General features: G+C 57.2%; 4 protein-coding genes across 9 annotated transcripts; 1 reads left to right on the top strand and 3 right to left on the bottom strand.

The window, feature by feature from the left end:
• Positions 1–2,453: 2,453 nt before the first annotated feature.
• Positions 2,454–8,807, bottom strand: LOC128827353 (kallikrein-15-like). The gene is made up of 5 exons (XM_054011209.1): positions 8,744–8,807; positions 7,544–7,697; positions 5,776–6,029; positions 3,340–3,476; positions 2,454–2,606 (listed from the first exon to the last, which is right to left on the bottom strand). The coding sequence occupies exons 1-5, from the start codon at positions 8,805–8,807 to the stop codon at positions 2,454–2,456; spliced, it is 762 nt and encodes a 253-aa protein (XP_053867184.1).
• Positions 8,808–49,149: 40,342 nt separating this feature from the next.
• Positions 49,150–79,705, bottom strand: LOC128826996 (dual specificity tyrosine-phosphorylation-regulated kinase 1B-like). Of its 3 annotated transcripts, XM_054010634.1 has the most exons (12): positions 79,495–79,567; positions 59,460–59,598; positions 58,966–59,114; positions 58,484–58,603; positions 58,042–58,230; positions 57,232–57,379; positions 56,242–56,528; positions 55,474–55,620; positions 54,384–54,524; positions 53,279–53,582; positions 51,273–51,379; positions 49,150–50,663 (listed from the first exon to the last, which is right to left on the bottom strand). In XM_054010634.1, the coding sequence occupies exons 3-12, from the start codon at positions 59,026–59,028 to the stop codon at positions 50,244–50,246; spliced, it is 1,926 nt and encodes a 641-aa protein (XP_053866609.1). In that variant the 5' UTR covers positions 59,029–59,114; positions 59,460–59,598; positions 79,495–79,567; the 3' UTR covers positions 49,150–50,243. The 3 variants fall into 3 exon arrangements, with proteins under 3 accessions (XP_053866609.1, XP_053866607.1, XP_053866608.1); XM_054010632.1 differs by lacking the exon at positions 59,460–59,598 and having other exon boundaries at positions 79,495–79,705; XM_054010633.1 differs by lacking the exons at positions 59,460–59,598; positions 79,495–79,567 and adding an exon at positions 63,820–64,075.
• Positions 79,706–82,048: 2,343 nt separating this feature from the next.
• FBL (fibrillarin) lies at positions 82,049–86,288 on the bottom strand. The gene is made up of 9 exons (XM_054010644.1): positions 86,182–86,288; positions 85,587–85,661; positions 84,933–85,112; positions 84,481–84,575; positions 84,066–84,236; positions 83,721–83,853; positions 83,186–83,298; positions 82,464–82,609; positions 82,049–82,269 (listed from the first exon to the last, which is right to left on the bottom strand). The coding sequence occupies exons 1-9, from the start codon at positions 86,189–86,191 to the stop codon at positions 82,245–82,247; spliced, it is 948 nt and encodes a 315-aa protein (XP_053866619.1). The 5' UTR covers positions 86,192–86,288; the 3' UTR covers positions 82,049–82,244.
• Positions 86,289–94,895: 8,607 nt separating this feature from the next.
• Positions 94,896–108,693, top strand: LOC128827427 (CD276 antigen-like). 4 transcript variants are annotated; one of them, XM_054011283.1, is made up of 6 exons: positions 94,897–95,161; positions 101,226–101,386; positions 101,821–101,905; positions 104,098–104,451; positions 106,489–106,785; positions 107,049–108,693. In XM_054011283.1, exons 3-6 carry the CDS (start codon positions 101,848–101,850, stop codon positions 107,423–107,425), a joined length of 1,086 nt encoding a protein of 361 aa, XP_053867258.1. In that variant the 5' UTR covers positions 94,897–95,161; positions 101,226–101,386; positions 101,821–101,847; the 3' UTR covers positions 107,426–108,693. The 4 variants fall into 4 exon arrangements, with proteins under 4 accessions (XP_053867262.1, XP_053867258.1, XP_053867257.1 ...); XM_054011282.1 differs by lacking the exon at positions 94,897–95,161 and adding an exon at positions 95,172–96,992; XM_054011287.1 differs by lacking the exon at positions 101,226–101,386 and having other exon boundaries at positions 94,896–95,161.
• Positions 108,694–139,724: the final 31,031 nt, after the last annotated feature.

Raw genomic sequence — 139,724 nt, 5'->3', positions numbered from 1 at the left:
TCCGGATTTTCCCGGATATGTCCGGCTTTTTGGTCCTCAAATCCCCGTCCGGGAGGAATTTCCAAAAAGCCGGACATGTCTGGGGAAATAGGGAGGCCTGGTAAGGGGACCGCCTCCTCCCCGGGCTCCAACTTTCCGGGGCCAGGCAGCGGCTGTTCGTTCTCCCCACCTGGGCAGCCGGACTCGGGAGCAGCCCTGCTGCAGCTCCCACTGCCGCGGGGGGAAGCGGCCAAGCATGTGGTGCTCGGCGGCTGCGGCTCTGGCGCCCGGAGCGTGAACCCCCTGAGCCCGGGCCTGCTGCGGGGACCCAGCTGGTGCAATCCTGCAGGCAGCTCCGGAGCGGGGGCAGCAGGCCCCAGCCCCCACCGTCCTGCTCGGGTCCCGCAGGGGAACGAACGGGGCTGGGCTGCTGATGCCTCCGCCCCGGGGCTGCCCACGGGATTGCACCAGCTGGGCAGCCCAGACGCGACTGGCCAGGGGCTGGGCCCAGCGTGCGCGCTGCTGGGTCCCTGCAACAGGCCCGGGCTCGGAGAGTTCGGGGGCGCCACAGCCACAGCCGCGGAGCGCCATGGCCGCTTCCTCCCCCGCGGCAGTGGGAGCTGCAGCAGCGGCTGCTCCCGAGTCCCGCTGCCCAGGGGGGAGAACAGCCGCCGCCTGGCCCCGCGGGCCGCCCCCCTCCTCTCCCTACCACCCGACTGAGTCCTGCCTGCTCGGGGCCAGGCCGAACTCTTACTCACCCCGGCCCCGCGCTTCCCCTGCGTCTCCCGGGCCTCCCTCCAGCGCTTGCGGAGGGGGGAGGAATGGTGTGGGGAGGTTGGTTGTTGTTGGGTTTTTTTGCTCTGGCCACCCTGGGGGCGGAGTTGGGGTGGGGACTTTGGGGAAGGGACGGAGTTGGGGCAGGGGCGGAGTTGGGGCAGGGCCGGGGCTCCGTGGAGTGTCCTCTTTTCGCAGGACTGAAATATGGTAACCCTACCTTTGAGACCCCAGGAGGGGCAAAATGCCAGCGACCCGGCTGGAGGGCCAAGCCATGTGGCAGCACAAGAAAGAGAGCCCCTTCCCCTCCCGAGTCCTGGAATGTGAGGGGTGCGGACACGAGGCAGAGGGGGGAGCCCAACCAGGCCGAGCTAATCGGATATCCCCAGATCCAGCCGCAAGGAGGAGCCCGCCATGGAGAGAAAGCCATTTCCCCACGGTCAGATGGGAATTCTGTAGCAGAGGAGGGACGGTTGCAAGCTAACCGACTAATCCTTCCAGCCCTTTAGAAGATCCACACGGACGATTCAAGGCTAGAAAACTTGCGGTACAGTGAGAGGCTCGGTCTGATCAGCTCCACACAGAGCAGGTTTGGGGGTGACGTGATCCCCGTCTATCAGTATCTACCAAGGAAACCAATATTTCATAATGGACTCTTTGATCTCGCAGAGGACAATCTAACCCAATCTAACGGCTGGGAGTTGAAGCCAGACAAATTCAGACTGGAACACATTCCAAAATGAAACATTTTGCAGAAGACAAAATCCATTATTTGCATTTGAGACAAGCAGAGGAAATGCCAATTTTCTCCCATTTTTTTCCTTATTGGAAAAAAAAAACAGGCAAAGATTTTTAAAAAGGTGAGAAAAAAGCCCCATTTCTTTGCAGTTATTTATATTTTCCCACTGGGAAAGATGAAAAAGAGTGAGAAAAATTGTTTAAACAGCCTTAGAAACTTTATTCCTGTTTTTCTGCTGGGAAAAATATTTTGTTGCATCCCTGACTTTTCAAGTCTACACACAAACACACACACACACACACATTCTTTTCCAGTGAAAAAAGGTTTTGTTGAGATCAAAGTCTTTCACTATTTTCCATTTTCCCAGGAAAAAAAGGGTTTTGTTACATTTGAAATTGTTTACTTTTTTATTCTGTTTTTCAGGAAAAAAGTGTTTTTGTTGAGTTAAACTTTTTTACCTCATTTTTCCAGTAAAACAAAATTTGAGTAATTTTTTTTCACTTTCCCCCCCTTTTCTCAGGTGAAAAAAAGATTTTGTCACATTCAACGTTTTTCCGTTTTTATCCCATTTTTCCAGGAAAACAAATTTGAGTTAATCCTCCCCCACACTTTTTTTTTTCTAGTGGAAAAAACATTATCTTGCATTCAAAATCTTTCACTTTTCACTTAGAAGAGGGTTGACTTGGGAAAATTGAAAGAAAATGAAATGAAAATGCAAAAGGAATGTTGGGAAAGAGGTCGGTTTTGAGCATTTTCATCAAAAAATGGGGAACAGAAGTGAAAAAAATTTCCAGCGGCATTTAAAAAATAAACAATTTTCTTTCCAAGTTATTGACGGAGGGAAAAAACAGTCGTGAGCAGGAGCACAGGATGCGCAGGCCAAGGGGGGAAAGGAGATGCTGAGGCTCAAGGGAGTAGCACCTGGTTTATTCTGGGGTCCCAGCCCAAAGCAGTTGGGGGCTCAGTTTGCGCACATGGTGGCCTGCAGCCAGTCGTGGTATTTACAGATGTTCATGTAAACGCCGGGTTTCAGGGTGGAGACACAGGGCACGTCGCCCCAAGACACGACGCCCTGCAGCTTCCCATTACACACCAGCGGGCCGCCGGAGTCGCCCTGAGGAACCCACAGGGAAAGTGTCAGAAAATGAAGACAGGACACGTGGGGTCACAGGAGAGCCCCCTCACCCCACAGACCAGCCTCCTTCACCTCCCCATTGCACGCCCCCAGTGACCCCCCAGAGACACCCCCTCGCCCCACCCACTAGCCCCCTATGCCTCCCCATTCTACCCCCTCTGTGACCCCCCAGAGATGCTCCCTCACCCCACAGACCAGCCTCCTTCACCTCCCCATTGCACGCCCCCAGTGACCCCCCAGAGACACCCCCTTGCCCCACCGACCAGCCCCCTATGCCTCCCCATCGTACCCCCCTGTGACCCCCCAGAGATGCTCCCTCACCCCACAGACCAGCCTCCTTCACCTCCCCATTGCACGCGCTCAGTGACCCCCCAGAGATACCCCCTCGCCCCATAGATCAGCCCCCTGCACCGCCCCATCGCACCCACTCAATGACACCCCAGAGACTCCCTCTCACCCCACAGACAAGCCTCCTGCACCTCCCCATCATACCGCCCTCTGGAACCCCCCCTGGAGACACCCCCTCACCCCACAGACCAGCCCCCTGCACTTCCCCATCACACCCCCTCAGTGACCCCTCCAGAGACGCCCCCTCGCCCCACAGACTAGCCCCCTGCACCTCCCCATCGCACCCCCCAGTGACCCACCCCCAGAGACACCCCCTCACCCCACCGACCAGCCCCATGCACCGTCCCATCACATCCACCCTCACCTCACAGGAATCCGTGCCCCCGCCCTTCAAGCCTGCGCAGACCATGTTCCTGTTGACGTGCCCGGGGTAGTTGGCCGCGCACTGCTCATCAGAGACGATGTGGACCATGGTGCAGTAGAGGATGATGGAGATGTTTTCTGGAAGAGACAGATTGGCCATGGTTAGCGCAGGCACTCAGGGATGGAGGGATGAGCCTTGGGCCCATCTAGCCCGGTATCCCGTCTCCGAGATGGATGGCATAAGAGACGGGGGATGATCTACCTGGCCACGCCTCCAACTACAGCTCCTCCTGGCAGGGCCGGCTCTAGGATTTTTGCCACCCCAAGCAGAAACAATTTCCCCCCCCCCGCCCCCGTTTTTTTCTTACCCCACCATCGGCCCTCCCTCAACTCCGCCCCTTCCCCAAATCTAGGGTTACCATATCTAACAAATAAAAAAAGAGGACCCTCCACGGGCCCTGGCCCCGCCCATTTCCCACCTCCAGCCCCGCCCTAACTCCGCCCCTTCTCCACCCTAACTCCGCCCCCTCCTCCCTCCCACTCCCAGCCACGCGGAAAGGGCTGCCCGAGCGCTACCAGCTTCATGGTTTGCCGGGCGGCCCCCAGACCCTGTGCCCCCGGCCGGCGCTTCCCCAGCGCAGCTGGAGCCTGGGAGGGGAAGCGCCCAGCCAGGGGCGCAGGGTCTGGAGGCTGCCTGGCAAACCGTGAAGCCGGTAGCGCTCGGGCTTTGGGCAGCCCCTATGCCTCCGGACCCTGCGCCCCCAGCCGGGCACTTCCCCTCCCGGGCTCCGGCGGCGCAGGGTCCGGAGGCACAGGGGCTGCCCAAAGCCCGTAGCGCTCGGCTCTTAAACAGAGCCGAAGAGTCGGGGAGGAGCAGAGCTGCCGTGGCCGGAGGCTCTGCTCCTCCCCTGACTCTTCGGCTCTGTTTAAGAGCCGAGCTGCCCCAGCACTACCGGCTTCGGGCAGCCCCCATGCCCCTGGACCCTGCGCCGCCGGAGCCCGGGAGGGGAAGTGCTTGGCCGGTATTTTTCCCGGACATGTTCGGCTTTTTGGCAATTCCTCCCAGACAGGGGTTTGATTGCCGAAAAGCCGGACATGTCCGGGAAAAACTGGACGTATGGTAACCCTACCCAACCCCAGCCCTGCCTCCTCCCCCCAGGTTCTCAAGCCTAGGAGGGAGGGAGGGAGGGGGAGAAGCGGCGCGCGTGCCGCAGCCACTCAGAGTCTCCCCCTCCCTCCCAGGCTGTCAAACCTGGGAGGGAGGGGGAACAGCGGCGCATGAATCAGCTGTTTCGCGCGCCGCGGCCGCTCGGGATCTCCCCCTCCCTCCCAGGTTTGAGAGCCTGGGATAGGGGAGCACCAGTGCGCAAATCAGCTGTTTCGCGCGCCGTGACAGCAGCAGCGGAGGTGAGCTAGGGCGGCCGGGGCACATGTTTAGGGGCGGCATTCTGGCGCTGGCCAGGCCGCCCCTAAAAATGTGCCGCCCCAAGCACCAGCTTGTTTTGCTGGTGCCTAGAGCCGGCCCTGCCTCCTGGAATCCCACAATCTGGGGAGATGGGTGTGTATGGGGATGGATGGATAGAGATAGGGGTGTCTGGGGATAGATAGATAGATAGATAGATAGATAGATAGATAGATAGATAGATAGAGGGGGTGTATGGGGATAGATAGATGGTGGATGGGGATAGATAGAAGAGAGGTGTGGGGATAGATAAATAGATGGGTGCATGGGGATAGATAGATAGATAGATAGATAGATAGATAGATAGATAGATAGATAGATAGATAGATGAGGTGAGTGGGGATAGATAGAGAAGGGGTGTGGGGACAGATGGATAGATAGAGGGGGTGGATGGGGATAGATAGAGGAGGGGTGTGGGGATAGATAGATAGATAGATAGATAGATAGATAGATAGATAGATAGATAGAGGGGGTGTGTGGGGATAGATAGATAGATAGATAGATAGATAGATAGATAGATAGATAGATAGATAGATAGATAGATAGATAGAGGGGGAGTATGGGGATAGATAGATAGATAGATAGATAGATAGATAGATAGATAGATAGATAGATAGATAGAGGGGGAGTATGGGAATAGATAGATAGATAGATAGATAGATAGATAGATAGATAGATAGATAGATAGATAGATAGAGGGGGAGTATGGGGATGGATAGAGGGGGTTGGTGGGACACTACTTGTCTGTTTCACACACTAGCCAAGGCTCCCTGGAGGTGGCCAGTGTGGGGGTGGGGGCCTGCGAACATCACTCGAATGTCTCCAGTCCCTCTGACCCCCGTACCTTGGGCACCGTCTCCCCCAGCAGCATGCCCACAGCTTCCCCGCCCCCATGGCCACGGCTTCCCCTTCCCCCACCCCGTGCCTATGGCTCTGGGACAGCCACCCTCCCCGCCCCGATGCTGGCCCCCCTACCGGGGGCGTTGAGAGCGGTGCCCCACCCCGACACCATGCACTGCTCGCCCGGCTCCGCACACTGCGAGGCCAGGCCCAGCGGCTGGACGTAGCGGTTGAGCGTGGCCGGGGTCTGCAGCTTCAGCAGCATGATGTCGTTGTCGTGGTCCGTGCAGTTGTAGCCGGGGTGGATGATGCTTTTGGCCACGACTTTGTACTGCTCGGTGTCCTCGCGGACATACAGGTTGTAATCCCCCAGACGCACGTGGATGGGGCTGCAGGGGAAGCAAAGAGCTGGATTCACCCGTCAGGACACTGACCCCAGGACTGAGACGCCTGAATCCGGCAGGGTCTCAGCTTTCTGTTAAAACAAAAATTGCCTTTCTAGCCCTTGTGGTTTTGGCGAAAAGGTGGGGAAAGGTCTGAGACAGGGACACTGCCTGGGTCTGCCGAGAGCCTGAGCCCGTCGCTGGGAGAGGGGGGAACTGCCCTGAGTGCAGGGCTGGCTCTAGGTTTTTTGCCGCCCCAAGCAAAAAAAATTTTGGCTGCCCCCCACCCCAGCCCTAGGCTCCCCCCGCACCTCCCTGCCGCCCCAGCCCTGGGCTCTCCCCCCACCTGCACCCCCTGCCGCCCCAGAGCTGGGCTCTCCCCCCCACCCCCTGCCGCCCCAACTCTGGGCTCTCCCCACCACCTCACCCGCACTCCCTGCTGCCCCAGCCCTGGGCTTCCCCCCACCAGTGCTGACTCCGCCCGCTCCCCCCTCGCCTCCAGTCGGTCTGGCGCTGGCAGGGTCAGGGTAAGTAGGGGGGCTCCCGGGCCATGCCTCAGCTCAGGGTCCCTCCAGCCGGGGCTCTTGCCTCCAGGACCGGCTGGGACCCGGGAGGGCAGAGCCGGGGGAACGCCCAGCAGAGGGCTGAGGAGCTGGGGCAGGGTAGCCCCAGAGAGAGCATAGTCCCGGAGTGCGGGATGCGGGCCCCACACGGCAGCCCCCCAGGCACTGGTCCCCACTATCGCCCCGCTGCTGCTGCTGCTCCTGGCCGCCCTGCCACAGTCCCTGGGTGGCTCGGGCCACTTCGCCCAGCCCCGGCTGCGGCGCTGGGGGGCGGCCGCCCTGCGACACCTGCAGGTGGCTCCATGTGCCCCACGGGGCAGTCCCCAGCCCCAGTGTCCCGCGCTCGGAGCCCGCCCGGGCATAAGGTGAGGGCGCTGCTCCCCGACGCAAACTGAAGCGGCTCCAGGGTGCCCCCCGTATAGGACGCGCTGCTGCTTTCAGACCCGGCTCTTGGCTTTTGCCGCCCCAAGAAAAGAAAGAGGGGAGGAAAAAAAAAAGGCTGGCTGGAATGCCGCCCCTGAAAATTTGCCGCCCCAAGCACGTGCTTGGTTTGCTGGGGCCTGGAGCCAGCCCTGCCTGAGTGTCACTCACACAGTGACGCTGTCTGGGTCTATAATGCAGCAGGTTTAAAACAAACAAAGGAAAGTATTTCTTGAAACAATGCACACTCAACCTGTGGAACTCCTTGCCAGAGGATGTTGTGAAGGCCAAGACTATAATGGTTCAAAAAAGAACTAGATAAGTTCATGGAGAACCAGAAGCTGGGAATGGGCGACAGGGGATGGATCACTTAATGATTATCTATTCTGCTCATTCCCTCTGGGCCCTGGGCATTGGCCACTGTTGGCAGACAGGACACTGGGCTAGATGGACGTTTGGTGTGACCCAGTCTTGCCGTTCATATGTAACCCAAACCACACCCCAAGCCCCACCCACCCCACACTCAGCCCCACCTACCCGGTCAGGCAGTGGGCTGCAGTCAGGACCCATCTACTGCTGATGAGGGTGGCGCCGCAGTTGTACTTGGAGCGTTCGAAGATGGCTGCCTGCCAGGGCTGTGCGTGGGGGTGGCATGGATGCCCCTTGAGCTTTAAACTGCCCCAGGCTGCAACTGGAAAACGAAGAGGCAGATATAGTGGCAGATCTCCATCTCGCCCCCAAGGCCCCTCCTGGGATACTGGAGAGCAGGGGCTGAGTTGGGCGAGCAGTGCACGGGGGTGAGGGCTGAGCAGGGGGACAGGCCCAAGCTGAGATCAGGGCCCCATGGCACTGGGCGCTGCCCAAATACACAGCCAGAGACAGTCTCTGTTGAAGCTGAGATCAGTGCAGGGCAGCGCCACAGCCAGGAGTAGAAAAGTCAGGCACCCAGAGTCCCCATCTGCAGAGGGGTCGCAGCCACGTGTGCGACGGGGCGTGTACGTGGCACTGGGTCACAGCCACGTGTGCAACGGGGCGTGTACGTGGCACTGGGTCGCAGCCATGTGTGCGATGGGGCGTGTACGTGGCACTGGGTCACAGCCACGTGTGCGACGGGGCGTGTACGTGGCACTGGGTCACAGCCACGTGTGCGACGGGGCGTGTATGTGGCGCTGGGTCACAGCCACGTGTGCGACGGGGCATGTACGTGGCACTGGGTCGTGGCCACGTGTGCAACGGGGCGTGTACGTGGCACTGGGTCACAGCCAGGTGTGCGACGGGGCGTGTACGTGGCACTGGGTCACACTCAGTTGTGCGATGGGGCGTGTACGTGGCGCTGGGTCACAGCCGCGTGTGCAACGGGGCGTGTACGTGGCACTGGGTCGTGGCCACGTGTGCAACGGGGCGTGTACGTGGCACTGGGTCGCAGCCACGTGTGCAACGGGGCGTGTACGTGGCACTGGGTCACAGCCAGGTGTGCGACGGGGCGTGTACGTGGCACTGGGTCACAGCCACGTGTGCGACGGGGCATGTACGTGGCACTGGGTCACAGCCGCGTGTGCAACAGGGCGTGTACGTGGCACTGGGTCGCGGCCACGTGTGCGACGGGGCGTGTACGTGGCACTGGGTCACAGCCAGGTGTGCGACGGGGCGTGTACGTGGCGCTGGGTCACAGCCGCGTGTGCAACGGGGAGTGTACGTGGCGCTGGGTCGCGGCCGCGTGTGCGACGGGGCGTGTACGTGGCGCTGGGTCGCAGCCATGTGTGCGACGGGGCATGTACGTGGCGCTGGGTCGCAGCCACATGTGCGACGGGGCGTGTACGTGGTGCTGGGTCACAGCCAGGTGTGCGACGGGGCGTGCACGTGGCGCTGGGTCACAGCCGTGTGTGCAACGGGGCGTGTACGTGGCACTGGGTCGCGGCCACGTGTGCAACGGGGCGTGTACGTGGCACTGGGTCGCGGCCATGTGTGCAACGGGGCGTGTACGTGGCACTGGGTCACAGCCAGGTGTGCGACGGGGCGTGCACGTGGCACTGGGTCACAGCCAGGTGTGCGACGGGGCGTGTACGTGGCGCTGGGTCACAGCCGCGTGTGCAACGGGGCGTGTACGTGGCGCTGGGTCGCGGCCACGTGTGCAACGGGGCGTGTACGTGGCACTGGGTCGCAGCCACGTGTGCAACGGGGTGTGTACGTGGCACTGGGTCACAGCCAGGTGTGCGATGGGGCGTGTACGTGGCACTGGGTCACAGCCACGTGTGCGACGGGGCGTGTACGTGGCACTGGGTCACAGCCAGGTGTGCGACGGGGCGTGTACGTGGCACTGGGTCGCGGCCACGTGTGCAACGGGGCGTGTACGTGGCACTGGGTCACAGCCACGTGTGCAACGGGGCGTGTACGTGGCGCTGGGTCGCGGCCGCGTGTGCGACGGGGCGTGTACGTGGCGCTGGGTCGTGGCCACGTGTGCGACGGGGCGTGTATGTGGCGCTGGGTCGTGGCCACCTGTGTGACGGGGCGTGTATGTGGCACTGGGTCGGGGCCATGTATGTGTTGGGCTGTGTGACATTCTGTACCTTGGGGGAAAGCCCTGTAACCCCCATATTCCTCATTTATATATAATTGTGATATTGCATATAAAGCAGGCCGTGTGAGATATCAGGGGAGAGGTTATGATCTGCTGAAAGTCATTTCTCTATCCGTATATGTGTATCATTCATGCAGATGGAGTTCTGAGAATTGTGTTGTATGGTGGTCACTGAAACATGCTGTAAGTTGGGGAATCAGCCAGATATTAACTCCTCAGGGGCAACAGCAAGGAAAGTAACCAGGGCCCGGGCAGGTGTCAAACAACCCATCAGCAGCCACTGTCCAGCACAGGACTTAAAATGCAATGACTCACTTACATGAGGCCCCACCAGGGGAATTGCTCAGCCTTGCCTGGGGACTCAGCAATGCCCCAGACATGCCTGGACTGGTGTTCTCCAAGCACATGGGACTGAGGATATAAAACAGACACAGGGGCCCCATGTTGGGCCTTTCTCCTGTCCCCACCTACACTGCAAGCAACAAGGACACTGAGAAGACTGAAGACTCCAACAGAGGAGACTGGCCCAGCTTTCAAGGGTGAAACCCGTGTAGTATGAACTGGAATATCCAGGAGAGGCGAGTAAAACTGCTTCATCTAGATGCTGCCCAGTCTAATGCGGTTGAGAGTTTAGACTCTGGGCTTATATTTTATTTTGGTAACTGCAAGCGGGCACAGACTCACCCGGCGGCGCCTCCTGCTGGTCCTCTCAGGGAATTAGCTCATCCAGCCTCCGCAGTGCCCTCTGCAGGCCGGTGTCCCGCTTGCCCCCCGTGTCCCTCCCGGACCTGGTGCCCTGTTGTCTGGGGTGTTGCCCCCTGGCAGTAACCCCTCCCAGCTCTGGGTCTCCCCCTCCCAGGGGAACTCCAACCCACCATCCCCACTTCGCCTCAGTCTTGGCTACTGCCCAGTCTCCATCTAGCCCCCATTCACTAGGGCAGACTGCAGGGTATCATGGACCTGCTCCCTCTGCAACCCCCAGTACCTAATAGGCCTTACCAGGCCTGCAGCCTGGGGCTTTCCTAGGCCGGAGCTCCCCGGCTCCCTTGGCCTGTCCCCAGCCCCAGCTGCGGCCACTTCCCCAATCAGCCCAGATTTTAGAGCTGCAGCCCTCCTCCAGGGCCGCTTTTACCCCTGCAGCCCTCCTTCAGGGCTGATTTCAAGCCCTTCAGGGCAGGAGTAGGTGTCCACCCCGCTGCAGTAACTAACTCTGACTTTTTCCCCATCACTTTAATATCACTTAAAATCTATCTTTTGTAGTCAATAAACTTGTTTTACTGTTTATCTTTACCAGTGAGTTTGCCTGAAGTGTTTGGTGAATGTGCTCAGGTGTACAAAGGTTGGTGTGTATCCACGTTCCACTGTGGAAGTGGTGAACCAATTAATACATTTGCACTGCTCGTCTTGAGCAGTGCAGGATGGTATATTCTGGGGTACAAGGCTGGGAGCTGGGCGGATTTGGCTGGTGCCTTTCTCTGTGTGATTTATGAGCAGCTCTGGGACCATTCATTCAATCTAGCTGGGTGTGGGGCTCCACATGCTGGTGTGCTGAGTGATAACAGCACCTGAAGGGGGTTGCTGCTTGTCACTAGCAAGGCATTGTGAGAGACAGCTCAGGCTGGAGAGTTAAGGGGGCACAGCGGTCCCACAGTCCAGGCTGCACCCCAGAGATCCTGTCACAGGGTGTGTACAGAGCACTGGATCACGGACATGTGTGCGATGGGGCGTGTACGTAGCGCTGGGTCATGGCCATGTGTGCGATGGGGTGTGTACGTAGCACTGGGTCATGGCCATGTGTGCGATGGGACGTGTACGTAGCGCTGGGTCAGGGCCATGTGTGCGATGGGACGTGTACGTAGCGCTGGGTCAGGGCCATGTGTGCGAGGGGACGTGTACGTAGCGCTGGGTCAGGGCCACGTGTGCGATGGGACGTGTACGTAGCACTGGGTCAGGGCCATGTGTGCGATGGGACGTGTACGTAGCGCTGGGTCGTGGCCATGTGTGCGATGGGGCGTGTACGTAGCGCTGGGTCAGGGCCATGTGTGCGACGGGGTGTCTACGTAGCGCTGGGTCATGGCCATGTGTGCGATGGGACGTGTACGTAGCGCTGGGTCAGGGCCATGTGTGCGATGGGGCGTGTACGTAGCGCTGGGTCAGGGCCATGTGTGCGAGGGGGCGTGTACGTAGCGCTGGGTCGTGGCCATGTGTGCGAGGGTGCGTGTACGTAGCGCTGGGTTGTGGCCATGCGTGCGAGGGGGCGTGTACGTAGCGCTGGGTCAGGGCCATGTGTGCGATGGGGCGTGTACGTAGCGCTGGGTCGTGGCCATGTGTGCGAGGGGGCGTTCACGTAGCGCTGGGTCAGGGCCATGTGTGCGACGGGGCGTGTACGTAGCGCTGGGTCAGGGCCATGTGTGCGACGGGACGTGTACGTAGAGCTTGGTCAGGGCCATGTGTGCGACGGGACGTGTACGTAGCGCTGGGTCAGGGCCATGTGTGCGACGGGACGTGTACGTAGCGCTGGGTCACGGCCATGTGTGCGACGGGGCGTATACGTAGCGCTGGGTCGTGGCCATGTGTGCGACGGGGCGTGTACGTAGCGCTGGGTCAGGGCCATGTGTGCGATGGGACGTGTACGTAGCGCTGGGTCAGGGCCATGTGTGCGATGGGACGTGTACGTAGCGCTGGGTCACGGCCATGTGTGCGAGGGGGCGTGTACGTAGCACTGGGTCAGGGCCATGTGTGCGATGGGACGTGTACGTAGCGCTGGGTCGTGGCCATGTGTGCGATGGGGCGTGTACGTAGCGCTGGGTCAGGGCCATGTGTGCGACGGGGTGTGTACGTAGCGCTGGGTCATGGCCATGTGTGCAATGGGACGTGTACGTAGTGCTGGGTCAGGGCCATGCGTGCGATGGGGCGTGTACGTAGCGCTGGGTCAGGGGCATGCGTGCGATGGGGCGTGTACGTAGCGCTGGGTCAGGGCCATGTGTGCGATGGGACGTGTACGTAGCGCTGGGTCACGGACATTTGTGCGAGGGGGCGTGTACGTAGCGCTGGGTCAGGGCCATGCGTGCGACGGGGCGTGTACGTAGCGCTGGGTCAGGGCCATGTGTGCGACGGGACGTGTACGTAGCGCTGGGTCAGGGCCATGTGTGCGAGGGGGCGTGTACGTAGCGCTGGGTCTTGGCCATGTGTGCGATGGGACGTGTACGTAGCGCTGGGTCACGGCCATGTGTGCGACGGGGCGTGTACGTAGAGCTGGGTCGTGGCCATGTGTGCGACGGGGCGTGTACGTAGCGCTGGCTCAGGGCCATGTGTGCGATGGGGCGTGTACGTAGCGCTGGGTCAGGGCCATGCGTGTGACGGGGCGTGTACGTAGCGCTGGGTCAGGGCCATGTGTGCGATCGGATGTGTACGTAGCGCTGGGTCACGGCCATGTGTGCGAGGGGGCGTGTACGTAGCGCTGGGTCAGGGCCATGTGTGAGATGGAACGTGTACGTAGCGCTGGGTCATGGCCATGTGTGCGATGGGACGTGTACGTAGCGCTGGGTCATGGCCATGTGTGCGATGGGACGTGTACGTAGCGCTGGGTCATGGCCATGTGTGCGAGGGGGCGTGTACGTAGCGCTGGGTCAGGGCCATGTGTGCGATGGGGCGTGTACATAGCGCTGGGTCAGGGCCATGTGTGCGATGGGACGTGTACGTAGCGCTGGGTCATGGCCATGTGTGCGAGGGGGCGTGTACGTAGCGCTGGGTCACGACCATGCGTACGATGGGGTGTGTACGTAGCGCTGGGTCAGGGCCATGTGTGCGATGGGGTGTGTACGTAGCACTGGGTCAGGGCCATGTGTGCGAGGGGTCGTGTACGTAGCGCTGGGTCAGGGCCACGTGTGCGATTGGACGTGTACGTAGTGCTGGGTCAGGGCCATGTGTGCGAGGGGGCGTGTACGTAGCGCTGGGTCAGGGCCATGTGTGCGATGAGACGTGTACGTAGCGCTGGGTCAGGGCCATGTGTGCGATGGGGTGTGTACGTAGCACTGGGTCAGGGCCATGTGTGCGAGGGGTCGTGTACGTAGCGCTGGGTCAGGGCCACGTGTGCGATTGGACGTGTACGTAGTGCTGGGTCAGGGCCATGTGTGCGATGAGACGTGTACGTAGCGCTGGGTGATGGCCATGTGTGCGATGGGACGTGTACGTACTGCTGGGTCGTGGCCATGTGTGCGATGGGACGTGTACGTAGCGCTGGGTCACGGCCATGTGTGCGATGGGACGTGTACGTAGCGCTGGGTCAGGGCCATGTGTGCGACGGGGCGTGTACGTGGCACTGGGTCGTGGCCACGTGTGTGACGGGGCGTGTACGTAGCACTGGGTCACGGCCATGTGTGCGATGGGACGTGTATATGTACCGCTGGGTCATGGCCATGTGTGCGAGGGGGCGTGTACGTAGTGCTGGGTCAGGGCCATGTGTGCGAGGCGGCGTGTACGTAGCGCTGGGTCGTGGCCATGTGTGCGACGGGGTGTGTACGTAGCGCTGGGTCGTGGCCATGTGTGCGATGGGACGTGTACGTAGCGCTGGGTCACGGCCATGTGTGCGATGGGGCGTGTATGTAGCGCTGGGTCAGGGCCATGTGTGCGAGGGGGCGTGTACGTGGCGCTGGGTCAGGGCCATGTGTGCGATGGGGCGTGTACGTAGCGCTGGGTCAGGGCCATGTGTGCGAGGGGGCGTTTACGTAGCGCTGGGTCGTGGCCATGTGTGCGACGGGACGTGTACGTAGCGCTGGGTCACGGCCATGTGTGCGACGGGGCGTGTACGTAGCGCTGGGTCGTGGCCATGTGTGCGAGGGGGCGTGTACGTAGCGCTGGGTCGTGGCCATGTGTGCGACGGGACGTGTACGTAGCGCCGGGTCACGGCCATGTGTGCGATGGGACGTGTACGTAGCGCTGGGTCGTGGCCATGCGTGCGACGGGGCGTGTACGTAGTGCTGGGTCAGGGCCATGCGTGCGATGGGGCGTGTACGTAGCGCTGGGTCAGGGCCATGTGTGCGATGGGACGTGTACGTAGCGCTGGGTCACGGCCATGTGTGCGAGGGGGCGTGTACGTAGCGCTGGGTAAGGGCCATGCGTGCGACGGGGCGTGTACGTAGCGCTGGGTCAGGGCCATGTGTGCGACGGGACGTGTACGTAGCGCTGGGTCAGGGCCATGTGTGCGAGGGGGCCTGTACGTAGCGCTGGGTCTTGGCCATGTGTGCGATGGGACGTGTACGTAGCGCTGGGTCACGGCCATGTGTGCGACGGGGCGTGTACGTAGAGCTGGGTCGTGGCCATGTGTGCGACGGGGCGTGTACGTAGCGCTGGCTCAGGGCCATGTGTGCGACGGGGCGTGTACGTAGCGCTGGCTCAGGGCCATGTGTGCGACGGGGCGTGTACGTAGCGCTGGGTCAGGGCCATGTGTGCGATCGGATGTGTACGTAGCGCTGGGTCACGGCCATGTGTGCGAGGGGGCGTGTACGTAGCGCTGGGTCAGGGCCATGTGTGCGATGGAACGTGTACGTAGCGCTGGGTCATGGCCATGTGTGCGATGGGACGTGTACGTAGCGCTGGGTCATGGCCATGTGTGCGATGGGACGTGTACGTAGCGCTGGGTCATGGCCATGTGTGCGATGGGACGTGTACGTAGCGCTGGGTCATGGCCATGTGTGCGAGGGGGCGTGTACGTAGTGCTGGGTCGTGGCCATGTGTGCGATGGGGCGTGTACGTAGCGCTGGGTCAGGGCCATGCGTCCGACGGGGCGTGTACGTAGCGCTGGGTCGTGGCCATGTGTGCGATGGGACGTGTACGTAGCGCTGGGTCAGGGCCATGTGTGCGATGGGACGTGTACGTAGCGCTGGCTCAGGGCCATGTGTGCGATGGGGCGTGTACGTAGCGCTGGGTCAGGGCCATGCGTCCGACGGGGCGTGTACGTAGCGCTGGCTCAGGGCCATGTGTGCGATGGGGCGTGTACGTAGCGCTGGCTCAGGGCCATGCGTCCGACGGGGCGTGTACGTAGCGCTGGGTCAGGGCCATGTGTGCGATGGGATGTGTACGTAGCGCTGGGTCATGGCCCTGTGTGCGAGGGGACGTGTATGTAGCGCTGGGTCAGGGCCATGTGTGCGATGGGACGTGTACGTAGCGCTGGGTCGTGGCCATGTGTGCGATGGGGCGTGTACGTAGCGCTGGGTCAGGGCCATGTGTGCGACGGGGTGTCTACGTAGCGCTGGGTCATGGCCATGTGTGCGATGGGACGTGTACGTAGCGCTGGGTCAGGGCCATGTGTGCGATGGGGCGTGTACGTAGCGCTGGGTCAGGGCCATGTGTGCGAGGGGGCGTGTACGTAGCGCTGGGTCGTGGCCATGTGTGCGAGGGTGCGTGTACGTAGCGCTGGGTTGTGGCCATGCGTGCGAGGGGGCGTGTACGTAGCGCTGGGTCAGGGCCATGTGTGCGATGGGGCGTGTACGTAGCGCTGGGTCGTGGCCATGTGTGCGAGGGGGCGTTCACGTAGCGCTGGGTCAGGGCCATGTGTGCGACGGGGCGTGTACGTAGCGCTGGGTCAGGGCCATGTGTGCGACGGGACGTGTACGTAGAGCTTGGTCAGGGCCATGTGTGCGACGGGACGTGTACGTAGCGCTGGGTCAGGGCCATGTGTGCGACGGGACGTGTACGTAGCGCTGGGTCACGGCCATGTGTGCGACGGGGCGTATACGTAGCGCTGGGTCGTGGCCATGTGTGCGACGGGGCGTGTACGTAGCGCTGGGTCAGGGCCATGTGTGCGATGGGACGTGTACGTAGCGCTGGGTCAGGGCCATGTGTGCGATGGGACGTGTACGTAGCGCTGGGTCACGGCCATGTGTGCGAGGGGGCGTGTACGTAGCACTGGGTCAGGGCCATGTGTGCGATGGGACGTGTACGTAGCGCTGGGTCGTGGCCATGTGTGCGATGGGGCGTGTACGTAGCGCTGGGTCAGGGCCATGTGTGCGACGGGGTGTGTACGTAGCGCTGGGTCATGGCCATGTGTGCAATGGGACGTGTACGTAGTGCTGGGTCAGGGCCATGCGTGCGATGGGGCGTGTACGTAGCGCTGGGTCAGGGGCATGCGTGCGATGGGGCGTGTACGTAGCGCTGGGTCAGGGCCATGTGTGCGATGGGACGTGTACGTAGCGCTGGGTCACGGCCATTTGTGCGAGGGGGCGTGTACGTAGCGCTGGGTCAGGGCCATGCGTGCGACGGGGCGTGTACGTAGCGCTGGGTCAGGGCCATGTGTGCGACGGGACGTGTACGTAGCGCTGGGTCAGGGCCATGTGTGCGAGGGGGCGTGTACGTAGCGCTGGGTCTTGGCCATGTGTGCGATGGGACGTGTACGTAGCGCTGGGTCACGGCCATGTGTGCGACGGGGCGTGTACGTAGAGCTGGGTCGTGGCCATGTGTGCGACGGGGCGTGTACGTAGCGCTGGCTCAGGGCCATGTGTGCGATGGGGCGTGTACGTAGCGCTGGGTCAGGGCCATGCGTGTGACGGGGCGTGTACGTAGCGCTGGGTCAGGGCCATGTGTGCGATCGGATGTGTACGTAGCGCTGGGTCACGGCCATGTGTGCGAGGGGGCGTGTACGTAGCGCTGGGTCAGGGCCATGTGTGAGATGGAACGTGTACGTAGCGCTGGGTCATGGCCATGTGTGCGATGGGACGTGTACGTAGCGCTGGGTCATGGCCATGTGTGCGATGGGACGTGTACGTAGCGCTGGGTCATGGCCATGTGTGCGAGGGGGCGTGTACGTAGCGCTGGGTCAGGGCCATGTGTGCGATGGGGCGTGTACATAGCGCTGGGTCAGGGCCATGTGTGCGATGGGACGTGTACGTAGCGCTGGGTCATGGCCATGTGTGCGAGGGGGCGTGTACGTAGCGCTGGGTCACGACCATGCGTACGATGGGGTGTGTACGTAGCGCTGGGTCAGGGCCATGTGTGCGATGGGGTGTGTACGTAGCACTGGGTCAGGGCCATGTGTGCGAGGGGTCGTGTACGTAGCGCTGGGTCAGGGCCACGTGTGCGATTGGACGTGTACGTAGTGCTGGGTCAGGGCCATGTGTGCGAGGGGGCGTGTACGTAGCGCTGGGTCAGGGCCATGTGTGCGATGAGACGTGTACGTAGCGCTGGGTCAGGGCCATGTGTGCGATGGGGTGTGTACGTAGCACTGGGTCAGGGCCATGTGTGCGAGGGGTCGTGTACGTAGCGCTGGGTCAGGGCCACGTGTGCGATTGGACGTGTACGTAGTGCTGGGTCAGGGCCATGTGTGCGATGAGACGTGTACGTAGCGCTGGGTGATGGCCATGTGTGCGATGGGACGTGTACGTACTGCTGGGTCGTGGCCATGTGTGCGATGGGACGTGTACGTAGCGCTGGGTCACGGCCATGTGTGCGATGGGACGTGTACGTAGCGCTGGGTCAGGGCCATGTGTGCGACGGGGCGTGTACGTGGCACTGGGTCGTGGCCACGTGTGTGACGGGGCGTGTACGTAGCACTGGGTCACGGCCATGTGTGCGATGGGACGTGTATATGTACCGCTGGGTCATGGCCATGTGTGCGAGGGGGCGTATACGTAGTGCTGGGTCAGGGCCATGTGTGCGAGGCGGCGTGTACGTAGCGCTGGGTCGTGGCCATGTGTGCGACGGGGTGTGTACGTAGCGCTGGGTCGTGGCCATGTGTGCGATGGGACGTGTACGTAGCGCTGGGTCACGGCCATGTGTGCGATGGGGCGTGTATGTAGCGCTGGGTCAGGGCCATGTGTGCGAGGGGGCGTGTACGTGGCGCTGGGTCAGGGCCATGTGTGCGATGGGGCGTGTACGTAGCGCTGGGTCAGGGCCATGTGTGCGAGGGGGCGTTTACGTAGCGCTGGGTCGTGGCCATGTGTGCGACGGGACGTGTACGTAGCGCTGGGTCACGGCCATGTGTGCGACGGGGCGTGTACGTAGCGCTGGGTCGTGGCCATGTGTGCGAGGGGGCGTGTACGTAGCGCTGGGTCGTGGCCATGTGTGCGACGGGACGTGTACGTAGCGCCGGGTCACGGCCATGTGTGCGATGGGACGTGTACGTAGCGCTGGGTCGTGGCCATGCGTGCGACGGGGCGTGTACGTAGTGCTGGGTCAGGGCCATGCGTGCGATGGGGCGTGTACGTAGCGCTGGGTCAGGGCCATGTGTGCGATGGGACGTGTACGTAGCGCTGGGTCACGGCCATGTGTGCGAGGGGGCGTGTACGTAGCGCTGGGTCAGGGCCATGCGTGCGACGGGGCGTGTACGTAGCGCTGGGTCAGGGCCATGTGTGCGACGGGACGTGTACGTAGCGCTGGGTCAGGGCCATGTGTGCGAGGGGGCCTGTACGTAGCGCTGGGTCTTGGCCATGTGTGCGATGGGACGTGTACGTAGCGCTGGGTCACGGCCATGTGTGCGACGGGGCGTGTACGTAGAGCTGGGTCGTGGCCATGTGTGCGACGGGGCGTGTACGTAGCGCTGGCTCAGGGCCATGTGTGCGACGGGGCGTGTACGTAGCGCTGGCTCAGGGCCATGTGTGCGACGGGGCGTGTACGTAGCGCTGGGTCAGGGCCATGTGTGCGATCGGATGTGTACGTAGCGCTGGGTCACGGCCATGTGTGCGAGGGGGCGTGTACGTAGCGCTGGGTCAGGGCCATGTGTGCGATGGAACGTGTACGTAGCGCTGGGTCATGGCCATGTGTGCGATGGGACGTGTACGTAGCGCTGGGTCATGGCCATGTGTGCGATGGGACGTGTACGTAGCGCTGGGTCATGGCCATGTGTGCGATGGGACGTGTACGTAGCGCTGGGTCATGGCCATGTGTGCGAGGGGGCGTGTACGTAGTGCTGGGTCGTGGCCATGTGTGCGATGGGGCGTGTACGTAGCGCTGGGTCAGGGCCATGCGTCCGACGGGGCGTGTACGTAGCGCTGGGTCGTGGCCATGTGTGCGATGGGACGTGTACGTAGCGCTGGGTCAGGGCCATATGTGCGATGGGACGTGTACGTAGCGCTGGGTCAGGGCCATGTGTGCGATGGGACGTGTACGTAGCGCTGGGTCAGGGCCATGTGTGCGATGGGACGTGTACGTAGCGCTGGGTCAGGGCCATGTGTGCGATGGGGTGTGTACGTAGCGCTGGGTCAGGGCCATGTGTGCGATGGGACGTGTACGTAGCGCTGGGTCAGGGCCATGTGTGCGATGGGGTGTGTACGTAGCGCTGGGTCACGGCCATGTGTGCGATGGGACGTGTACGTAGTGCTGGGTCAGGGCTATGTGTGCGATGGGATGTGTACGTAGCGCTGGGTCAGGGCCATGTGTGCGACGGGGCGTGTACGTAGCGCTGGGTCAGGGCCATGTGTGCGATGGGACGTGTACGTAGCGCAGGGTCAGGGCCATGTGTGCGATGGGGAGTGTACGTAGCGCTGGGTCAGGGCCATGTGTGCGATGGGACGTGTACGTAGCGCTGGGTCACGGCCATGTGTGCGATGGGGCGTGTATGTAGCGCTGGGTCACGGCCACGTGTGCGATGGGGTGTGTACGTAGCGCTGGGTCACGGCCACGTGTGCGATGGGGCGTGTACGTAGCGCTGGGTCACGGCCACGTGTGCGATGGGGTGTGTACGTAGCGCTGGGTCAGGGCCATGTGTGCGATGGGGTGTGTACGTAGCGCTGGGTCAGGGCCATGTGTGCGAGGGGGCGTGTACGTAGCGCTGGGTCAGGGCCATGTGTGCGATGGGGCGTGTACGTAGCGCTGGGTCAGGGCCATGTGTGCGATGGGACGTGTACGTAGCGCTGGGTCAGGGCCATGTGTGCGATGGGACGTGTACGTAGCGCTGGGTCAGGGCCATGTGTGCGATGGGACGTGTACGTAGCGCTGGGTCAGGGCCATGTGTGCGATGGGGTGTGTACGTAGCGCTGGGTCAGGGCCATGTGTGCGATGGGACGTGTACGTAGCGCTGGGTCAGGGCCATGTGTGCGATGGGGTGTGTACGTAGCGCTGGGTCACGGCCATGTGTGCGATGGGACGTGTACGTAGCGCTGGGTCATGGCCATGTGTGCGATGGGGTGTGTACGTAGCGCTGGGTCAGGGCTATGTGGGCGACGGGACGTGTACGTAGCGCTGGGTCGTGGCCATGTGTGCGATGGGGCGTGTACGTAGCACTGGGTCAGGGCCATGTGTGCGATGGGGTGTGTACGTAGCGCTGGGTCAGGGCCATGTGTGCGATGGGACGTGTACCTAGCGCTGGGTCAGGGCCATGTGTGCGATGGGACGTGTACGTAGCGCTGGGTCGTGGCCATGTGTGCGACGGGGCGTGTACGTAGCGCTGGGTCGTGGCCATGTGTGCGATGGGGCGTGTACGTAGCGCTGGGTCAGGGCCATGTGTGCGACGGGGCGTGTACATAGCGCTGGGTCGTGGCCATGTGTGCGATGGGGTGTGTACGTACTGCTGGGTCGTGGCCATGTGTGCGATGGGACGTGTACGTAGCGCTGGGTCAGGGCCATGTGTGCGATGGGACGTGTACGTAGCGCTGGGTCGTGGCCATGTGTGCGATGGGGTGTGTACGTAGCGCTGGGTCAGGGCCATGTGTGCGATGGGACGTGTACGTAGTGCTGGGTCAGGGCTATGTGTGCGATGGGATGTGTACGTAGCGCTGGGTCAGGGCCATGTGTGCGACGGGGCGTGTACGTAGCGCTGGGTCAGGGCCATGTGTGCGATGGGACGTGTACGTAGCGCTGGGTCAGGGCCATGTGTGCGATGGGGAGTGTACGTAGCGCTGGGTCAGGGCCATGTGTGCGATGGGGCGTGTACGTAGCGCTGGGTCAGAGCCATGTGTGCGACGGGGCGTGTACGTAGCGCTGGGTCATGGCCATGTGTGCGACGGGGCGTGTACGTAGCGCTGGGTCAGGGCCATGTGTGTGATTGGGTGTGTACCTAGCGCTGGGTCAGGGCCATGTGTGCGATGGGGTGTGTACGTAGCGCTGGGTCAGGGCCATGTGTGCGATGGGACGTGTACGTAGCGCTGGGTCAGGGCCATGTGTGCGATGGGGTGTGTACGTAGCGCTGGGTCACGGCCATGTGTGCGATGGGACGTGTACGTAGCGCTGGGTCATGGCCATGTGTGCGATGGGGTGTGTACGTAGCGCTGGGTCAGGGCTATGTGGGCGACGGGACGTGTACGTAGCGCTGGGTCGTGGCCATGTGTGCGATGGGGCGTGTACGTAGCACTGGGTCAGGGCCATGTGTGCGATGGGGTGTGTACGTAGCGCTGGGTCAGGGCCATGTGTGCGATGGGACGTGTACCTAGCGCTGGGTCAGGGCCATGTGTGCGATGGGACGTGTACGTAGCGCTGGGTCGTGGCCATGTGTGCGACGGGGCGTGTACGTAGCGCTGGGTCGTGGCCATGTGTGCGATGGGGCGTGTACGTAGCGCTGGGTCAGGGCCATGTGTGCGACGGGGTGTGTACGTAGCGCTGGGTCAGGGCTATGTGGGCGATGGGGCGTGTACGTAGCGCTGGGTCAGGGCCATGTGTGCGATGGGACGTGTACGTAGCGCTGGGTCAGGGCCATGTGTGCGATGGGACGTGTACGTAGCGCTGGGTCAGGGCCATGTGTGCGATGGGGTGTGTACGTAGCGCTGGGTCAGGGCCATGTGTGCGATGGGACGTGTACGTAGCGCTGGGTCAGGGCCATGTGTGCGATGGGGTGTGTACGTAGCGCTGGGTCACGGCCATGTGTGCGATGGGACGTGTACGTAGCGCTGGGTCATGGCCATGTGTGCGACGGGGTGTGTACGTAGCGCTGGGTCAGGGCTATGTGGGCGACGGGGCGTGTACGTAGCGCTGGGTCAGGGCCATGTGTGCGATGGGACGTGTACCTAGCGCTGGGTCAGGGCCATGTGTGCGATGGGGCGTGTACGTAGCGCTGGGTCAGGGCCATGTGTGCGATGGGACGTGTACGTAGCGCTGGGTCAGGGCCATGTGTGCGATGGGACGTGTACGTAGCGCTGGGTCAGGGCCATGTGTGCGACGGGGTGTGTACGTAGCGCTGGGTCAGGGCTATGTGGGCGATGGGGCGTGTACGTAGCGCTGGGTCAGGGCCATGTGTGCGATGGGACGTGTACGTAGCGCTGGGTCAGGGCCATGTGTGCGATGGGACGTGTACGTAGCGCTGGGTCATGGCCATGTGTGCGACGGGGTGTGTACGTAGCGCTGGGTCAGGGCTATGTGGGCGACGGGGCGTGTACGTAGCGCTGGGTCAGGGCCATGTGTGCGATGGGACGTGTACGTAGCGCTGGGTCAGGGCCATGTGTGCGACGGGGCGTGTACATAGCGCTGGGTCGTGGCCATGTGTGCGATGGGGTGTGTACGTACTGCTGGGTCGTGGCCATGTGTGCGATGGGACGTGTACGTAGCGCTGGGTCAGGGCCATGTGTGCGATGGGACGTGTACGTAGCGCTGGGTCGTGGCCATGTGTGCGATGGGGTGTGTACGTAGCGCTGGGTCAGGGCCATGTGTGCGATGGGACGTGTACGTAGTGCTGGGTCAGGGCTATGTGTGCGATGGGATGTGTACGTAGCGCTGGGTCAGGGCCATGTGTGCGATGGGGCGTGTACGTAGCGCTGGGTCAGGGCCATGTGTGCGATGGGACGTGTACATAGCGCTGGGTCAGGGCCATGTGTGCGATGGGGAGTGTACGTAGCGCTGGGTCAGGGCCATGTGTGCGATGGGGAGTGTACGTAGCGCTGGGTCAGGGCCATGTGTGCGATGGGACGTGTACGTAGCGCTGGGTCACGGCCATGTGTGCGATGGGGCGTGTACGTAGTGCTGGGTCACGGCCACGTGTGCGATGGGGCGTGTACGTAGCGCTGGGTCAGGGCCACGTGTGCGACGGGACGTGTACGTAGCGCTGGGTCAGGGCCATGTGTGCGACGGGGTGTGTACGTAGCGCTGGGTCAGGGCCATGTGTGCGATGGGACGTATACGTAGCGCTGGGTCAGGGCCATGTGTGCGATGGGGCGTGTACGTAGCGCTGGGTCAGGGCCATGTGTGCGAGGGGGCGTGTACGTAGCGCTGGGTCAGGGCCATGTGTGCGACGGGGCGTGTACGTAGCGCTGGGTCAGGGCCATGTGTGCGACGGGGCGTGTACGTAGCGCTGGGTCAGGGCCATGTGTGCGACGGGGCGTGTACGTAGCGCTGCGTCGTGGCCATGTGTGCGATGGGACGTGTACGTAGCGCTGGGTCGTGGCCATGTGTGCGACGGGGCGTGTACGTAGCGCTGGGTAAGAGCCATGTGTGCGACGGGGCGTGTACGTAGCGCTGGGTCATGGCCATGTGTGCGAGGGGGCGTGTACGTAGCGCTGCGTCATGGCCATGTGTGCGAGGGGGCGTGTACGTAGCGCTGGGTCAGGGCCATGTGTGCGACGGGGTGTGTACGTAGCGCTGGGTCAGGGCCATGTGTGCGACGGGGCGTGTACGTAGCGCTGGGTCAGGGCCATGTGTGCGACGGGGCGTGTACGTTGCGCTGGGTCGTGGCCATGTGTGCGACGGGGCGTGTACGTAGCGCTGGGTCGTGGCCATGTGTGCGATGGGACGTGTACGTAGCGCTGGGTCGTGGCCATGTGTGCGAGGGGCGTGTACGTAGCGCTGGGTCGTGGCCATGTGTGCGACGGGGCGTGTACGTAGCGCTGGGTCAGAGCCATGTGTGCGACGGGGCGTGTACGTAGCGCTGGGTCATGGCCATGTGTGCGAGGGGAAGTGTACGTAGTGCTGGGTTAGGGCCATGCGTGCGATGGGACGTGTACGTACTGCTGGGTCGTGGCCATGTGTGCGATGGGACGTGTACGTAGCGCTGGGTCAGGGCCATGCGTGCGACGGGGCGTGTACGTAGCGCTGGGTCAGGGCCATGTGTGCGATGGGACGTGTACGTAGCGCTGGGTCAGGGCCATGCGTGCGACGGGGCGTGTACGTAGCGCTGGGTCAGGGCCATGCGTGCGACGGGGCGTGTACGTAGCGCTGGGTCAGGGCCATGTGTGCGATGGGACGTGTATGTAGCGCTGGGTCAGGGCCATGTGTGCGATGGGGTGTGTACGTAGCGCTGGGTCGTGGCCATGTGTGCGATGGGATGTGTACGTAGCGCTGGGTCGTGGCCATGTGTGCGATGGGACGTGTACGTAGCGCTGGGTCAGGGCCATGTGTGCGATGGGGTGTGTACTTAGCGCTGGGTCGTGGCCATGTGTGCGATGGGGCGTGTACGTAGCGCTGGGTCAGGGCCATGGGTGCGACGGGGCGTGTACGTAGCGCTGAGTAAGGGCCATGCGTGCGACGGGGCGTGTACGTAGCGCTGGGTCAGGGCCATGCGTGCGACGGGGCGTGTACGTAGCGCTGGGTCAGGGCCATGTGTGCGATGGGACGTGTACGTAGCGCTGGGTCAGGGCCATGTGTGCGATGGGGTGTGTACGTAGCGCTGGGTCGTGGCCATGTGTGCGATGGGATGTGTACGTAGCGCTGGGTCGTGGCCATGTGTGCGATGGGACGTGTACGTAGCGCTGGGTCAGGGCCATGTGTGCGATGGGGTGTGTACTTAGCGCTGGGTCGTGGCCATGTGTGCGATGGGGCGTGTACGTAGCGCTGGGTCAGGGCCATGTGTGCGACGGGGTGTGTACGTAGCGCTGGGTCAGGGCCATGTGTGCGATGGGGTGTGTACGTAGCGCTGGGTCAGGGCCATGTGTGCGACGGGGCGTGTACGTAGCGCTGGGTCGTGGCCATGTGTGCGATGGGGTGTGTACGTAGCGCTGGGTCAGGGCCATGCGTGCGACAGGGCGTGTACGTAGCGCTGGGTCACGGTCATGCGTGCGATGGGGTGTGTACGTAGCGCTGGGTCATGGCCATGTGTGCGATGGGGTGTGTACGTAGCGCTGGGTCAGGGCCATGCGTGCGACAGGGCGTGTACGTAGCGCTGGGTCACGGTCATGCGTGCGATGGGGTGTGTACGTAGCGCTGGGTCATGGCCATGTGTGCGATGGGGTGTGTACGTAGCGCTGGGTCGTGGCCATGTGTGCGATGGGATGTGTACGTAGCGCTGGGTCGTGGCCATGTGTGCGATGGGACGTGTACGTAGCGCTGGGTCAGGGCCATGTGTGCGATGGGACGTGTACGTAGCGCTGGGTCGTGGCCATGTGTGCGATGGGGCGTGTACGTAGCGCTGGGTCAGGGCCATGTGTGCGACGGGGTGTGTACGTAGCGCTGGGTCAGGGCCATGTGTGCGACGGGGCGTGTACGTAGCGCTGGGTCGTGGCCATGTGTGCGATGGGGTGTGTACGTAGCGCTGGGTCAGGGCCATGCGTGCGACAGGGCGTGTACGTAGCGCTGGGTCACGGTCATGCGTGCGATGGGGTGTGTACGTAGCGCTGGGTCATGGCCATGTGTGCGATGGGGTGTGTACGTAGCGCTGGGTCAGGGCCATGCGTGCGACAGGGCGTGTACGTAGCGCTTGGTCACGGTCATGCGTGCGATGGGATGTGTACATATAGGGTTACCATATTTTAAGTGTCCAAAAAGAGGACATTCCATGGGCCCCGGCCCTGCCCCCGCCCCTTCCCCGCCCCCACCCCTGCCCCTTCCCGGCCCCGCCCCAACTCGGCCCCCTCCCCTGGACGCTTCGCTCCCCTGCTTCCTGCGAACATTTGATTCGCGGGAAGCCTGAAGCAGCAGGCAAGCTGGGGCGGGGCGGCACGAGGAGGCACAGCCCAGTCCGGCCCCCCCAGCCGAGCGGCTGTGGCCCCAGCGTCTCCCGCCTGGCTTGGCTCGGGCCCTGGGGCGCCAGCCCCCGACTCCGGCCCTGAGTACCACCGCCCCCGGCCGAGCACTGCCGGCCCCGGCCCGGCCCCGGCCCAGCACCCCTGGCCGAGCACCCCCTGCCCGGCCCCAGCCCCCGGCCAAGCACCGCTGGCTCTGGCCCCTGCCTCCGCACCGCCGGCCCCAGCCTGGCCCCCGGCCGAACACCGCCGGCCCTGGACCCCGCACCGCCGGCTCCGGCTCCGGCCCCGGCCCCCGGCCGAGCACCCCGGGCCCCGGCCCCGCACTGCCGCCCCCGGCTGAGCACTGCCGGCCCCGGGCCCCGGCCCCGCACCGCCAGCCGAGCACTGCCGGCCCCAATGGCTCCGGCCCCCGGCCAAGCACCGCTGGTCCCTCCCTCCCTATTTTCCCAGACATATTCGGCTTTTTGGGATTTCCTCCCGGACGGGGATTTGAGGCCCAAAAAGCCGGACATGTCCGGGAAAATCCGGACGTATGGTAACCCTAGTACATAGCGCTGAATCAGGGCCATGTGTGCGATGGAACGTGTACATAGTGCTGGGTCACGGCCATGTGTGCGATGGGGTGTGTACGTAGCGCTGGGTCAGGGCCATGTGTGCGACGGGGTGTGTACGTAGCGCTGGGTCAGGGCCATGTGTGCGATGGGGCGTGTACGTAGCACTGGGTCAGGGCCATGTGTGCGAGGGGAAGTGTACGTAGTGCTGGGTTAGGGCCATGCGTGCGATGGAACGTGTACGTACTGCTGGGTCGTGGCCATGTGTGCGATGGGACGTGTACGTAGCGCTGGGTCAGGGCCATGCGTGCGACGGGGCGTGTACGTAGCGCTGGGTCAGGGCCATGTGTGCGATGGGACGTGTACGTAGCGCTGGGTAAGGGCCATGCGTGCGACGGGGCGTGTACGTAGCGCTGGGTCAGGGCCATGCGTGCGACGGGGCGTGTACGTAGCGCTGGGTCAGGGCCATGTGTGCGATGGGACGTGTACGTAGCGCTGGGTCAGGGCCATGTGTGCGATGGGGTGTGTACGTAGCGCTGGGTCGTGGCCATGTGTGCGATGGGATGTGTACGTAGCGCTGGGTCGTGGCCATGTGTGCGATGGGACGTGTACGTAGCGCTGGGTCAGGGCCATGTGTGCGATGGGGTGTGTACTTAGCGCTGGGTCGTGGCCATGTGTGCGATGGGGCGTGTACGTAGCGCTGGGTCAGGGCCATGTGTGCGACGGGGTGTGTACGTAGCGCTGGGTCAGGGCCATGTGTGCGATGGGGTGTGTACGTAGCGCTGGGTCAGGGCCATGTGTGCGACGGGGCGTGTACGTAGCGCTGGGTCGTGGCCATGTGTGCGATGGGGTGTGTACGTAGCGCTGGGTCAGGGCCATGCGTGCGACAGGGCGTGTACGTAGCGCTGGGTCACGGTCATGCGTGCGATGGGGTGTGTACGTAGCGCTGGGTCATGGCCATGTGTGCGATGGGGTGTGTACGTAGCGCTGGGTCAGGGCCATGCGTGCGACAGGGCGTGTACGTAGCGCTTGGTCACGGTCATGCGTGCGATGGGATGTGTACATATAGGGTTACCATATTTTAAGTGTCCAAAAAGAGGACATTCCATGGGCCCCGGCCCTGCCCCCGCCCCTTCCCCGCCCCCACCCCTGCCCCTTCCCGGCCCCGCCCCAACTCGGCCCCCTCCCCTGGACGCTTCGCTCCCCTGCTTCCTGCGAACATTTGATTCGCGGGAAGCCTGAAGCAGCAGGCAAGCTGGGGCGGGGCGGCACGAGGAGGCACAGCCCAGTCCGGCCCCCCCAGCCGAGCGGCTGTGGCCCCAGCGTCTCCCGCCTGGCTTGGCTCGGGCCCTGGGGCGCCAGCCCCCGACTCCGGCCCTGAGTACCACCGCCCCCGGCCGAGCACTGCCGGCCCCGGCCCGGCCCCGGCCCAGCACCCCTGGCCGAGCACCCCCTGCCCGGCCCCAGCCCCCGGCCAAGCACCGCTGGCTCTGGCCCCTGCCTCCGCACCGCCGGCCCCAGCCTGGCCCCCGGCCGAACACCGCCGGCCCTGGACCCCGCACCGCCGGCTCCGGCTCCGGCCCCGGCCCCCGGCCGAGCACCCCGGGCCCCGGCCCCGCACTGCCGCCCCCGGCTGAGCACTGCCGGCCCCGGGCCCCGGCCCCGCACCGCCAGCCGAGCACTGCCGGCCCCAATGGCTCCGGCCCCCGGCCAAGCACCGCTGGTCCCTCCCTCCCTATTTTCCCAGACATATTCGGCTTTTTGGGATTTCCTCCCGGACGGGGATTTGAGGCCCAAAAAGCCGGACATGTCCGGGAAAATCCGGACGTATGGTAACCCTAGTACATAGCGCTGAATCAGGGCCATGTGTGCGATGGAACGTGTACATAGTGCTGGGTCACGGCCATGTGTGCGATGGGGTGTGTACGTAGCGCTGGGTCACGGCCATGTGTGCGATGGGGTGTGTACGTAGCGCTGGGTCAGGGCCATGTGTGCGATGGGGCGTGTACGTAGCACTGGGTCGTGGCCATGTGTGCGACAGGGCGTGTACGTAGCGCTGAATCAGGGCCATGTGTGTGATGAGACGTGTACGTAGTGCTGGGTCGTGGCCATGTGTGTGATGGGACGTGTACGTAGCACTGGATCACGGCCATGTGTGCGACGGGGCGTGTACGTAGTGCTGGGTCTCGGCCACGCGTGCGAGGGGGTGTGTACGTAGCGCTGGGTCTCGGCCACGCGTGCGAGGGGGCGTGTACATAGCGCTGAGTCACGGCCATGCGTGCGATGGGACGTGTACGTAGCGCTGGGTCAGGGCCATGTGTGCGATGGGACGTGTACGTAGCGCTGGGTCAGGGCCTTGTGTGCGACGGGGTGTGTACGTAGCGCTGGGTCAGGGCCATGCGTGCGATGGGACGTGTACGTAGCGCTGGGTCGTGGCCATGTGTGCGAGGGGGCGTGTACGTAGCACTGGGTCAGGGCCATGTGTGCGATGGGGTGTGTACGTAGCGCTGGGTCACGGCCATGTGTGCGATGGGACGTGTACGTAGCGCTGGGTCAGGGCCATGTGTGCGATGGGGCGTGTACGTAGCGCTGGGTCAGGGCCATGTGTGCGAGGGGGCGTGTACATAGCGCTGGGTCAGGGCCATGTGTGCGATGGGACGTGTACGTAGCGCTGGGTCAGGGCCATGTGTGCGATGGGACGTGTACGTAGCGCTGGGTCAGGGCCATGTGTGCGATGGGGCGTGTACGTAGCGCTAGGTCACGGCCACGTGTGCGATGGGACGTGTACGTAGCGCTGGGTCAGGGCCATGTGTGCGATGGGGTGTGTACGTAGCGCTGGGTCAGGGCCATGTGTGCGAGGGGGTGTGTACGTAGCGCTGGGTCAGGGCCATGTGTGTGATTGAGCGTGTGCGTAGCGCTGGGTCGTGGCCATGTGTGCGACGGGGCGTGTACGTAGCCCTGGGTCACGGCCACACGTGCGATGGGGTGTGTACATAGCTGTGGGTCGTGGCCACACGTGAGATGGGGTGTGTACGTAGCTCTGGGTTGTGGCCACGTGTGTGATGGGGTGTGTGCATAGCGCTGGGTCACACAGACAAAACTGCATCTCCCCTCTCCCACACACACATTTGAACACTCACATAATCACACATGTCAGAATCTCACCACACATACGCAATCTAACCACCACACACACTAAAACACACACCCAATCCCAGCCTCAGGGGGGGAACACTCCCCTATATGCACACACCCCCTACACAACCCCACCTCTGCCCATACACCCACACACCCACATGCACACTATTACATGCACATACTCGTGTACATGCATACGCACAAACACACACGTGAGCACACTAGCACACACACATGTGCACACACAATAACACAGGTTCAATGCACATGCCAACACATGCACACACACAGAAACACATGCACAGGCACGCACACACAAATACATGTGTGCACAGACTAATACATGGGTGCAGACACACACATTAACACGTGCACACACATGCAAATTAACATGTGCGCACACACTAACACATGTACAGGCACAACACAAACACACGTGCACGCACACACTACCACGGGGGTGCAGACACACACACACACACTAACCTGCAGTCCCCAGCAGTAGCGCGATGCTCAGAAACTTCATGGGGCTCGGTGGCGGTGATGGGCGGGGCTAAGGGCTGCTGGCTCTGCGGGGGAGATGGAAAAGGGGCGTCACTCTTGGGGAACTGGCCCCGCCCACAGGCTCTACCCACTGCCACCTGCTCTGGGTTTGATGCCTGACTCTGTTGGACCTCCTGGCAACCGGCCCTGTGGGGGGAGTCCAGTGCCCGTGGCTTGGCCCATCCTTAGCATATCTGGCACAGGCCACATGGGCACTGGGAACTGGGCAGAGACGTACCTGCCTATCCCTCCATCCCAGATACACCCCGCCTGCCATTCTTCCCCCATCCATCCACCCATCCATCCATCTGTCCCATATATGCTTGTCCCCATTCCTCCATCCCTTCTCATTCATCACTCCATCCCAACAGATAGATAGATAGATAGACACACACACACACAGGGTGTATAGACAAATAGCTTTGTAGCCCTGCACACATTTCTCCAAGGAGCTGAGAGCTGTAGATTTCCCAAACGCCCCCGCCCCCACGCACCTACCACCTGGGGTCAAGGAAGTGTCAGATCTGGGACCGTCCCCCGCCCCCCAAAGCTCAGTCATAAGGATCCCCTGTCCCTGCCGCCAGCTCAGACCCCAGAGATTCCATTGCCAGCCCGGCCGCCGTACGCCCAGTTCCCCTGTGGACTGAGTGGGGATGGAGCAGGTGAATCCCGCCCCCAATCCACCCCTGGAGACAGCCCCACTCCCCCTCGCTCCTCAGCAGCAGACTCGGATCCCTTACCTGGCCGGGGATCAGCACCAGGCACTCGGCTCTGGAGGACACTAGCCAACACCAGCCCTCTCCAACCTCCAGCCGCCCTGCTTTTAACTGCCCGCCCAGCCGCCCCGGGTGCCAGGGGCAGCATTTACGGGGCGCCGGACGCCAGCTGGCCTCCCCACCCGCACCTAATGAGGAGCTGGCACTCTCTAATTAGCACCGCTGCTAATCCTAATAACGAGGCTTCAAAGGGCTTCGCCCCAGCCTCATCCACGGCATGGCTCACATGGCCAGAGGGATGAGCCGATACCAGCTGGTGCCGTGTTTACCAGCCATGGTGGTGCCCAGAAACATGCCACGCATTTCTGGGCCCTGGCTGCAGTCTGGCTAAAGTAGGGAGTGCAGAGTTCTGGCTTTGAATTCACTGCAGGAGCTGCAGGGCTCTGGCTGATATGCAGTGGTTTGGCAAAGCAGCTGTTCTCCTGGAGCGGATCCCTGTTTTCATTTTCAAAACAGCCCGTGGCTCTAGGCGTAGGGATGGGAAGATGACCTTGAAAAGGGGAAGCGAGAGTGAGCGATAAAGCAACCCTGCCTGGGTCTGCCGAGAGCCTGAGCCCATCGCTGGAGAGCGGGGAGCTGCCCCAAGGGTGACCGACCCAGCGACGCTGCCTGGGTCTGCCGAGAGCCTGAGCCCATCGCTGGAGAGCGAGGAGCTGCCCCAAGGGTGACCGACCCAGCGACGCTGCCTGGGTCTGTAGAGCCTGAGCCCATCGCTGTAGAGCGGGGAACTGCCCCGCCCCAAGGGTGACCGACCCAGCGACGCTGCCTGGGTCTGCCGAGAGCCTGAGCCCATCGCTGGAGAGCGAGGAGCTGCCCCAAGGGTGACCGACCCAGCGACGCTGCCTGGGACTGCCAAGAGCCTGAGCCCATCGCTGGAGAGCGGGGAGCTGCCCCAAGGGTGACCGACCCAGCGACGCTGCCTGGGTCTGCCGAGAGCCTGAGCCCATCGCTGGAGAGCGGGGAGCTGCCCCAAAGGTAACCAACCCAGCGACGCTGCCTGGGTCTGCCGAGAGCCTGAGCCCATCGCTGGAGAGGGGGGAGCTGCCCCAAGGGTGACCGACCCAGCGACGCTGCCTGGGTCTGCCGAGAGCCTGAGCCCATCGCTGGAGAGCGGGGAGCTGCCCCAAGGGTGATCGACCCAGCAACGCTGCCTGGGTCTGCCGAGAGCCTGAGCCCATCGCTGGGAGAGCGGGGAGCTGCCCCAAGGGTGACCGACCCAGCGACGCTGCCTGGGTCTGCCGAGAGCCTGAGCCCATCGCTGGGAGAGGGGGGAGCTGCCCCAAGGGTGACCAACCCAGCGACGCTGCCTGGGTCTGCCGAGAGCCTGAGCCCATCGCTGGAGAGCGGGGAGCTGCCCCAAGGGTAACCAACCCAGCGACGCTGCCTGGGTCTGCCGAGAGCCTGAGCCCATCGCTGGAGAGCGGGGAGCTGCCCCAAGGGTAACCAACCCAGCGACGCTGCCTGGGTCTGCCGAGAGCCTGAGCCCATCGCTGGAGAGCGGGGAGCTGCCCCAAGGGTGACCGACCCAGCGACGCTGCCTGGGTCTGCCGAGAGCCTGAGCCCATCGCTGGAGAGCGGGGAGCTGCCCCAAGGGTGACCGACCCAGCGACGCTGCCTGGGTCTGCCGAGAGCCTGAGCCCATCGCTGGAGAGCGGGGAGCTGCCCCAAGGGTGACCGACCCAGCGACGCTGCCTGGGTCTGCCGAGAGCCTGAGCCCATCGCTGGAGAGCGGGGAGCTGCCCCAAGGGTGACCGACCCAGCGACGCTGCCTGGGTCTGCCGAGAGCCTGAGCCCATCGCTGGAGAGCGGGGAGCTGCCCCAAGGGTGACCGACCCAGCGACGCTGCCTGGGTCTGCCGAGAGCCTGAGCCCATCGCTGGAGAGCGGGGAGCTGCCCCAAGGGTGACCGACACAGCGACGCTGCCTGGGTCTGCCGAGAGCCTGAGCCCATCGCTGGGAGAGCGGGGAGCTGCCCCAAGGGTGACCGACCCAGCGACGCTGCCTGGGTCTGCCGAGAGCCTGAGCCCATCGCTGGGAGAGGGGGGAGCTGCCCCAAGGGTGACCGACCCAGCGACGCTGCCTGGGTCTGCCGAGAGCCTGAGCCCATCGCTGGGAGAGGGGGGAGCTGCCCCAAGGGTGACCGACCCAGCGACGCTGCCTGGGTCTGCCGAGAGCCTGAGCCCATCGCTGGGAGAGGGGGGAGCTGCCCCAAGGGTGACCGACCCAGCGACGCTGCCTGGGTCTGCCGAGAGCCTGAGCCCATCGCCGGAGAGCGGGGAGCTGCCCCAAGGGTGACCGACCCAGCGACGCTGCCTGGGTCTGTAGAGCCTGAGCCCATCGCTGGAGAGCGGGGAACTGCCCCGCCCCAAGGGTGACCGACCCAGCGACGCTGCCTGGGTCTGCCGAGAGCCTGAGCCCATCGCGGGAGAGCGGGGAGCTGCCCCAAGGGTGACCGACCCAGCGACGCTGCCTGGGTCTGCCGAGAGCCTGAGCCCATCGCCGGAGAGCGGGGAGCTGCCCCAAGGGTGACCGACCCAGCGACGCTGCCTGGGTCTGCCGAGAGCCTGAGCCCATCGCCGGAGAGCGGGGAGCTGCCCCAAGGGTGACCGACCCAGCGACGCTGCCTGGGTCTGCCGAGAGCCTGAGCCCATCGCTGGAGAGCGGGGAGCTGCCCCAAGGGTGACCGACCCAGCGACGCTGCCTGGGTCTGCCGAGAGCCTGAGCCCATCGCTGGAGAGCGGGGAGCTGCCCCAAGGGTGACCGACCCAGCGACGCTGCCTGGGTCTGCCGAGAGCCTGAGCCCATCGCTGGAGAGCGGGGAGCTGCCCCAAGGGTGACCGACCCAGCGACGCTGCCTGGGTCTGCCGAGAGCCTGAGCCCATCGCTGGAGAGCGGGGAGGTGCCCCAAGGGTGACCGACCCAGCGACGCTGCCTGGGTCTGCCGAGAGCCTGAGCCCATCGCTGGGAGAGGGGGGAGCTGCCCCAAGGGTGACCGACACAGCGACGCTGCCTGGGTCTGCCGAGAGCCTGAGCCCATCGCTGGAGAGCGGGGAGCTGCCCCAAGGGTGACCGACCCAGCGACGCTGCCTGGGTCTGCCGAGAGCCTGAGCCCATCGCTGGAGAGCGGGGAGCTGCCCCAAGGGTGACCGACCCAGCGACGCTGCCTGGGTCTGCCGAGAGCCTGAGCCCATCGCTGGAGAGCGGGGAGCTGCCCCAAGGGTGACCGACCCAGCGACGCTGCCTGGGTCTGCCGAGAGCCTGAGCCCATCGCTGGAGAGCGGGGAGCTGCCCCAAGGGTGACCGACCCAGTGACGCTGCCTGGGTCTGCCGAGAGCCTGAGCCCATCGCTGTAGAACGGGGAGCTGCCCCAAGGGTGACCGACCCAGCGACGCTGCCTGGGTCTGCCGAGAGCCTGAGCCCATCGCTGGAGAGCGGGGAGCTGCCCCAAGGGTGACCGACCCAGAGACGCTGCCTGGGTCTGCCGAGAGCCTGAGCCCATCGCTGGGAGAGGGGGGAGCTGCCCCAAGGGTGACCGACCCAGCGACGCTGCCTGGGTCTGCCGAGAGCCTGAGCCCATCGCTGGAGAGCGGGGAGCTGCCCCAAGGGTGACCGACCCAGCGACGCTGCCTGGGTCTGCCGAGAGCCTGAGCCCATCGCTGGGAGAGGGGGGAGCTGCCCCAAGGGTGACCGACACAGCGACGCTGCCTGGGTCTGCCGAGAGCCTGAGCCCATCGCTGGAGAGCGGGGAGCTGCCCCAAGGGTGACCGACCCAGCGACGCTGCCTGGGTCTGCCGAGAGCCTGAGCCCATCGCTGGAGAGCGGGGAGCTGCCCCAAGGGTGACCGACCCAGCGACGCTGCCTGGGTCTGCCGAGAGCCTGAGCCCATCGCTGGGAGAGGGGGGAGCTGCCCCAAGGGTGACCGACCCAGCGACGCTGCCTGGGTCTGCCGAGAGCCTGAGCCCATCGCTGGGAGAGGGGGGAGCTGCCCCAAGGGTGACCGACCCAGCGACGCTGCCTGGGTCTGCCGAGAGCCTAGCTTCCACCGTAGTCAGAGGCCTGAGTGTGTCCAGCAGCCACCCGTCTGGCATGAGAGATATGGAACCAAGGATATGCTCACTCAAGGGCTTTCCATGAGCGGCAGGGCCGCTCACTTGATCTGGAGTCAAAGGAGGGGAGGAATAATCGGAAGTGAATTCAAGAGTGGCTGGGGGACGCAGCTGGGTGTAGTTCCTAGGCTGCTATGGGGCCCTGAACTCAGCCGGGGCAGGGACCGTCTCTTGTTGTGTCTGGGCAGTGCTTGGCACGAAGGGGCCCTGATCTCAGCTGGGGCAGGGCCTGTCTCTTGCTGTGTGTCTGGGCAGCGCCTGGCACGAAGGGGCCCTGATCTCAGCTGGGGCAGGGACTGTCTCTTGCTGTGTGTGGGCAGCACCTGGCACGACGGGGCCCTGATCTCAGCTGGGGCAGGGCCTGTCTCTTGCTGCGTCTGGACACAGGGCTGAGTTTTCCAAAGCAGCTGAAGGATTTATGAGCCACATTTCATGGGGCGCCAGCCTGACCCTACTGAAGTCACTAGATTTGTCAAGGAGAACCAGGATTTCCCGCCATGGTGTCTAATTCCCCTAGGCAACTCTGATTACCCCAGCCTAAATCTCCAAGATCAGACCCACTCTGTAAAATGGGGGCGATGGCCCCGCCCCATCTCAAGGGGGTTACACCAGGGAACGGTCGCAGCCCACTTTCATAAAGTCCATTTGTTTCACCCCAGTGCCATCAGACAGTCAAGTGCTGCCACCTAGTGGACTGTTGCGGAGCTGCGCTGGGCCCCGAATATTTTCACAAGTTCGAAAATGTTTATCCCAAAGTGGGATTAAAAAGCCAAAATCTCGAAAATTTTCACCAGCCGAGAAAACCCAACATTGTTTTTGGCTCGGGCCCACAGGCATGGTCCGATTGGATCATTTCAAAAAGGTTTGTTTCATTTTGGGGCTCTCTTTTTTTAACCTTTTTACCGGGCTAATTCGCTTAAGAACTAGATAGATTCCTGGAAGATTAGGTCCATCAATGGCTATTAGCCAGGATGGGCAGGGATGGTGACCCTAGGCTCTGTTTGCCAGAAACTGGGAATGGGCGACAGGGGATGGAGCACTTGATGATCACCTGTTCTGTTCATTCCCTCTGGGGCACCTGGCATTGGCCACTGTCAGAAGACAGGATCTAGATGGACCTTCGGTCTGACCCACTGTGGCCGTTCTTATGTTCCTATGTTCTTAAAGCGTCATAGAAAGAGTCGGCTCAAGCCAGAAAAACCAGACTTCGTTTCATTTTCAAAATGTCAAAATGAAACATTTTGATACTAGCACAACTTCCCAGCCCGCTCAAAATGCTTTTTTTCAAATTGGAAGATTCATGGGAACCGCCCCGTTTACAAAGTTGCATTTTAAACAATTCAGCATTTTCGATGAATAATCATTTTGTCGATAAATCCCCCGTTACCTGAATCCGTACCAGATTTCTGTGAGGCGTCGGAGGTCACACACAGCTATGGGAATAACTGCTTTTTCCACTGGATAGCTGAACCAGAAGAAGAAAAATAGATTGCGGTCAACACAAAATGAATTCTTTTCACATTTGTCAGTATTTTGTTTCATTTTCAGGTCTTCTAAATAAAACTGCAGTGAAATTTGAAACAAAAAGGTGTTTCAAATTTAAAAAAAAAAAACTCAAAATGTTCCAGAATGTTGGAAATGACAAAATGCAACATTTTGATTTTTTTCTGTGGCACCTTTAAGACTAACAGAAGTACTGGGAGCATAAGCTGTCATGGGTAAGAACCTCACTTCTTCAGATGCAAGTAATGGAAATCTCCAGAGGCAGGTATAAATCAGTATGGAGATAACGAGGTTAGTTCAATCAGGGAGGGTGAGGTGCTCTGCTAGCAGTTGAGGTGTGAACACCAAGGGAGGAGAAACTGCTTCTGTAGTTGGCTAGCCATTCACAGTCTTTGTTTAATCCTGAGCTGATGGTGTCAAATTTGCAAATGAACTGGAGCTCAGCAGTTTCTCTTTGGAGTCTGGTCCTGAAGTTTTTTTGCTGTAAGATGGCTACCTTTACATCTGCTATTGTGTGGCCAGGAAGGTTGAAGTGTTCTCCTACAGGTTTTTGTATATTTTGTACAAATAAGCGATGGCCACATTAACACCACCCTATACCGAAAACCCACCGACCGCTACGCCTACCTTCATGCCTCCAGCTTCCACCCCGGTCACACCACACGATCCATCGTCTACAGCCAAGCACTGAGGTACAATCGCATCTGCTCCAACCCCTCAGACAGAGACCAACACCTACAAGATCTTCACCAAGCATTCTCAAAACTACGATACCCACACAAGGAAATAAAGAAACAAATCAACAGAGCCAGACGTGTACCCAGAAGCCTCCTGCTACAAGACAGGCCCCAAAAAGTAACCAACAGAACTCCACTGGCCATCACCTACAATCCTCAGCTTAAACCTCTCCAACGCATCATCAGTGATCTACAACCCATCCTGGACAATGATCCCTCACTTTCACAGACCTTGGGAGACAGGCCAGTCCTCGCCCACAGACAACCTGCCAACCTTAAGCATATTCTCACCAGCAACCACGCACTGCACCATAACAACTCTAACTCAGGAACCAACCCATGCAACAAACCTCGATGCCTACTCTGCCCACATATCTACACCAGCAACACCATCACTGGACCTAACCAGATCAGCTACAACATCACCGGCTCATTCACCTGCACGTCCACTAATGTTATATATGCCATCATGTGCCAGCAATGCCCCTCTGCTATGTACATTGGCCAAACTGGACAGTCACTACGCAAGAGGATAAATGGACACAAGTCAGATATCAGGAATGGCAATATACAAAAACCTATAGGAGAACACTTCAACCTCCCTGGCCACACAATAGCAGATGTAAAGGTAGCCATCTTACAGCAAAAAAACTTCAGGACCAGACTCCAAAGAGAAACTGCTGAGCTCCAGTTCATTTGCAAATTTGACACCATCAGATCAGGATTAAACAAAGACTGTGAATGGCTATCCAACTACAGAAACAGTTTCTCCTCCCTTGGTGTTCACACCTCAACTGCTAGCAGAGCACCTCACCCTCCCTGATTGAACTAACCTCGTTATCTCCATACTGATTTATACCTGCCTCTGGAGATTTCCATTACTTGCAGCTGAAGAAGTGAGGTTCTTACCCCCGAAAGCTTATGCTCCCAGTACTTCTGTTAGTCTCAAAGGTGCCACAGGACCCTCTGTTGCTTTTTACAGATTCAGACTAACACAGCTACCCCTCTGATACTTGATTTTTTTTCTGTTTTTTTTCCCCGACCGATACAATTTGGTGAATTCAACTCAAATTCTGAAAATATTTTGACTGACCCAAATCTGCAAGATTTTGGTGAAAAAAAATTTGACCTGAAAACGTTCACCCAGTTGCAGTGGCAAATGCCAATTTACAACTGAGCCCTGGTGCAAAATGAATGGCATGATTATTATGTATAATAGCAAGGCCTGCCAACTCCAGGCACAGACCAGGAGACCCTGTTAGCGTAAATAGATTTTAAAATGGCTAACTGATAGATCTCATAGGAATGAGGTAGAGGCTCCATTACTCCAACTTTCCATTGAGATTGGGCAGCTCTTTCTAAAAGCTCCGCTCTAGCTCATACACCAGATATTACTCCTGGGAGAATTCTGCGCCACTCCGCATGTGCATAATTTATGTCCCCCACAGATTTCTTTGCTCCCCCACAGAAAAATGACTTTCTGAAGGGGGAAGCAAAGGGAAGCCACAAGAGTGGTCATGTGACTCTCCCCAGCAGTTTCGGGTGCCCAGGGAAGGTGGCAGAGAGGTAAATCACTGTGGGGCAGGAGGCGGGACTGGGGAAGACCTGGCTGGTGGCTCCTACCCTGCGCCAGGCTCAGCTGCTAGTCCCGGCTGGGCTGGGAGGGGACTTCCTCCTCCCCTGCACGGCATCCAGGGCCATAACAGACCCACCCCCAGATTTCGTCCCTGGCTGTAGGAATCTCTGCAAACTGCCCACCCATCGCTCCTCAGCTGCAGGGGGAGGGATCACTGCACGGGGAGCTACTCCCCCATCTACCCGACCCCCGTTTTTCTAGACCCCATTGCACCCAGACCCGCCCATTAAGCCTCACCCACCCCCGGCACCCAGAATCCCCCCTGATGAGCCCCACTCCCCTTGCACCTGGACCACCCCAATGAGCCACCTGCACCCAGATCCACACTCCACTGAGCCCCAATCAGCTGCACCTGGATCCCCACCCCTCTGAGCCCCACACCCCCAGCATCTGGACACCCCCCACTGAGCTCCCCACACCCAACCCCCACTGCCGAGCTCTATCCACCCCACACCCAGATCCCTCCCTGCTGAGCCCCAACCACCTGCACCAGGACCCCCGTGCAGAGTCCCATTACCATTGCACCCAGACCCGCAACAAGCCCTTGTGCATCCAGATCCCCCCCACTCCCGCTGCACTCGGATCCCCCACTGAGCCACTCGCATGCAGCTTGCCCCACACAGAATCCTCTCAAGCCTAGGGTTACCATATTTTGTGCCTCCAAAAGGAGGACACTCCACGGGGCCCTGGCCCCGCCCCCAACCCCGCCTCAACTCCGCCCCCTCCCCAAAGTCTCCGCCCCCTCCCCTGCTTCCCGCGAACATTTAATTCGCGGGAAGCCTGGGCAGGTAAGGGGGGGTGTGGGGGGAGGAGGCGCGGCCCAGGCTGGCCCCCCCCCGGCGGCTCCAGCCTGGGTCGGCTCGGGCCCTGCGGTGCCGGCCCCGGCCCCCGGCCGACCACCCCCGGCCCGCCCAGCACTGCCGGCCGGCCCCCGGCGGCCCAGCGCACCCCCCCGGCTCCCGGCCCCGGCGGCCCAGCGCACCCCCCCGGCTCCCGGCCCGGCGGCCCAGCGCACCCCCCCGGCGGCCCGGCTCCCGGCCCGACCCCCCGGCGGCCCGACCCCGCGGCCCAGCGCACCCTCCCGGCGGCCCGACCCCGCGGCCCAGCGCACCCCCCCGGCGGCCCGGCTCCCGGCCCGACCCCCCGGCTCCCGGCCCGGCGGCCCAGCGCACCCCCCCGGCGGCCCGGCTCCCGGCCCGACCCCCCGGCGGCCCGACCCCGCGGCCCAGCGCACCCTCCCGGCGGCCCGACCCCGCGGCCCAGCGCACCCCCCCGGCGGCCCGGCTCCCGGCCCGACCCCCCGGCTCCCGGCCCGGCGGCCCAGCGCACCCCCCCGGCGGCCCGGCTCCCGGCCCGACCCCCCGGCGGCCCGACCCTGGCGGCCCAGCGCACCCCCCCGGCGGCCCGACCCCGCGGCCCAGCGCACCCCCCCGGCGGCCCGGCTCCCGGCCCGACCCCCCGGCTCCCGGCCCAGCGCACCCCCCCGGCTCCCGGCCCGACCCCCCGGCTCCCGGCCCCGCGCACCCCCGCGGCCGCGGCCCCGGCCCGGCGGCCCAGCGCACCCCCCCGGCGGCCCGGCTCCCGGCCCGACCCCCCAGCTCCCAGCACCGCAGCCCAGCGCACCCCCTCGGCAGCCCGACCCCGCGGCCCCGGCCCGGCTCCCGGCCCGGCACTGCGCCCCTGGACCCCAGCCCGGCACCGCGACCCCGGCCCAGCCCTCCCTCCCGATTTTCCCGGACATGCCCGGCTTTTGGGGATTTCCCCCCGGACGGGGATTTGAGCCCCCAAAAGCTGGACATGTCCGGGAAAATCCGGACATATGGTAACCCTACTCAAGCCCCACCTCGATCCCCCACACTAAGCCCCTGCACACTTGGATCCTGCCTTGCTGAGCCTGTCTCCCCACACCTGGTGCACCTGGCAAGGAGGGGCAGGGCCCTGGGGTGTTTCTGGGGCAGACCCAGGCCTTGCGCTGTGTCTGGATCTCAGACCCAGCTGAGATCAGGGCCCCGTTCTGCCGGGTGCTGTCCAGACACAGCGAGAGACAGACCTGCCCCAGCTCAGATCAGAGCCCCGTTCTGCCGGGTGCTATCCAGACACAGCGAGAGACAGACCTGCCCCAGCTGAGATCAGGGCCCCGTTCTGCCGGGTGCTATCCAGACACAGTGAGAGACAGACCTGCCCCAGCTGAGATCAGGGCCCCGTTCTGCCGGGTGCTGTCCAGACACAGCGAGAGACAGACCTGCCCCAGCTGAGATCAGGGCCCCGTTGTGCCGGGCGCTGCACAGACACACAGCTAGAGACTTTCCCTGCCCCAGCTGAGATCAGGGCCCCATCGCGCCAGGCGCTGCACAGACACAGCTAGAGACTTTCCCTGCCCCAGCTGAGATCAGGGCCCCATCGCGCCAGGCGCTGCACAGACACACAGCTAGAGACTTTCCCTGCCCCAGCTGAGATCAGGGCCCCATCGCGCCAGGCGCTGCACAGACACAGCTAGAGACTTTCCCTGCCCCAGCTGAGATCAGGGCCCCGTTGTGCAGTTGTTCTCAAACTTTTGTACTGGTGACCTCTTTTACATAGCAAGCCTCTGAGTGTGATCCCTAGGGTGACCAGACAGCAAGTGTGAAGAATCGGGACGGGGGGTGGGGGGTAATAGGAGCCTATGTAAGAAAAAGACCCAAAAATCGGGACTGTCCCTATAAAATCGGGACATGTAGTCACCCTAGCGACCCCCATTATAAATTAAAATTTAAATCTATTTAACATCATTATAAATGCTGGTGGCAAAGCGGGGTTTGGGGTGGAGGCTGACAGCTCATGACCCCCTGAGGGGTCCCGACCCCCAGTTTGAGAACCCCTGCTGATGTGCCAGGCGCCGCCCAGACACACAGCAAGAGATGGTCCCGGCCCCGGCGGCGATCAGGGCCCTGTCGAACCGGGTGCTGCCCAGACAGTCCCTGCCCCCCAGTTTGTCTGAATAGACACGGCATGGTGGTGGGTAAACTGAGGCCCCCAAAGGGTCATCCCAGCAGGTCACAGTGGGGCCAGGCCAATGCGGGTCATAATGGGGCTAAAACACCACCCGCCTGGCCCTGCCCCTCAGCTGCAAAAACTCCCCACGCCCCACTGGACCCCACCCTGCTGCAATTGTAGCTGACACTGACTGCCCCCCTGCAGTGGTGAGGGGGCTAGGCTCCCTTCCTGGGGAATGGTTAGGGGTTGGGGGTCATTCTAGTCAGGTGGGGGTGGGGCAGATTTTGGATTTGAAGGGTTGAGGGGCGAGGGACAGTAGGGCCTGGCTCGGCGTAAGGGGTCACTGGGGTCAGGGTGGTACTGAATGGGAGGGCTCAGGGTAGCAGGGGGGCGGGGCAGGTGTGGGGTGGCGTCAGGGGTTGGGGTGTATTTAGGGTCACAATTGAGCTTGGTGGAGGATTTGGGGTCAATGGGGGGCTTAGGTTTGGGAAGGGGGGTTGGTGCAGGGTTCAGGGGGCTCAGGATTTGGGGTCACAGATGGGGGACATAGGTGCAGGGCTGGATTATTGGAGGGGGGAGCTGGGGTGGGGTTGTGGGGGTCAGTATATGGGGGTCACAGTTAGGGTTGTGTTGGGAGTCAGGATTTGGGGTCATGGCTGGGGGGTAGGGGGGTTGGGTCACAGCTGGCACTGGGGGGGCAGTCTCAGTCCGTGAGCAGGGGCTGAGGGTGGGAGTGGCACTGGGGTCCCCGTTGATCTGGGGGAACCCTGACTGTGACCCTGCTCCCCCCCAGCCTCATGGATCCCACCGAGGACCCCTCTCTGAACTGGGACACGGACAGTGCCAGCTCCAGCACGCTGGGGGGCCGAGCCTGGGGGGCCGGGGCCGGACCGGTGGGGGCCAGCAGCCTGCACTGTAACCTGGAGGAGCTGCTGGCCCAACGGGAGTTGGGGGGGCGCCGGGAGGCCAAGCCACGGGGCAGCCCCTGCCAGTGCCCCCCTCCTGCCCGCCTGGACCCAGAGGGCAGCGACGGGGACACTTCTGACAGCGGGGCTGAGTCGCCCATCTGCATGGAGCCCCCACGGGCGCCCATCCTCTGCCAGCATGTCGCCGGCACTGCCACCGCACAGGTGGGGGGCTGGGGACTGGGATTAGGAGTGCTGGGGGGGTCAAAGGGGTTCCAGGGATTGGGATCCCTGGGTTCAAAGGGAGCACTGGGCTTGGTGGGCACTGGCTTTAAAGGGGTCTCTGGTCTGTGCCCAGTTGGGGGGTTAGGGACGGGGGTCTCTGTTCCATGCCTGGTCAGGGAGCTTGGGTTGGGAGTCTCTGGTCTGCCCGGTCACGGGGGCTGGGATCAGGGGTCACTGGTTTGTGCCCAGTCTGTGGGGGGGGGTTGGGATCAGGGGTCACTGGTTTGTGCCCAGTCTGTGGCGGGGGGTTGGGATCAGGGGTCTCTGGTCTGTGACCAGTCGGGGGAGGCTGAAGTTGGGAGTCTCTGATCTGTGCCCAGTTGGGGGGGGGGGCTGGATTAGGGGGTCTCTGTGCCTGGTTCTCATCTCTGCCCTCTGCCCCCAGCTGTGGTGGGTCACCCCCCGTGAGAGTGACTGGGTGTCTCTCTACGAGCTGCGTCTGCAGGAGCCCAGCGGGACCCGCAGCCAGTGGTTCTGTGCCCAGGCGCCCGAGCGGCTGCAGAACCTGAGCCCTGGGACCCAGTACCGGATCTGCGTGCGGGCTGTCAACGCGGCGGGTCCTGGGCCTTGGAGCCCCCCCTACACAGTGAGTGAGGGTGGGGGGGTATCAGGACCTGGAGGTTGGGTGCATGGGGGAGCTGGGTGTGCAGGGAGGGGGGAGGCGGAGTGCATTGGGCCTGGGTGCAGTGGAGGAGCTGGGTGTCTGGGGCGGCTGGGTCCGCTGTGGGGGCCTGGGTGCAATGAGATGGGGAGGTTGGGTGTCCTGAGGGGAGCTCAGCCCCTCAGGGTGCCCTCCCCCCAACCCATCTCCTCTCCGTTGCAGTTTGCCACGGTGCCTCGTGCAAAGGAAGCCGTCCCCGTCATCGTCACCGTGCGGCGGCGGCTGGATCCCCGCAGGAAAACGCTCTATTTACCCGGCCCCTAGGGGGTGCCGCAGGGTGGAGGATGCCATGGAAATAAAATGGGGGCATCCATCTGACTCGTGCATTCCTTCCTTGCAAGCCAAGGCCCCCCCCACCCCCCTAGTGCCCAAGCCCATGGGGCCCATCCCCAGTCCAGGGGGCCCATCCCCAGTCCAGGGGTCACCTGCTGTCATACTTGGGCTGTCCCAGGAGACCCAGCCATGGGGTAGCCCCCATCCCTCCCCATCTCTGCTGGGGCCTCCACACCAGCCGCAGGCAACTAGAGCCTCCCCTATGGGGGGCACCTCCCTCAGGGCTGCAGGGAGAGGAGCCCAGGCAAACCCCAACCAGGATCAGAGCCCAAGGGGTGAGAATCTGCCTGGAGTCACGCAGAGTTTCTTGATCCCTGTGAGAATCAGGATTGCAGTGCATGATGGGAGCAAGGTGGAGGTGATTGGAATCTGCACTGTGGCATTACGGCAAGGTTCAATCAGCAACCCTCTGCTGGAAACCTGGAGATTTGCATCATGCGGGACTGATTCCTCCCAATGCAACTGGACATCTGTGCTTTTGGGCTTCCCCCGCAGGGAATATTGGATGGGGGGGAACATCCCAGAAGGACCAGGATGACGGGGGGATTAAACCACCCACCCAACTGCCCTGCCTGTGCTGGAACAATCATCTGGGGAAAAGAGGCTCATCCATGGAGGAACCCAGGTCAACCACAGACGCCTTCTTCAAGCACCCCTGCCTTGCCCATGGAAACCCCACTTCCTCCTCCTCTGTAGCCGTTCCAGACTCACCACGCATCCCATCTGGCAGCTTCCTTCCCAGGGAGGTTTAGAGCCAAGACATGGCCAGGATCGGGACGTTGAGCTGACAGATCTTGGCCAACGCTCAGCTCTATCCCAGTTCCCTTGACCTCGGCCAACGCTCAGTTCCATCCCAGTTCTCTTGACCTCGGCCGATGCTTAGCTCCACCCCCAGTTCGCTTGACCCCAGCCGACGCTCAGCTCCAACCCCGGTTCCCTTGACCCCCGCCAACGCTCAGTTCCATCCCAGTTCTCTTGACCCGAGCCGACGCTCAGTTCCATCCCCAGTTCTCGACCCCAGCCGACGCTCAGCTCCACCCCCAGTTCTTTTGACCCCGGCCAACACTCAGTTCCATCCCCAGTTCCCTTGGCCTGCACTCAGCTCCATCCCAGTTCCATTGACCTTAGCCTACGTTCAGCTCCATACCCGGTTCACTTTAAATTCAATGCCCCACTGGCTCCTGGTGCCAGTGGGATGGAAACACAACTGCTTCCATAGATCCAGGAGTTCCAAGGTCAGAAGGGGACATTCAATCATCCAGTCTGCTCTCCTATATATCCCAGGCTGGAGAATCTCCCTGTTACCCCTGGATTGCCACCCATAATGCAGGTTTGATTGAAGGATCTTCCAGCAGGGCCCTTGATCTGGATTGGAAGACGCCAAAGGTTGGAGACTCCACCACTGCCCTGGGGAGTTTGTTCCAATGGTTACTCACCTGCACTGGGGAAAATCTGTCTGATTGCTAACATTCTCCTTCACATGTGAGCAAAGGGGGGGTTACGGGGCCCTGACGTACCTCATGGGGGCAGGGGGTATATGGGGCACCTCTGGGGTGATTGGGGTTTATATGGGGCCCTGGAGTGTCTGCTGGGGGAGGGAGACTACATGGGACTGAAGTGTCTGGGAGCGGGGCAGGGGATATACAGGGCCCTGCTGTACCTCTGCAGGGGTTATACAGGAACACACATTGAGGGGTGGGGGATTATAAGGGGCCTTGGTATGTCTCAGGGGGTCAGGTTATACAGGGCTCTGCCATGTCTCTGGGTGGGGGGTTATACAGGGCCCGGCCTGGTTGGGCTCCAGCACTGGGGTGGTCAAGGGGCAGATGCCCATCAGCCACATATCCAAACCCCTGCCTGCTGCACTCACCCCAACTCAAAGCTACTGGGTCAGCCAGCACCAGGATACTAGGGCAGGTGCTGCCCCACACTAGCTGGGCTAGAGCCCCGCATGGGTGCTGGGAACAGGGGTGTTGCAGCCTGCCAGAGTCCTGGCCTCTTTAGTCCAGGCTGGTGGGCAGCCCCTGGCCCTCAGAGAAACCTGTCCCCCCGGGGGGCAGGCCCCAGGCAGGTTGAAGCCACTGACTCCATCCCAGCTAGGAAGACTTCAGCTGCTGGCAAACTCCAAGCAGCTGCTGCCAGCACCTGCTCCCAGTTCTCTGGGCTGGCTGTCAACCTGTGGAACTCCTTGCCAGGGGAAGCGGTGAAGACCAAGACAATAACAGGGTTCAAAAAAGAACTAGATAAGTTCCTGGAGGATAGGTCCATCAGTGGCTATTAGTCAGGATGGGCAGGGGTGCTGTCCCTAGCCTGTTTGGCAGAAGCTGGGAATGGATGACAGGGGATGGATCACTTGATTAACTGTTCTGTTCATTCCCTCTGGGGCACCTGGCACTGGCCACTGTCAGTAGACAGGACACTGGGTTCGATGGACCTTTGGTCTGACCCAGTCTGGCCGTTCTTATGGCTGCAGCTCAGTGCTGCCAGGCCCGGACACCAGCAGTCCCCCAAGGCTGTCGCCCACACACACAAGTGGGGGCTGGAAACATCACCCCTGCCGTTTCTCCAAAGAACAAACAGCAGCATCTCCACCGGGGCATAGTGGCACCTGCAGCTGGCACTAGAGCTGCCCAACAGCGGGGGGTGGGGGTGGGGATTTCCCTACAGAATTTCAATTTTTGGCCATACAAAAAATCAGAAATGGCACGTCATGGTGCCCCATAAGACATCTAGTTCAGGTGCATCACACTCCCATTCTCCTCTCTGGGCTGGGCACCTTAGCTGGGCTACATCTCCCATGATGCACCAGTCTCCCCTCTGGCTCTGCCCCCAGAGCTATCTCCCCTCTTGTGAAGAGGATAGAGTACATGGTCAATAGACTGTTTACAGGAAATACTTCCCCTAGGAGGAAAATGGGGGCACGAGCCATTTGAACTACAACTCCCATGATACACTACTCTCCTCTCTGGCTCAGCCCCAGTGCCTCATGGGAGTTGTAGTTCAGCTGCCTCACATTCCCCATGAGCTGGGCTTTGTTGCAGCACTATATTTCCCATGATGCACCCTTCTTGCTCAGACACGACAGTGCATCTTGGGAGTTGTAGTCTCCTCTCTCAAAAGAGCACAGTGTATCATTGGAGAAATACTACCAATGGGGAGTGCATTCCACACAAGAATGGGGACATGAGCCATCCAACCTATATCCCCCATGATGCACAACTCCCCTGTGGCTCAGCCCCAGAGTGCATCACGGGAATTGTAGTTCAGGTGCCTCTCAGTCTGACCCCTCCCCCCATTCTCCATGAGCTGGACTACATTTCCCATGAAGCATCCCTCTCACTCAGCCACCACAGTGCATCTTGGGAGTTGTAGTCTGATATACTATCAATGTGGCGTATATTCCATAGGAGAAAGGGGGCATGAGCCAGCCAAACTACATCTCTCACAATGCATTCACCAAGAGGTGAGGCTGCAGTGCATCATGGAAGATGTGGTCCAGCCCAAAAAGAACAGAATTGAACTACTGCTCCCATGACGCAGCACAGTAGCAGCACTTCACCAAACCAACCCAGATCTCCACCGGTGATGCAAGCCCCGTTCTCCTGCCAGACACAGCTTGGCTGGCCAATTTCAGAGCAGCCCCAAGGGCTGGTCCCCAGCTCTTCTAGCAACATGGGACCCATGGCTCCAGAAGTCAGATATCTCATCCAGCACCCTGGGCCAGCTGGAGCAGGGACCTGAACTCGCCCAGCTCCGGGACAGTCAGGCCAGAAGGACCTACCTGCTCTGGGGCTTGGTGGCTACTCTCCATGAGCATTGCAGGAGACACACAGAGCAGGCCCCTGGCAACGTGCACACGTGTCCAGCTGCCACGTGGGGGGCAGCTTTGGATCCACCAGTTGCCATGAATCACCTCCAGTGTCCAGTGCAGGCCAGTGTCCCCTGCCCCACAGTGTGACCCCAGCAGGGAGGCCTCTCCGTGGGTGACGGCAGACACCGGCAGGACACTGTGCCCCCCAAGGGACAAGACTCCCCTTGGGGGGAGGGGAAATCAATCCCGCCTGAGAGCAGGCTCCAAGCGCTAGGGCTGCCCCAGCTTGTTGGCAGGGCCAGACAGGTGGTGCCCAGTCCTGGCATTAGGGTCTCCACGCCATCAGCTGCCAACGGGGGGGGGGGAGGGGAGGGAGCTGCCAAGGGCATCCCTGGCACAGTGAGGAAGTTTTACATTTGGCTTCTTTCCCACAGCGATGTCTCCGAACTACCCCATCGTCTTGCCCATTCCCCTGCCAGACTCGTTAGCATTAGGGCCCCGTCATGCCAGGCACTGCGCAGACACACACCAAGAGAGGCTGTGTCTCAGCAGAGATCAGTGCCCCATTGTGCCAGGCGCTGCCCAGACACAGCGAGAGACAGGCTGCCCCAGCTGAGATCAGGGCCCCCTTGGGCCAGTCCCTGCCCCAAGGAGCTCACAGTCTAACCACCCACAGCAGATATATGGAGGCTCACCCTCTCCCCGTCCCCCCCGAGTGATTCAGTGCCCAGAGCTGGCAGCAGCAAGCAGGTCTCCAGGCTGCCCGCGGGCGGAAGACACCAGCAGAGGGACCGGGAGCCGGTGGAGCTGCTGTCACTATTTTATTCACCACCCCCTCCAAAGCAGAGACCCCGGGTCCAGCGGCGAGCGCAGGGGCCGTGCCGGGAGGGCCCGACGGGGCAGCCCCTCCGGCCTCTCCAGGGGAAGCCGCGCACCGTCTTTGGTACAATAAATTAAAGACAAACAGTACAGCACGAGCCACGGAGAGGGGGCAGCCAGCGGGCACGGCGCCACCACGGCCACGCTGGGGCCACACGGCCGGCCCGGCTCGTTGCCACACCAGTGCCGGGGTGTCGGACCACGGGGCTCATCCCCGGGGGGCAGGGCAAGAGGGGAAGAGGCTCACACCACCCTGGAGGGGGAAGAGGGTGGGGCAGGGCAAGAGGGACATGGGGCTCTCCCAGCAGGACATGGGAGGGGGCGGATCAGGGCGCTCCTTCTCCATGGTGGGAGGGGCCGGGGTCTATAAATATTGGCTAGGGCCCTGCTGCCCGGGGCAGGGGGCGGTTTTAGCAGCAATTCCAGTTGGACAGTGGGGCGGGCAGCCTGGCCGTCAGTCCGTGAAGTGCAGAGGGTCCCTCTGTCCAGCCAGCGGCCCCCCAGCGCCCATCCGGCCCAGGGAGCCAGTGTTAACAAGGAACCACTTACAGTAGGAACCAGACGGACACGAGGGAGGGGCAGTGCCAGCTCCGGGCCATGGGGAGTCTGGGGGGCAAGGGCAGTGCCAGCTCCAGGCAACCACAGGGGCACTGGCTCTGCTGGCTATGGGATAGCAGGGGTGGCACTGGCTTGGGGGGGCAGAGGGCTGTGGGCATGGGGCTGGCTCTATGGGAGAGCAAGGGCCGCGGTGGCTTGGAGGTGGGCGGGTCAGGGACCGTGGGCGGTGCTGGCTCCGGGGCAGGGCAGGGTGCCATGAGTGTTGCCACCCCCTGGGGGTTGTGGTGGGCAGGGCCAGCTCCCAGAGGCAGGGGGGCCGCGGGCAGCGCCGGCTCCCGGGATGGAGGTGGGGGTGGCAGGCGGCGCCAGCTTGCGGGGCTGTGAAGATCCGTGGGCACCGTGCCCGCCCCCCGCCGGGCGGCGCATCCTAAGAGCGTTATGGCTTGAGGAGTCATCAAGAGCTGGCTGCCGTGCTCTGCGGGACGCACACGCCCAGCATGGGCGCCGAGTCCTCGGGCTCCGCCCGGCTGCGCAGGTGGGGGGGGTAGGCCAGCGGCAGCCCCCCCTCGCCCGCCCGCCCCCCCACCGCCGCTCTAGTCCGGAAGGCCGACGAGCCGAAAGGGGCGCAGTCCAGGTGCCGGGGGCCCGGGCCCAGCTCCATGCACTCGGGGCCGTGGGGTGAGACGGGCGGGCGGTGGTAGTGGGTGCGCCCGGCCGGCTGGAAGAGCGGGTGCGGGCCCGCCCCGTGGAAGTGCGGTGCCGCCGGCTGGCTGGGCGTGGGCTTGTGAGGTAAGATCGGCGGGTAGCCGTCGCTGGGCGGCGCCGGGACATCCCCCCCGGCCCAGAGGCGCGGCTGCTGCTGCTGGGGAGGAGCCTGCGGAAAGAGAGAGAGACGCCAGCGGTGAGGCGAGTAGGGCTGGGGACGGGCTAAAGGGGCAGGGAGGGGATAAGCTGGGGGTGTCAGCAACTCAGTCAGTGTGGGCAGTGGGGAGCAAGGGGCCGTACCTGGGGTACCTGTGGTGGTGGGGATGGAGAGGGTAGGGGACAGCGGGGTCAGGCCTGTGGCTCTGCATCTTGCCGTCTGTGTGGGCGGCATGGGGGTGGGGGGGCCATACCTGGGGGCTCTGCATCTTGCAGTCAGTGTGGATGGCATGGGGGCTGTACCTGGGGGCTCTGCATCTCGCAGTCGGTGTGGGCGGCAGGGGGAGCCGTACTTGGGGGCTCTGCATCTTGCAGTCGGTGTGGGCAGCAGGGGGGGCCGTACTTGGGGGCTCTGCATCTCGCAGTCGGCGGGGGGGCTAGGGGCCGTACCTGGGGGCTCTGCATCTCGCAGTCGGTGTGAACAGCAGGGAGGTGTTAGGGGGCCGTACCTGGGGGCTCTGCATCTCGCAGTCGGCGTGGGCGGCAGGGGGGGCTAGGGGCCGTACCTGGGGGCTCTGCATCTCGCAGTCGGCGTGGGCGGCAGGGGGGGTAGGGGCCGTACCTGGGGGCTCTGCATCTCGCAGTCGGTGTGGGCGGCGACCGTGCTGGCGTAGTAGCGGTTGCTGTAGCGGTAGTTGCGGTTGTCATTGGAAGAGCCACTGGAGCCGCCTGTGGGAGCAGAAAGAGGCTGTCAGTGCTGGTTCCAGGGCTGAGCCCCATGGTGGGGTGAAGGATCTGGAGGCTGTACCAGAGCATGAGATGAAGCTGGCAATGCTGGTGGGTCAGGAGCTGTACCAGGGCTGGGGCAGGGAGTCTGGGCCATACCCAAGCTGGAGATGGAACTTGTGGTTGTGACACTCTACACCCCAGGGGTGATCCCTGTGACCCCCATATTCAACATTTGTTTATAATTGTGATATCGCATATAAAGCATGTCTTGTAAGGCATCATGGGAAAGGTGCTGATTTGCTGAAACCCACTGTTCTATCATGAATGCATATGAAGTTTTGAGAATTGTGTTGTATGATTGTCACTAAAATCGGCTGTGGGTTTGGGAAGCACCCAGATACTAGCTCCCCAGAGACACTAACCAGGGCGATAACCAACGCCGGGCAGGTGTCAAACAACCCATCAGCAGCCATTGTCCAGCAAGGGAGCTACAACGCAATGACTCACCTACACAAGGCCACACCAGGGGAATTGCTCAACCTTGCCTGGTGACTCAGCAATAACCCCCAGACATGCCTGGACTGGTGTTCTCCAAGCACATGGGACTGAGGATATAAAACAGACACAGGGGCCCCATGCTGGGCCTTTCTCCTGTCCCCACCTACACTGCAAGCAACAAGGACACTGAGAAGACTGAAGACTCCAACAGAGGAGACTGGCCCAGCTTTCAAGGGTGAAACCCGTGTAGTATGAACTGGAATATCCAGTGGGTTGAGAAAACTGCTTGATCTAAATACTGCCTAGTGTCTTACAGGTTTAAGATTCGATTGTGTGCTAATTTTGTTCTTTTTGGTAACTAACTGACTTTTTGCTTATCACTTATAATCACTTAAAATCTATCTTTTGTAGTCAATAAACATGTTTTACTGTTTATCTTTACCAGTGAGTTTGCCTGAAGTGTTTGGTGAATCTGCTCAGGTGTACAAAGGTTGGTGTGTATCCACGTTCCACTGTGGAAGTGGTGAACCAATTAATAAATTTGCACTGCTCGTCTTGAGCAGTGCAGGATGGTATATTCTGGGGTACAAGGCTGGGAGCTGGGGGGATTTGGCTGGTGCCTTTCTCTGTGTGATTTATGAGCAGCTCTGGGACCATTCATTCAATCTAGCTGGGTGTGGGGCTCCACATGCTGGTGTGCTGAGTGATAACAGCACCTGGAGGGGGTTGCTGCTTGTCACTAGCAAGGCATTGTGAGAGACAGCTCAGGCTGGAGAGTTAAGGGGGCACAGCGGTCCCACAGTCCAGGCTGCACCCCAGAGATCCTGTCCCACTGGTGCTGGGGGATCACGGGTGGGACACAGGGGGCTGCACACAAGCTGGAGACGGAGCTGCTGGTACTGGGTGCCAGGAGATTGGGGGCCCGAGGTAGAGGATTGGGGGCTGGGCAATGGGGGTCCTATCCAAGCTGGAGATGGAGCTGGTGGTACTGGTGCTGGGGAATTGGGGGCAGGGACAGGGGATCGGGGCCGTACCCAAGCTGGAGACGGAGCTGGTGGTGCTGGGGAACCGGGGCTGTACCCCAGCTGGAGACAGAGCTGATGGTACTGGTGGATTGGGGGCCGGGACAGGGGATCAGGGCCGTTCCCAAGCTGGAGACGGAGCTGGGGAACCGGGGGCCGGGACAGGGGATCGGGGCCATACCCGAGCTGGAGACGGAGCTGGTGGTGCTGGGGAACCGGGGCCCGGGGCAGGGGATTGGGGCCGTTTCCGAGCTGGAGACGGAGCTGGTGGTACTGGGGAACCGGGGGCCGGGACAGGGGATCGGGGCCGTACCCGAGCTGGAGACGGAGCTGGCGGTGCTGGGGAACCGGGGGCCGGGACAGGGGATCGGGGCCGTACCCGAGCTGGAGACGGAGCTGGTGGTACTGGTGCTGTGGCTGTGCTCCATGGCCGGGCTGGTGGAGTTGCTGTTGCTGGTGTTGGTGCCCTCATCGCTGGTCTTCTTGAAGAAGTTGTGCTGCAGGGCGTAGAAGGGCGTGATCCGGCTGCGCGGCTCGTAGTCCAGCATGCGCAGCACGAGGTCCTTGAACTTCAGGTAGTCCGAGGGCAAGTGGCCCTGCTCGCCCGCCCGGCGCCCCCCGGGTCCGCCGCTCTCCACCCCCAACACCTCGTGCAGCCGCCGTGTGCCCGGCACCTTGTATTCCTGCAAGGGAAACATGTTTAGCAAGGGGGCCCGGCTGGGATCCTGGTGGGGGAAGAGAGGCAGGGGTCCTGCAGGGCATGGGAGAGGAAGGAGGAGAGGAGAGATGCAGGAGTCCAGCCAGGGTGGAGCTGTAGGTATCTCGGCAGGTGGCGGGGGGATCCCAGCAGGGTGGGGAAGAGTACAGGAGAGACAGGGTCGGGGAGGCGGGGGGACAGACACCAGGGCAGGGATGGGAGGGGTAGGAGGGAGATGCGGGGATCCCGGCAGGGCGGTGGAGAGCACAGAAGACATGGGGGGGGGGGGGGTGGAATGACACGGGGATCCCAGCAGGGCAGAGAGGGGTTGTGGGGATCCCAGCAGAGCAGGGATGGGGTGGGTGGCGTAGCATGCAGCAGACGCAGGTTGGGGATGTGGGGTGAGATGCAGGGAACCTGGGGGGGGACCCAGCAGGGCGGGGATGGACTGGGGCGTGGGAGAGGCAGTGAGGGGCAGCACTGGGGACATGGGAATCTCAGCAGTCGGGGGGCAATGTGGGGGAAATGCAGATGGAGGACAATGCACAGGTAGCTGGTGCCCCAGGGGAGCGGGGTTCCTGGTGGCGGGGGCTAGGGAGCAGTGCAGGATATAGGGAGGCTCACGGGGGCAGGGGTAGCATGGAGGCACGGTGATCCCAGCAGCATGGGGGAGGGCTTGGCATCGGGGCCAGCATGGCAGGAAAAGGTGCATGGGGAGAACAGAGATCCTGCGGGGGCGGGAGGGGAGTTCAGGACCATGGAGTGAGGACCCCAGGGCCCCCATTACCTTTTTGACCTCCTTGTTCTTCTTGAGGGCCCAGCCCCCCTCGGGCAGCTTGTCGAAGTATTTCCGGGCCTTCGGCGCCTGCTCCAGCATGTGTGGGGGCGGCAGCCCCAGGACCTCCACAATCCTATTCATCTGGTCTGCCTGCAGGGAGGAAGGGACGTGTCATGGGACGCCCGTGCCAGCCTTGCCCCACCCAGCCCCGCTCCCTCCTGTTATGAGGGCACCCGCGCCCAGCCTCTCACCCCAGGAAGGGGTGACATCCTGATTGCCACCAGCTGGGACTTTTCCGCCCAGAGGATTTCTCTGTGGAAACGTGGTTCCTTCAAAAACTGAAAATTTCCCTGGGGGCAAAAGTTTGCATTTTGCCAAAACTTTTCCCATTTCCGTGGGGGGGAGCATAGCAGGGGAGCCAAGTAGGATGTACTGGGGCTGGTTCCACCCCACTCTAAATAGTTCAGTTTGCTGAAATGAACCAAACACGCTTCGTTTTGAGTTTCAGAGTGGTAGCCATGTTAGTCGGTATCAGCAAAAAGTACTTGTGGGTTTTAGCCCACAAAAGCTTATGCCCAAATAAATTTGTTAGTCTCTAAGGTGCCACAAGTACTCCTCGTTCTTTTTGTTTTGAGCGTTCATCATTAAACTGCCCTTCCACAGGTGCCTCATGGGAGATGATGTTCATGTGCTTGGGCTCCCATCCTCCCCTCTGAGGAGAGCTCCTTGGATGGACTACGTCTCCCATGATGCACCATGGCACTCCCCCCCCCTCCAAACAAGCAACAAGGTGCCTCATGGGAGATATAGTTTATATGGCTTGTGCTCCCATTTCCCTCTCTTTGAGCTGAGCTCCCTGGCTGGACTACATGTTCCATGATGCTCTGCTCTGATGAAGTGATGGGGTGCATCCTGGGAGATGTAGTCCAGTCAGGGAGCTTGGCCCAAGGCCCCCAAACAAAAGCTCCCATGATGCACCATGGTCCTCCCCCCACCGTCGATAGGGCCTGTTTTCCCCTCCCACCTAAAGAAGGGTTGTGGCCCTCGGTCTCTGCCCATTGGCACAGCCCCAGTGGCAATTCCCTCTCCCATCCCTCACCTCGTTGGAGCCGCTGAAGAGAGGCTCCCCCGTGTGCATCTCCACCAGGATGCAGCCCAGAGACCACATGTCGATGGCCAGGTCGTAGGGCATGCCCAGCAGCACCTCCGGCGAGCGGTAGAAGCGGCTCTGGATGTACTGGTAGATCTGTGGAGATGACGGGCAGCGTGATGAGCCCCTGATGTGCTTTGCTGGGAAATACATCCCAGAGCAGGGATAGAACCCGGTCCTGGTTCCCAGCCCCTCTCTGTTCTAACTAGTCCCCATGCTCCTCCCAGAGCTGAGGGAGAACCCATGTCCTGACTCCCAGCCTCCCCTGCTGTAACACTAAAGCAGGGGTGTGCGGATCTGGCAGTGGGGATGAGGTAGGGGTGGGGCAGGCTGTCCCCCGAGAGTGGGACTAGGGGACGGGTGAGGCAGGGCTAAGCACACTCCCTGCTGGCAGAAGCTGCCGAAGTCAACGATCTTGAGGGTGCTGCACTTGGGGTTGCAGGGCAGGGGGCACGGGTGGAACCATGGCACAGGGGGTGGGGCCATGGCACAGGGGCCGCAGCTTGGGAGTGGGGCCGTGGTTGGGGGGGGAGGCCAGAGCTTTCACCCGCTGGCAGGAGCTGCCGAAGTCGACAATCTTGATGGCGCTGGGCTTGGGGTTGCAGAGAGGGGACGGGGCCGTGACACCGGAGGGAGGGGCCTATGGCTCAGGGGGCGGGGGCGGGGCATTGCACAGGGGGCGGGGCCGCAGCTCGAGGATGGGGCCGGCGCACTCACCCGCTGGCCCAGCTGGCAGGAGCTGCCGAAGTCGACGATCTTGATAGCACTGCGCTTGGGGTTGCAGAGCAGGATGTTCTCGGGCTTGAGGTCGCAGTGGATGATGCTGAGCTCGGGGGTGGCCAGGAAGAGCAGCGCCGTGCACAGCTGCTGGGCGAACTTGCGGGTGAGGTTGAGCGAGACGCCGCGGAAATTGGTGTTGCGCAGCAGGTCGTACAGGTTGTAGGAGAGCAGCTCGAACACCAGGCACAGGTGGCTCCGGAACATGAAGTGGCGCTTCAGGTGCACTGGGGGAGGGGGAGGGAGTGTGAGGGACAGCCAGGGGGGCGCTTCCCCTCCACCGCAACCCCCGACCTTACGGACGTGTTTAGTTCCCCCAACACGGCACAACGAGAAGAGGAGCAGTCCTCAGTATAACCTCCCCAGCTCCCCCCACATCTGCCCCGGCCCTCCGACATCCCCCCACTCCTCAATCTACACCCCAGCCCCCCGATATAGGTCCCCCTGCTCCCCAACATCCCCCCCACTCCCCAACAGATGCCCTAGCCCACAGGTACATGATGGCCCCCTGATGTTCACCCCACTCCTGGACATATATCCCAGCCCTCCAAAATCCCCCCATTCCCCAACATATGCCCCACCTCCCAACAACCTCCCACTCCCCAACAAACTTCAGCTCCCCACGTATGCCCCCCGCTCCCTGACAACCCCCCCCCCACTCCCTAACATATGCCCCAAGTCTCCCCACATACACCTGAGCCCCGGACATTCTCCCCACTCTGATATACGCCCCCACTCCCCAATGTATGCCCCAGCCCCCTGACATACCTCCCACTCCCTGACATATGCCCCACCCCTCCAACATACACCCGGGCCCCTGGTACATGCCAGCCCCCAGATACCTCCCCTCTCCCCAACATATGACCTGGCCCCCCAACATCCCAGCCCTCACCATTGTTCCCCCAGCCCCCCAACTTCCTCCCCACTCACCGATGTAGTATTTCATCTCTGTATCATGCTGGTTCATGAGCTCCAGCAGCCGCAGCTCGATCTGGGCCTGGTTCAGAAATGCCTTCTTGTTCTTGATGATCTTAATGGCCACCCACTCCTGGTCGTGGTGGTCGTACGCCTTCACCACCTGGGGGGGGACAGAGCGCTGTCGGGGGGACGGCCTGACTCAGGGAGGGGCCAGACCAGTACTGAGGGTGGATGTGACAGATGCAGGTAGCTCTCAGCTGTGTGAAGGAGGCCTTGACGACCAATGAGTTGATTTCATAGCAGGGAATTAGGAAGGGGGGAAGAGGGTACGGCAGGGGTTGGGGGGGATTAGGGGTACAGCGGAGATTCAGGGGGGGTCAGGGGCTGAGCTGGCTGAAAGAGCCCTTGCCAATGAGTGAGTCGATCTTGTAGCAGGGGGCTAGGGATATGGGGGCAGTCTGGGGGTCTGGCGGGGTTTTGGGGGTTTGGCGGGTTTTGGAGGCTGACCTGGTTGAAGGAGCCCTTGCCGATGAGCGAGTCAATCTCGTAGCGGGCGGTTAGGAACATGGGGGCAGTGTGGGGGTACGGCAGGGTTTGGGGGGCTGACCTGGCCGAAGGAGCACTTGCCGATGAGCGAGTCGATCTAGTTGCGGAGGGGTTATGGGTGTGGGGATACAGCAGGGTTTTGGGGATACGGCGGGGTTTGGGGGGCTGACCTGGCCAAAGGAGCCCTTGCTGATGAGCAAGTCGATTTCATAGCAGGGAGGGGGGGTTAGGGACGTGGGGGCAGTGTGGGGGTATGGTGGGGTTTGGGGGGCTGACCTGGCCAAAGGAGCCCTTGCCGATGAGCGAGTCGATCTCGTAGCGCTCCAGCCAGCGCTCCCCGCTCTTGACGATGTAGTCGTAGTTGTCGTCGTCGTAGCCTTCGTTGTACACCTTGCGCTCCTTCTTGGTGCTCGAGTCCTCAGGGGGCACCTGCTGCGCCCGCCGCTTCTTCTTGGCATAGTACACCTGGGGGGGGAGGGGAGCGGGGGCAGAGTCAGCACCAGCCTTCTATCACAGGGGGAGCCGGGGTCTGGGAGCCTGCCCACGCCAACCCCCAGGGATCCAGCATCCCAAGCCAGGGGGCCCCCTCCCATGCTATGCTCATTCCCAGCGCTCCAGGCCGGCCCATAATCTGCGCAGCGTCACAGTGGTCTCGGGGGGGCAGTGCTGCCCCAAAGCGAGACCACCCATTGGTGCCAACGCACCCCCGTGAGCTCACCTCATTGATGTGCTTGTATGTTTTGATGAGGTCGACGGAGAGCTTGCGCAGCGGCGCCGTGGCCGAGTCGCGGAAGGTCAGGGGGATTCGCCTCTGCAGGACGCTCAGGTCTGGCAGGATCTGTGGAGATTACGGACGGGCGGTCACGGCGAGGGACGGGTGCCCCCCGGGCACACCCCCTGCCCTCCCTCATCTGCGTCTATTCCCTCCTGGCACGGTGCCCTCCCATGACGCCGGCCAGGCTGTGCCAGGGCAGCAGGGATCCTGCGTCCGGCCCTAAGCCCGTCTGCCGGACGTATCCCAACTGAGGCCGGGATCCCTGGGAGGAGGGGGGGATCTCCAGCCCCTTCCAGGGCTCCTCGGCTGTTTGTCTGTCTCGTGGCACGGGTCAGCCCGGGCCCTGTGCATCTAGAATCCCTGCTCCTGGAGCTGGCTCCTCCCCTCTAGGCACCCAGGCCAGAGGAGGCGGGGAGAGCCGGTACCTGCGGGTGATCAGCCATGGACTGGATGCTGGAGAAGGGGGCATGACCGTGCTGGCTCGACATGTTTGGCTCAGTGGGAAGGGAGACGCCCAGAGAGGCAGGCTGGCTGGCGGGCGGCAGCTGGCATCCTGCACTGCTGCTGCTGCCACCTGCGGGGCAGAGAGAAATGGAGACTGGATCAGTGCAAGTCCTTGGCCCGGCGGCCATTCCTCGATCCCCAAGTGCCCGCCTGCCCTCCCCGCTGGATCCCCACGCCTCTGCCCCTCCCGCTGCATGGTGCAGTCCCCACCTCGGTGCCCACGCCCCACTACACAACCCAGCAGCCTTCCTCCCCATACCCAGCTGCCAACTTGGATGCCGCTCCACGCCCCCGACCCGCTCAACTGACGGCCACACACAAATTAGTTGCCAATCAGCTCGCTCACAGGTGGTGCAAATGGCCACTGCAGAGCTGCGCCCCGCCAGGATCCACTTAGCCTTAAGTAACAGCGCACCCTAGTTTGCGGGTGCAGGGACTGGGAGTTGCGGAGACCTAGTCCCAGCCGGGCTGGTGCTCATCTGTCACAGCCTGGGCCCAGGTGTCAACCAGAGCCGAGCGAACAACTGACGGGAGGGGTTCAGGGGCTGCAAAAACTGAAAAAAAATAAAATGAATCTGGTTCCGTTCCAAGCCAAACTGAAGCTTTGCCGGGTTTTCTCGTCAAACGAAACAAATTTGCTTGGAAGGAAACGTTTTGGTCAACCCCAAACGACGGTCACCTGGACTTTGGGTTCATTTCGGGGCCTTTTCCCATCTTGATTTTGTTTTTAAAATATGAGCTAAATCGCTCAATGGAACCAGAGTCAAAACCCTGAGGGCCAGCGGGGCCCCAGCGCTCTCCCACCCACCAGAATAATCAAGGCCCCTGGGCAGAGAGCAGGGCTGGGGCACGCTATCCTCGCACCAGCTGAGGCACCCACGGGCCAGGATCCTGCACGCCTGGACTGCGGCCCCACGACCCACTGAGTGCTACGCGAGGAGCTGGCGCACCAGGATCGGGGCCCTGTGACCCGCCTGGGCGCCAACCAAGGAGCTCGCGCACTGGGATCTGGGCCATCTGACCCACCCAGTCACCAGCCGAGGGGCTCACATGCAGGGCTCGGGGCCCTGCAATTCACCCAGGCACCAACCGAGGATCTCACGCCCGGGGATCATGTCCCTGTGACCCATCTGGGCACCAGGCGAGGAGCTCATGTAGGCTGGGATTGGGGCCCTGTGAACCACCCAGGCACCAGGCGAGGAGCTCATGCAGGCTGGGATTGGGGCCCTGCGTCCTGCGCTGCCCCGGCGCCAGCTGAGGAGCTTGTGCACCAGGCCTGGGGAGGGGCCCTGCGACCCGTTCCAGCACTTGGCTGAGCGCCACCGGAGAGCCAGCTGGGAGGCTGGGTGGGGTCCCAAGCAGCACAGCTGCTGGGGTTATTTTTAACCCCCAGGGAGCAAGGCAATCCTGGCGGCTGATTGGGGCGGTGAGGAGGAAGTAGAGCCAATTGCTATGGAAAGATGGAGCCCCCGGCCCTGGGATCCTCCCATACACAGCACAGGGGCAGGGCGCCAGGGCGTGTCTGAGCCCCCAGCTCTGGGATCCCCCCACACAGAGCAGGGGTAGGTTGCCAGGGCGTGTCTGAGCCCCCGGCTCTGGGATCCTCCCACACAGAGCAGGGGCAGGGTGCCAGGGCATGTCTGAGCCCCCCACACAGAGCAGGGGCAGGGTGCCAGGGCGTGTCTGAGCCCCGGCACAGGACAGACAAGGCCAGTCCCAGCCCAACCCTGCATCACCCCCCTAGGGGAGGACTACCTACGATACTCCTACAACATCCGCTTCAAGTCCCTTCCTCCCTGCCAGCCTCTATACCCCAACATATGCCTTGAGGCCACCCTGTGGGTCAACAGAGACCTGGGACCCACCCCCAGCTCCTCTCCCCATCTGACCAGCATCCCGAAAAAGCCATAGGAACATAGAAGCAGCCAGAGTGGATCAGCCCCTAGGCCCATCTACTACTCCTGGGGAAATTCTGTGTCACTGCGCATGTGCAGAATTCATGTCCCCTGCAGATTTCTTTGCTTTCCTGCAGAAAACTGACTTTCTGACAGAGAAGCCCCAAGAGCGGCATGCGACCCTCCCCAGCAGTATGTTTTGGGTGCCCAAGGCAGCCGGCAGAGAGGTAAATCACTGTGGGGCAGGGGACGGGACTGGGGAAGACCCGGCTGCTGGCTTCTACCCTGTGCTGGGCTCAGCTCCTAGTTCCAGCTGGGCTTGGGAGGATGAGACTTCCTCTTCCCTTGCACAGCATCCAGGGCCAGGTCAGACCCACCCCCGGATTTCTCTCCAGGCTGCAGGAAGCTCTGCAAACTCCCCACCCATCGCTCCTCAGCTGCAGGGGAAGGGATCACTGTACGGGGAGCTTGTCCCCCATCTGCCCAACCCCCCATGCATCCAGATCCCCTCATACTCAGACCCTCCCGCCGAGCCTCACCCCCCCACCCACCCACAATCCTGCTGCCAAGCCCCACTCCCCCTTCACCTGAACCATCCCGAAGAGCCACCCACACCTGGATCCCCATTCTACCGAGCCCCAGCGGGCTGCACCTGGATCCTCACCTCACTGAGCCCCACTCTCCCAGCATCTTTACCCCCCACCCACTGAATCCCCCACACCCAACCCCCACTGCCAAGCTCTATCACACCCACACCCTGCCCCTCTCAGCCCCATCCACCTTCATCTGGACACACACACCCCTGCAGAGTTCCATTACCACTGCACTCAGAACCCCCCAACAAGCCCCTGTGCATCCAGAGCGCCTCTCGCACCTAGACTGCCCCACACAGAACCCTCTCAACCCACACCTGGATCCCCCCCACACACTTGAATCCCGCCGAGCTGAGCCTGCCTGCCCACACCTGGTGCACCTGACACAGAGGGACATGGTCCTGGGGTGTTTCTGGGGCAGGCTTGGTCCTTGTGCTGTGTCAGGGTTGGGTGCAGCCACACCCCCTCTGGCCTTAAATTCTCCTCCACCAGCCAGATCCATAGCAGACCTAGAGCAATGCAGCCGCTGACTTCAGCGGGTTCAATGAAGAGCCCGTCCTATCGGCACTGAATTTTAGAATACTGTGCGCAGGATTGTTATTTTGTTGGCGCAGAATGCCCTTAGGAGTAGTCTATCCAGGTATCCCATCTCGGCTAGCACCAGATTGTTCAGAGGAAGGTGCAAACCCCCTACAGCCGCAGATGGGGATAACCTGTGCCCGTAATAGCTCTCACCCTGGTCTCAGAGAGCTCAGCTGAAGCTGCAAAGCCCCTGATTTCAGATCCCTGCCCCACTTTGGTACCATTATGTTCTCTCTGGCCATTCCTATTAGCCACAGAAATGCCAATCCCCTCTTTGTATCTTGTTGAGTTCTTGGACTTATCATAAGAACATAAGAACGGCCACACTGAGTCAGACCAAAGGTCCATCTAGCCCAGTATCCTGTCTACTGACAATGGCCAATGCCAGGTGCCCCAGAGGGAATGAACAGAACAGGGAATCATCAAGTGATCCAGCCCCTGTCGCCCATTCCCCGCTTCTGGCAAACAGAGGCTAGGGACACCATCCCTGCCCATCCTGGCTAACAGCCAATGATGGATCTATCCTCCATGAATTTATCTAGTTCTTTTTTGAGCTGTTATAGTCTTGGCCTTCACAGCATCCTGTGGCAAAGAGTTCCACAGGTTGACTGTGCATTGTGTGAGGAAATACTTCCTTTTGTTTATTTTAAACCTGCTGCCTATTAATTTCATTTGGCGACCCCTAGTTCTTGTGTTATGAGAAGGAGTAAATAACACTTCCTTATTTACTTTCTCCACACCAGTCATGATTTTATAGACCTCTATCATATCCCCCCCTTAGTTGTCCCTTTATCACCATCCAGTGGCAGGCAGTTCCACGGGCCAATCACACAGTTGATGACAAAGCCTTTCCTCAGATGGGTTTGCAGTTTCCCCATCTTTCAATTTCGTCACACGCCCCCTAGTCCTTGAGCTGTGAGGCTGGGAGAAGAGACACTCCTGACACCCTTTCTCAATTCCACCGATCACTTTACAGATCTCTACAGTAACAATCCTCATCTCTCTCCAGTTTTTCCAGGCTCTAGATCATTCTCATCCCCTTCCTCTGACACCTCCCCATCCCAGTTCTGCAGTATCCTTTCAGAGTTGGGGAGCCCAGTAATGCACACGCTATTCCAGGTGAGGCTGCACCACTGCTCTACAAAGAGGGGGCAGAGACGCAAGTCTCCCTGGTTAACATTCCCCAGCTCAGCCCTTATGTGCCCAGCCGTGACAGGGGCTTTTCTAGCAGCAGCTGTGCAGTGGGCAGAACTCTCCACCGAGCCGCTCACAATGAGTGCTCGCGGGTCGTTTCCACGCCTGTCCAAGCGGTTTCAGTTTTTCCCTCTTGGACACATCACTTTGCATTTAGCAAACTTGATTTCTGTCTGCCACCAAGGTCCTCTTTCACCCAGCTCAGTCAGCTCCCTCTGGAGCTCCTCGCACCCCTCCCTGGCCCTGTGTCAGCCCCATAACTGAGTCATCCAGACATTTCGTCACTTGGCTGCTCACCCCCACATCCAGATTGTTCAGAGAGAAGTTCACGACACGGGACTAGTGTGCAACCTCGAGGCACCCGCTGGCCACCTTTTCACAGAGCCCTGCTCGCCTAGCCACCTCAGCCCTTGCTCTCCCAACCCTTCCACTCAAACCCTGGCCTCCATGTCCACCACGCAGGGATGAGGCAGGCACCAGCGATCCCCCACCGCCCAGTGCCGGGGCCCACCTGTGGATGGCTGCCTGTGGCAGCGGGAAGATGGCAGGTAACACGCGGGCTCCCTCCTGCCCCAGTCCGTCTGCAGTGCCAGCAGCATGGCGGGAGGCGGCGGCACCTCAACGCTGGAGGGTATCACCATGGGGAAAAGTGTTCAGTTGCCCCTGGAGTGGGCAGCTGCTCCCGGCACAGAGCCTGCGAAGGTGGGGGAGCGAATGGAGGGCGCTAGCCCCAGCTCCCTGTCCCTCCCGGGGAAGCTGTCCTTGCAGTGCGCAGGCGAGACCGGAGGTCGGGGAAGGACGGCGGGGAAGGGGGGCTGGGATCAAGGCAGCTGTTTGAACAAAATGGCAAAGAGGAAACTGACGAGAAGAACAGCTGAGCGACAGCCCCAAAGCAAGTTGGACAGGAGTGTGACCAATTGAGCAACCCGGCCTGCCCTGCACGGGCAGGGCTGTGCTGCCACTCAACGGGAGCCCGCCTGCTAGGCCGGGCCACAGCCAGACTCCTGGCAGTCCCCCACCGCCCACGCACTGCCTCCGGGCCAGCTACCTCTCTGAAGGAAATCCAGCCGTACGAGGCATTCTGCTTCCCACCAAACATGAGCCCCCTTGCAAAGACACCGAGACCCCAAGCAGAGTCTGCTCGCACCAACTGAGGGAGTTGCGGCCAAAAGGGACCCCGATGATCCATCCTGCTCAGTCTTTTCTAGAACACGGGCCAAGGAACCTTCCGCAGGGATCCCTGCATTCGGCCTACGGTTTCTGGCCAAGCTAGAGTGAAAAAGCCTGTTTCTTGGGTTGTTCACTCTGGACCCTAACAATGACAGAGAACCCAGCAACATTGCTAACTATTTCTGAGAGATTCAGTGGAAGCAGCCACTTAACAAGCACTCCCCAGGTTGCAGAGAGGCTGCCTATGGAGCAAAGACACACCGCAGGAATAAAACAGGGGTGGGGAAGAGTCCTGAAAGACCCAATCAAAGGAATCAAGTGTAGGAGACTTTGCTTAACCAGCAGGTCCTAACCAGGCTTCATTCTAGCTCCACCAGAATCCACTGGCTGAGCAGTCAGCCCCATCGGCACCTGCTACCGGCCAAGACTGGTCTCCTCACACCACAATGCCCCCAGCACACTCCAGAGAGCCGTGCAACACTGTGGGGGCATGTGCAGGGAAAGAAAGGATAGGTGGAAAGGCTCAGGGAGGCAGGGTCCTGGCCTGACCAGGTTCGTTACCCTGAGATGGAGGTGGCAGGCGGGCCCCAGGCCACCTTGGATTGGACCTGGGGGAGGAACGGCACATGGGCACACTGCAATGGGAAACCCAGGCATCCCCTTGACAGGGCTTCTCTACAGGCCTCCCAGCCGAAGCTCTAGTCCCAGGGCCCTGCTTGCTTGGGATGGAATCGCCGCCATCCTTCCCTCGGCAGCACGGAGCGTACCAGCCTCCCGCTGGCCAGGAGGGGCTAGCAAGTGGCTGTAGTGTTCTACTGGCAGCAGGTGTCAGGCCTGGGGAGAGGGGGTGAAAGGAGAGAGCCCAGCTCAGGTGGGAGCTGGCGGGAAAGGAGAACAGCTCCCTGCGGGAGGCTTAGCTGGGGCTGGGAACGGCTGAGTGAGGCTGCTGCAGACAATGCCTCGCCTGAAGGGGGTGACAGCCACATCAAACCCTTTTGTCTGGGCCCCAGCAGTGGCCACCTCGCACTAAGTCATCCGAGCTCGGCTCTCGCTGCGTTTATGGCTGGTGCCGTTGGACTAGAGCAGCTTCCTGGGAACATCCTAAGGACCCAGCCGCAGGCCCATTTGCCCCAGGGAACGATGCCCAGCCACTCCCGCTGGGAGACAGCGAAGGGACCTGATCAGACTAACCCACAGCAACCCAAGGAACTGGAGTCTACAGCAGAGACACATCCACAACGAGCACACAAGACGCCTGGCTCTGGGGCACGGACGCCAGGCCAGCCCTGAGTCCTGGCCTCCTCCACGCATGGGCCCCACTGGCAGGGCTGCTTCGGGTGCGACCGGAAAACTCCAGGATGCACTGCTGGGAAGTGCCAGCCCCAGGTCTCTAAAAGCAGGGGGAGCGTCACCCTGGCTGGCGCAAAGTAGCTTAAGAGTGGAACTCAGAGCACGGGGAAGCACATGCAGCGCTGGCTGCCAGCAACCTGGATGGGGAGCATCTTGTTCTGTACAGCACCTAGCGCAAAGGGGTCCTGGGGGCCATGATAACACAGACAGTAAATAACAGACAGCACTGAACGCAAAGGGGTCCTAGGCACCATGGTAAAGCAGACAATATGTGAGTTGTGGCTCCTAGGTGCTACTGTAATATACACAATAAATACTAATGTGCCGCGCCCTTCGCAATGGGGTCCTGATCTATGAAAGGGGCTCCCAGACACTACCATAATCCACCTAATAAATAATAACATACAGTGCTTCGCACAGCGGGGCCCTGGGCTGTGACTCAGAATCCACAGCATTACGGTAATATCAGAAATAAAGAATAAACCATGTGACGCTGAAGGGTGGGACCCAGCATCCTACACAACTCCACACCAACAGCACACAGGACTCTCTGCTCAGCACAAGCTGTCCCTACACAAAGCCAACACTCCCTACCTCCGTCCACTTCAGGCACCTGGGCCTGACCCAACAACGGGTGATGAAAATGGGTTTGCAGTAACTGGGAAGCAATTTGATCCTCATTCCAAACCTGGTTTAGACTCTCCAGCTTGTAAGGTCAAGCCCCTAGTGGGGCATCAGCAACAGGGATCGAACCTGGGACCTCTTCATCTAAACGCATGGGCCTGCTGTTAGTTCACAGACAGTAGCACTACCACATGTGTCCCAGTCTCCTCTAGAGGGCGACAGTTCCACAGTGAGTGGGGAGGCAGTGACACCTAGTGGAGAGAGCACTGGAATGGGAGACCTGGATTCTTATTCCCCACTCTGCAGCTGGGACACCTTGGGTAAGTCACTTCCCCCGCTATGTGTGTCTCAGTTTCCCCATCCTAAAGTGGGGAATGATGATTAGAGCTGGGTGGGAAAGTGTTTTCCCATCCCAGGAAAATGTTGAGAGTTTTTGGAATGGGAAATTCATCTAAACTGCCCCTTCCCTGTGAAAAGTTTCGGTTTCCACGGATCGGCATTTTTGAGCAGCAAAACATTTGTTCAAAAAATTCCTGACCAGTTCTAAGAATGACGCTGACCCGCCTTTGTAAAGTGCTTTACAAGGCCAGAAGGGACGATCAGACCATCCAGTCTGATCTCAGACATAGAACAGAGCACCGTCCTCCACCCACCCACCCCTGCACTAAGGCAACAGCCAGAATTAGACCAAAGTCTTACAGCCCTCCAGAGACTCAACTTGCGTGTGCCACACTGGCAGAAAACAGGAGAGACTGAGGTACGCTAATGGCTGAGGCCCCTGCTGTTCTAAGACCGGAGGTAACTGTCCCAGTCTGCTCGGCACTGGTGAGGCCTCACCTGGAGTACTGGGTCCAGTTCTGGGCACCAGGCTTAGGAAAGATGAGACCAATTGGAGAGAGTCCAGAGGAGAGCAACAAAAATGATCTAAGGTTTAGAAAACCCGACCTATGGGGAAAGGTTCAAAACTGGGCATGTTTAGCCTTGAGAAACGACAACGGAGCGGGGCCCTGGGAACAGTCTTCAAACCCGTTAAGGACTGTTCTAAAGAGGACGAGGATGGATTGTTCTCCATGTCCACTGAAGGTAGGACAAGCAGGAATGGGCTTAATCTGCAGCAAGGGAGATTGAGGTTAGATATTAGGAAAAACTTTCTAACTCTCGGGAGTTAAGCTCTGGAACTGGTTTACAAGGGAGGCTGCAGGATCCCCATCCCTGGAGGTTTTAAAGGACAGGTTGGACAAACCCCGTCAGGAATGAGTTTACTTGGTCCTGACACAGCACAGGGGACTGGATTTGATGACCTCTCAAGGTCCCTTCCAGCCCCACATTTCTATGATTCTATGGCAGGGAATCAGTCAAGTGAGGTAAGGGAACTGCTCTGTAAAAACTAGGGATTATCATCTGCTGTAGAATTTTATTCTCCAGAGAGATTAAGACTGGGAAACATCAGCCCATGAGACCAGGGACTGACTCTAGTCCACAGAGGTCTCTCGGCCAGCGAACACAGGCTAGACACACAATCAGCCTTCTCCTTTGCCAGTGGAGCACCCTGCACTAAAGCTGGTCACCCCGTACATGTGCTCAGTAGTGGCTTCACGACAGGCTCTGGGGTCTATAAACTATCCCCACGATGGGAAAACTGAGGCACAGAGACACAACTTGCCCAAGGCCACCCAGCAGCAGAGTGGGGAATAGTACCCAAGTCTCCCAGTCAAGGACTCTATCCACCAAGGCATACAGCCTCCCCCAGTCCCTGTGGCACTGTCCCACTCTAGTGGTGACTGGGCCACATCTAGAGGCGGATGAGCTTGCTAGCGGCCATGAGCTAACAGAGTTGGGTCTGTTAGCTCAGCCAATAGAGAGTGCTTTGAGATCCAGTGGTCCTAGGTGCAGTCCCGTTGCCAACGCCCTGCCCGTGGGCATGGCGTTACAAGCTTGAGAGTCCCGTTTGGGATGAGGGGAAGATGAAATAGCATCTTAACTCAGCCACAGCTTCCCGGGAGCGTACACAGAGCGTGCAGCTGTTCTAAGAGCTCACGTGAGCGGTGCTGATTTAGTGACGCGTGAATCTGATTTGCCTTCTGAAACCTCTTCTCAAACGGCCTCCACCCAATTCAGATAGCCCTGGCTTTAACCGATCTCCAAGTCCGACTTCGCAAGTTAACCAAAGTGAAAAGTGTCTCTTTCCCAAGCCAGCAAAGCAAAGCAGAAGAACCTCTAGTCTGCTAAATAATTCACAGCATCACCCAACAATGTGCAACACCAAGGCGAGCTAAGACAGCATAGCGGAGAGCTGCAGTCTAAGTATACTGGAAAAATCCATGCTGACCTTGTTATTAAAGCACATCTGCAGGACCTTGCTTAAGGAAAATGAGATTGGTACTTTGTCAGATACAGACATAGACAACCCTACACGTGTATCTAAACTTGTGGCATAAAAGGAATGCTAGAACACAGGGATTAGGTAATTCAAACTGACAGGAAGGTAGCGGAGCTGAGTTAAAAGCAAAAGGAACAAACTTTAATCTGCCTGACTCGATAACTATATTGTACAAGCGTAAGATTCACTTCACCCAGCTCTCTCGGGGGGAAGTTCCCAGGTTTTATAAAACTGAACACCCAATCAATGCAACGCAGAAGGCAAGTAGGACCAGACGACTCTCTCTATTGTGCTATCCACCCCTGCTACCGCATTACCTGAGCGCCTAACCATTTCCACAGGATTCATCCTCGCAGCCCAGGAAGAAGGGCAGTGTTTCCCCATTTTACAGACAGGCTACGTGACTTGCCCCCAGGAAGTCGGTGACAGAAGCAGGGAATGTAGCCCCATTCTCCCAAGTTCGAGGCGAGAGCCCTAACCACTGGCCCATCCTTCCTCACAGGCTGGTGCGCTCCGCTGTCTGGGGCAAGCACAAAATAGCTTCCTAGCAGCCGGCTGTATTTGGGTGAAGTTTTTGAATGGCAATGTGAATAGCGCCTCCAACACCCTCACACCTTGTCTACACACAAAAAGTTGCACCATTTTAACTACGCTGCTCTAGCTAACGCAGTACGATCTCCCTGTATTTAGACTGTCAGCTCCCTGGTGCAAGGACTACCTTTCTGTCCGGTGTTTGTCCAGCGCCTAGCGCAATGGGGTCCTGGCTCCTAGGCACTCCGACAATACAAGTAATAAATAATAATAGTCGTGTGGATGCAATTTTACTGGTGTACAAAGGTGCCTTGTATCACTATAACTATTTATGGAATCACAGAAATGTGGGACTGGAAGGGACCTCGAGAGGTCATAAAGTCCAACCCCCTGCATCGTGGCAGCACCAAATAAATCTAGCCCATCCCTGACAGGGGTTAGTCCAACCTGTTCTTAAAAACCTCCAATGACTGGGCTTCCACAACCTCCCCTGGAAGCAGCTTCCAGAGCTTAACTCCCCTGAGAGCTAGAAAGTTTTCCCTAATACCTAACCTAAATCTCCCTTGCTGCAGATAAAGCCCATTACTGCTTGCCCTGCCTTCAGTGGACACCGAGAACAATTGACCCCCATCCTCTTTATAACAGCCCTTCACATGTTTGAAGACTGTTATCAGGTCCCCACTCAGTCTTCTCTTCTCAAGACTAAACATGCCCAGTTATTTTAACCATTCCTCAGAGGTCAGGTTTTCTAAACTGATCATTTTTGTTGCTCTCCTGTGGACTCTTTCCCATTTGTCCACATCTGTCTTACCGCATGGCACCCAGAATTGGCACAGTATTCCACCTGAGGCCTCTTCAGTGCCAAGTACAGTAGGACAATTACCGTCCACGTCTCACATATGACACTTGGCAATATACCCCAGAACAACAGTAGCCTTTTTTCACACCTGCAACAAATTGTTGACTTATATTCAATCTGTGATCCACTATAACCCCCAGATCCTTTTCTGCAGTATTACCGCCTCCCAAATTATTCCCCATTTTGTAGCTGTGTATTTGATTTTTAATTCCTAAGTGGCATATGTTGCACTTGTCTTTACTGAATATCATCTTGTTGATTTCAGACCAATTCTCCAATTTGTCATCAAAACAGGGAAAGGGGAAATACCTACACCACTATAAGACATATACCAACATATCCGCATCCATGCTAGGGGCCGTACTCATCTAATGACTGGTAGCAAATAACACACACACACACACACACACACAAAATAGTTCAATTGGTACAAAAACTGTGCCTAGACCAGGCACACCCTCCTTTGAAAATCCCAGCCTTGAGGGAGATATGTGCAGCCACAAGTAACTCCAAGAATCCTGTCAAACTTGGCTTACGTTGTGGACCTCAGCAAGATCTAAACATCAAGCCATGGGTGAAAATTACAGCCTCAGTGTGGGGGAGTTACATGCAGTTCAGCCAGTAAAACCATGGCTGTATCATACTGAGCACTCAAGGAAACTGGAGACAGACCCGCCCAAACCTGGCTTGATTTGTGGGTCCAACAGCTTTAACGTTTAAAGTCAGCACAGGCTGACAGACAGTTATTTTCTACTACCCATCCACAGTAGTGACTCTTCTGTACTGGGGTTACAAGACACAGCTATTCTCTGACGGTTGGAGAAGCATGTGCTGCTCAGAAGGCAGCAGTCACAGGACGAGGTTTGCACCTCTAATTGAGTCATTTTTCAATGCTTATTTATCTGAATGCAAAGAGGGTGTTTTACAAACAACATCAAAACTCTGCAAGGGAGTTTGATTAAAGATCAAACCACAGGAGCCACCAGCCTGGATCAGACCCAGGGGACCTGTCAAGTTCGGTATCTTCTCAGACCCCAGGGGGCCTATCTAACCTGGTATCCTGTCTCCAGAAAGTGATCCGCACCAGATGCTTCAGAGGAAATGGCATGAAACACCTCACTGCTGGCAGGAATGGGATAACATGACTCCGGAAGCTACCTCCTCAGTTAGAGGATTATATCCCTCTTCCAGAACTCTTGGATTGTTTTAGGGGGTCACAGTATTGATTATAACTGCCCTGGCTAGTCTTGTTTGTCACAACGACGACTAATCCCTTTCTATCTAGATAGAACACACAGGTCTCATAGCTAGCTCTTTCCATCCACAGACCTCAAAGCACTTCACAAACCAGGATCGTTATCCCCTTTTCACAGAGACGGAAACTGAGGCACAAGGAGGGAAGTATCTTATATGCTTATATCCCCTCCCACCACCGCTGTATCTGTGCACCTCACAATCTTTATTGTATTTATCTCACAACATACATGTGGTAGAACAGCACGATCACCCCCTTTGTACACTGGGGGAAACTGAAGGACAGAGAGGCTAAGGCTACGTCTACACAGCAAAGAAAAACCCACAGCCACTCAGGCTCGCGGGGCTCGGGCTGCGGGGCTGTTTCACTGCTTTGTAGATTTCTGGGCTCGGGCTGCAGCAGGAAGGTCCCAGAGCCATGGAGAAAAATGATACACAGGGAGAAGAGGGGAGTCCAAACAACACTCCCAGGCTGCTGATGGGTGTAACAGAGTATCTCAGAGACTCAAGGCCTTATTTAAGGGACTATCACAATCATCTAATCTGACCTCCTGCACATTGCAGGTTGCAGACTCTCACCCATCCACTCCTGTAATAGACTCATAACCTCTGGATGAGTTACTGAAGTCCTCAAATCACGATTTAAAGACTCAATTATCTGTACTGCCTTAGTCACAGACCAGGCCTCCACCGCGCTAGGTGCTGCATACAAGGTTACAGTCTGAGTATTCATGCGAGCCTCTAGATAGTAGTTACATTAGCTCCCATCACCACCACCACCATAGTCGCTGGCTGCAGGATGGGAGCAGCCTGCCTCTGCTGGTGCTCAGACCTTTGCCAACAGAAGCAGAATGAAACTGACCCAAATCTTGTCAGTTTCACAGCTGCTCAACCATCTGGGTGATTCTGACCAGAGTCTGGTTCCTTTGGTTCTGTGGCAGCCTGGCAGAACTATAAGCAGCGGCAGAGGCACCCGAGCAGGCTGCCTGCCTGCAGATGCAGGAAGACAGCACTGCATTTTCAGCTTCACCACTGGAAGGTTTAACTTCCCAACCACAAGGGCTAGACACTATTTTCCTGAACGCTTAGAATCTGCAGGAATCAGTGACATTTTCCTGGATTAGGAAGTACCTGAAAACTGGGGGTAATTATAACAGGACAAATCCCAGCCCCATAGGATATAAGAAGCCCCTCCCACACAGGGGATTTCATGAGTTTGAATGCCCCCTGTGCAGCAACGAGGGGGAAATGACGCAAGGTGGGGGGTTCACTGGAAAGGTGGAAATGTAATTGTCACCATTTGCAATCCCCTGACAAGCTGTGGCCCAGGACAGGAGGGGAAAAGGACGGTTTTACGGTGTCTGTCTCTTGCAAGGCGCTTCAACCCACCCTGGCAAGGCACAGCGCCTGGATCTCCTGGCAAAGGGCCATGTCTGCACTTTGCTTCTAGGCTAGATGCTGCGAAGTAAAACCTGGCCATTGCCAGGGCAGGATGGGCACTTGGGAGCGTGATCAAGCCCCGCTGCCCGAAGAGCAGATCCCCGCTCTGGGCCCCTGCAGCCCCAGCTTGAGGGACACCTGCCACTCGCTGGGACCGGGCGGCTGCAACCCGGATGCCCTGACAGCAGATCTAGGGAACGCCTGCCTCTGAGTCGCCTCCGTGCAACAGTCCTCTGCCATGGCAACAGGCTCCCCATTGGCCAGTTGGAATCCCAGGGAGCCAATGAGGAAGCAGCCCGTGTTGCTAGGCTCTCTGGGATGCAGCGGGGACGATTATGCCCAAACAAAGCGTGAAACAGGAGCAGGACAGAGAGGCTCCAAAAATACCCGCCTGGGAAGAGCCAGATCTCCTTCCAGGAACACAGGGCTATAAATAATCCACTCCCCGCTCAGCCGGCTGCCCCGGAGACAGCGGGGCCCAGGCCGCTGGCACTGCGCCACAGAGGGATCAAGGCAGTGCCCGCTCCTCCGGGAGCGCAGCGCCACCCAGGCACAAGCAGGGACGAGCAGTGGGGGCGAGGCACAGGATGACAGCACCGCCGCTCCCTCCCACATGCCACCATGAAGCAGTTCACACAGGGCAGCCCTGGAGCGTGGGGTTGGCACTGCTCAACTTCCCTCAAGCGCCCCCATCACTCACATGTCACCCCGGAGTGTGGGGGGGTGCAATCCAGCGCCCACCACCACATGATCCATTCCGGGGATCCCCAGACATTCCCCGATGTTCACAACCAGGGCAGCGCCTTGCTATGGCACCGCAGGTCTGAGCGCCCGGAGCTGCAGGGCACTCGGGAGTGCAGAACTCAGCCACTCGCTCACTTAACAGGATATGGTTATTATGCTGTCCCAGCTCCTCGGGCGCTTCTAGACCCTGGTCTCTTCCCAGGCAAAAGGATCATGAAGCAAGAGTCTCTGGCACTGTCAGCCCCCTCTCCCGCCACCATGGCTGCAAAGTCTCAGTGCCAGGGCATATCTAACTCACACAACAGGAAGCCTACAAGTTCCCAGTCAACGCTGCACTTTAGAGAAAGCCCCAAGCTGCTGGAAGATTCAGAAATGCCCACTGGTGAGTGGGTGTTACAGCTCCCTCTCTGCACTCAATCCACGGGGGATCCAAGTCTGTGACAGCCTAAGGAGCCCTGGCTCTAGATCGGCTGTAGCTGCTCATGCTTCTAGTTCTGGAGGTCCCCAGTTCTACCCCCCCAGGGTGGCAGCCTACACACACACTGACGGGGCAGGCAGGGCACCTTAACTCTGCCCCCATCTGAAACTGAGCACCACCAGAAACTTTTACCCTTCCTCATAAATCAAAAGAAACTGTTGAGGGAACAGCTCCAGGGGCCAGCGTGGCTGACTCCTCCAAAGCATCTGCTCAGAGGGTTGGGGCCATGAGAAAAGGACATGCTATTGCTATTAATTTTGCGGACGGTGCATACCATGATGATGGGGCTGCAGTATAAAACTAGAAAGACAGGTGTGTCCAGGAGCAAAGATTTATGAGAGAAGATTAGAGACACGCACCAGAGCAGTATAAAGTGTGGGTGCGCCCCCCATCACCTTTCTCACAACACAGACAGCCAATCTGGTTAAAAGGGAACTGCTCTAAAACCATGCAGTGACCCTTTAAGCAGTTTGTGAGCTCTCTAGCAGCGCTCACCATGTTGCAGGCCAGAAGCCAGTCAGAGCAGCAGTACTTATGCTAGGTAGGCTTTGCAAACGTGTGTGTTTAATAAGCAGGGTTATTTGGGACCCAGCCGGGCCTGTGTGGATTCTTCATATTACTGCTGGGGAGGCAAAAGATAAAGCAACCCGATTAAAGGAAAAGTTGTTTTTGTAGACACAACCCTGTTCACCTGCGGAACTCACAGCCGCAAGAGAGGGGCCAGGACTGAGAAAGGCATTCGTAATGGGGCTGAATAATGAAAACATCAGAATTATATTACATGGGATTTTTTAAGAATAAGGGATATAAAAGCTGCTGCTCTGGGACATAAACCGCCCTTCCTAGGGGTTAGGAGGCAGGATCCTGTCAGGGTTCAGCACGGCACTTATTACTGTGGTAGCCCTAGAAGGACAAGTCATAGTCCAGGCCCCATTGTGCTAGGCGCAGTATATTATTATTTATTAGGTGTATTATGGTAGTTCCTATGCCTACGAACCCCCAGCATGGACAAGACTCCCACTGTGCTAGGTGCTGTACCTTATTATTAGGTGTATTAGGGTAGTGCCTAGGAACTCCCAGCATAGACAAGGCTCCCCCTGCGCTAGACGCTGTACATTAGTATTTATTAGGTGTATTACGGCAGTGCTTGGGAGCCCCCGGTCATGGACCTCACTGTCCTGGGTGAAGCACTTTATTTATTAGATGGTACTGAAATACACCTAAGAGCCCTACTAATAGACCAGGACACCACTGGGCCAGGAACGGTACGTTATTGTTTTGTTAGGTGTATTACGGTAGGGGCTAAGTTTATTATGGTAGGGCCTAAGTGCCCCAGTCATGAACCAGATCTTCCTTGTGCTAGGTGCTGTACAGACACAGATTGAATGGACAGTCCCTGCCCCAAACAGCTTCCAATCAGTTCTTGAGCACCTGTCCATCACACTGGCCGTTTCATTAGGAAGTATTACCCGCTTTGTGACGGACAGACATGGCTCTCCCAGGGCAACCTATGTGGGCAGAGTTAAAATGCTTTGGGTGGCCCCAGCATGCATCTGCCACCTGGGATGGGTTCAGACACCCACCATCACCTCCTCCTGGCCCAGCTAACAGCTCTGGCACTCTCAGGGACAGGCTCCACTCCTCTCTCTATCTTATGTACTTACATGGCTCGCACCACAACAGGATCTGAGTGCCATTATCCATCTGATACAGATGAGGAAACTGAGGCACAAAGCAGCTAAATGACTTGGTCAAGGCCACGCAGGGAGACTGTGGTGGAGCAGGGAACTGAACCTGGGTCTCCCAAGTTCTTGGCTACTGCTCTAAGAACTGGGATGGCTGCCCTCTCAGAGCAAGAGACTCTAGGAACTCCAGAGTCATTAAACTGGGAGAGCCCCTGACTGCCACTTCCCACAGCGAGACAGAAAGATCCCCTTCCAACTAAGCCTTAACACGAACAAACAGATAGCTACTGTTGTTCCAGGAGTCCCTTCCTTCTACTACCGGGGAAACAGGGAAAGGGAGACGGCCAGGAGATAGAGGCAGGCCCATTGAGGGAACCGGTAGGAGGGATGGGGACAGACGCATTGGGTAGGAGGGGGAGGAGAGGAAATGGCAGGTGGCAGGCACACGGAGTGGGGCAGGTGGGAGACAGAAACTCACATGGGGCTGGCCCATAGGGAGGGGAGAAAATTAACACTCAAGCTTACGTCAAGGCCATAAGTTCTGGAGTAGTTACAACCTGATCAGTCCACCAGAGCAATGGCAAATCCAGCAGACCCTGAGGAAGGGAGACGCCCTGAGACCAGACACCAGCCGCGAGCCGTAGGCTCTCCAGCGGTGCCAGAACTCCAAACCCACACGGCTGCCCTCTCACAGGCAGCACCCCAGAGTCAAGGAGCCCAGCCAGATCAGAACTGAACCAGACACAGTCTTTTGCTCTCCCCACTCCCCTGGGAGCAACACTCTCCAAACTCTGCTAGGAAACAAACCGGAATGACTGCACTCATATGTGCATGTAAACGTGCCCTGCAAAAAGCACCAACAGCCGCGGCCTCTTCCAGCATCTGTGCAGCCAGAATGAGGCCCATCACCCCCAGAACCATATTTCTGTTTGACTCTGGGAAATGGGTTTCACCCCTCATTTCTATTGGGAGACTCGATGGACAACTGACTGGTGGGTGACTGCACAGACACTCAAGCCTGGTCTACACTAGTTAGGTTGACAGAAGGCAGCTTACGTCGAACTAACTCTGTTAAGTGTCTACACTAAAATGTAGCTCCCACCAATGTCACTCGCCCACTACACCGACTTAACTCCACCTCCGCAAGAGGAGTAGCGCTTAGGTTGATATAGTTAGGTAGATGTGGCGTTGCTTATATCGACTGTTGCTGCCTTTCAGAAACCATCCCGCAATGCCACACACTGGCAGTTAAATCGATGCAAGTGCTCCTGGTGAGGGAACACACAGCCAACACAAGAAGCATAGTGTGGACATGTAAAACCGATTCAATTACTGCAGTGGCTATATGTGGACGTAACTTAGGTCAACTTAATTTTGTAGTGTAGACTTGCTCTCAGTAAGGGGAACCGAGGGCAGGCCTACACTTAAAGTGCTGCAGTTGCACCCCTCCGTACAGATCCCCCCACCACACCGGCCTGTCCAAACCAGATGCCCTCCATCCCAGACCTGCTCCGGCCCTGCCCAGACCCCCTCATCCTAGATCCATACCACACAGTCCCTGTTCAAACTTGGATTCACCCCATCCCAGATCTGCATCACTCCAATGCAGATATTCCCCACAAAGCACCAAGCGAAAACAACTTCCCTTCCCCCGGTGCAGATACCCCGTAGAGTGCAGGCCTCACCCCAGACACACACACACCCCCACTAGCGAAAACTCCACCCAGACCAAGATCACCCCATCACCTCTCAAAGCTTGGGGAGAGAGTGAAAGTGGATCAGGTAGGGCTAGGAGGTGATACCTGGGATGGTGTAGGACCAGGGCAGGAAAGGGCTGTCAGAATTAGATAGGGAAATGAGGTGAGAGGGATTCCAGGTTCCCAGGAGGGGGCCATGTTCCTTGGAGTGGAACAGGAATGGGCTGCATAGTTCGGGGGGTTAGCACGGATTGGGACAGGGCCCTAAGCAGCATATAAGAGCAGTTTTCTAGGAGGTACCATGGAAGATCAAAAGTGCCACCCAAGCAGTAGGGGAGGGAAACATAGTGATGGTACCTAAGGGGGAAAAATTGAGGGTCCGCAAACAGCATCAGGAGAGAGTTTTCAAGTGGTAACAGATGTGAGGGGGAGGAAGGAGGGGGCAGTTTCCAGACAGTACCAAAAGAGAAAGGAGTTTCCATGTGCTTTTGCGGGATGACAAATGTAACAGGGTTCCCAGGGTCCAGACATCAGGGATACCCATGTGGGATCAGGGTTCTCCTGGGGCATGTGCAGGGAGATATTGGGGGGGGGGTGAGAAAATGCAATGGGTAGAGATTCCAGGTGGGTCCCGGGTGTGGGCAAGACAGTTTCAGGCAGGTTTCTGGGGGTGGGGTTCCCGTGGGGAATTTTTCAGGTGACATTCAGTGAAAACAATGCTTTGTGAGAGGAGATGGGGCTGAAGTTCGTGGGTGAAGTACAGGGTGTTCCCAGAGGTCATGGGGGGTTGCCAAGTGGCTGATTCAGGAGCAGCTACAGCAGGCAGAGGGCTATGGAGAAAGGGGAAGTTACTTCCTGGGCAGTGAGTTCCAGGACAGGTGCAATGGGGCAACAGAGATCGCTTTCTGAGTGATGGGATCCAGGGCCAGGTACAAATACAGTGGGCCAGGGGCTCTGGGGCAAGATGCAAGGGCTCACTTTCTTTATGGTGGGTTCCAAGACAGGTAGAGCAGGGCAAGAGTAGATCGATTTCTGAGGCAGGTTAGATCCTGGAGGGTCAGCTCCCAGGTAGGAAGAACAAGACCCGGTACAGCAGGATAATTTCAGGGCGGCATCCAGGGTACATACAGCGGGACAAGGTAAGGAGTCAGTTCCCAGGAGTTGGGGGGGTGGGGGAGAGGGAGGGAAATCTATGCTAGGTACAGCAGAGTGGTTCCAGACAGATGAGGCTCCAAGCATGGAGCAGGGACCCTGGCTAGTCTCACCTGCGGCAGCGTCCCTGGCAGGACAGGTGGGGAATTAGTGGTGGAGGTGGGCCCACCCATGGCAGTGACCCTGGCAGATAACTAGGGTTTCTGGTGGGGCCAGGGGAAGGAATCGATACTGGGCCAGGCAGGGGTACCGGGGGGCAGAGGGTCAGGTCCTAGGCAAAAGAAGGAGGGGATAGAGATATGGCGTTCTGGGCAGCTGGTCTCCGGCCAGGGGCTGGTGCCAGGCCCGTCTCACCTGTGGCAGCAGCCCTGACAGGAGAGGGGGATTCAGGGTGGGGACATACAGAGAAAAAGTCGTCCTGGGGGGAGTGGGGGGTCAAAATGAATACGGGCAGGGGGGCAGTTTCCCGTTGGGGTTCCTGGGGGCAGCTGCCCAGTGAGAAGAGGGAGGGAGGGAGGGGAGGGGAGGATCCCGGGCTGAGAAGGAAGGAAGGAAGTTGGGGATGCCCCGCACGGGGGCACAGGCCGGGCACGGGCACGGGGATGGGAGGGAAGAAGGAAGGAAGCTGGGCCCGGGCGGCGAGGGGCCAGGTCGGATCTCGGCGGCGGGGCGGCGAAGGAACCGAGGCCGGTTCAGATCCCAGGAGGACGTGGGAGGGGCCAGTCCCGGGGCCGGTGCGGGTCCCGGGGGCGGGTCCCGGGCGGGGCCGAGGATACGGGACTGGGGCGGGCCCCGGGCGGGGGGGGTCGCGGCCGGTCTCACCTGCGGCAGCGGCCCTGGCGGGGGGTCTCTGGCGGGCCCGGCCCGGCGCGGGCGGAGGCGGGTCCCAGTCCCGTCCCGCTGCGGGCGGCGCCCCCCGGCGGCGGGTCCCGGTCCAGTCGGGCGGCTCCTGCGCGCGCCCCGGGATTTCCCAGTAATGCAACAAAAAATGGCGACCACAACAAACCGCCGCCGCCGCCAGGGCACTGCGCATGCGCCACGCCGGCCGCCCACGTGATCCGGGCCAACCAGAAGGCGTGCGCACGCGCGCGGCCGGCAGCCCACGTGATGGGACTGACCAGAATGAATCTACGCATGCGTGTTACGGAACGAGCGCGTGACCAAAATCAACGGGACGAAATGCGCATGCGGAAGAGCCCTGACAAGTGACTGAGGAGCCGTTTGATGGTGTCATAAATTATCGCCGACGCTATTGCCTCATTGGTACTGAAGTACCACGTGACCTCTCCTGGCGGTGCGCAGGCGCTTCCCCCCATTCCCGCACAGGGCACGCGCCGGCACGTGACCTCTCTTCCGCACGCAAGCCACAGGCGCCGGCGGGGGGAGCCGCGAACTGCGCATGCGCATCCCCAGCCAATCAGGGGATTCGACGAGCAGCCCCACCCCTTCTCTGAAGGGTACCCTCACCCTTCGGAGGGGGCTGGGGCCAGGGCGTTTCCTCCTATGATCCCGCCCATTCCGAACAGAATGCCCATAGGCCCCGCCCCTTACTGACCTCTCCCCACCCCCACGTGGCTGGCCCTGGCCCCTGCAGCATTCCTCCCATTAACCCCGCCCCCTACCTGTCCCCCCACCCTTGGGGATCGCCCAGTGCCAGCCCCTCCCCCAGGGCAAATCCTCCCCCCTCGCCCCCCAGCAGTCCCAGGGCTCCCCACCATAACCCACCCGAAGAAGTGAGGTTTTTACTCACGAAAGCTTATGCCCAAATAAATCTGTTAGTCTTTAAGGTGCCAGCAGACTCCTCGTTGTTTCTGTAGATACAGACTAACACGGCTACCCCCTGATACTTGCCACCCTAGGGTTGCCAACTGTCCAGCCTCACAAACCCAAACACCCATACCCCACTCACTCCCATCCCATTCCCTGCGTCACTCTTCCCCACCCTCACTTTCACCAGCCTGGGATGGGGTGCAGGCTCTAGGCTGGGGCCGAGAGATTCAAAGGGTGGGAGGGGGCTCTAGGCTGAGCCTGGGGGAGGGAGTTAGGGTGCAGGAGCAGACTGGGGCAACAGCACGGGAAGGGGTTCAGGCTCCGGCCCGGAGGTGCTTACCATGGGTCGCTCCCACAAGCGACATGTCCAGCATGGGCTCCTAGGCTCATGGGCAGCGAGGAGGCTCTCCGTGCTTCCCCTGCCGGCAGACATCGCCCCCGCAGGTCCCACTGGCCACAGTGCCCCTTTCCCAGCCCATGGGAGCTGCTGAGTTGGCACTTGGGGCAGGGGCAGCATGCAGAGAGCCCCTGGCCACCCCTGCACCTAGGGCAGTGGTTTTCAAACTTTTTCTCTGGCGACCCCCTTGAAGAAATTTGTTGATGCCTGCAACTCAACAGATAAGGGGTTTGGGGTGTGGGAAGGGCTCAGGGCTGGGGCAGAGGGTTGGGGTATGGGAGGGGTGTCAAGGCTCCAAGCTGGGGGTGGAGCTGGGGATGAGGGGTTTTGAGTGCAGGAAGGGGCTCCAGATTTAGAGGGGGCTCAGGACTGGGGCATGGGCTTACCTCGGACAGCTCCTGGTCAGCAGTGCAGCGGGGTGCTAAGGCAGGCTTCCTGCCTGTCCCGGCACTGTGGATCGTGCTGCACCCCAGAAGCAGCCAGCAGCAGGCCCAGCTCCTAGGCAGAGGTCCCCAAGTGGTTCCACGTGGTTCTCGCCTGCAGGCACCGCCTCCACCTGTGGGCCCCCCCCACCAGCAGCCAGACCTGCTGCTGGCCACTTCCAGGGCGCAGTGCGATGTCAGAACAGGGAGGGACTAGCCTGCCTTAGCCAGGCAGCACCATCAATGGGACTTAACAGCCCGGTTGGCAATGCTGACCAAAGCCACCGCGACCCAGACCCGCAGTTTAAAAACCACTGGCCTAGGGCCTGCAGGGACATACCACCACTTCCGGGAGCAGGATAGAGCCAGGGAGCCTGCCTTTGCCCAGCTAGGCAGCCAGACTTTTAGCAGCCTAAAATCTCCCAGATGGGCTTCAGTAGCCTCCGGGACATCAAGCCCAATTCCAAGAGACTCCCGGTGAAACCAGGAGGGTTGGCAACTCTACCCTCTCCAGGTACCCTGCCAATCCCCCCTGCCCCCTTTAGAGAGATCAAGGAACAGGCCTCCCCGGCTTCCCCCAGAGACACTCCCCCCAGGGCTGGGGGCAGTCACCTCCCCCACCAGGCCAAACTCACACCCGTCCCCAGCAGGCACTGAGCTTCCCTAGGCCGACAGTCACCCTCAGAGTTGGAGGGGAGCAGGGCAAATGGCCCAAGTGGAAGCCACTGAAGATAGGGTCACTACTCATGCGTGTGAACTGCCTGCCCAGCACACACAAACCTGCTGCTACCATTTTCCCATATTTTAATAAAAATACATCTGAAGAAAAAAAAAATCCACAAAGCAGAATAGAAACGAGTCCCGTGGGAGAGGGAGGGTGGGCAGCAAGATGACCCCACACCCAGGGAGCACTCCCAGGCCCAATGCCAGCAGACGATAGAATCCGGCCTGGTGGCCCAGTAACAAGGAGCTCCAAGGAGATGCTACTTCTTCTGTTTGGGGGCAGGTCTGGAATAGAAAGACAAGGGCTAGATCCATGCTCCAAACAGAGCGGTCTCCCAGCCCCACAGGGCAAGCGTTTCCCCACCGCACCTGCATGCACGTTCCCATTGGGGGTACATAGACATCCCCAATCCCTCCGCTGGGCAAACCCAGCCATTGTCTCCTCCCCAACCCCACCTCTCACATCGGTGCAGCCGTACCTGTAAATCCCCACCACCACAGCATGGTCTCGCTCGTAGGGCTCCAGCGTCAGCTGCTCCTGGGGTTTCATGTTCTCCTGCTGCATCTTCTTCACCTCGGAGGCGAAGACGGCCTCAGGCGCCGCTGTGGAATCGATGCAGTTGGCCTGGAAGGAAGCCGTGAGCAGCTAAGCAGCTTTCCCCCGCTCTACGAGCGATCCTGTCACTAGGTATCCCCTCCCAGTGCTGCTTCCCTGCCAGCCCTGGACCTGCCCTATAGCTGATCCCCCTCCTTCAGGGACCACACAGGGTCCTCCGGTTGAGGGCTTGGAGGGACCAGCTCTGGCCCAGGAGATCCAGCAGACCTCCACAAGAGAGGACGTCTGCACATGGTGCCTGCAAGCCCAGGGGATTCAGCTTGGGCCAGGAGACAACCTACGCCCCCTTCCCCCCGCCTCCTCCCCAAAAGACACCACAATGTACAGGGACTGCAGCCCAGGGGATCCAGCATGGGCCAGAGGAGATGGCCCACAGGACCCCAAAAATAGATCCCAATGCACAGGACTGCAGCGCAGGGGAGTTACTCTATTCTTGTGCAGCACCTTGCGCACTAAACCCCCCTGATCCCTGGGGACTACTGGAATAACCAGGAACAAGTGACCAGGAGGCTCCCCACTGAGCCCAAACATTAGACAGCCCACGGGGCACTGAGAGTAGCAGAAGCCAGGCCCTGCTGCCGTTACCTTGATGGAGATGACGAAGTGCCCTCCGTTCTTCAGGAAGTTGTGAGCGTTTAGGGCCACAATGCGCGACTGGTCAGGCTGGGCCACATCAGCAAAGATCACGTCCACCATCCCTGCAGAAAGAAGAGGGTGGTTTAGATGCCTGCCTCCACCATCCCCGCAGCCAGGGGGCAGCGCCAGGCCCATCCCCTCAACACCCCGCAATCCAGCCCGAGCGCAGGGGGCCTCCAGCCTGCTGCTCAGAAGACACCCAAGACAGCAGCTGGGGAGAGGGAACCCCAATGTCCCCTGGTGCAAGTGGGGAGCAGCAGCTCAGGCTCTGTGCATGGCGGAGAACCTCTCTTGGTAGCTCCCCCCACAGCTAGGGAAACCGTTCTGTGGGGGTTACAGGACCCTGGGCATGATGGGAGGGACCTCACTCTGTGGCCTCCCCCCCGCTGAGAAAGCCATTCCTATCAGCAGAGGTGGGGAGTTACTGGATCCTGGGCATGGCGGGGGATCCTCGCTCTGTAGCCTGTCCCCCCACAGCACTCACCGATCAGCATGCGGTACTTGTGCGGGTGCCGCGCGTCCTCAATGACGGGGATGATGTTGGTGCGTTTCTTCGCCACGTTGATGAGGTCGCGGCCCGAGCGATGGGAGAACTCCACAGCGTAGACCAGACCTTCCTGGGTGCGGCAGAGAGCCGAGGTCAGCCATCTCCCCGCAAGAGCAGAGCAGCCTCTCTTCTCCCTGCCACCCCACCCCGACACTGCAAGGCAACCAGGCACTGTCCTCTTTCAACACAGCTGAGTCAGGCCCTCTAGATCACCTCCTCCCCGCCTCCCACCCCGTTACAGACCCAGGCCCAGCAGTGGCTCTGGAGGGAAAGGCTCCTTACCGGCCCCACAATATCAGAGACGTGCGAGACCGTGGTCCCGGAGGCAGCTCCCAGGTACAGGACCTTGGCTCCCGGCTTGATGTGGATTTGATCGATGCCGCCCAGGATGGCCGCCGCCAGCTTGGAGCGGAAGGGGTTCCAGGCGCGGTACTCCACCTTCAGCTCGCTGTCCTGTGGAGAGAGCAGCGGGGTCAGAGATGAGCTGCTCAGCTCCCCGGGGGGCTTCCAGCTGGCTGTAAGCATGCTCAATAGCGGCATCCGCCCCCACCCCCCAACGCCCTCCCTGCTGTGACAGCACCAGCTCCGGTAACACTGGAGCTGCCCAGGCAGGCTGGCACCATCCCACCCCCGAGTCCTGGCACGGGCAGTGCTCACCTGAACCTCCCCTCAACCAGTGCCTGGCAAGCCCGCCTACCTCCACTGAGATCCTCTTCTCCCCATACACAGACTCGCCAGGCACCAGATTCTTTGTCACCAGCGCATCCTCCTTCCCCCTGCAGATGAAGACGCCTGGGATGGAGGGAAAGAGATGGGAAGCCATCAGAGCAGGAGGAGCCCCCTCTCCAAGCAGGGAGAACACGCCCAGCTACGGGAAGTAGTCAAACACTCCTGAGAATCATGAGGGGATCTCAGCTGGGCAACCAAGCCATGGCTCAGCCGTGCAACCTCCCAAGAGCAGCATCAGAAACACTGCACCGTGCTCAGCCCCAGTGCCCCGATCAAGCACGGCCCAGTATCTGGTCATGAACCCCAGCGCCACCCTGCTCCCATTCGGACAGACCACCTTGGCCACACGGCCCCCACTGCTCCGGGAGGAAGAACTGGAGCATCTCATGCCGCTCCAGCACCCATGGCCTGGCTGGTTACCTTCATGCCTATGGGGTTCCACAGTCACCTTCTTGCCTCCTCTAAACCCTCCTCGGCCACCCCGACCTCCGCCTCCACGGCCGCCCCGGCCTGGCCCGCCTCTTCCTCGGAAACCACCGCTGCCGCCTCCTCTTCCTCTGAAGCCTCCATCGCTTCCACCTGGAGATCTAAACCCACCACCTACAAGGGAGAGAGGAGATGGGAGTAACACGCATGTCCCCCTGTACCAGCACCCCTGCCTTGTGTGGAAAGGGGAGGGGCACAGCAGCTGGACTCTTTGGGACAGGATGTGAAGGGGACCAATGTCCCTCTGAGATCACACAGGGGGAAATGTCTCAGGCAGGGGTTTGGCCAGGGCACCCCGATAGAGCTGGGGCAGGATACACTCTGGCTCAGGGTGGACATTGACTGCATGGACAATGGCCACTGTGCGAAGCCGGGCACAGTTCTCCCAGCATTCACTGGACAGGGAGACCCTGCAGACACGGCTGCAACAGTGGATGTTGCACAGCCAGGCTGGGACGGGGGGAGAAGGGGGGAAGAGGGCGCTAGAAACAGCCAGGGAGAAGGGCTGGTTCCCCGGTCAGGCACTCCTCCCTGACCACAAAGTTCCTCTAGACTTAGTGATGCCACTAGGGCACACAGGGCACATACCTCGGCCTCCCCGGAAGCCCCCTCGGCCTCCTCCACGGTCCCCGAATCCACCACGCCCCCCGCGGGGGCTGAAACCTGCATCCAGGACAGAGAGTTAGAGACGGCACCCCAACACTCCCCCCCCAGCACCCCAACACGCCCCACACCCACACCTCCAAAACCAGGGGAGAGACAGAGATCGGCCTGCAGTCCAACACCGCTCCCCAACCATCACCGCTCTTCCCAGGGATACGCCCCCCCCCCGCAGTATCCCCCCCTGGCCCCCCTCCCCAGCCTTTCCCAGGGACATGGGGCTCCCACCCCACATCCACCCACCTGATATTCCACATCCGCCCTGCCCCCCGGCATCTCTCCAGCACCCTCCGTCCGCGCCCCTCCCCTCGGAGACACGATCCCCACGGTACCCCCCAAACCCCATCTCCCAGAGACAGTGACCCCCTCAACCCCCCCCCGGACACGCGTCCCCCCCCGCCACGTGACTCCCCCCACTGACCGCCACCCTTCATCAGCCCCCCCCCGACCGGCCCCCTCTGCGGGGACACGGAGACACACACACCCCGGGCCACAGGCGCCCACGTGGGCCGCCCGCGCTCACCTGGCCTCATGCTGCTCCCCTAGCGCCGCGAGCCGCCACACTGCAAACAGAGCCACCCGCGCACGCGCAGCCCTGCTCCAGAAGAACCCTGGCTGCGCATGCGCACAACAGCTCCGCTCAGCCCGCCGGCAGGAGGCACCACGGGAAATGTAGTCGCCGCCGCCGGCGCATGCGCGCAGCCACCCCGACACGGATGCGTGTAGCAATCCCCGTGTCCTGCTTCAGGGCAGGGGTTGCGGGGCACGGACATCGCCCCTCCTCCCCGTCAGGGCTGATGAGGCCAGGTGGCTGGCAGGGTAATGAGGACTGGAGTGCAGCCCAGGGAGGCCAAACATCGAGCAAGCTGGGGCACCCTGCGGGATAATAGTGGAGTGCATGAATCTGTTAACCTGTGGAACTCCTTGCCACTGTAATTGTAGCACGTGTAGCTGAGCTCAAAAAAGGCCTGGATAAGTTCTTTGGCTATTAGCTGAGATGGCCAAGGATGCAACCCTGTGCTCCAGCCAACCCTAAACCTCTGACTGCCAGAAAGAGGGAGGGAAGGAGGGGTGGATCACTCCAAAATTGCCCTGTGCTGTGCTCTGCTCCTGAAGCTGTGGTATGGCTGGGCCTCTGTCGGAGACAGGATATCGGGCTAGATGGACCCTTGGTTGAACCCAGTCTCGCAGCTCTTATGGTCTAATTAATCTATAAACCGCGGGATTTTGCCCCACAGGAAAGTCAAATTTCCTATGAAACAAAAATTTTGAAATTTCATGCTGGAAACAGTTCCCCCCCAAAATTCAATATTTCCCATGAACAAAATCTGACATGTCCCATGGAATTTTTTTTAATTTCTGCAAAACAAATATTCCAAACATTTTAATGCAATAAATTTCCCACAAAAGTAAAAGAAAATCAAAATTTCCTATGAAATATTCCAAATTTTCTCATGGAAAATTAATTTTTGAAAAAATCAATCTCCTGTGAAATAAAAACTCCAAAATTGCCCAAAGAAAAAAAATTGCCCCCCAAAATTCAAATTTACCCCCTAAACAAAAATTCTGAAATTTTTCATAATTTTTTTTAATTAAAAATTTCCTGTAAAAAGAATTCTGAAATTTTCCCTGGAAAAATATCCCCCCAAAATTTCCAGCAAAACCAAAAGTCTGAAATTTCCCCCACAAAAAAAAAATTAATAAAAAATTCCCATGATTTCTTTTTAAATCACAATTTTCTGCTTAAAAAAAATCTGAAACTTCTCATGGAAAAAATCAATTTTTTCCCAAATTTCCTGCAAAAAACTTCCAAAATTTCCCATGAAAAATATTCCCCCTAAAATTCAAAATTTCTAGTGAAACAAAAATTTCCCATGAAAGGAAAATTAAAAAAAAAAAATCAATTTGGGACCTTTGAAATATTATTGTTTCGATAGTGTCACAATGCTTACACTCATTTCATTTCAACTTTTATATTAAAGTATTGCATAGAGATTGGAAGTAGATTTTTATCAGTGAATGTCTGTAAACATCAATTTCAGAAACAAACAAAAAAATATTTCCATCAATAATAATTGAAAATTTATAGAGAGGCAATGTAAGATAAACGCTGCTTGAGACCGTATTAGAGTTTGATTTAAAGCTGTTTGCTTTGTGTATGTGATGTTGACAATTTTTATAAATCTTTAACTGTTTGGATCTCAATGTCTATTGTCATTAAATAATTACTGTCTGACATTTTCCCACCCCCGCATAATTTCCAACTGTGAAAATTTAAATCAACAAACATTTTAAAAATGCTCCCCCATGCTCCCCTCCCCCCCCCCTTCATAGGCTCCAAGGCTGGAGCACCCACAGGGAAAAATTGGTGGGTGCCCTGCACCCACCGTCAGCGCCCTGCCCCAGCTCTGCTCCGCCTCTGCCTCCTCCCCTTAGCTCCCAGCTGGGAGAGGGGGAGGGGGAACACGGCGGGCTGGAGGAAGAGGCGGGGCCGGGGCAGAGATTTGGGGAAGGGGTCTAATAGGGGCAGGGAGAGGGCAGAGTTGGGCCGGAGACTTTGGGGAAGGGTTTGGAATGGGGGCGGGGTGGACAATGCACCAACCTTTGTAACCTGAGCTGAGCTTTCCCAAGCACTTCAAGACAAATACACTGTTTTACGTAAAATATAAAACAGGGGCAGGGGTGGAGTCGGGGTGGGGCCAGGGGCAGGGGGGTTGAGCTCCCACCGGCGCCAGGAAAAGTTGGTGCCTATGCCCCCCATTCTCCTCCTACCAGACTTGGGGACTGAGCTCAGGCCTTCTGGCCAGTGAGGAGGGGAGTCTTGCAGCTTCAGTCCTGCAAGGTGCATCTGCCGGGCTCAGGGCTTCAGCAGGAGCAGGGCTAGAGCCCCGAACCCTGTCGTTTTAATCTCACCTCATACGGAAGCTGTTCCGTATCCCTAATCATTTTTGTTACCCTTCTCTGTACTTTTCAAATTCTACTATATATTTTTTTCAAATGGGGCGACCAGAACTGCACGCAGATTCAAGGTGTGGCCGTACCGTGGATTTATATAGAGGCATTAAGATATTTTCTGTCTTCTTCTCTCTCCCGTTCCTAATGGTCCCTAGCATTCTGTTCGCTTTTTTGACTGATGCTGAACATTTAGGGTTACCATACGTCTGGATTTTCCCGGCGGTGCTGGGCCGGGGGTGCTCAGCCGGGGGCTGGCGGTGCTGGGCCGGGGGCCGGGCCAGGGCCGGCAGTGCTGGGCCGGAGGCCGGAGGTGCTGGGCCAGGGCCCGGGCCAGGGCCGGGGGTGCTGGGCCGGGGGCCAGGGGTGCTCGGCCGGGGGCTGGCCCGGGGGTGCGGGGCCGGGCCGGGCCCCAGGGTGCGGGGCCGGCAGTGCTGGGCCGGGGCCGGGGGAGCTCGGCCGGGGGCTGGCCCGGGCCCGGCACCCCAGGAGCCAAGCCAGGCTGGAGACGCTGGGGCCGGCTGCCGGAGGGAGCCGCTCGGTTGGGGGGGCCAGACTGGGCCACGCCTCCTCCCCCCACCCCACCCCCCAGCTTACCTTCTGCCTGCTTCAGGCTTCCCGCGAATCAAATGTTCACGGGAAGCAGGGGAGGGGGCGGAGTTGGGGCGGGGACTTTGGGGAAGGGGCGCAGTTGGGGTGGGGGCATGGGCGGGGCTGGGGGCGGGGCCGGGGCCCCGTGGAGTGTCCTCTTTTTGGACACTCAAAATATGGTAACCCTATGCACATTGAGTTAGGGTTGCCAACTTTCTGATTGCACAAAACTGAACGCCATTGCCCCGCCGCTTCCCCACCCCTTCCCTGAGGCCCCGCCCCTGCCCACCCCATCCCCCCTCCCTCCATCGCTCGCTCTCCCCCACCTTCACTCACTCACTCATTTTCACTGGGCTGAGGCAGGGGGTTGGGGTGTGGGAGGGGTGAGAGCTCCAGCTGGGGGTGAGGGCTTTGGGGTGGGGGCAGGGATGAGGGGTTTGAGGTACAGGAGGGGGCTCCAGAATGGGGCCATGAGGTTTGGAGTGGGGGAGGGGGCTCAGGGCTGGGGCAGGCGGTTGTGGTGTGGGAGGGGGCATGGGGTGCAGGCTCTTGGAGGCAGTTTGGGTGCAGGAGAGGACTCAGGGCTGGGGCAGGGGGTTAGGGTGCGGGAGGGTGTTTGGGGTGCAGGCTCCGGACGGCATTGGCCTCAGGCGGTTCCCAGAAAGCGGATGGCATGTCCCTCCGGCTCCTAGGCAGAGGCGCAGCAAGGCAGCTCTGCATGCTGCCCCCGCCCGCAGGCGCCAGCCCCGCAGCTCCCATTGGCCAGAGTTCCAGGTCAATGAGAGTTGCAGAGCCAGTGCTCAGGGCAGGGGCAGTGCTCAGAGCCCCCGTGGCCGCCCCGAGCTGGAGGGACATACCAGCTGCTTCCCGGGAGTTGTGCAGAGATGGGTAGGAAGCCTGCCTGCCCCACGCCAACCAGACTTTTAACGGCACCGTCAGCGGTGCTGAGCAGAGCCGCCAGGGTCCCTTTTTGACCAGGTGTTCCAGTTGAAAACCGCACACGTGGCAACTATACATTGAGTGGATGTTTTCAGAGAACTGTCCACAATGACTCCAAGATCTCGTTCTTGAGTGGTGACAGCTAATTTAGACCCCATCGTTTGATATGTACGGTTGGGATTATGTTTTCCAATGTGCATTACTTTCCACTTTTCAACATTTAATTTCATCTGCCATTTTGTTGCCCAGTCACCCGGTTTTGTGAGATTTCTTTGTACTACACACAAATCACACTAACCCAGGACTCAGACCAGGATCCCACAGGGGTGGAGGGTCTGAGCCTGGGTCGAGCCGGGACCTGGGGTTCAAACCCTATTGCTCTGCAGTGTAGACCCAGCCCCACTGGCCTCTTGCTCTGGGAGTCTGCCAAAAGTATCCCACGCGCTGACTTTCTTTGTCCTCCGGAAAGTCAAGTTTGGTTGACAGTCAAGTTTTACTACATGTTACCATGAATAAAGGGCTAGAACCAGAGGTGCCAACTCCACGGGTGATCCGGGCCTGGAGCACCCATGGGAAAAAAACAGTGGGTGCTCAGCATCCACCAGCAGCCCCACTGATCAGCTCCTCTCCCTCCCCCCAGCCCTCCTGCCCGCCGGTGATCAGCTGTTTAGCGGCATGCAGAAGGCGCTGGGGAGGAGCCAGGGTGGGGTGTGCTCAGAGAGGGGCGGAATGGGGTTGGGAAGAGGTGGGGCAGGACCTTGGGTGAAGGGGTGGAGTGGGGGCGGGGCTTGGGGCGGAGTGGGGGTCATCCCCTCCCCCCCCCCAGGAAAATGGAATGTTGGCACGTAGCCATGTTTTGGAGGAGGGGTAGGAGGCCTGGAATAGGGTGGTTGGACCCCGGATCACGTAATGCTGGCACCCCAGGTTGGGACCCAGTTTCCAACAGTTCCTAACATGGGTTTGCAAACGAGTGCAGACGCTCAAGCTTCAGGTTAACAAACCCAGGGTCTGCTCACTCGAGTTCTACGAGCTCCAGCTTCTGGTGCAGTGTAGACGGGGCCAGGGCGTCACTCCCATCTCTGCCCGGGAGGAACAGACGTCAGATTTCATGCTGCGGTGCAAAGCACCTGCTTAATGAGCGGCGACTGCAGTACGGCAATCGGCTGCAGTACGGCAGAATTCGGCTAGGAAGCGATGGTGAGACGGGTACCCCGGCCCAGGAGGCGGCCCCTGCCAATGTGCATCACAGTGCCCAGGTGTCTGTCCTGCTCGGAACTGGGCTGAGAATGAACAAGCTCCTCCTACTGAAGAGAGGACGACTTTGGTCCGCACTGCCCTGGTCCGGTGTCTAGGCGAGAGGCTTCAGACACTGTTACCAATAACAAGCCCCTGCCCACCCCCCCATTATAGTCTGTCCTCAAGCACATCTGTGATAAATAAAGGAGGGGGAAGCTCCCTTTTATGGACACCCAGCCAGCCAGTTAGCTATAAAATCCCTGTTAGTAGCGGTTCTCTACTTGCTTTACCTGTAAAGGGTTAAAAAGTCCATAGGTAAAAGGAAGGGCGTGAGAGCACCTGACCGAAAGAGCCAATGCGAAGGCTAGAAGTTTTTAAAATTGGTAAAAAGCTTCCCTTTGTCTGTGTGTGTTGTTCTCCTGGAGAGGGACAGAGCAGCGATGCTGTAAAAAGCTTTGGGCCAGGTATGAAAATCATCAGATCATACATAGAAACTACTAATTTGAAACCCCAGATATGTAAGTAGATCAGGAAATGTATAGGAAGACACGATTAGGTTTATCTCTTTTTCTTTATGGCTTTTGGACTCCTCTGTGCTAACTCCAAATGCTTCTGTTTTGCTTGTAACCATTAAGCCGGACCTCAAGAAAACCATTCTTGGTGCTTAATTATTATATTTGCTCATTTTAAATCTAGCAATAGCCTAAGTTCCAGATATATTTTTTTTTAAATAAAATTTACCTTTTTTAAGAACAGGATTGGGGGTTTTTTGTTCTAAGAGATTTGTTCACATGTTGTTTAATTAGCTGGTGGCAACAGCTGATTTCCTTTGTTTTCTTTTTCAGCTCTTCCCCGGAGGGGGGGTCAAAGGGCTTGAGGGCACCCCACAGGGAGGAATTCCCAAGTGCGTGTTCCTGGGTTCTCAAAGGGCTTTTCTGAACTTGGGTGGTGGCAGCATCTACCCATCCAAGGTCAGAGAGAAGCTGTGACCTTGGGAGTTTAATACAAGCCTGGAGTGGCCAGTATTAATTTTTAGAATCCTTGCGGGCCCCCACCTTGTGCACTCGAAGTGCCAGAGTGGGGAATCAGCCTTGAGAACGTCCCAGTACAGAGGGAGACTGGGACAACTTAACTCCATCCCCAGCATGACTCCCCACTGGCTGAGGGCTATTCCCCACAGCCCCTTGTCCCTCATTTGCCTGGTTCTGGAACCATTCTAGCCAATTGTCCAAGGGTCTCGCGCCCAGACCCCATCACCAGGCACACCATGAGGTTGGCGCTGTGCCCCTGATCTTGGCCAAGGGCACCTGCTTAAAGATTTCCATCTCCCAGCCGCCACCATGCTTGGGTGGAGACTGGTGTCTCCCTCACGACCGGAGACCTTAGCTTTGCCATCCTGCTGCACCTCGTGTGTTTTCCCCGTTCCCCAGCCCACCTGCTGCACCAGTGGTCACCCCTTCTCCAGCAGCTCCAGCACCAGGCATCCCTGCCCAGCCTTCACACAGCAATGGCTGCTTGTCCTTTGGGTAAAAGCATTACAGAGAAACCACTGAAATCCGACAGACGTTCCCGTCCACATGCAACAAGCTGACCAGCGCCTGCTCAGGGTCTTAGGTGGCTTCAGGAAGCCAAAGTCTTTCCAACTCTATCTCTGGGTGGACCCCGCCCCATGAATCTTTTGGGGCCTTAAATACAGGCCAGGCCACTCAGGCTCCTTCCCCACCACCGAGCTTTTAGTGCCTTCTTCTAGCTGGGCTACCCCCTGGAGCGCTGGTCACTTGAATTTACAGCCCCCCAGGAAGGGAGCCACTGACCCACACCTGGAATACAGGATATTCTGGTGCTTCCAGGAACAGCATGAACTTGCCCACTGCTGGCGTGGCCACCTCCCCCCACTCCCCCAGCAGCGTGACCCCACCCCTCACCTGAATGACCCTGCCTGCTGCTGGTGTGACCCTGCCCCCTCACCTGAATGACCCTGCCCACAACGGCATGACCCCTGCCTGCACCTGAATGACCCCTCCCCTGCCAGTGTGACCCTGCCCCTCATAGGCATGACCCCTCCCCTGCTCCTATTGGCATGACCCCCCCATGCCAACATGACCCCACCCCCACTGGCATGACCCCACCCCTCACCTGAATAGCCATTGATGGACCCATCCTCCAGGAATTTAACCCAATTATAGTTTTGGCCTTCACAACATCCCCACCCCTGCCGACAAGTTCCACAGGTTGACTGAGTGTTGTGTGAAGACATACTTCCTTATGTTTGTTTTAAACCTGCTGCCTATTAATTTCATCGGGTGACCCCGGGTTCTTGTGTTATGAGAAGGAGTAAATAACACTTCCTTATTTACTTTCTCCACACCAGTCATGCTTTGTAGACCTCTATCAGATCACCTTTAGGCGTCTCTTTTCCAAGCTGAACAGTCCCAGTCTTTTGAACCTCTCCTCCTACAGGAGCTGTGCCTTACTTTGAATCTGTGAGTTCCTCTTTATTAAATAAACTTTTGTTTATTTTTACCCCGGGTGGATCTGGGGTGCAAACGATATGGACCAAAGTGAAGCGATAGCATGGGGCTGATTCCACCCCTCTGGGGGTGACAACCAAGGGGGAAAGTCTGACTGGCTGATAGTTGAGAACTTGGGATGGACGGATTTGGGGACACACAGGACCAGAAGGGCAGTTGAGGTCATCCTGTATGGGGTAGCCAGGCTGTCCGGAGCCAGGGTGAAATCGTTATGCTTGTGGGCGGGGTACTGGTGTCAGGGGTCTGAGCCATGGGTCAGAGCATTAAGCCACCTAAAGTTACAAAGCAGGTGGCGAGAAACCCCGTTACTGATGTGGGGGAATCCCCTAAACAGTGGACCTGAAGAAGAGCTCTGGGTGCCTCCAAAGCGTGTCCCTGTCACCAGAAAAAGTTGGTTCAATAAAAGCTATTCCTTCAGCCTCCTTGTCTCTCTAAGATCCTGGGACCAACACGGCTACAACAACACAAATTAGCAGCAGCCCAGGTCAAAATGTATATCTGTAAATATCCTGAAATCAAATTCTGATGCGTTCTCAAGCAGCATTTTTCTTCCTTAGCCTGTATGTCAATTTCTGTTATTATTCAGGCCCGACTTCATTCCTGAAATTACGGATGTCACAATATTAGGCTTCCACCACAATTGTGATGCTAATGAGCTGACTTTGCCCGGTGCCCAATTTTGCAGACATTTTGAGTATGCAATTAGCACTGTCCCAACATTCAATGCCTGGAACATGTGGACAGCTAAAGTGACTGGCCTCAGTTCCTACAGCAGTTGTGTTAAGACTTTTAGTCTTCTGAATTTGATATTGTTTCCGGCACTTTTGTTTTAATGCGTGTCATTGTGAAGGAGCCCAGAGACTGCTGCCTGGCCCATCAGGGGTTAAAGAAAACCTGTGGGTTCAGCCAGCCCCGCCCCGTTATACCTGCAGCCAATGCCAGGCCTGGAGGAGGGAGAAAAGAAGGGAGCCTGGCTGAGAACTCTCTCTTTGCCTGTCTCAAAGCAGTCACAGGAAGTGAGTAAGTTTTCCCCCCGCTAAGGGGAACGTACAGCTAACCCCTATCTGCTGGGGAAACTGGACTGCTGGGGCCATGCCCCAAACGTAAGGACTTGCATAGGGAGCAGCCCAGGAAAGCATCCTGCCCCCCATGGCTGGGGGAAGGATCTCCCACTCCTTAGAGGTGTGAGCTGCTCAGGACCCTGGGCCAGGAACTGAGGGAAAAGGAGGGGTCCGGTCCCCCTCCTTCTGCCAGGTGAGGGTCAGGCACTGGAGGTTCATCCTGAACTGGGATGGGAAGAGGCAGCTCAGGGTGATGTCCCCTCCCCCGAACAGTGACAGGTGACTTGGCTGTGATGAGCCCTGAAAGGGAAACAAAGTCAGGGGCAGAGATCCCGCTGCCCAGTGACCCCAGAGAACCTGGCTGCAGCCCTGGCTCCAGAAACCCCGGGGACGCTCACTGCTGACCGGGCCATTGACTGTCTGGTTGGTAGTACTGCAGGGCTGGCAGGCTCCCTGCTAATAGTCGTGTGGTCTTTAGGCACTAAACAACAATTGTAATATTAAATACTGTAATGTGGAAGTATATGTGTTAGTACATGCTAGGTGTGTACACACGTGTATTCATGTGTATCTGCATGTAGGTGCAGGAGTCAGTTTCTACAGATTCCTTTATATAGGTAGCCGGACAGATGTGCACTTCTGTGGTTGTGCTCTATGGATTTGTATTTGGGCTTCAGGAGTGGGTCTTTAATGGACCCGTTGCAGCTGTGATAATGTGTGGGCCTAATGCCACACATAAAATTACAATAACTTGAATGAACAAAACACATGGAGCTGGTTACGAAAAATGGGAAGAGAGGCAGGAAAGAATCATGAAAAACTTGGTGAAATTTCATTTTTTTTTAATTGCCCTTTTTGACTATTTTTTGCTGCCAGGTCTAGCATCCTGTAACAAATAAAACCTGAATTTAGCATAATACATCTGTCAAAACAATGCCTGTTTGGGTCTTGCAGTGAATATGAGCATGTGAGAGAGGGTGGGGGACAGCAAGGGACAGAGGAAGAGAGGATGGGGTGGGGGGGCCTCAGGCAGGGGTGGGGCAAATTTCTGCACAAATTCTGCATGCGCAGTGATGCAAAATTCCCTCAGGAGTAGCAGGTGCCTTGTACCGTCCTCACTGTCAGAGACAGGATACCAGGCTAGATGGACCTTTTGGTCTGATCCAGTGTGGCTGGGGCGGGGGATGTTCCCCATGCTCCAGCCCCCCCATTTCACCCTCTGTGATGCTGGCAGATGAGGTGAGCCCTGGGCCTCACTGAATGCTTACAAATGCATGGCTGAAGCTAGGCCGATTCACTTGGGATCTAAGTGATTGTGAGATGTATAAGAGTAGTTGGGGTTTAAGCATTCTGAAAACGAATGGGGTGTTATATGCCTTGCATTTACTTATCTGTACCCCGTTATAATGTAACCACAAACGTTTACGTGGTGTACATCCCTGTAACTGAATAACCCACCCAACGAGAGAGACGCCCTGTGGAATGCGTTGCCAACTTTCTAATTGCTGACATGAGGCCCCGCCCCTCCACTCTGCCTTTTCTCTGAAGCCCTGCCCCCAGCTCCTCTCCCCTCCTCTCCCCTCACTTGCTGCTCTCCCCACCCCTTTCCTCATCTCTGGATAGTCTCCACCTCCCTCCCGCCCCAGCTGGGCTCCCTGTGCTCCTGGGCTGGGACTGGAGCTGCTAGCCTGAAAAGGAACCTGCCTGGAGGTCGAAGGCAGCCCCAATGACCTGGTACCTCCCCCTGCCCTGCGGTTGCCAGATGTTGAGTATTTGGTCAGTACATCTGAGCAGACACTGCCAGGTCCCCTTTTCGACCACGCTTTCCAGTCGAAAACCGGACTCCTGGCAACCTTATGCAAATGAAGCACTTTAACAGAGCAGGGCTAATTTCGAAGCAAGTGGGCGCTGTGTGTGATGATCAGAGGTCAAAGCCTCTAGCTGCGTTCCTGTCTCGCCGTCCTCAAAGGAAGAGCCCACAGGGGCGGTGACCCCGTCAGCTTGTTTTCCTGGTATGGATTCAGGTAGGGTTACCATATTTCAGCAAGCAAAAAAGAGGAGGGGAGGAGCCCCACCCCAGTCCTGCCCTAGCCCCACCCCTTCCACTCCCTCCCACTTCCCGCCCCCCTCAGGACCCCCAACCTTCCCCCTGCTCCTTGTCCCCTGACTGGCTCCTCCTGGGACCCCTGCTCCTAACTGCCCTCCAGAACCCCACCCCCTACCTAAGCCTCCCTGTGCCTTGTCCCCTAACTGCCCCCTCCAGAGACCCCCCCAGGATCCTACCCCCTACCTGTACCCTGACTGCCCAAAACCTTATCCACATCCCCACCCCCAGAAAGCCCCCCCCGAACGCCCGACCCCCCCTCCCTGTCTCTTGACTGCTCCCTCCAGAACCTCCCTGCCCCTTCTCCGACCCCCTGGCCCCCTTACTGTGCCGCTCAGACCAGCATGCCGGGGAGGAGGAGCAGGGGGAGGAGCTCCAGACTGCCGGTGCGAACAGCCCGGCTGGTGATCTGCGAATGCGGGGAGGGAGGGAGTGCTCTCAGCTGCAGGGGAGAGGAGGGAGAAGTGGAGGAGGGTCTCTCTCTGGCTGTCGGAACCCCATGTAAGTGGCACCATCCGGCCGGCTGCCCTGTCAGCAGCGCGTGCTCTGCGGGGGGGGGAGAGTCCGGACATTTACAAGTTCCCCCCGGACGCTATTTTTAACTCTAAAAGCCGGACATGTCTGGGGGAATCCGGACGAATGGTAACCCTAATGCAGGGGAAAAGATCCTGCATCTCTGGACTGTTTGGATTTGAACGGGGCGGAATAACCGAACGAGAAGACTGAAATCCCCAGGATTATTCTGGGCAGTCCCGAGAGACTTCTGTGCAGCTAGCAGATTACTACTTCTCTGCTAGCACTGGGAATTACAGACTGTCACTTCTGCCTATATTGAACCTGCTTTAGCCTCTCCGAAACTCCCCCCCTTTTTCTTAGCTAATAAGCCTTTCGTTAGTTTACACTAGAATTGGCTACAGGTGTTGCCTTTGGGGGAAGATCTAGGCCGGGGGTTTTCAACTTTTTACATTTGTTGCTCCCTAAAAAATTCTGGATGGTGGTGCAGCCCCCTTTGGAAATCTGGTCTCTTGGGACTAGGAGCAACCTGGATGTGGTGGTGGTTTTGGTGTCAGTGACCACTGATCACTAAGTCCGACTTGCCTGGGGGCGAGACAGACTGGAGAGAGAATCGTCTGGGACTCTGCGGTTAGACTGGTGCCGTAATCCAGGCGTTCGCGTTTGTGGGTGTACATCTAATTATAAACCACCCCACCCCTTTGGGGTGTTTGCCCTGTGTTCTCACAGGCTGGCGCCCGCCCTGAGGCAGGCAGCAGCCACACCTCATCCTGCCACCTGCCTCACCCGCCCGCGCCCCCTCTGCCATCCCCTAGGAGCCCCTTTTGCCATGTCTGGCCCTCCCAGGCCCAGCCACATGGCTCCTGGCTGTGGCAGGTCAGCCCCAGGAGGACGGCAGGGTGTGAGTGCCAAATCCAGCCGGGAGGAGAGATCTGGGGAGAGGGAAGTACTGGGGGGAAGGGAGATGGGGTCAGGAGCTGAGGAGGGGTGGGGGAGAGACAGGATGAGAGAGGTGAGGGGGCTGGAGGGGGAGAAGGGGGCTGGAGGGGGAGTGAGGAGTAGGAGGGGGCAGGAAGGGGAGCACAATGAGTCACGGAGCAGGGAGGGGATGAACCATTTCATCGGGGGTGTCTCACTCGCAGGACAGTTTAAGTGACACTGAAGCCTCGTGATATTTCCTGAGCTCCTGGAGTCAGGGGAGCGGCTCAGCGCCCGCCCAGCTGCACAGGAAAGTTAGACGGCAAGGCCCACAAAGGCTCAGAAATGAGCAGGCCAACAAAGTTCCTCTGAGCTCGCTGGGCCACATCAAACCCTTCCTGCCCCTCCCGCCTCCTGGGGACAAAGCCCTCGCCGAGGGACTGTTCCCCCCGCCGGCCTCCGCGTGTCGCACCAGCAGGGCCGGGGCCAGGTCTAGGCAGTAACCTGGGGCATTTTGGTGCGTTTCAGTTTCGTGAGAGCGTGAAAAGGAACCTGAAACCCACCAGAGATGGGGGCGGGGAAGGGTTGTTCAACCCTGGGCGGTTGTGATGCTTCTCTCCAGTGTCGCGTTCTCGGAGCTGGCAACGTCCAGCATTTCCCCACTTAAAAATGCCTCCACCCTACCCCCAACCCCCAGCGCTTGAGGTCATCCCCCATTTCGGCTAGGACATTCGCCCTTCGGCTCTGCCTGCCAGCTCGCGGCTCCCCCACCCCGGACGGGCCCTTCTCCTGTCCATCCCCAGGATCTTTGCCTACGAGCCACAGATCCCCTCTCCCATCGAGCCTAATGTAGTTCAGAGCCACCCCTACATACATAGATACAGAGCTCCTAATTCTGCAAAAGCCCCTAGAGTTTTCAGGTGCCTAAGTAGTCCCTGAAATCATGGTTTAAGTTTCCTCCCACCCCCAAAAATCTGAAATGGGGCCTGGTGAGCCAACCCAGAGGGCTGCAGGAGGCCGTGGGCTCTGGCAAAATGCACCCCCCAGGGGACAGGGTGAAGCCTTGAGGCACATGCCGAGCACCAGGCCCCACAAGCCCCAGCAGCAGCGCAGACGTACGGGTGGCAATACACCATATGCCAGGCCACCCTTACGTCTGCGCTGCTGCTGGCGGTGGTGTTGCCTTCAGAGCTGGGCGTCCGGCCAGCACCCGCTGGTATTAGGCCGCATTCCCAGCGCTTAATTTGTGCCGGGGCTGAGCTCTGGCATCTCTTTCAATACAAATTAAGCACTGGGGGTAGGCAGCGGGGCCCAGAGGGGATGGAGTAGGGAGCTTGTGGGGCCCATGGAGGAGTGATGGGGGGCGTCAAAATACAAGTTCACCCCGGGCACCATTTTCCCTAAGGCCGACCCTGCTTCCCCCTGCTGTGGCACCATATTCCTGTGAAAGAATCTGCCCAGCCTGCCCTAGCCATGAGGTTCCCCCACTATCTGCTGAAATCCCGGAGAGCCGGGGGGAGTCTCAAGAGACCGAGTGGCAGAGTTGGGGGGGAGGGATAGCTCAGTGGTTTGAGCATTGGCCTGCTAAACCCAGGGTTGTGAGCTCAATCCTTGAGGGGGCCACTTAGGGATCTGGGGCAAAATCGGTACTCAGTCCTGCCAGTGAAGGCAGGGGGCTGGACTTGATGACCTTTCAAGGTCCCTTCCAGTTCTAGGAGATGGGATATCTCCATTAATTTTAATTTAGAGTCGCAGCAGAGGGGCAAGTGGCAACAGAAACTGATGGCACTGGGCCATCGGCGGCAGGGCACACAGCGCTGCGGTGGTGATAGCAAAGGAGGCACTGCTCCACGTTCCCCTCCAGTGGGAGAACTCACGTGAATGCACCTCTGGGTCTTCGCTGACCCAGGGCAGCAGCGGTGAGTGGGGTGCGGTGGGGGGGGAAATGGGTGCGTGGTGTTAAAGGGGCATTTGTCTGTCAAACTTTCATACTGCACAGTGAGAAACTGAGGGAAAGGACGCTGCCCAAACGACTCAGGGGCTTTGGGGTTTCTCGTGGTCAGATGTTTCAGTCATGTGTGGTGTTTTCCCAAATCAATGCCAGGTTCCTTGCCCCTATTTATTATAAGTTTGGGTTTTTTTTCTTTTTTTCTTTGCTGCGCACTGACTCGGGGTGTCGGGAATCTTAGCGGCTCCTGGGGCTGGTGTGTAATTTCCCAGGTTACTGGGTGGGGGCTCGAGCCGGCTCTGCGCTGCGTTGTTAAGAGGGACCCCTGGATACGGAACCCGGCCCTTGTTGCTGCCGATCCCACCTGGCGGAAGGGTTCAGTTACCACAGGATACGCTGTGGTCACAGGCCGTTTAACCCCCAGCCATTGACGGGTCTGACAGCTCCATGGTGAGAAGCAGCAGGTCCCCCCGAGGCTGCCTGTGCGTGGGGGTCGAGGACTAAAGCAAACTGCAGGTGACTCCGTCTTTGTTTTGCCTTCCACCTTGGTTACAGGAAATTGATCATGGGAGGCTAAAACCGATCAGTTCCCACTCGCCGTAGGTGTCACATGTCCCATGACGCAGCAGAAGTTTCCACAAATTTGTCCCGAGGCCAGACCCTAGTGGCAGAGCTGTGCTGATGGAAACTCCATAGTCACGTGCAGGCATGATTCAATGTTTGGGGACATTTAATTTCATATCATTTGTAAACCCCCGTGCTTCCCCCCCATAGCTGCCAGAAATTCCCCTAGCTCGGCAATTTAAATACCCAACAAGGAGCGACTGATATTCAGAGCAGGTTTCAGGAGGCCACGCTGCCTGTGCCGGTCCCCCATTTCCTGACCGCGACTCTCTCTGGGCTCTGTGTCTGCTGGGTCCTGCTGGGCGGCTCCGGTGAGTACGGCAGTGACTCGGGTTGCTTGTCTCAGACAGCGTCTGCCGGTCTCCACGGCTGGGACAGGATCTGCCCCGTGGCTGAGCGGTGATGTCTGATCCAGGGCACAGATTGTCTTGACCTCTGATCATGGCTGGGGAGCGGTTGTGGCGGAGGGAGGGGAATGGGGCGTGGGGGTGGGACGGTGGGCTCAGGAGGGGGTTGATACGCTCGGAGTGGGGCTGGCTGAGCCAGTACGTGCATTAGGAGGTGTGAAATGGGACCGGCTTTTGCTCCTTGCTGACCTGGGGCTGGGATGAAGTCACTGGTTTGAGTTGGGCCCTGCTTGGGAGCTGGGAGATGTTGTTGGAGGACGGGGGGTGTAACTGTGAAATCAATTCCATAGGGCGTTGGGGGGTTGCTTTGCCAATCAGTGTCTGCGCTTCTCTTGCAGGGCAAATCTGAGTCTCTGCGGCGTGTGATGTGCCCTGGCCTTTGTTCCCCAATTTTCCTGTTCCTTGTCTGGGGGGCTCATTGGGGTGAGTATCTCACTTGCTAGCCCCTGCTGTCCTGTCCTGCCCTGTTTACAAACCACGGGGAGTTTCCCGAGCTCCCTTGTAGCTCCCAAGCTCGGGTTCGGGGCCGACGTTTTAGTGCCCGCCAGTGGTGTTATTGAACACGAACAGGAAAACGATGTGACGGGTTGGATCACAGAGACCCCCTTGGGAACTGCCACCTGATGGGCTGGGACTACCTCTGAGCCTGTTTTCCCTGCCAGCTTGGGACGTGGGACTTCAGTGCCCTGCTTGGTTTGAGCCAGACACTCTAGCCTGCTACAAACACAGACCCAGGTCTGAACTACGTCCCCCCAAAGCTGCAGGCTTAACTGAAAACAGCTTAAGAATGTTCCTGTCTCCAGCACTCAGATGGCCAGCTCCCAATGGGCTCCAAATGCCAAATAAATCCGTTTTACTCTGTATAAAGCTTATACAGGGTAAATTCCTAAATTGTTCGCCCTCTATAACACTGATAGAGAGAGGTGCACAGTTGTTTGCTCCCCCAGGTATTAATACATATTCTGGGATTTCTCATGACTGCAGCCCCTTTTGCTCTGTTCCCCCCCTTATATATCTTTTGCACAAGGCGGGAATCCTTTGTCCCTCTTTGGGTTCACACCCCCTCCTTCGAAATGGAAAAGCACCAGGTTAAAGATGGATTCCAGGTCAGGTGACATGATCACATGTCACTGTAAGACTTTATTACCCACTTGCCAGCACACAGGTATACAGGAAGACTTACAAGTAAACAGAGCCATCTACAGTCAATTGTCCTGGTTAATGGGAGCCATCAAATTCCAAACCACCATTAATAGCCCACACTTTGCATAATTACAATAGGACTTCAGAGTAATACTTCATATTTCTAGTTTCAGATACAAGAATGATACACACATACAACTAGGATGATCACACTCAGTAGATTATAAACTCTGTAATGATACCTTACAAGAGACCTTTTGTATGAAGCATATTCTAGTGACATTATATTCACACTCATTAGCATATTTTCATAAAATTATTTAGAGTGCAACGTCACAAACGAGTTGATATTTGTTCAGCTCTCTAAAACTGTTTTGATTTAAGAAACCTCCTCTCCCCGCTCTCTCGGCATGTTCGGGCCCTTCACAATTTGAAGGTGATATTGAGCGTTGAACGGAAAACCCAGCTCTTGCTGACTGTGAATTACAGAGGAATTATTTGGTTAAAAACTAAGATTTTCACCCTCACGTTTGTGGAGAAAAGCTTGGAAGCCCGAGCGGGCCGGGATGTGGATTTTTGTTGCCAAGAAAAAGTCAGTGGAAAAATTTGAGGTTTTGTTGAAAATTTTCCTCAGGAATTTTGGGGCGTTTTCTTTGAAACCCTGAAAACTAGAAAACTGAAAATATTTTTTCTTGTGACTGAAATTTGGGGGATTTTCACTGCCCAAAATCGTTCAACGGTTGGGGACGTGTGTTCAGTTAAACCTCAGAAGCCATTTTTTGTTCGAAAACAACATTTCAGACCAAACATTTGACCCGCTCTATTGCAAACCCGATCTGGGTGCAGCCCGAGGGCTCGGAAGCCAGAAGGCCAATGAGCAGAACAACCCGGGTATTAGTTACAATCGCCTGATTTCTAAGCCGAGCTCATGGCTTTTGGGGGCCTGAATCATGAGGGTTTGGGGCTGATGATACAGAACTCACTCGCCCCCCCACCAGTGTTCAAACGTCTCCCCAGCCTTTCTCTTTCGGTGTCAGTCATGTCGATGCTAGGGGAGAGAGCATCACGGAGATCCTTTTGTCACCCCTCCCCCAATTTGCCCCACTGCCATATAGGGGGATGGCAGAAGATCAAGCTCTGGAGTTTGACGAGCCTTGGGACTTTCTGCTGCTAAGCAAAGGGCCAGTTGGGAGGGTGGTTTTATTGGTGTGGATGGCCGGTCCTGCTGGGAACTGGGCTGAGACCCACCAACTCGTCTCACACGTGAGCCACTGACTGACCTAATGGCTGACAGGTGAAAGGCTCCATTTCCTGATCCCTGAAGCATGTCAGCCCATGTCCCCTTTCATCTCTTCCTGCCCCCAAGCTCCCATCCCATTTGGTACTAACCTCCTGGGGTTACAGAGGCCCTAGGGCAGGGGGAGACTGGGCAGTGGCTGGGAACTCTGTCCCTGACTCTGTTTCCTTTTCAGGGCTCATCACAGCTGAATCGCCCGTCACTGCTCAGTTCGGGAGGGACGTCACCCTGAGCTGTCTCTTCCCGTCCCAGCCCGGGATGAACCTCCAGCACCTGACAGTCACCTGGCAGAAGGAGCAGGTGGGGGCAGAGATCTTGGTGGTTCATAGTCACTATTACGGGAAGGAGCAGCTGGAGAGACAGGACGAGGCTTATAGGAACCGGACCTGGCTGGATCCAGAGGGGCTGGCCCGGGGGAACGCATCCCTGACGCTTATGAGTGTCCGCACCCAGGATGAGGGCATCTATCGCTGCCACGTCACCTCAGAGCTGGGCAGAACTTCGGAGACGAGGCAGGTTACAGTGCTGGGTACGGCTCATTCAACCTGAAGTTTCTCCTAAGGCTCCGTTGCCCTTCGATATCTGATGGGCTGAGGGAGGCTGGACTGGAAGCTGGTTTATTTGCAGATAATCTCCCACCTCACGCCAGCGGGCAGCAGGACGGGAGAGGTCAGTGCCTGGCACTGTGGGTATAATCAGCACTGACACCAGAGGCTGTGACATAGGTTTACAGGCTCCACCAGCTGCCCGGAGAAAATAAGGTTGACTCAGATCCATGGGGCCACGTAGCCCGTTAGCCCATTTCCAAGCGTGGCCAGCTGCTGAGAGGCAGAGGCAAGGGTAACTCTAGTGCACAGTGATAGACTAACGTGGGCACGGCATCTTAGCATTGAAATGTGGGGCTGGAAGGGACCTCGAGAGGTCTCCTGTCAGGAGCAGAGATTCAAAGATCTCCGACCTACAGCTGATTCCCCAAAGCAGAAGGGTTTGCAGCCTTCGACCACGACTCTGGATTCTCTGCGCCATAGCAATGTCCAATCGTTTCTTCAATCTTTCTGTGCTCCTGGCCTCAGTGATATCTGTGGGAAGGAGTTCCATGGGTTAGGCTTGTACTGTGGTGGGAGAAGTATTGCCTAGAATCAGCCTTTACTGCTTTACCAACTCCATTTAGGGGTCTGGGGCTCAAAGCAATGTGCCATAGAGGGCTGAAGGATGGCAGAGATTGGTAGTTATCCACAGATTCGGACTTGTGTCCTTCCAGGCTGGCCACCGGCACTCCAGACTCTACAGTTCAGACTGGGGTGGGGGGGTAGAACTAGAGGCACAAATTGGGTTCTGTCTCTTAAGCAAAGTAAGCTGTCATGGGCTAAGAGGGAAGGTTCTCTGATGGATGGTAACTGGTTACAAGACAAATATCAGAGGGGTACAAAGGGATCTCACAAAACTGGGTGACTGGGCAACAAAATGGCAGATGAAATTCAGTGTTGATAAATGCAAAGTAATGCACATTGGAAAACATAATCCCAACCATACATGTACAATGATGGGGTCTAAATTAGCTGTTACCACTCAAGAAAGAGATCTGGGAGTCACTGGACAGTTCTCTGAAAACATCCACTCAATGTGCAGTGGCAGTCAAAAAAGCGAAGAGAATGTTGGGAATCATTAGGAAAGGGAGAGATAATAAGACAGAAAATATCATATTGCCTCTATGGCAGCAGGTTTAAAACAAACAGGAAGTATTTCCTCACACAACGCATGGTCAACCTGTGGAACCCGTTGCCAGGGGATGTGGTGAAGGCCAATACTATAACAGGGTTCAGAAAAGAACTAGATAAGTTCATGGAGGACAGGTCCATCAATGGCTATTAGCCAGGATGGGCAGGAATGGTGTCCCTAGCCTCTGTTTGCCAGAAACTGGGAATGGGCAACAGGGGGTGGATCACTTGATGATTCCCTGTTATGTTCATTCCCTCTGGGGCACCTGGCATTGGCCACTGTTGGAAGACAGGATACTGGGCTAGATGGACCTTTGCTCTGACCCAGTCTGGCCGTTCTTAAATATCAGTGGGAGGAAAATGAAGCTAATGTTAGAAACATGACAAACACAAGGACAAAATTCTCAGCTGAGTTATCCAGCATAGCCCCATTGATTCCAGTGGTGCCATTGCTGATTGACACCAGCTGGGGATCTGGCCCCAAAATACCTTCTTCAGAAGGAAAACAGTATCTCTGTAAATGGTAACTGGCTCTGGCTGGTAAGACCAAGGTGGGGAGAGTTTTCTTGTGTGGGGTGGACACTGTGGCCATCCCGAGTGGATCTGATCTCAGACAAACAGCAGGCAATGTCCCTCCACAAAGCTGGCTCAAACCCCAAACTTCATTGCTTAACCTCAAACTGCAAAACTTAACCTCTTGTGCTGTGTTGCTGGGCAGCTGTTACCTGGCTGTTCCACCCCAGAGGCAGCTGCATCTCTGCACTGGGGGAGCAATTCCTGTGTTTGGAGCCTGTCAAGCAATTGAAGGTGAAAAACTCCAGAGACATGGGAAGTGTTTTTCCTTTCAGCACCCTACAGTGAGCCTCATCTGACCCTTGAGCTCTCGTTTCGGCTGGGCCACACCCTCTTGACCTTCAGCTCGGGGGGCGGGTACCCCCGGGCGAGCGTGGAGTGGAGGGACGGGACGGGAACCAACCTGACAGAGCTCAGCACTACCACAGAGTCCGTGGACACCCGGGGCCTTTACACCCTGTGCAGCGAGCTGGCCGTGCCCGTGGGGCGGAGCACCAACCTCACCGTGCTCCTGGTGACAGCACCCGGGCGGGAGACCCACATGCAGCACATCACAGTGGCAGCAGGACCCGGTGAGTGGGGGAAGGAGGATGGGAATTGTCCAGCCAGTGCAGGGCTCTGCCCCACAGCGGGACGTGGGGAGGGGATTAGCGGCTGAGCAGAGTTATTTAACCTATTTTCTCCCCCCAGTGGCAGAGTGGGGTATTGCTGCTCAGCAGCCCCAAGTTTGGGCTTTGCTGCGTTGGCCCAGGCGGGAGGGCGACACGCTGAGCCTGGGGAGCTCGCTCCAGCTCTCAGGCCCTGTTCACAGGAAGCTCTGGGCTCTCTCTTGCAGGGCAGAGACGCAGCCACGTCTGGCTGCTGGTGGCCTGTCTGGGCGCCGTGACCCTGTCTGTGATAGTGGCTGTGTGGATCCTTCACTCTCCCGGCCGTGTGACTTGCAGACGCTGCTCAGAGAGTCGCTTCGCCGGGACGAGGGATGTGGAGGATCCTTCACCCCAGAGCCAGCTGGGCCCTGGGACCTGCCCAGCCCTGGGTACACCCACCCCCGGCCTCGGGGCTGATCTCCTGGTGGCTCCCTCGCCTTCACGCCAAGGCTCTGTAGCTGGGAGCCAGGGGTCTCTAGAATCGATGGCCGCACTTCATAGCAAGGACAGCACAGTTCTATGGGCAGCACAGAGCCACTGCACCAGGACTTGCTCTTGTCCCTGACCCCTGCGACGGGAGAGACCCCTGCGAGGCGGGGACTGACCCATGTCAATACAACAGGGCTCATACACTACAGCCCCCACTGGGGGGAACCTAACCCCGCTCACGCAGGGCAGCTCTTTGTCCCCCTCTAATCACTGCCCCACATCAGAGCGATTAGTGAGATCCCTGTGGGGCTAGGGCCAGAGCCTCAAAGGTATTTATAGAGCCCCAGAGATCATATAATCTCAGGGTTGGAAGGGACCTCAGGAGGTCATCTAGTCCAACCCCCTGCTCAAAGCAAGACCGACCTCAACTAAATCATCCCAGCCAGGGCTTTGTCAAGCCTGACCTTAAAAACCTCTAAGGAAGGAGATTCCACCACCTCCCTAGGGAACCCATTCCAGTGCTTCACCACCCTCTAGTGAAAAAGTTTTTCCTAATATCCAACCTAAACCTCCCCCACTGCAACTTGAGACCATTACTCCTTGTTCTGGGGCTGGGAGGGACCTCAGAGGACAGCTCGTTCAGCCCCTGCACTGAGGCGGGACCAAGTAACCCTAGAGCAGCCCTGATAGGGGCTTGTCCAGCCTGGGCTTAGACACCTCCCGTGGCGGGGATCCCACAACCTCCCTTGGACACCAAGTCCAGACTGAACTCCCCTGGGAGCTAGCAAGTGTTTCCGGATATCTACCCTCACTCTCCCTTGCTGCAGGTTAAGCCCATTGCTGCTGCCTCTGCCTCCTGCGGAGATGGAGAACAATTTATTACTGGGGGCAGGAGGGAGACCAAGGGGTGCAGGCGATTGTGGGGGGTGGGAGGTGGACTGGGGAGTATAGTACTAAGGGTGGGATGGAGAGCAATAGGATGGCAGCTGCCCCACCCCAGGTTTAACAGAAGGACATGACTCCTCCATCACCCCGGAGCTGGCCCCAGAAATCCTCTGTGTGTGTGTTCGCTTCCAGCTGGCTGGAGCACCCCCAACCCTCATGCACGGGGCGCCGGCAGCCTCCCCTGGTGGCCCAGAGGGCAGATTGGACTATTTATTTATGATGTTTTAAAATCTCGTGATTTCGAAGCCCGTCTTGTGATTTCCAGGACCTGCCTCGTGGATTTCAGAGGCGTGGGATCGGCTGGGGTGGGTGGCAGGAGCTCACAGGATTTGGAGACAGTCAAGAAGTTATTGTGCATAATGTGCAGCTATTGGTGTCACTTATTTATTTCTGTTGGTAGACAGAGCGATTTTCTTCAAAAGAAACAAGACTTTCAATAAATGTGTATTTTATACTAAATCTATTGGGTATTCTTTAAAAGAAACAAAGAGAAACGTATTTGAAACCTGTGACGTTATTGACATAAACTGTAACCATATAGATCATTGTTGCAACCACTGTTATATATTTGCAGCAAATATTGTACAAAGGCTGTTGTGTGAGGTCTATGAAGAGGTTATTATTTGATGGTTATGATTATGCTAGCTGTATGTGTGTCATTTGTGTAGCTGAAGTTATGAATATTGGCTATGTACTTGTATATCATAGACTTTAAGGTCAGAAGGGACCATTATGATCATCTAGTCTGACCTCCCGCATGATGCAGGCCATAAAGCCGTCCCAACCCCTTTCCCTTGACTCTGCTGTTGAAGTCCCCAAATCCTGTGGTTTAGAGACTGCAAGTAGCAGAGAATCCTCCAGCTAGCGATCCCTGCCCCATGCTGCGGAGGAAGGCGAAAAACCTCCAGGGCCTCTGCCAATCTACCCTGGAGGAAAATTCCTTCCCGACCCCAAATATGGCGATCAGTAGAACCCCGAGCACGTAGGCAAGATTCTCCAGCCAGACCCTCATTGGCCATTGATACTATTTACAAGTGATGGCACACTGTTCCTTTGACTAAAATCACGTTATCCCATTAGACCATTCCCTCCATAAACTTATCTAGCTTAATCTTAAAACCAGACAGGTCCCTCGCCCCCACCGTTTCCCTCGGAAGGCTGTTCCAATATTTCACCCCTCTAACGGTCAGAAACCTTAGTCTAATTTCAAGCCTGAACTTCCCCACGACCAGTTTATATCCATTCGTTCTCGTGTCCACATTTGTACTGAGCTGGAATAATTCCTCTCCCTCCCTGGTATTTATCCCTCTGATATATTTAAAGAGAGCAATCATATCCCCCCTCAGCCTTTGTTTGGTCAGGCTAAACAACCCGAGCTCCCCGAGTCTCCTTTCATACGACAGGTTTTCCATTCCTCTGATCATCCTAGTGGCCCTTCTCTGCACCCGTTCCAGTTTGAGTTCATCTTTTTTAAACATGGGAGACCAGAACTGCACACAGTACTCCAAATGAGGTCTCACCAGTGCCTTATACAACGGAAGCAGCACCTCCTTATCCCTACTAGATATACCTCGCCTAATGCATCCCAAGACTGCATTGGCTTTTTTCACCCCCACGTCACATTGTCAACTCATAGTCATCCTGCGGTCTACAAGAACCCCTAGGTCCTTCTCCTCTTCCGTTACTTCTAACCAATGCGTCCCCAGCTTGTAACTAAAAATCTTGTTAGTCATCCCTAAATGCATCACCTTACACTTTTCACTATTAAATTTCATCCTATTTCTGTTACTCCAATTTACAAGGTCATTCAAGTCTCCCTGCAGAATATCCTGATCCTCCTCCGAATTGGCAATACCTCCCAGCTTTGTGTCATCCGCAAACTTTATCAGCCCACTCCTACAATTGGTTCCGAGGTCAGTAATAAATAGATTAAATAAAATCGGTCCCAAAACTGAACCTTGAGGAACTCCACTGGTGACCTCCCTCCAACCTGAGAGTTCACCTTTCAATACGACCCGCTGCAGTCTCCCCATTAACCAGTTCCTTATCCACCTCTGGATTTTCATATCGATCCCCATCTTTTCCAATTTAACCAATAATTGCTCATGCGGTACCGTATCAAACGCTTTACTGAAATCGAGGTATATTAGGTCCACCGCATTTCCCTTATCTAATAAGTCTGTAACTTTCTCAAAGAAGGAGATCAGATTGGTTTGGCACGATCTGCCTTTGGTAAAACCATGTTGTAATTTGTCGGAATTGCCATTGACCTCAAGGTCCTTAACTACTTTCTCCTTCAGAATTTTCTCCAGGACCTTGCACACTACAGATGTTAAACTGACAGGCCTGTAGTTACCCAGGTCACTTTTTTTCCCTTTCTTGAAAATAGGAACCACATTAGCTATTCTCCAGTCCAACGGTACCACCCCCGAGTTTAAAGATTCATTAAAAATCATCGCTAAGGGGCCTGCTATTTCTCGCACCAGTTCCTTCAATATTCTTGGATGAAGATCATCCGGTCCGCCCGACTTAGTCCCGTTAAGGTGTTCAAGTTTGGTTTCTACCTCGGATACGGTAATCTCCCCTCCTGTATCCCTTCTGTCACGCTGCCAATATTCCTAAACCCTTCATTGGCCTCATTGAACACCGATGCAAAATATTCATTTAGATATTGTGCCATGCCTAGATTATCCTTAATCTCCACTCCAGCTATAGTCTTCAGCGGTCCCACTTCTTCTTTCTTTGCTTTCTTCCTATTTATATGGCTATAAAACCTCTTACCATTGGTTTTAATTCCCCTCGCAAGGTCCAACTCTACATGGCTTTTGGCCTTTCTCACTCCATCTCTACATGCTCTGACCTCAATAAGATAAGTTTCCTTACTGATCCTTCCCCTCTTCCACTCTTTGTACGCTTTCTGTTTTTTCCTAATCGCCCCTTTGAGACAGTCGCTCATCCAGCTCGGTCTAAATCTCTTGCTTACTAACCGTTTTCCCTTTTGCGGGATACAGGCCTCCGACAGCTCCTGCAGCTTTAACTTAAAATAATCCCAGGCATCATCTGCCTTTAGATCCATTAATATGTTTGCCCAATCCACTTCCCTTACCAGTCCTCTAGTAGTTCTTTTACCCAGTGTGAGTATTGCCCAGACGGACTCTGTCTTATCCATTCCATCAGTTATTATTTCTTTACAGCTTATCTCACTATTGACATACAATGCCACCCCCACCTTTACCTTTGTTCCGGTCGTTCCTAAACAGCGCATACCCGTCCATACCTGTACTCCAGTCATGACTGCCGTTCCACCACGTTTCAGTTATTCCTACGATATCCGGTTTCATTTCTTGGACCAGGAGCTCCAATTCCTCCATTTTGTTACCTAGGCTTCTCGCATTGGTATATAAACATCCTAATGTATGCCGTTTAGCCTGTCTCCCATTAGTTATGCAATTTGTTATGGACCCCTTACTGTTCATCCCCCCTCTCCTTCTTATGTCCAATCCCATCCCCCCGGCTATATCTCTTCTTATCTCATCACTCTCCTTTTCAATGTTGGAATCTGGCGTGGAGATTAACTGTACATCTCCCAACCGTCTCCCCCAACTTCCTAGTTTAAAGCTCTTTTGATGAGATGAGCCAGCCTCCCTCCCAGAAGTCTATTTCCTTCCCTACTCAGGTGAAGTCCATCCCGTGAGAACAGCTGTCTGTCCCCGAAAGCCTCCCAGTGGCCGTACATCCCAAAGCCCTCCTTATAGCACCACTCCCTTAGCCAACTATTTATCCTCACAATCCTGTCAGCCCTTTGCTGCCCTTCTCTAGGAACAGGCAGAATCCCACTAAAGATGATCTGAGCCTCGATTTCCTTGAGCGTCTTCCCCAGCCTGGCATAATCTCCCTTGATTCTCTCTAACGAGAACCTAGCCGTGTCATTCGTTCCTACATGAAGGATTATCAAGGGGTTCTTACCTGCTCCTTTTAGTATCCTTTTCAACCGCAGGTCCACATCCCGTATCTTTGCGCCCGGTAGACAGCACACCCTTCTGTTCTCTGGGTCCGCCCTGGTCACAGGCCTGTCTAACCTCCTCAGTATGGAGTCCCCAATCATGTAAACCTGCCGTCGCCTGGCGACAATGCGATTTACTAATCTATCCTCTGTTCCCTCTAGTCGTAACCCGTGTCCGTTCCTATTTTCCCTTATACTCCCCCTTGTGCCATCCTGTATCCTCCCGGGGCCCAGATTTGGTGTTGTCTCCATCAACTCCTCCCCTCTCTCTATTGGACTAGCTGCTCTTCTCTTCTTCCTCACCCTCCCACCTTCAGTTACCACCTGCTGCCCCCCCTCCACGTTATCCAAACACCCAAACCTGTTCCTGAGTTCTATTTCCCCGTCACTAGTCCTCCTTTTCCTCAGCCTGCTTCTATGAGTCTATAATGAGAGGCACTGGTGGTGATACGGGGAAACTGGAGTGTCTGAGGGAATTGCTTGTGTGACTTGTGGTTAGCCAGTGGGGTGAGACCAAAGTCCTCTTTGTCTGGCTGGTTTGGTTTGCCTTAAAAGTAAAGGAGCCGCAGCCTTGGGCTATAACTGCCCTGCTCTAAGCAATTTGTCCTGAATTGATACTCTCAGAAGTGTCCCATCAAGGGCAGCATCGTTAGTGTTGCAGCCAGCAGCAACAAGGGCTGGGTTCAGTACAGTAACTCCTCGCTTAAAGTCATCCCGGTTAACGTTGTTATGTTGCTGATCAATCAGGGAACATGCTTGTTTAAAGTTGTGCAATGCTCCCTTATAACGTCATTTGGCAGCCGCCTGCTTTGTCCACTGCTTGCAGGAAGAGCAGCCCGTTGCAGCTAGCTGGTGGGGTAGGGTTACCATACTTCTGGATTTTCCCGGATATGTCCAGCTTTTTGGTCCTCAAATCCCCGTCCGGGAGGAATTTCCAAAAAGCTGGACATGTCCGGGAAAATAGGGAGGCATGGTAAGGGGACCGCCTCCTCCCCGAGCTCCAACTTTCCTGGCTCCCGCCGCTGTCCACCACGCGCCGGGGCCGAAGCAACTTCCCCAGTGCAGCACCAGCCGGAGCCCAGGGAGGAGGCGGCTGCGCACTCGGATGCTGGCCGCTGCCTCCATGCCCCTGCAGATCGGAGGAGTTGTTAGTTTTGCTGCAGCCACTCGCACTCGGGCAAAAGATGCTTGGGGGAGCCTGAGAGCGAGTAGAGTGGCTGCAGCAAAACTAACAACTCCCTCAATCTGCAGGGGCACAGAGGCGGCAGGCGGCATCTGAGCGCGCTGCCGCCTCCTCCCCGTGGCGGGGGCCGAAGCAACTTCCCCAGCGCAGCAGCAGCCGGGGGGCGGGAGGGAGGAGGGGGAATGCAGGGTGCTCAGGGGAGGGGGCAGAGTTGGGGCGGGGACTTTGGGGAAGGGGTGGAGTTGGGGTGGGGCCGGGGCCCCGTGGATTGTCCTCTTTTTGAAGTATTGAAATATGGTAACCCTATGGTGGGGGCTTAGAACCAGGGTGGACCGGCAGCCCCCCTATCAGCTCCCCGTTCCCCTAAGTTCCCTGTGTAGCAGCCGCCCAGAGGCTACCAATTGCCGGCAGTTCAGCTGTCCCTCCCCCCACTGCCATGTGCTGCTCCTGCCCTCTGCCTTGGAGCTGCTCCTGGGAGCCTCCTGCTTGCTGTGCAGCGGAGGGGGGCTAATGTCAGGATGTCCCCCTACTCCTGCCCCCCGCTAACCCTTTCTCCATATAGAGCAGGGTTGGGACAGGACAGGACTCAGGACAGAGAGATCGAGCTGCTGTCTCAACTTCCTGATTTTTTTAAAGGCAATGTATTTAGAGCGGGGTCAGCAATGTGCTTAAAGGGGCAATGTGCGTCTCTCTCTCTCACACACACAGAGGGTGTGTGTCTCTGTCTTTCTCTGCCATGCTGTCTCCCCTCCCTCCACTCCTGCTGCCTTGTAGAATGTGAGGCTACATTAACAACAATGTGTTAACCCTTGAGGGCTCAGGCGAATGCTAGTTCATCATTTAGCAGTAAGGCATTCCCTGGGAAATATCCACCCTCTAACTTCACCACCTCAACCAAGCTTCACAATCATCATTGCTCTGTACAGTATTAAATTGTTTGTTTAAAACTTATACTGTGTGTGTGTGTGTATGTATATGTGTATATATATATAATTTCCCTGGAACCTAACCCCCCTATTAACATTAATTCTTATGGGGAAATTGGATTCACTTAACATTGTTTTGCTTAAAGTCGCATTTTTCAGGAACATAACTACAACGTTAAGCTAGGGTTACCATATTTCCACAATCAAAAATGAAGACACTGGGGGGAAGCCCCACCCTAGCCCTGCCCTTGCCCCACCCCCATCCACTCCCTCCCATTTCCCACCCCCGACTGCCCCCCTCAGAACCCCAACCCCCCTGCTTCTTGTCCCCTGACTGCCCCCTGCTGAGAACCCCCCCATTCTAACTGCCCCCCCTAGGACCCTACCTGTCCCCTGACTGCCCTGACCCTTGTCCACTTGCATGGGTGGCAGGGTTGTAGAAATTTTGGTGGGCCCAGAATCCACCCCCTCCCACCTGCCTAAGGTTCTGGGAGGGGAGTTGGGGTGCAGGTCCTGGGCTGGGGATTAGGATGCAGGAGGGGTGCAGGCTCTGGGATACAGTTTGGGTGCTGGGTGCAGGCTCCGGGCTGGGCAGGGGGTGGATGTGCAGGAGGGGGTGAGGGGTGCAGGCTCTAGGATGGAGTTTGGGGGTGGGAGGCGGTGCAAAGGGAGGGGGTGCAGCCTTTGGGAGGGAGTTTGAGGGCAGGAGGGGGGTGGGAAGGGGGAGAGGGTTTGGGAGGGAGTTTGGGGATAGGAAGGGATGCAGGGATGAGGGTTGTGGGTCTGAGGATGAGGGGTTCATGATGCAGGAGGGGGCTCAGGGATGGAGCAGAGGATTAGGGTGTGGGGGGATGAGGGCTCTGGCTGGGGATGAGGGGTTTATGATGCAGGAGGAGGCTCAGGGCTGGGGCAGAGGATTAGGGTGCGGGGGGATGAGGGCTGGGGCTGAGGGGTTTGGGGCATTGGAGAGGCTCAGGGCTAGGGTGGAAGGGCAGGGGAAGGGCAGCCTGTCTTCCCATTAGTGGATGGGGGACGCTAGGACCAGGGGGCAGCAGACAGCAGTTGCTGCTGGCTCTGGCAGTACAAGCAGGCAAGGGAGAGGCAGGCAGGGAGGAGGGGACCCTGGGGGCCCACGGGGGGGGGACACGCGGAGGGGGGTGGCAGGTGGAGGCTGGGGACCCATCCAACACTCCTCCACTCCCTGACTGCCCCCCCCGCACTCCCCTTATCATTCTGGCTCCACATGTAGGCAAAACACGCTGCCAGTGGGTCGGTTTGTGTGGTTACACCGGGCTGCGGACAGAGGGAGGGGGGAGCAGGGGAGGGCTCTGGCTGCTGGAGGCCAATGGGAGCAGCTCAATCAGCCCACCCACCCAATCAGCAGCTGCACTCTGCATGGAAGGGAGGGAGGGAGGCGACGGAGAACCCCCCCCCCCCGACATTTTAACCTTCTTACCAATTCCTCCCAGGCGGCTATTTAGAGACGCAAAAGCCGGACATGTCCGGGGAAATACGGACGGATGGTAACCCTAGTTAAGGGAGGAGTTACTGTATCTGGATCTGCTGGGGTTTCTCTGGAAAAGAGTTGTTTCTGTGTCTTCCCCCCTTCCACCCCTCCTGCCACCCCTGGGGGCATTTCAATCCATGCAGGTGCCCCCAGTGGCGTGGCGGCTAATGGAGACTGAGGACAGGGACACCACAATGAACGGACGTGTTTTCACTGTAAAGCGAAGTCTCTTCCTTTGTGTGCACTGACACAACCCCACAACCCCACACAAGCTAGATTCTGGGCTGCTGCAAAGCTGCACGGCCTAAACCATTGACCCCAGCTGGGATCTGGCCCCATTGACTCCAATGCAGGGCCGGTGCTACCATTTAGGCAAACTAGGCAGTTGCTTGGGGGCGCCAAAAGGCGGTGCCCCCAATTTTTTTTTCCATCGTTCCTACGCCCCCTCCCCAAGCACGCGGTCACCGCTCCACTTCTCCCACCTCCCAGGCTTGCAGCGCCAATCAGCTGTTTGGTGCCGCAAGCCTGGGAGGGGAGGAGAATTAGAGCGGGGGGCGGCGTGCTTGGGGAGGAGGTGGAGCAGAGGTGAGCTGGGGTGGGGAGCTGCCATGGGGGGATGCCTTAAGGCAGGGGAAGGAAGCTGCTGTAGGGGGGGGCACCTCAGGGTGGAGGGGGGGCGGGGAGCTGCCGCAGGGCTCGGGGGGGGGCGCAAGGTGGAAGTTTCGCCTAGGGCACGAAACTTCCTTGCACCGGCCCTGCTCAAATGGAGCTATAGCTGATTGACCCCAGCTGGGGTCTGGCCCCATTGACTCCAATGGAATTACAGCGAATTGACCCCAGCCAGCTGCCCCAGAGGGAATGAACAGAACAGGTGATCATCAAGTGATCCATCCCCTGTCACCCATTCTCAGCTTCTGGCAAACAGAGCCTAGGGACACTAGGTTGCATCCCTGCTCATCCTGACTAATAGCCATTGATGGACCTATCCTCCAGGAACTGATCCAGTTCTTTTTTGAACCCTGTTATACTTTTGGCTTTCACAACATCTCCTGGCAAAGAGTTCCACAGACGGACTGTGTGTTGTGTGAAGTATTTCCTTTTGTTTGTTTTAAACCTGCTGCCTATTAATTTCCGTGGGTGACCCCTAGTTCTTGTGTTATCTGAAGGAGTAAATAACACTTTCTTATTGACTTTCTCTACACCAGTCAAGATTTTATAGACCTCTATCATATCCCCACCTTAGTCGTCTCTTTTCCAAACTGAACAGTCCCAGTCTTTTTAATCTCTCCTCACATGGAAGCTGTTCCATACTCCTAATAATTTTTGTTGCCCTTGTCTGTAACTTTTCCGATTCTAATATATCTTTTTTTAAGATGGGGTGGCTAGATCTACACACAGTATTCAACATGTGCGGCATTAAGATATTTTCTGTCTTATTATCTATCCCTTTTCCAATAGTTCCTAACATTCTGTTTGCTTTTTTGACTGACGCTGCACATTGAGCGGATGTTTTCAGAGAACTATCCGCAGTGACTCCAAGATCTCTTTCTTGAGTGCGTCTGACGAAGTGGGTATTCACCCACAAAAGCTTATGCTCCAATACGTCTGTTAGTCTATAAGGTGCCACAGATCCAAACTAACACAACTAACAGACTAACACGGCTACCCCTCTGATACTTTCTTGAGCGGTAACAGCTAATTTAGACCTCATCATTTTATATGTATAGTTGGGATTATGTTTTCCAATGTGCATTTACTTTGCATTTATCAACAAATTGAATTTAATCTGTCACTTTGTTGCCCAGTCACCCAGTTTTGTGAGATCCCTTTGTAGCTCTTCACAGTCTGTTTAGGGCTTAACTATCTTGAGTAATTTTGCATCACCTGCAAATTTTGCCACCTCACTCTTTACCCCTTTTTCTAGATCATTTCTGAATATATTGAACAGCACAAGTCCCGGTACAGATCCCTGGGGGACCCCGCTATTTACCTCTCTCCATTCTGAAAATTCACCATTTATTCCTACCCTTTGTTTCCAGTCTTTTAACCAGTTACTGATCCATGAGAGGATCTTGTCTCTTATCCCATGACAGCTTACTTTGCCTAAGAGCCTTGTCAAAGGCTTTCTGAAAGCCCAAGTACAGTATATCCACTGCATGCCCCTTGTCCACATGTCTGTTGACCCCCTCCAAGAATTGCAATAGATTGGTGAGGCATGATTTCCCTTTAGAAAAGACATGTTGACTCTTCCCCAACAAATCGTTTTCATCTATGTGTCTAATAATTCTGTTCTTTATAGTTTCAACCAATCTGTTGGGTACTGAATCTCACTGGCCTGTAATTGCCAGGATCACTTCCAAAATCTTTTTTAAAAATAGGCGTGTGACGTTATTGACATAAACTGGGACCATATAGATCATTTTTGCAACCAAGGTCCTGTAGTGGCACCCAAATCTTGTATAAAGGGGGTCAAATGGGTGTCTAGGACAAGGTTATGGTTTACTGGCTATGATTATGCTGTCTATATGTGTGTATCAGTTTTGTAGTCGAAGTTATGAATAATGGCTATATACTGTCTGTATGGCAAACTTATGCTATGCTTCTGGGTGACATCCCAGACAAGCTGGGATTAGCTCTGCCTAGCCTGCTTGATGGCCCATTAAGGACCATCAGCTATACAATGGACCCATTGAGAGAAGGCAGATACGCCTTGTACCTCAGCAAAGTATGCAGGGACTGGCCCATGTGACTCCAGACTCCATTTTGCTGTAATTTTCCACAGTAAGAACAAAGAGGTGTTCTTACACCTGGAAAGGACTATATAAGGCTGATGCCTGATCTCCATCTTGTCTTCAATCCTGCTTCTTACCTCTGGAGGAACTTGGCTACAAACTGAAGCTCTGAACAAAGGACTGAATGACCCATCCCAGCTGGGGATGTATTCCAGAGACTTGATTTGAACCTGCAGTTTATTCCATCGCTGCTGCAAGCCTGAACCAAGAACTGTGCCATTACTGTATGTAATTGATTCCATTTAACCAATTCTAACTCTCATTTCTATCTTTTTCCTTTTATGAATAAACCTTTAGATTTTAGATTCTAAAGGATTGGCAGCAGCGTGATTTGTGGGTAAGGTCTGACTTGTATATTGACCTGGGTCTGGGGCTTGGTCCTTTGGGATCAGGAGAACCTTTTTCTTTTACTGGGGTATTGGTTTTCATAACCATTTGTCCCCATAACGTGTGGCACTGGTGGTAATACTGGGAAACTGGAGTGTCTAAGGAGATTGCTTGTGAGACTTGCGGTTAGCCAGTGGGGGTGAGACCGAAGTCTTAGTCTGGCTGGTTTGGTTTGCCTTAGAGGTGGAAAAAACCCCAGCCTTGGGCTGTAACTGCCCTGTTTGAGCAATTTGTCCTGAGTTGGCACTCTCAGTTGGGTTCCGCCAGAACCGCATTGTCACAAGGCGTCACATTAGCTATTCTCCAGTCATCTGGTACAGAAGCTGATTTAAATGATAGGTTATGTACTAGTTAGTAGTTCTGCAATTTCATATTTGAGTTCCTGCAGAACACTTGGGTGAATAGCATCTGGTCCTGGTGACTTATTACTGTTTAAATTATCAATTTGTTCTAAAACCTCCTCTAATGACACCTCAATCTGGGACACCTAAAAAGAATGGCTCAAGTCTGGGAGTCTCCCTCACATCCTCAGCCATGAAGACCAATGCAAAGAATTCATTTAGTTTCTTCTCAATGGCCTTATTGTCCTTGAGTGCTCCTTTAGCATCTCGATCGTCAGGGGCCCCACTGGTTGTTTAGCAGGCTTCCTGCTTCTGATGTACTTTAGAAAAAAAATGCCATTAGTTTTTGAGTCTTTGGCTAGCTGCTCTTCACATTCTTTTTTGGGCTGCCTAATTATACTTGACTTGCCAGAATTTATGCTTTCTATTTTCTTCAGTAGGATTGAACTTCTAATTTTGAAAGGATGCCTTTTTGTCTCTAACTGTCTCTTTTACTGTGTTGTCTAGCCATGCTGTAACTTTTTTGATCCTCTTACTATGTTTTTTAAGTTGAGGTATACATTTAATTTAAGCCTCTATTATGGTGTTTTTTACAAGTTTCTATGCAGCTTGCAGCGATTTCACTTTTGGCACTGTATCTTTCTGTTAACTAACTTCCTCATTTTTGTGTAGGTCCCCTTTCTGAAGTTAAATGCTACAGTAGTGGGCTGCTGTGCTGTTTTCCCTGCCACAGGGAAGTAAAATTTAATTATACACCTCTACCCCAATATAACGCTGTCCTCGGGAGCCAAAAAATCTTACTGCGTTATAGGTGAAACCACATTATATTGAACTTGCTTTGATCCTCCAAAGCACGCACACACACACCCCGGAGTGCTGCTTTACCGCGTTATATCCAAATTTGTGTTATATCGGGTCACGTTATATCAGGGTAGAGGTGTATTATGGTCGCTCTTACCAAGTGGTTCAGCTCTATTCACCTCTTGGACCGGATCCTGTGCTCCACTTAGCACTAAATCAAGAATTGCCTCCCTCTTTGTGGGTTCCAGGACTAGCTGCTCCAAGAAGCAGTCATTTAAGGTGTCAAGAAATTTCAGCGCTGCATCCCATCCTGAGCTGACATGTACCCAGACGGTATGGGGATAATTGGAATCCCCCATTATTGTTAAGGTTTTTTTTTATTTTTATAGCCTCTCTAATCTCCCTGAGCATTTCACAGTCACAGTCACCATCTTTTCCATATAGTGCCACTCCTCCACCAGCACGACCTGCTCTGTCATTTCTATATATCTTCTACCCTGCTATTACCGTGTCCCATTGATTATCATCATTCCACCAAGTTTATCTGATGTCTATTATATCAATATCCTCATTGAATACCAGGCACTCAAATTCACCCATCTTAGTACTTAGACCTCTAGCATTTGTATTTGAGCACTTATAAAATGTGTCTCTTTTTAGCTGTCTGCTATTACGTGATGTAATTGAAGGAGACTCTTTTTCATTTCACTGTTTCTCATCAGGTCCTGCCCGTACATTATCATCTTCCATCCTCTCCTCCTTACTAGGACATAGAGAATCCCTGTTAATAGTGCCTCTCCTAACGGATGTCTCTGTCCGAACCCTGTGCTCCTCAGCCCCTATCAGCTTCCCCCAGCTCTGAAGCTGTGTCTACACTGTGCACCTTACAACAACGCAGCTGTGCCACTCTAACCGTGCTGTTGTAAGGTGCGCTGCGTGGCCACTCTTATCGCTGGGAGAGAGCTCCCCCGGCAACAAAACAAAACCACCTCCAAGGAGGGGCAGTACCTTTATCACCGGCAGTGCAGCTCCAGCCAACGAAGCGCTGTCCACACCGGAGCTTTTCATGGCTCAAATTTTGTCGTTCAGGGGGTGTTTTTTCTCACTCCCGAGCGACAAAATTGTTAGCGACAAAAGTGCCAGTGTAGACAAAGCCTAAGTTTAAAAACTCCTCTGCAACCTATTTCATTTTACATGACAGCAATCAGGCTCTGGTTTGGGTTGTGTGGAGTCCTTCCTTCCTTCCTGTTTAGGTACGAGAATTAACCCCTTGGCTAGACGAGCTGGGACCTCCCCCTCCGCTCTCCCAACGCAGCAGCTCTGAGGAGGGGGTGCAAAGTTTATTCCTCTTCCCTGAGACTGAGAGAGAAGGAAGGAAATAGGGAGATGAGGCGGTGGGGGAGGAGGGAGGATACCAGGGCTGGGGGAGCTCTGGAGCTGGAAAAGTCAAGGGGAAAATTGGCACAGGAATGGGTAATAATGTAGCCCCCCCGCCCCCTTCCCCCGTGGCAGCTCCTCCCCTGCTACGCTCTGCCCTGTATCAGATGTCTGCTAATTCAAAACCCCCTCCCCCAATATTGATCTGGCAGAGGAAATGTTCCTGTTTCTCTCTGATGACTCCTCCAACTTTTCATTCACTGCCTGGATTTACTGAGCCAGATCCCAGCTGGTGTCAATGGGCTTTAGCCCCACTGGAGTCAATGGGGCCAAATTCCCCATTGACTGACTAACTAGAGACAGAAAGGGTAACAAGAAAACATCCTACAAATACATTGGAAGCAAGAGGAAGACCAAGAACAGGGTAGGCCCGTTACTCAATAGGGGAAGTGGGGGGGGAGAAACAATAACAGAAAAGGTGGAAATGGCAGAGGTGCTTAATGACTTCTTTGTTTCGGTTTTCACCAAGAAGGGTGGTGGTGATTGGACGTCTAACATAGTGAGTGCCAGTGAAAATGAGGTAGGATCAGAGGCTAAAATAGGGAAAGAACAAGTTAAAAATGAATTAGTCAAGTTAGATGTCTTCAAGTCACCAGGAGCTGACTGAGGAGATATCTGAGCCATTAGCGATTATCTTGAAAAAATCATGGAAGATGGAAGAGATACCAGAAGACTGGAAAGGGAAAAATATCGTGCCAATCTATAAAAAGGGAAATAAGGACAACCCAAGGAATTACAGATCAGTCAGCTTAACTTCTGTACCTGGAAAGATAATGGAGCAAATAATTAAACAATCAATTTGCAAACACCTAGAAGATAATAAGGTGATAAATAACAGTCAGCATGGATTTGTCAAGAACAAATCATGTCAAACTAACCTGATAGCTTTCTTTGACAGGGTAACAAGCCTTGTGGATGGGGGGAAGCGGTAGATGTGGTATATCTTGCATGACCTTCTCATAAACAAATTAGGGAAATACAGCCTAGATGGAGTTACTATAAGGTGATGCATAACTGGTTGGAAAACTGTTCCCAGAGAGTAGTTATCAGTGGTTCATAGTCATGCTGGAAGGGCATAACAAGTGGGATCTGCAGGGATTGGTTCTGGGTCCAGTTCTGTTCAATATCTTCATCCATGATTTACATAATGGCATAGAGACTACACTTCAGGAAAGATGTGAACAAATTGGAGAGAGTCCAGAGAAGAGCAACAAAAATGATTAAAGGTCTAGAAGATTGAAGGAAGATTGAAAAAAATGGGTTCGTTTAGTCTGGAAAAGACAAAACTGAGAGGGGACATGATAACAGTTTTCAAGTACATGTAAGCAGAGTCAGGATGAGCTCTATCCTGGCATCTGGTGGGGAATTATGGCGAGTGTGGAAAAGAACTTCAGGGGCTGATCTCGTTTGCATAGGCACACCCACCCCGCCTAGCATGAGCCCACAGCAGCCCAAATGGTCACTTTGGCTGCTGTGGAATCCCCAGTTTCTCTGTTATTGGGGCAGGAGGAATAAAGTGTTGTTATCCTGATTATGTGAATCAAGGACAGTGGAACTGTTGTATGACAGAGGGACTCGCCATCAACTAAGTAGCACTCACTAGACAAGGGACATGGGTTCCAAAATGAATAGGGAGAGGCTAGGGATGGGTATTTGTACTAGATAGTATGGGCTTTCTTTCAGGGCCTGGCACCAATTGTATCTTCTTTTCTCTCTCTACTGTAGAATATTAGAGCTAATTTTGATTCTATTAGGAGTTTAGTTACAGGCTGCTGAGCTGAATTCACTTTGGGCCAATGATGCACCAACACTGAGGGGGGGGGCCCCCACTACAAGCTGAAATCACTAAAGAGCTAAAATTATTAAGAGCTGAACTCACTGAGTGCTTGGGGGGGAGGGGAGCAGAGCAGTTTGGGGGATGGCTAGAGTGGCTCATGGGACGGTGGGTGGAGTGGAGCGGCTGTTCAAGCAGAGCAGTTTGCGGAGTGGCTGAAGCGGCTCATGGGACGGCTGTTGGAGCAGAACAGCTCGCGGTGAAGGCTGCAGCAGAACCCCATGGAGAGGTGGGGCACTTGGCCTTGGACCATGTAAGGTACCCCTAAACACCCCTGTGTGTCCCCCCATTGCCACTCAGGCTGGGAGGTAAAACTTTGCAGATATACTTTTGAACTCGGGGGCTGCACTGACCAGGGACAGAGACTTTTGGGGTGTTGGACTTTTGGGACTTTGGGTGATTTTTTGGGGGGGGGGGGTTTGCTGGCCTTAAGACCCTGAGGGGAAAAGGACACTGCCAAACTTACTCGGGGGTGGGTCTTTTGCTCATGGTTTGTGTTATGAATCCTGTTTGTGGTGTTTCCCCACATAATGCCGCATTGTTTCCCTCCTTTATTAAACGGATTTTGCTACACCCAGACTCCGTGCTTGCGAGAGGGGAAGTATTGCCTCTTAGAGGCGCCCGGGGGTGGTATGTAATTGTCCCAGGTCACTGGGCTCGAGCTGGTTTTGCATTGTGTTATTGAAACAGAACCCCTAGATACTGAACCCGGCCCTTGTTGCTGCCATCTCAGACAGGCAGAAGGGTTACATACATAAAAGGTTGTTACAAGGAGGAGGGAGAAAAATTGTTCTTCTTAACTTCTGAGGACAGGACAAGAAGCAATGGGCTTAAATTTCAGCAAGGGAGGTGTAGGTTGGATATTAAGAAAAACTTCCTAACTGTCTGGGTGGTTAAGCACTGGAATAAATTGCCTAGGGAGGTTGTGAAATCTCCATCATTGGAGATTTTTAAGAGCAGGTTAGACAAACACCTGTCAGAGATGGTCTACTCTTTTTATTCTCTTCTCATATGGAAGCTGTCCCATACCCTAATCATTTTTGTTTCCCTTCTCTGTACCTTTTCCAGTTCCGTTCTATCCTTTTTGAGCTAGGGCAACCAGAACTGCATGCGGCATTCAGTGTGTGGACGTACCATGGATTTATATAGAGGCATTATGATATTTTCTGTTTTATTATCTATCCCTTTCCCAATAGTTCCTAACATTGGTAGCTTTTTTTATTTCTGCTGCACATTCAGCAGATGTTTTCAGAAAACTATCCACAGTAACTCCAAGATCTCTTTTTTGGAGTGGTAACTAATTTAGACCCCATCGTTTTATATGTATAATTGGGGTTATTTTTTCCAGTGTTCATTTACTTTGTATTAATCAAAATTGAATTTCATCTGCCATTTTGTTGCCCAATCATCCAGTTTTCTGAGATCCCTTTTGTGAAAGTAAAATGAATTAGATTATAAAAGTAGGATGGATTAAAGAAATGCTGTATGTACCTTTAAGCAGGAATAAGGAATGTTGAAATACAGGTACCAGGAAGAGAAACATTAAGGCATAAACAATGAGTCCACTTAAGCTAATGCTTGCAACATTAACCGGAGATCAGTAAGAGTTAGTAAGAAAGTAAAAAGATATGTATGTCTAGCCTCAGGTAAATTTGTCAGTTCTGCTTTCTTTGTCCTCTTGTTAAGTTCGCGCCCTTTTTATCTGTATAAAAGAAGGTAGTGTGAGTCTTGCATGGTGCTCACATTATCTGGATGTATTAGCAGAGCGCTGTGCTAATACACAGAGTGGTTTGACAAATTGTGAGTCCTAATTCTAACTTTGACACTTTGTAACTCTTCACAGTCTACTTTGGACTTAACTATCTTGAGTAGTTTTATATCATCTGCAAACTTTGCTGCCTCACTGTTTACTCCTTTTTCCAAATAATTTCTGAATAAATTGAACAGCACTGATCCCAGTGCAGATCCTTCGTAGCCCTGGTATCTACCTCTCTCCATTGTGAAAACTAACCATTTATTCCTACCCTTTGTTTCCTATCTTTTTTAACCAGTTACTGATCCAAGAGAGGACCTTTCCTCTTATCCCATGACTGCCTACTTTGCTTAAAGGCCTTTGATAAGACACCTTGTCAAAGGCTTTCTGAAAGTCCAAGTATACTATATCCACTGCATTATCCTAGTCCACAAGTTTATTGTCCCCCGGAAATAATTTTAATAGGTTGGTGAGATATGATTTTCCATTACTAAAGCCGTGTTGACTCTTTCCCAACATATCATTTTCATCTATGTCTCTCATAATTCTGTTTTTTAGTATAGTTTCTATCAGTTTGTCTGATACTGAAGTTAGACTCACTGGCCTGTAATTGTCCAGATCACCTCTGGAGCCTTTATGATTTTATAGACCTCTGTCATATCCCCACCTTAGTCATCTTCTTTTTTCATTTGGTTCAGAGCCTGATTTAAGTGATAGGTAACATACCACAGTTAGTAGTTCTGCAGTTAAACCAGTATGGTTATACTGGGCGAGTTAGAGGTGTTCTGGGTTAGTTAGTATGTGCTGATATAACATCCCCAAGTCGACACCCTTGTTCTGGTATACGAATGGTCTTTTCTCGTTAACTTGCTCTCCCTGGGTTGGAGCCAATTTGCAGCCCTGCAAAGTGTAAGCAGGATTTTAGCAGTTGGCCATCTCCCCGCCCCCATCTGCAGGAACCCTGGGGCCTGGGGCCTGGGCCAAAGAGGGGTCTCGGTACTGCCGACTTTCCCCAGTCAATCGCCAGGTGCGGGATGCTGTCTAGGCTTGTCTACACTGAGGTGTTAATTCGGATTAAGGTAGGGTGTGAATTTAAAGTACAGTAGCTATTCCTGATTAACTCCCTAGGTGGACGCCCTTATTCCAGTGTGAGTGTCCCCATGTGAAGCTATCTAGGAATAGTTCCAGGCATAGACAAGTCATAATTGTGAAATCTCCAGGGGAAGGAATGTGTTTGTTTGTCAGCACCCAGTGCGGAGCCCTGGTCTATGAGCAGCTTGGCAGAATTCAACTTTTCTTTTTTGATAATTTCAACAGCGAATATCAATGTTTGTTTTTAAGCATTTTTTTAAATTTCTAGCTATTTAAATTTTCTCTGTTGCGGGAAGCTATCGGGGGAGGTCAGACCATAGTTAATGACAGTAGATGTTGAGATTCAAAAAGTTTATAACCCTTAAAACACAAATGGTCAACATCACATGTCACAAGGTACAAAGCAAACATCCTTAGATCAAACTAAGAAGTTGTCAGGCAGCATTTTGCTTACTTTGCCAAGCTGTAAACTTCTGTTATCAGGGATGGACATTTTTTTTCTGCGATTTGCGAGTGTAGGTGAAATCGACGTTTAACGGAAAAAAACGAATCCTTCCCAGCCCAGTGATGACCAGGGCCCAGGAGCTACCCCAACACAAATAAGGGACTGTCACAGTGGAGAGAGGGGTTTGCATTTAATGACATTTCCACCACTGAAAAAGCATCCTACCCATGTACAGCTCCCTAAAAGCCAATGAGGGAGGGCAGACGGGGACTCCCTGACGTCTATTAGGGACCTCACTATGTTGATCTATTAACCTGGGGGCAAAGGTACCTTGGGTGGGAATATAGTAACCCTGGGGGTGGGGGAGGGACAACACACACTCACTCCCCAGTGATCGGTACCAACACTGTCCCCTAACCAAGAGAGGCAGATGGACACACAGCAGCAATGGCAGGGTATTGATGGGGGGGAGGGGAGGAGAGCCCAAGTCAGGGCTGTGGCCAGCACATGCCCAGGGCATCTCTGGTTTTAACCTCCAAGCTGCGAGCAACTTACATTCTGGGCCAATGAACTGCAGTGGCTCCCAGCATCGCCCCCACACTGCTCATGCCTAAGGCTAAGATTTTTGTCAGGATATTTTTAGTAAAAGTCACGGACAGGTCACGGGCAATAAAGAAAAATTCACGGAAGCCTGTGACCTGTCCCTGAATTTTACTAAAAATATCCCTGACAAAATGGGGAGCCCCGCTGCGGGGTCCCCACACTGCCTGCAGAGGTTGGGCAGCTGTGGGCACTGCTCCAAGCTCTGGGGGCCCCCCACCACCTGTGAGATCTTCAGGGCACCCCGCCACCCATGCTTGCCAGGAGCTTTGAAGGACCCCCAGCGCCCGGGGTGGCTCTGAACTCCAGGGGCCCCACCGCCCAGAGGGCTCAAAGCTCACGGGTTCCCCGCCCTGCGTGGAAGCCAGGAGCTCCAGGGGGCCCCAACTGCAGGGGGCACCCGGCACCCGCAGCCATGGAGTCCCGGCCAACAGGGCTGAATTCATAGAGGTCGCTGAAAGACTCAGACAGGGCGTCATGGAGCCAGGAGCGAGAGTTTGCATGTGAGTGAGTAGGGGGAGCTGGGCCAGACAGTGGGGGGCCAGGCAAGGCTGGGAACAGAGCTGGGGGGATACCTGGAGGCTGGGAAGAGACAGGGGAGCCGAGCTCCAGGGTAGAGCTGGGCATGGGACTTCGGGGAGCAGCGGGCGGAGGAGGAACCGGGCTGGGGATGGCTGAGGGGAGCCTGGCTGGGAAGGGAAAAGAGGAGGGGGTGTCTTTGTCTGGTTCAGTGAGCGAGCAGCGAATGCCCTAGGGCCTCCTGGGGAGCAGACTGCTGACCCTGGGGGAGAGCAGCTATTCCGAGCAGCCCCACACCGTACCTGCACCTCTCCCTGCTTCTGCCCACGTGCCCTGCCCCACCAGCAACTCCCTGCAATCTCTCTCCTAGTCTCCTTTTCACTTCGCCTCCCTCCTCTCTGAAGTTTAAGCCCAGACGCCAGCAGGGCCGGCTCTAGGTTTTTTGCTACCCCCAAGCCCTGGGCTCTCCCCCCCCACCTGCACCCTCCTGCCGTCCCAGCCCTGGGTCAGTGGTAACTCGCTCCCAGGGCGGGTCATTCAGCAGGAATTTTAGATGTGCACAGAACACAGACAGGATTGGTTCCCATATGGTTACAGAACTGCAGTAAAGAGGAACAATTTTCAGCTTGTGTGATTGGAGGATGTCTGGATGCATATTATAAAACTGTCCTACATAAATGAGGAAAAGTTGAGGTGCCTTTATTATTCTTTTGTTGCACTCTTTGTTTCTATGGGGAATTTGCCAATGCAATCACTGTCTTCCTTTTAAACAAATAAAACTAAAACTTAAAAAAAAAAAAAAAAAGCAATGGCTGTTGAAAATAGCAATTCCAGTCCTAATAACCACTGGGAAGCATTTCTTGCTCAATTTATCCTACTTTTTCTACAGCAAGTTCCAGTGGATCAGTAGATTTGATTTGGGAGAAATGAAGTAACAGCTGCCCAAATGGAGCTTGAGCACTCCTGAATTTTGAGGTGTTCACATCTGGAAGGCAGGTGCTAGATTCCCTTTCTGAATATTAGCTACATCTGGAAAGGAAAAGTCAATTTCTGCTTCCATGGCTCAGAAGTAGAAATCCTCCTAATGCCTGGTACTGTATCTAAAGCTGCCCAGGTCCAGAGCCTCCCCTCCCTTCCTTTTCATTTTAAATTCTAGTGGGATCCACATACCTCCCTTGCTAGGCTTCAGATAGAGAGGTGCACTGTCCATTTAGTCCACCCAATTCTTTCTTTGGGGGAGAGCCCAGGACTGGGGCAGCAGGAGGTGCGGGTGGGGGGAGAGCCCAGGGCTGGGGGAGCAGGGGAGTGCAGGTGGGGGCCAGAGCTGGGACGGCAGGGGTGTGGGCGGGGGAGAGTCCAAGGCTGGGGCAGCAGGAGGTGCGGGGGGGGGAGGGGAGAGCCCAGGGCTGGGGTGGCAGGAGGTGCCGGTGGGGGCTAGAGCTGGGGTGGCAGGAGGTGCAGGTGCGGGAGGGGGAAGAGCCCAGGGCTGGGGCAGCAGGGGAGTGCAGGTGGGGGCCAGAGCTGGGGTGGCAGGGGGTGCGGGTGGGGGGAGAGCCCAGGGCTGGGGCAGCAGGAGATGTGGGTGGGGGGAGAGCCCAGGGCTGGGGCAGCGGGGGGGGGCAGGTGGGGGCCAGAGCTGGGACGGCAAGGGGTGTGGGTGGGGGAGAGTCCAGGGCTGGGGCAGCAGGAGGTGCGGGGGGGGGAGGGGAGAGCCCAGGGCTGGGGTGGCAGGGGGTGCAGGTGTGTGGGGGGGAAGAGCCCAGGGCTGGGGCAGCAGGGGAGTGCAGGTGGGGGCCAGAGCTGGGGTGGCAGGGGGTGCGGGTGGGGGGAGAGCCCAGGGCTGGGGCAGCAGGAGGTGCGGGGGGGGGAGGGAAGAGCCCAGGGCTGGGGTGGCAGGGGGTGCAGGTGCGGGGGGGGGGGAAGAGCCCAGGGCTGGGGCAGCAGGAGGTGCAGGTGGGGGCCAGAGCTGGGGCAGCAGGGGGTGCGGGTGTGTGGGGGGGAGAAGAGCCCAGGGCTGGGGTGGCAGGAGGTGCAGGTGGGGGCCAGAGCTGGGGCAGCAGGGGGTGCGGGTGTGGGGGGGGAGAAGAGCCCAGGGCTGGGGTGGCAGGAGATGTGGGTGGGGGGAGAGCCCAGGGCTGGGGCAGCAGGGGGATGCAGGTGGGGGCCAGAGCTGGGGCAGCAGGGGGTGCGGGTGTGTGGGGGGGAGAAGAGCCCAGGGCTGGGGTGGCAGGAGGTGCAGGTGGGGGCCAGAGCTGGGGCAGCAGGGGGTGCGGGTGTGGGGGGGGAGAAGAGCCCAGGGCTGGGGTGGCAGGAGATGTGGGTGGGGGGAGAGCCCAGGGCTGGGGCAGCAGGGGGATGCAGGTGGGGGCCAGAGCTGGGGCAGCAGGGGGTGTGGGCGGGGGAGAGTCCAGGGCTGGGGCAACACAGGGGTGCGGGGGGAGCCCAGGGCTGGGGTGGGGCGGCAAAAAACCTAGAGCTGGCTCTGTCCCTACCATTCACAGCAAGCTGCAGGTTTCAGTTCCATGCTCCTTCCCCCTCCCTTTCCTGTTGCTAGTGGCCAAGGGAATGCTGGGAAATGTGGTTCTTTCCCTGCTCCAGGGCTGGCTCTATAGGCAGGGAGCTAACCAAGGAACTACAGCTCCCAGGGCCCCTTGTTGGTTCTCAGCTCCCAGGCTGGATTATTGCGCCCCTGCAAATCTGCCGCCCCAAGCAACTGCTTGCTTTGCTGGTGCCTAGAGCCGGCCTTGGACGCCAGGATCCCCTTTGAACCGTCACCTTTTCCTCAACTCCCTTCCCAGCAGGGATCAGCAGCAGCGGGCTGGGAGGAGGGAGAGGCGCACACACAACCTGGCTGGGGAGAAGGGACCATTTTCCTGCCCATTCACAATATTCCAGTGTCAAGAGGAGGAAACTGACACTAAACCAATGGGAGGAGGGGGATGTACCTGGAGCAGGAAAGCAGCAATCAGGGATGCAGAATGCAAGGGAGGGAGCGACCTCTTAGCTGGGGAGGAAGATACTCACACTTGACAAGGCTGGAGTAGCTGAAAACTTTTATTTAGGGAAAAGACCCATGATTTTTTTTTTTCTTGTGGATCCAAGTATCTCCAGGGCTGTCTCTTAAATGAGGGAGAGTCTAAACAGTGCAGAGTTGAGTGGGATCTGAAAGGTCCTTTCAAGAATGCAGCACCTTCTTCCTCCCCTGTGGGAAAGACCTTTAAAAATGGCCTTAAATTATCCAAAACAAGAACCACCCCTGTTCAAATGAGACTAGGGTGACCAGATGTCCCGATTTTATAGGGACAGTCCTGATTTTTGGTACCGTGTACTCTACCCTGCTATTAATGTCAGCAAAGTGCCACTGAAGATACTGCAGCTTTCTGACACAAGGTGGCTTTCCATTAGTCCCTGTGTGAACAGGGTTCTTGATCAGTTTCAGATAGTCAAAGACAAAGAAAGAAATACAATGCTGAACTTCTTTAGCTTACGTACAGTGATCCAGTGAACAACATTTACCAGATTTTCCTACATCCAACCCCTCTGGAGGATAAACCAAATGTTTCAGCTAGAAAGTGCTAATACAGGAAAGCTGCTGCAGGAAGCTGGTGAGAGGTGTGGAACCATAACCATGTGTTTTTTAGAATGGGACTGCTTTGATAACCTACAACGTCACCTGGGAGTCAAATTACTTACCGCTTTGCGCAGTCGCTTTGCAGCTGGAACTTTCAAAAGACTCACTCACTGTTCCCGTTGTCAAAGACATCAGAAGTAGGTGCCGAGATTTCCCTCAACTGTCCAGGTGAGTGAGTCACTTAGTAGTCCTTCTACAGCCCTGCACACCTAGACTGGCAAAAATGAGATGTCAGCCGTTCTTTTGTGGACACCTCGGACAGTTGGAGCAGCAGGGGAGAGTTTTGCCTGTGGCTCACCAGCATCATACTCAGGACGACCAAGTGAGCAGTTTTGGGCTGAACAGGGCCGGCTCTGGCTTTTTGGCCCCCCCAAGCAGAAAAAAAACAAAAAACGGGGCGGCCAGAACGGCAAAGCAAAAAAAAACAAAAACCTGCGGCACGGCCGGAGTGCGGGTGCAGGGGGACCGGCTGGGGGGGGGGGGCGGGAGAGAGAGAGAGAGAAGGGGGCGGCCAGGGCTACAGCAGGGGGGCTGCCACGCGGCCCCTCCCGCTGCGCCGCCTCCTGCCGCCTGCCGCGAGGGCTCCGCTCCGGTTGGCGGGGAGGGAAGGAAGAGGACTGCCCCGCAGGGTGCTTTGGTTCTCCACGCCGCCCCCTATAGGGCGACCGGAGCGGAACAAAAAAAAAAAGCGGCCGTGCTGTCCTAGGATTGGGCAGAATGCCGCCTCGAACTATCTGCCGCCCCAAGCACCGGCTTGCTCAGCTGGTGCCTGGAGCCTGCCCTGGGGCTGAAGTTCTCGAACACCCGGCTGCCGCTGGGGACAAAGACTGTAGTGAACTTGGCACATTTGCTCATTCGTTGCTGTCGATACCTTTTAGCAACCCTGCAGTTGAAAGATTGTTTTCTCAGATAACGATAAAAACCAAGTATCAGAGGGGTAGCTGTGTCAGTCTGGATCTGTAAAAAGCAACAAAGAGTCTGTGGCACCTTTAAGACTAACAGAAGTATTGGAGCATAAGCTTTTGTGGGTGAATACATGCGTCTGATGAAGTGGGCATTCACCCACGAAAGCTTATGCTCCAAAACATCGGTTAGTCTTAAAGGTGCCACAGGCCCCTCTGTTGATAAAAACCAAACTGCGCAACGAGATGCAAGAGGAACGGTTAGAAAGCAGGGCCAGGGCGTAGCTGTAACGACACAAAATGTGTTGTGACTAGTTTGTACAAAGAATTGCCTACACCTGTCACTGCTGAGATGTCTGGGCAGCCACAGGACCGTTCGCCTTCCAATGAACTAATTCAACACACACTATGGACATTGACTCCCATCACTGAATGCAGTTAGAAATACACAGATCCCAATGTGATTTTTCAGTGTTTTTCTTACCGCTTTAAAAAAAACCCCTCAGTTCCATACTAGGGATTTAAGGGAAGCTTTCATTGGTTAGGTGATGTATAGACCAATGTGTTAATATCAATACTTAGCTTCAATAGTTTTTAAGTGACTATTAATACAGTACAAATCTGGCAACCCTCCCCTGGCTGGGTGGAGACAGATGTGGGGCTGGGGAAGGACAGATGTGGGGCTCGGGGTGCAGAATTCACTGAAATTTGGGGGAACTGAGGGATGAGTTGGACCCCGAGCGCCCCCTGGCAGCCAGCAGGGCACCCATAGGACCAGAGGGGGGGAGGGATAGCTCATTGGTTTGAGCATTGGCCTGCTAAACCCAGGGTTGTGAGCTAAATCCTTGAGGGGGCCATTTAGGGATTTGGGGCACAAATCTGTCTGGGGATTGGTCCTGCTTTGAGCAGGGGGTTGAACTAGATACCTCCTGAGGTCCCTTCCAATCCTATGATATTCTATGAGAGGGGAGAGGTGTGGCTACAGCTGCCTGCAGGCTGGGATGGGCTATAAATAGACTTCACCCACGTTCAGTTTTCATTCTGTAAGTGGCTTCAAGCTGGGGATATGTGCGATCGCGGCCAGGCTGAGAAGGTACAGTCAGTGATTCCTGCCTTCTGCTCTGCCCCAGGCTGTAACTGCTCCCCTGCTCCCTACAGGGCCGGCTTTAGGCCGATTCAGCAGATTCGGCTGAATTGGGCCCCCGCGCCAAGAGGGCCCCTCGCTGCAGCTGTCCGCCCCACCGCCAGCTCACTTCCCCGGCCCCTCCACCCCTCCCCTGAACGCCCCGCCCCCTCCCCTGCTTCCCGCGAATCAGAGATTCGCGGGAAGTCTGAAAAGAAGCAGGGGCGGGCTGGCAGTACAAGGTAAGCTGGGGTGGGGGTGGGGGCCGAGAAAGGCTCCCGGCCCCCGCGGCGCGGCCCGGCTACGGCTAGGCTCAGCCCCCTCGGCTCCGGCCCGGTCCGGTCCCCGCGGCTCGGGTCGGCTCCAGCCCGTCCCGGCGCGGCGCGGGTGTGTGCCCCCCCCGTCCCCCCTCGCGGCGCGGCGCGGGTGTGTGCCCCCCCCGTCCCCCCTCGCGGCGCGGCGCGGGTGTGTGCCCCCCCCGTCCCCCCTCACGGCGCGGCGCGGGTGTGTGCCCCCCCCGTCCCCCCTCGCGGCGCGGCGCGGGTGTGTGCCCCCCCCGTCCCCCCTCGCGGCGCGGCGCGGGTGTGTGTGTCCCCCCTCTCGGCGCCGCGCGGCGCGGGTGTGTCCCCCCCGGCACGGCGCGATTCCCAGGAATCGGGCCCCACTCTTGCTAAAACCGGCCCAAACCCCGGGGCCCAGTCCATAGCGGGGATGGGTCAGGCTTTCAGGGCCGGGGTCACAGCTCCCAGGTTGGAGAGGGGCCTGGTGCCGGGCACTAGGGGCTGAGCTGTGGCTCTAAAGCAGCACTGGGGGGGGGGTCGGTGGGTAGGGGGGGTTTCAAGCCCCTCTGAGAAGCAGGCGGGGGAGGTTTGGATTTTCATCAGTGAATGTCCGATTTCACCATCCCCGTGTGTGAACTGGGGACAAAATATTTCCAATTCCAGTGATAATAACCAACCTTTCCAGAGGGGCCAAGTAAGGAAAACGCTGCTGGAGTCCCCCTGTCCGGTGTATCAAACACATCGCGGGTGTTAGCCGAGCTAGAGCAAGGGGGTGTTTGTTGAATCTCAGCGTCTGCTGTCACGACATGATTCTTCTTGGGCCTCTCCCCTCAATTTCACACTGCTGTGAACATCTCCATGGTTACAAATCTAAAAAAACTGCTTAAAAATACCCCACCATTACTCGTGGAAATTATAAAAACTGAATCCTGCCAAGCCTAGTGAAAAGTAAAACACAAGCGTGTCTGTGTGTGTAATGCTATATCCACACTGGTGTGCGTTTCCCTAGACAAACAATTTATTTTTATCGTAGCACCTTCCTCTTCTATTCCCCACTAGAACATGCTCCTGGCTGCAGCCAGGTCCCCTCTAGCCAGGAAAGGTCACTTCCCTTGTTGAATGAGTGAACCAGTGATAAACCTGTTACCCTCTGTCACACAGCTCACCCGCACATGGCCAACCATGACACAACAGGCGAGTCCTGCCTCAGTTTCCTCTGCTGTTCCCAGGGCTGACTGAGTTGCCCATCCTTTCTACCGTGGGTCAGACCGATGGTCCACTCTGCCCAGAAGAGGAGTGTTGTCTCATTCAAGCCTCTTCTGGGCATAATTTGCTAGTACAATTCCAGGCTTTGGTTGATCTCTTGAAATAAGGCAATTCACAACCCCCAAAGTAAGACAGATGAAAAGGCAGCAATTCTCCATCCCCGCTCCAGGGACGGTCTTACAGGCATTCTACAAGGGTCTTCCCACGGCGTTGCACTCCCCAGGCACCTGCGATCCCTATCCCTGTGGAGTGTGGTGTATTGAAAACTGTGTTAAAACTGGGATCTAGCACTTTTTAAATTCTATGGGGTGTTCCTGGCCCTACTGGCAGGCTGGGGGCCCTGTAGGGAAGGGTCTGATCAGAGTCTGCAGAGAGCCAGCCTAGAACAAGGTGGGTGAGTTTAGCCCCTGGGCTGTGGGGTGCAGCCTGTTTTGTCTGTTGAGAAACAGTCAAATGAGAGTCCCATTCAATTACATCACATAATGGCAGACAGCTAAAAAGGGACAATTTTAAAGTGCTTATATACAAATGCTAGAAGTCTAAATAATAAGTTGGGTGAATTTGAGTGCCTCATATTAAATGAGGATATTGATGTAATAGGCATTGCAGAAACTTAGTGGAATGAGAATAATCAGTGGGACAGTAATACCAGGGTACAAAATATATTGGAAGGACAGAACAGGTGCTGCTGGTGGGGGAGTGGCACTAGATGTGAAAGAAACCATAGAGTCAAATAAAGTAAAAATCTTAAATGAACCAAACTGCACCATAAAATCTCTATGGATAGAAATTCCACGCTTGAATGATATGACTATAGCAGTAGGGATATACTACTGACCACCTGACCAGGATGGAGACAGTGACTGTGAAATGCTCGGAGATTAGAGAGGCTATAAAAATAAAAAAATCTGTTATAATGGGGGATTTCAACTATCCCCATAGTGACTGGGTACATGTCACCTCAGAACGGGGTGAAGAGATGAAGTTTCTTGACACCTTAAATGAAGCTTCTTGGAGCAGCTGGTCCTAGAATCCACCAGAGGAGAGGCAATTCTTGATTTAGTCCTAAGTGGAGCACAGGATCTGGTCCAAGAGGTGAATAGAGCTGAACTGCTTGTTAATAATGACAATAACATCATCAAATTTAACATTCGGGTGGGTGGGAGGGGAGGACACAAACCACAACAGCCCACCATGGTAGCATTTAATTTCAGAAAGTGGAACTACACAGAAACGAGCAAGTTAGTTAGAAATTAAAAGGCAAACTGCAAGGAAACTTTTTAAAGACATCATAATAGAGGCTCAATTTAAATGTGTACCCCAAATAAAAAACACAGTAAGAGGACCAAACAAATGCCACCATGGCTAGACAACAAAGTAAAAGAGGGAGTTAGAGGCAAAAAGGCATCCTTTAAAAAGTGGAAGTTAAATCCTATTGAGGAAAATAGAAAGGAGCATAAACTCTGGCAAGTGAAGTGTGTGGTAGTCCCACCTTGGTGCAGACCCTGCCTCCCCCCCCCCCCCCCCACTCCACCTCCTCCTCTTCCTGCAGAGCCTTCCTCACCACCACCATCACCCACCCACCCTTTGCCCTGATCCCTGCAAAACCCCCTGACTGCAGCTGGGCTGCTGGAGCACTGAGCCCGCTGCCTAATAGTGTCTTGTCGGCTTGTCCTGCCTGTGTGCCTGCCTGTGGCCAGCTGCTGTCTCCTGTCTGAGACGTAGGTTGTCAGCTCAGAGTCAGGACAGTCGTTTTGTTCAGTGGGGTCCTGGTCCATGACTGGGGTGCCTGAGCACTACCGTAATACACCTAATAGACCATGTACAGTGCCTATCACAGTGGGGTCCTGATCCCTGACTGGGGCTCCTAGGCCTGACCGTAATACACCTAATAAATAATAATAATGATAATGAATATTTAATATACACCCTGCTTTCATGGACACGTCGCTGCTGCTCCGCCTCAGACAATGAGCCCCAGCAGCCTGAATCGTATCTCTGCAAATGCTAATTTGTGGCAAAATTCAGTGCTCTGGTCAGATCCCAGCTGGGGTCAATTGGCCATCGCTCCATTGGGGTCAATGGGGCCAGATCAGAGGCACCAATTCTGTGGGTGCTCCAGGGCTCAAGCACCCATGGAAAAAAAATAGGGGGTGCTCACCAGGGCTGGCCCCCGATCAGCTGTTTGGTGGCTGGTGGGAGGTGCTGAGTGGGATGGAGAGGAGCCAGCAGTAGGGGAGGAACTTGGGGGAGGGGCCTGAGAGAAGTGAATGAAGGGTGGACAGGGGAGTCTGGGGGTGGAGTGGGGGTGGGAAGAGGTGGAGCGAGGGCGGGGCCTCAGTGGAAGGAGCAGAGTAGGGGGCAGGGCCTCAGGGTAGAACCAGGATGGAGCACCCACCGGGAAAAATAAAAGTCAGCGCCTATGGGCCAGATCCCAGCTGGTGGGAATTCCAACTGAAAAGCAGGTCACTGGTTGTCAGCACTGGGCTGGCGTTAATTGGCACGAATACTTTGGAGGCACACAGGTGCAATAGTGCATACAATGCAGTAGGGGGCAGTAGTGTCTGTGTGTCTCTCAATCACATTCATAGGCACAGTGCAAGCTGGAGGTTTGATTTCCACCTCAAGGAGACAAACCCAGGCTGGCTTGGATGGCGCTGACACTAGTAGCGTGTCATTGCCGTGGGGCGAGCAGGGGGCAGGGCCGCCCTGAGCATGTACCTAGGGGCTTGGATGTCTCCTCACGCTGGGACTCACCCCTCCAGCTCTGAGGGGAGACACTGCGTGGGGCAGGTCTGATCATTCTCTCCAGCAGGAGGCAGCGCTAACGTTCACTGTGCGTCTCTCTCCTGCTCACGTTCCACTTGCCCGGCAGCCTGGAAAATCCCCCCACCTCCGGTGTCTTTTCCCACAGCTCCGGGGATGTTACACGTTGTGGTGGTGTGTTGGTGGCTGAGGTGCTGTGGGGGGGCCGCTCAGAGCAACTCTCTCCAATGACCCTCCTGCTCCTCCCACCCAAAACCTGTGTGTGCAGGTGTGCAGGCTACCCAGGCACCTTTCCCTGCCGCTAACCAACAGAGCATCTGAATATTGTCTAGCAGACGGGCAGCTCGCAGTGACACTGGAGCCAGGGCCATGATTTCCTTCCTCCGCTGCTGCTTCTGGCTCCCCTTGCTGGCCACAAGAACAGGTAACACAAATTTCCTTGTAATATTTCCCTTACAGAAACCCCACAGCCAGTACCCGTGATGCACTCCCCACAGTGCCCCCTGCTGGAGTTGGAATGGCTGGGAGCTCCCTCCACAGCCAGTGCTCTCCCCCTACTCCCACAGCGCCCCCTCCTGGGCCAGGCCAGGACTGGAATAGCTGGGACCGCCCCTCTCCCCCCCCCCCCCCCCCACACAGCCAGCTCTCCTGCCCCACATAAGAACGGCCATAGTGGGTCAGACCAAAGGTCCATCTTGCCCAGTGTCCTGTCTACTGACAGTGGCCAGTGCCAGGAGCCCCAGAGGGAATGAACAGAACAGGACAATTATCGAATGATCCATCCTGCTCCCCACAGTGACTCCTGCTGGGCCAGGCCAGGGCTGGAGTAGCCGGAAGCTCCCCCACAGCCAGAGTCTTGCCCTGCTCCCCACATCGCCCCCTGCTGGGTGAGGCTGGTATTTCACACACACAGTCCAGAGCTCACTAACCCCTGTGCTTTCTGCTCCTCACAGTACAGTCTCCATCAGACGTTGTAGCTCGGTTCGGGGGGGACGTGACCCTGAGCTGCTTCTTCCTGTCTCAGCCTGGGATGAACCTCCAGGATGTAACCGTCACCTGGCAGAAGGAGCGGGTGGGGACAGAGGCTCTGGTGGTTCATAGTCACAATTACAGGAGGGACCACCTGGTGAGACAGGACGAGGCTTATAGGAACCGGACCTGGCTGGATCCAGAGGGGCTGGCCCAGGGGAATGCGTCCCTGACACTGAGGGGCGTCCGCACCCAGGACGAGAGCGTCTATCTCTGCCACGTCACCTCGGAGCTGGGCTGGACGGCTGAGCGCAGGGAGCTAAGAGTGGGAGGTGAGTGCTGGGAATGCTGCATCCTGGGATGGGCCTGGCTAATGTGGCTCTGTGTCCCCCTCTAGCGGCTCCAGCCTGCTTGGCACTTTATTAGTCTCCTCGCTGTCAGAATTCCCTCCACGACCTCTTTCCACCCGGCTTCCCGAGAACTCAGTTCCACACCACACTTCGTCCCTCAGGTGTTTTTATCTGGCTCACAGCAACGCTACGCTGAGCTGATCTGCTTCAAACGCAGGGGGGTGGACGTGGGTCCATCACAGCTCTAGAGTCCCACAGAAACTCATTCTCGTTATACACATTTACAGATCACATCACATTTACTCTACATTGCATCTGACATTTTACGATTGGCTGGTTACTTAGCAGGAACCAGTCCCTTAGCCGCACGCTCCGTCCACGTTTCGACTTCCTCTTCACCTCATCTCTCCATTCCTAACGTATCCTGTCCCTTGTTCGCTGGTTCGCAGTAAAGAGTTCTCCCTCTTATCTTAGCTGGCTCAGACATTCTGTCTTTTTAGCCTATTGACCTCTTGACTTACCTTATTGAGCACAAATGTCTGTTTCCAGCCTCATGAGTCATTTGCCCCCTAATCCTGTCTT

The sequence above is a fragment of the Malaclemys terrapin genome, chromosome 21, assembly GCF_027887155.1.
Source record: "Malaclemys terrapin pileata isolate rMalTer1 chromosome 21, rMalTer1.hap1, whole genome shotgun sequence".
Taxonomy (NCBI): domain Eukaryota; kingdom Metazoa; phylum Chordata; order Testudines; family Emydidae; genus Malaclemys; species Malaclemys terrapin.
Note: the sequence above shows the minus strand (reverse complement) of the source record. Positions and strands in the feature narration are given on the sequence as shown.

Excerpts from the sequence above, each read along its gene's own strand:
- LOC128827353 (XM_054011209.1), bottom strand. The coding sequence starts at position 8,807 with ATGTGGCTGCGACCCAGCGCCACGTACATGCCCCGTCGCACACATGGC. Across the intron at positions 3,477-5,775 it reads CACCGCTCTCAACGCCCCCG|AAAACATCTCCATCATCCTC; the intron begins GTAGGGGGGCCA and ends TGTCTCTTCCAG. Across the intron at positions 2,607-3,339 it reads GGGGCACGGATTCCTGTGAG|GGCGACTCCGGCGGCCCGCT; the intron begins GTGAGGGTGGAT and ends TGGGTTCCTCAG.
- LOC128826996 (XM_054010632.1), bottom strand. The coding sequence starts at position 79,705 with ATGCGCAGTGCCCTGGCGGCGGCGGCGGTTTGTTGTGGTCGCCATTTT. Across the intron at positions 59,115-79,494 it reads CGCCAGGGCCGCTGCCGCAG|GTGGCAGCAGCAGCAGTGCA; the intron begins GTGAGACCGGCC and ends TCTGCCCCGCAG. Across the intron at positions 58,231-58,483 it reads CATACAAGCACATCAATGAG|GTGTACTATGCCAAGAAGAA; the intron begins GTGAGCTCACGG and ends CTCCCCCCCCAG.
- FBL (XM_054010644.1), bottom strand. Across the intron at positions 83,299-83,720 it reads CAAGTACCGCATGCTGATCG|GGATGGTGGACGTGATCTTT; the intron begins GTGAGTGCTGTG and ends TTCTTTCTGCAG. Across the intron at positions 82,270-82,463 it reads GTGGTGGTGGGGATTTACAG|ACCTGCCCCCAAACAGAAGA; the intron begins GTACGGCTGCAC and ends TTTCTATTCCAG.
- LOC128827427 (XM_054011287.1), top strand. The coding sequence starts at position 101,848 with ATGTGCCCTGGCCTTTGTTCCCCAATTTTCCTGTTCCTTGTCTGGGGG. Across the intron at positions 104,452-106,488 it reads GAGGCAGGTTACAGTGCTGG|CACCCTACAGTGAGCCTCAT; the intron begins GTACGGCTCATT and ends TTTTCCTTTCAG. Across the intron at positions 106,786-107,048 it reads CACAGTGGCAGCAGGACCCG|GGCAGAGACGCAGCCACGTC; the intron begins GTGAGTGGGGGA and ends TCTCTCTTGCAG.